Source organism: Diprion similis, chromosome 12 (assembly GCF_021155765.1).
Source record: "Diprion similis isolate iyDipSimi1 chromosome 12, iyDipSimi1.1, whole genome shotgun sequence".
Taxonomy (NCBI): domain Eukaryota; kingdom Metazoa; phylum Arthropoda; class Insecta; order Hymenoptera; family Diprionidae; genus Diprion; species Diprion similis.
In genome coordinates this window covers 7655559-7798149 of record NC_060116.1, presented here as the reverse complement: position 1 = coordinate 7798149, position 142591 = coordinate 7655559, and the positions used below count along the sequence as shown (strand labels likewise).

General features: G+C 41.0%; 10 protein-coding genes, 1 long non-coding RNA gene and 1 pseudogene across 13 annotated transcripts; 1 reads left to right on the top strand and 11 right to left on the bottom strand.

Moving 5' to 3' along the window:
• Window positions 1–76625: 76625 nt before the first annotated feature.
• On the bottom strand, window positions 76626–89851 carry LOC124413629. The gene is made up of 29 exons (XM_046894349.1): window positions 89514–89851; window positions 88782–89060; window positions 88405–88538; window positions 88143–88308; window positions 87420–87821; window positions 86578–86651; window positions 86337–86396; window positions 85560–85663; window positions 85408–85492; window positions 84967–85198; window positions 84836–84910; window positions 84634–84771; window positions 84254–84410; window positions 84140–84175; window positions 83809–84062; window positions 83113–83205; window positions 82768–82875; window positions 82081–82356; window positions 81789–81922; window positions 81314–81479; window positions 80477–80877; window positions 80354–80417; window positions 79276–79296; window positions 78753–78780; window positions 78280–78533; window positions 77911–78186; window positions 77495–77628; window positions 77243–77408; window positions 76626–77128 (listed from the first exon to the last, which is right to left on the bottom strand). The coding sequence occupies exons 1-29, from the start codon at window positions 89757–89759 to the stop codon at window positions 76727–76729; spliced, it is 4965 nt and encodes a 1654-aa protein (XP_046750305.1). The 5' UTR covers window positions 89760–89851; the 3' UTR covers window positions 76626–76726.
• On the bottom strand, window positions 79315–85725 carry LOC124413398. 2 transcript variants are annotated; one of them, XM_046893945.1, is made up of 6 exons: window positions 85560–85725; window positions 83809–84062; window positions 82081–82356; window positions 81789–81922; window positions 81314–81479; window positions 79315–80877 (listed from the first exon to the last, which is right to left on the bottom strand). In XM_046893945.1, exons 2-6 carry the CDS (start codon window positions 84058–84060, stop codon window positions 80473–80475), a joined length of 1233 nt encoding a protein of 410 aa, XP_046749901.1. In that variant the 5' UTR covers window positions 84061–84062; window positions 85560–85725; the 3' UTR covers window positions 79315–80472. The 2 variants fall into 2 exon arrangements, with proteins under 2 accessions (XP_046749901.1, XP_046749902.1); XM_046893946.1 differs by lacking the exon at window positions 85560–85725 and having other exon boundaries at window positions 83809–84104.
• Window positions 89852–91616: 1765 nt separating the features above from the next.
• On the bottom strand, window positions 91617–93846 carry LOC124413403. The gene is made up of 5 exons (XM_046893950.1): window positions 93489–93846; window positions 93135–93410; window positions 92845–92978; window positions 92583–92748; window positions 91617–92410 (listed from the first exon to the last, which is right to left on the bottom strand). Exons 1-5 carry the CDS (start codon window positions 93735–93737, stop codon window positions 92009–92011), a joined length of 1227 nt encoding a protein of 408 aa, XP_046749906.1. The 5' UTR covers window positions 93738–93846; the 3' UTR covers window positions 91617–92008.
• A 5606-nt stretch (window positions 93847–99452) lies between these two features.
• On the bottom strand, window positions 99453–101414 carry LOC124413402. Its single transcript, XM_046893949.1, has 5 exons — window positions 101005–101414; window positions 100651–100926; window positions 100361–100494; window positions 100099–100264; window positions 99453–99926 (listed from the first exon to the last, which is right to left on the bottom strand). The coding sequence occupies exons 1-5, from the start codon at window positions 101251–101253 to the stop codon at window positions 99525–99527; spliced, it is 1227 nt and encodes a 408-aa protein (XP_046749905.1). The 5' UTR covers window positions 101254–101414; the 3' UTR covers window positions 99453–99524.
• A 682-nt stretch (window positions 101415–102096) lies between these two features.
• LOC124413399 lies at window positions 102097–104188 on the bottom strand. Its single transcript, XM_046893947.1, has 5 exons — window positions 103744–104188; window positions 103372–103650; window positions 102940–103073; window positions 102654–102819; window positions 102097–102587 (listed from the first exon to the last, which is right to left on the bottom strand). Exons 1-5 carry the CDS (start codon window positions 103990–103992, stop codon window positions 102186–102188), a joined length of 1230 nt encoding a protein of 409 aa, XP_046749903.1. The 5' UTR covers window positions 103993–104188; the 3' UTR covers window positions 102097–102185.
• Window positions 104189–105550: 1362 nt separating this feature from the next.
• On the bottom strand, window positions 105551–107313 carry LOC124413404. The gene is made up of 5 exons (XM_046893951.1): window positions 107071–107313; window positions 106730–107005; window positions 106350–106483; window positions 106099–106264; window positions 105551–106005 (listed from the first exon to the last, which is right to left on the bottom strand). The coding sequence occupies exons 1-5, from the start codon at window positions 107311–107313 to the stop codon at window positions 105604–105606; spliced, it is 1221 nt and encodes a 406-aa protein (XP_046749907.1). The 3' UTR covers window positions 105551–105603.
• Window positions 107314–107321: 8 nt separating this feature from the next.
• LOC124413628 lies at window positions 107322–109908 on the bottom strand. Its single transcript, XM_046894348.1, has 7 exons — window positions 109810–109908; window positions 109595–109755; window positions 109330–109495; window positions 108791–109175; window positions 108412–108501; window positions 107600–107659; window positions 107322–107377 (listed from the first exon to the last, which is right to left on the bottom strand). The coding sequence occupies exons 1-7, from the start codon at window positions 109906–109908 to the stop codon at window positions 107322–107324; spliced, it is 1017 nt and encodes a 338-aa protein (XP_046750304.1).
• Window positions 109909–111481: 1573 nt separating this feature from the next.
• On the bottom strand, window positions 111482–112751 carry LOC124413626. The gene is made up of 5 exons (XM_046894347.1): window positions 112712–112751; window positions 112614–112663; window positions 112239–112499; window positions 111884–112159; window positions 111482–111562 (listed from the first exon to the last, which is right to left on the bottom strand). The coding sequence occupies exons 1-5, from the start codon at window positions 112749–112751 to the stop codon at window positions 111482–111484; spliced, it is 708 nt and encodes a 235-aa protein (XP_046750303.1).
• Window positions 112752–114730: 1979 nt separating this feature from the next.
• LOC124413400 lies at window positions 114731–116696 on the bottom strand. Its single transcript, XM_046893948.1, has 5 exons — window positions 116389–116696; window positions 116035–116310; window positions 115778–115911; window positions 115511–115676; window positions 114731–115201 (listed from the first exon to the last, which is right to left on the bottom strand). Exons 1-5 carry the CDS (start codon window positions 116638–116640, stop codon window positions 114800–114802), a joined length of 1230 nt encoding a protein of 409 aa, XP_046749904.1. The 5' UTR covers window positions 116641–116696; the 3' UTR covers window positions 114731–114799.
• A 2787-nt stretch (window positions 116697–119483) lies between these two features.
• On the bottom strand, window positions 119484–125562 carry LOC124413625. Its single transcript, XM_046894346.1, has 15 exons — window positions 125526–125562; window positions 124439–124692; window positions 124081–124356; window positions 123726–123859; window positions 123463–123628; window positions 122890–123289; window positions 122609–122717; window positions 121990–122133; window positions 121882–121901; window positions 121573–121810; window positions 121205–121466; window positions 120850–121125; window positions 120561–120694; window positions 120302–120467; window positions 119484–119928 (listed from the first exon to the last, which is right to left on the bottom strand). Exons 1-15 carry the CDS (start codon window positions 125545–125547, stop codon window positions 119527–119529), a joined length of 3003 nt encoding a protein of 1000 aa, XP_046750302.1. The 5' UTR covers window positions 125548–125562; the 3' UTR covers window positions 119484–119526.
• Window positions 125563–127059: 1497 nt separating this feature from the next.
• Window positions 127060–129414, bottom strand: LOC124413397 (annotated as a pseudogene).
• A 2494-nt stretch (window positions 129415–131908) lies between these two features.
• Window positions 131909–138598, top strand: LOC124413405. Of its 2 annotated transcripts, none has more exons than XR_006929865.1 (3): window positions 131909–132065; window positions 132192–132420; window positions 138387–138598. It is a non-coding gene; the product is annotated as an uncharacterized LOC124413405 (long non-coding RNA). The 2 variants fall into 2 exon arrangements; XR_006929864.1 differs by lacking the exon at window positions 138387–138598 and adding an exon at window positions 132525–132994.
• The last annotated feature ends 3993 nt before the right edge of the window (window positions 138599–142591 follow it).

The window sequence follows — 142591 nt, the reverse complement described above, 5'->3', positions numbered from 1 at the left end:
TTCCCATAACCGTAATCCGACAGTGAATCATCGCATTCTCCATCCCGTAGGTGTACTTCTCGTAAAAAATTTTTACCCCGTAAAATAGTATAGTAACGCGCTTGCCTCGCAGCGATGGTCTGCGGTCAGTGGTGGTTGAGGCGTCCCTGCACCACGTATGAACGGCCATTTCAAATCCCCGAGTGATTTGCCTCCAGCCTTGGGACAGGTACTTTGAGTAAAGTCGGACCTTCGCTGCTGTGCGGTCGAGGAGCAGCGAAACTTTGAATTTTCATGTTTGCTGCGTGAAAATAAGCCAGGATATTTCTGCCCTCGGCTGTATCGATGCGATGGTGAGATTAACGGAGAGTCGGCTCATGGGCTCATGTACCAACGTATTTATCCGTTTGCGGATCATAAATTCCTCTCCATCGTAGGGTCGAATGCTGCCCCGACGATCCCAAGCAACTATCCCATTACGCATACCTACTAGGTATACCTAAGTGTGTGCATCGCGAGGTTGGCTATAGCTATGCACGCCGGATAATGATAACTTGGGGAGGGCAGGGCGTATTATCTTAGGTAATCTGTCTAATCGTATAAATCTTGCGCCGGGCGTAGTACTAACGAGAAACTCGAACCTCCTGGAGAAGGACGCCCACCGCTATCCTCTCGTCCTCGTCCTTATCCTCATTCTCAGCCTCGATCGACCGACGCCCGTCTCTCTTCTCTCGTCTCTCGACTCTCGTCGTTCCTCCTCGATCTCGTTAAGTCTCCGAAGGCCGACGATTCGATAAGGGCCCCGTTTGCGTGACCTTTGGGATAATGGAAGATTTTTCAACAATTTTAAGGACAACGGATCATTCTCTACTTCCTACCGTACCCAGGTAAGATTACAGAACCCTGCAGGACCTTTCGGATACCGGATCAAGAGTTTTTGCCCTCGTTTTTTAACGCCATCTATTCGCACCTCGTTTTATCATCCTTATATTTTCGCGTCATTCTTACTTTTGCGAAATCCTGTTTCTCGTCTTGCTTGCAATGCGTCAGAGGGCTCGAGAATTTTATCAATACTTACAGTATCAACTTTGACCAAAAAAATTTACATATTGAATTTTCGAAGAGTCAGTTTTCATGATTTTCAACTGACTGACGCAAGGAAATATTAGTTGCAACTGAAATATTTTATATAAAAGATAAAATTTGATTCCCTGAATGTCGGTGTTAAGCAATTGGCAAGAAATGTCTACAATGGAATTATAGAAATCATTCAAACAAAGAATCCTAATCTGACCAGTTGATTTTTTAAATGGACCACGCTTCAAAAATTTGATCAAGTTTCCGTTGCTTATGCTGTGACATTTTTCAACTTCTTACAGGTATGAATAGTTTCAATCATTTAGAATTCTCGCAAAGATGATTTGCACAGAGTTTCTGCGTGTTGTCTATACTTTGTTATTCATCGATTTAAAAAAATTTCAGTAGCCGGTTGCCGAGTTAGGTAAAAAGTTTTCTTCATTTTCACGTCACTCGGGCTACAAATTTCTGACGAACGTGCTCTATAAACACGATCTTTGCCCCAAATAATTCGCTTTTGTGAGAAAATGAAAGCGTGCGCTGATCGAACCTGTTATTAAAACGTGCGAGTACCAATGCGTGTTCAAGAATCACGAGGGTATGAATGAATGATGCAGAAGGGGTCCGATTGCGTCACCCTCCAGGTGAAGGATGTCGAAACTGGTGACGTAGCAGAGAGCAAATATACCTTTCCCTTAAAATGACTCATAACTTGTAACTTTTCAAAGAAATGCCACGTTCCATTTTTATTCGCAATTAAAACTTGTGGATTGGTTTTATGTCCATTCTTGAAACTCAATTTTAGTAAAAAAAAAAAAAATATAATAATATTGATTTTAGTATGAATTGTACCCAAAGTATGGAAAAACTTGTGTTAGGTATACTTAAATAGAAAAATTTCGAATCTTTGCAGATGAATTTAAAATTGATATCGGAACCCGAGATTTTGGTAACATTTTTGTTTTACTTTATTTCCGAATGTTTTGGTCCGTGCGGTAAGAAAAAGAAAAAAAACCTTACGATTCCAATATTAAGGACCAACTCAAATTATCTTACATACGATTACAATTCCAGCGAAATATATACTCGTTCACATAACACATCGTCATTCTATACATACAATTGAGGCGATTAACGAGGGGGGGTTAAAATTTTTTACTTCTTTTTTGAATTCATCCTGCAACATTCCTCGCGCGTATTTTACCCTGGCATTGCAGAGAAGCTCATTCAGAAAACAATGATTAATTATTGCAAATATTCGCCCTCGCAGAAGAAATTTCACAGCTGATGTATGAATGAGAAAAACTGTCGTATGATAATAATGAGAGCGTAAAAAAAATATGGTAAGAAACGTCGCTACGCCTCCCCCCCCCCCCCCCCCTCCCCCTTCCCCCTACCCCCAAGGTTCAGGCAAATTCGGCTGACCAGGCGTGCGGAAGGGTGGCACGCACCCTCGTTTGTCGGTTGCAATTCTTTCGTTCCGGTTCGGCCGCACCGGCGACGAGTGGCCCCAAGCGATCGCCTCCGACGCCGGCGTCGCGACGTCGAGTCGATCAAACGTCGCTCGAGGCGTCGGCTTTTACTGTCGGCACGCGGACTCGCTTCGATGGCTCCCGTTCATTTTCCTTGCCGACGCGGCGTGTCATCGGGACGAGCTTTCCGCCGTCGACTTGCTTCCTCGTTATAAACTCAGCCCGCAGGTTATATGCGATCGGCGCTTTCCTGCCGCGAGCTTTTCACCGGGACAAATCGATCCGGCAGTATCAAGTGTTGCGAATTCGTTGCCAATTACATTTTCTATCCTTGATCAACATGCGGAACGGCGGTGTTCAAACACGGAGCTTGTGCTAATTTACTCGGATGTTGTTCTTCCTGGCGAAGGTACAGCTATAAGGCTAATAACCAGTTATTGACACTTTTATTTTCCAAAGTTATAAACTGACGGTACAAATTGTGAATTTTTTCGATGACTAGAATCAATCGATAGAGGGTTAAACACTACAGTGTTATTTTTTAGTAATTTTAGAACTGAGGATTAATCAGATACAACCAAAAAAGGTCAATAACTGGTACCCTTACCTTAACTCAGCTGACTGTACACGGCGTGAACACTCCGAATAACGGTTTTTCAAAATTTCGGAGGGAATGGCGAGAGAAATTAACTCGTGACTCAAATTCAACTTCCTCCATTGACGGAAGACGGCCATTGAAACTGGACTCCCGCAGAATCCGAAAATATCCGACGGACACAAATCTTTGGAATTATTTGATAGTATGGCTATTCGTTTCGCAACTTCTTTCTCATAAATTATCGTTGTAAAATACCGACGGATGAATATAAAATATTGATTTTTTTAAAACGTAAGTCTAGATATTGAAATTTTAAATCTCTGTCCCAATTTAGCGAGTATAAGCTGCTATCTCAGCAGGTTCACGCGAACATACGACGCGACGCACCGAATGTGCCATAAGTTTTGAATTGGCAAGTACTTGTTTCGTCGAGAGGACGAGCCGCAGCTCCCAGCTTCCGTAAGAGATTTGTCTTCCTTCGAAATTGAGCCATCAGTCACTCAACCGGAAATGCGTGAAGGCGTGTCCCGTGACCCTGACGGCGATATCGCCTTTCCTACTACTACGCGCTGGTTGTATAGGAACGAAGAATCTGCATATATATCTCGCGTTCAAAAATCAATATTCCCACACAGTCGTTTCACACCCTGTAATCTCACCAAATCGCCATCCGAGTAATAACTACATTCGATCAAACTTTTCTCGTTATCTCAATTGCTCCCCCCCCCCCCCCCCCCCCCCCCCGCTACGGTTCCGGTTTTACCAGTGCACAAAATCGTTCTTCTGAATAAGGGAAGGTGACGGAAAGAAGGAGTGAAAAAATCCAGGCCGTCATCCATGTGGACTGGTGGCAGTAAATACCAATATTTCAATAATTTCCTTCCGGCAGTTCGAGAAATGATGAGAATTTCAAGAGCTCCACGATCTGTTGCTCTTAAGGATATTAGGGTGGTTGGCGGAAAATCGACACTTTTTACGAATTTTATACGTTTAGAATCTATTTATCATATTATTATAATCGTAGGCTCGATGATCTTTTTAAGCATGTCAAAATAGAAAATGCTGAAGTTATAAAAAAAAACAGCTAACATATTTATGCTTCATTTTAATTCGCTTCAAATTGTTAAAAATCTAGTAGATTTATTGGATTTCATTCTACGATGGCTCATTACATTCAAAAGGCTATTTTCTATGAAATCACTACTACAGATATTTTTTTTTCAGTATTCAATTCAATATGGCTATTTATTGGTCGGAATCGATGTTGGTGCTATGTTGTAAGATTAAATATTTGACGGAGCAAACATGACGAAAACAATTGTCTCTGTCAATTTGTAGAAAATGGTTTTTCGAATAAAATGAGCTTTCGTGGAGTAAGATTTAATGAACCTGCTAGTGTTTTTATAATCATTTTGAAGCGACTCAAAATAGAGCACCAATATGAAAGCTTCATATTCATAATTCTCAGCATCTTTTATTTTAGTATTTTTAAGGATATATTTATGTCTCACGTGTATAATAATTTGAGAAGTTCTCGTGGTCAAATTCACGAAGAGGATCGGTCTTAGGCTAGTCAGCCACCTCAAGTGCTGGTTTTCCGGCGTTTGTTTAAATAAATCAGTTTGACTAGGTACGCTAGATCATCGCGTTGGATTGTTTGTAACGCTTATTTATCACCGGCAAAGGAACGTTGCGATCATCAGCTGGTGCGAAACCACGCTCAAAGTCGTAAACCGCGATTCCTCTAATTTTACGTCCATCGAAATTCACAAAGGATGGTTATTTCGAGGAAGGGAAGGAATTAAATAATTTAAAAGACAAAAGTGGCGCCGTGTCGAAGAGCTGGAGGATCGTACATACAGCGATGGCTGGGAATTAAGCGAGAAGAAGAGAGAAGAAGAGAGAAGGGCTTCTTTCATCCTGCAGTCGAAAAGCTGAACACTAACTGCGCGAGTGAGGTTGGTTTAATTTCTTCCGCCATCTTTGCTTTTCCCCGCAGCCGTTCTATGCTCTTCGCTTCTCGGCCTCGGGCCGCACTTTCATCTTATATGAAGTTAATTACATTTTTATTAGCTCCTTCCCCCCCTCCCTCCCCCCTTCCTCGAACCCCTTCCATCATTTTATCAAGCGCGAAGCCAAGTGCAGCCGCGCTCTTCTCTTTGTCGTTTACCCAACGGGTTATACAAGTATATAGAATTGATGTATGTGTGTGTTCGATATATATGTATAGACATGTACACGGATGTATGTATACGTCTACGCGGGGGCGGAATAGATGAGAATGGTTTTATTGTCTCCATTTCACTTTAGAACCTGCTCGCTTCTTTTGACTTTCTTTGACGCCAGCATTGTCAGCGTTGTCAGCAACAAAGAATTTTATGCACGGGTATAACAATATCGAGAAGACTGTTCCTTTTCTGTCTCTCTCTCTTTCTCTCTCCCCCCCCCCCCTCTCCCTCTCTCTCTCTCTCTCTTCGGCGAGCTTCCAGTCAACCGGCTAAGTTAGTGATCAACCCCTTGCCTGGAAATGAAATAAAACCAATCGGTTTCACAGGGAAATCCTACAGAATTCGAAATTGTTGAAAGGGTCGCCGCCCACTGCTCACTAGCATTATAAGCTGGCCACACCCCCATTTGCCCAAGTTCAGCGAAGACCAAATCCCTTCGCGGTATATAGATGTCAAATCTCTTTGACATGAAAATCCTTGTGTCTGCATCAGACCCATTAACTTGCTGACAGGTCGCGAATGGGGCCGAGAACGTTCCTCGGAAACCTTTTAAATAAATGGAATTTTCCATGGCGCAGGAGTGTTGCAATCGTAACATCGTCAAAGAAAGTTGTATAGTTTTTTTTTCAGTGTCTTTGGATGAGATTAATTCAAGAATGTTGAAAAAATAATATACCTACCAAAGTCGATCGCCTTATACCGAAATTAGTTTGGAAGCTTTCTGTTCACCAGTATTTATCTCCGTAGCTGAATATTGATTGTCGGATCATTCTCGAAAATGATATCATCAAAAAATGAGTTGAAACAGAAAAAATTGTATATCATCTTTGACGAAACACTGTTTGTGACATTGAAATGTATACCGTGAAAAGTGATTTTTATTTTCCGTTCGCCGCCGCGCTGATGCACCCTTGTTTTCGATGTGCGGGAGATAGAAACGGACGCGTTGCGTTGCTACACAGTCGATTACTTCAACACGCAGTACATATCTTGTACCAATGAAGCGTATTTTTGTACTTTATGGGAGTTTCGTTGCCCGCGGGATGGCAATAAATCTACGGAAGCGTGACGATATCGGTGAAACACCGGGCATTTCGTAAACCGCAGCAATTCCGGGCGTTCGTCTATATGGATTTGATCAGAAATGAAATCGCAGCCGGAGAAGGAGCGATGAATATTTAAGGGGATTAACAGCGAGATATCGGAAACGTCTGTATAACAAGTGGGTGAATAAAAATCGATCGCGGCGTAATGCCCACCTTATATATAATACTTCGTTTCCGAATTAATTATATCATACCCCGTTGATTTGATAACTCGTTCCACTTCTTCTCTCCTCTTACTTTAGACGAGAGTTTTCCCTCGTCGTTATCTCTCGCCAGGTTCCATAATTTTATTCAACCTCGTTTGAGAAAATTGTACCAGCGCAGAGGTCACGCCGTGCTCACTCTATCCTCGGAGCGTTTATCTTAAATCATGAACCAAACCGGAAACACTTTCCGAAGGTCCTTTCCGGACCCAAAAATATCCATTAACCGAATATCATTATTTCCCCCTGTCTCTTTGTGCTGTGTTACCTACCATTCCCAATGAAACGAGCTATTACCGTGAAAGCTCGCGTAGATTGGGAAAGAACCAAAGCTACACACCAAGCGATCGTTACGTTATCCGGTATTTTGCTCATTATCGTTGAGTGTAATGAGCGCTTCGCAGGTCCTTGCAATTATTTTTTTTCAAAGGTTTGAAAGACGTAACCAAAACCACGACGCCTTGATTGATCGTTATATGTTGAAATGTGGAACTCTTGTTAAAAATATTACACATACACATACCTACATGAAAAAGTTCGTGCCGGTGACGTAAACCTAGCAAAGTTATTTTATTAAACGAGTTTAAAGAAACTTCCACTCTTCTTGGTTCAAATGAAGTTTCAGACCTGGGAAAAGACGCGATCGAATCTGGCCCTGCATTGCAGAACCGGAGTCGAGGAGGAAAAGTATATAAATTGACTTCTTACATTTCTGCAACGGAAAACTCGTGCGCCTGTGTTAATCACCGTAGATTATTTCCTTATTTTCCGGAGTTTTATATCTTCATAGAAAAGTGGATGTAGCAGTAAAAAAATTTGATGGATAGAAAACACGCAACGCGATTCAATTGGCCGTATATAAATCACTCTTCGACTCTCCAAGTATTTCTGCCAAGGCTCGATTGTTCGCTTGTAACAATCAGTCGAGTCTCGGCGAAGTGAGGCGACCGCTCAGCCAAGTTAATCGTCAAGATGGTCAGTGACCAGATTTAGAGCGGCGGTTTCCCGGCGGACCACCAAGATTGACTTTAATTTGCTAGTCAGACTGACAGCCGGGTAGAAGCGAACCTCGGCGAGTTCCAATGCTAGGATATAGACGCTGGACATACGGAACAACAGTCTCCGAGAAACTTCCCTGCAAATGGCATGGATTATTGCAGACAGCTGTTAAACATAGTTCTGCACTGCAAACTGGCACCAGCGGACGGATTGGCCTGCAAGCTCGCACCCTCGAACTTTAGTTGTGCTAAATCGACAGCCGGTGTAACGCTTTTTGATATCAGTTATGTACTTAGGTTTATTGTATTTGATAGAATTTTTAAATGCAGTTTGGAAAACGTTCGAAAAATCATCAGCCAGTTTCTAGCTTGCTTTTTCGATCGAGAATGGATGGAATTGCGGATGTTGCACGTGCTGCATTGGCCCAGTGTCAGCGGATAGGAATTTATTCGCCACTTTTTGCGGTTGGGGTTTTTCCACCATTTTTCGCTGGCATGCGACGCTTGGAAGATGAATATACGTACGTCTCCCGACACCGTCGGGATTAAAACAAATCTTATATATCCAGCCTCGGCGAACAGATTGAACGATGAATTTCTCGATCTCGATGCTATAGGTGATCGATCAAAATCCCAGTTCCTCCAGAGAATCGGGGCGCAATTCTCAACGACGCTCGCGACGTTCCCTCGTAGCTCTGATCCCCGGACGTTCGCGTATTAGAAATAAAACGAAATCGCTTCACCGTGAGATTTCCACCCCGTCAGATTTACAAAGAGGCATCTCGAGAGTCGCGAATTACAGTCACAACTATTCTACTTCTGGGCAGGAACGTAGATTGGCTCGCGTTAAAACCGGCCCCGCGTATTTTACGTACGTCGACGCTTATTCGGTTAACACCGGCCCATTATCTTCGTCTCCGTCCGCCGAGTCGTCCTTATCAAAGGGATCCTCAGAGGCGGTATAGAGACGTCTTCTAACAAGGTGAGACTCTCGCTGCCTCGGCGTTCGACGTTCGAAAATTGCCTTCGCCTTCAATGGCTGCCAATCAGGGTCTACTCGATCCGTTCGTATTCTCTCGCTGCACATTTATAGGCGCGGGAACTGCGGAACTTTGAAAGTGAATCACCGACGGGTAAGTGCCGTGAAACGGATGGGCTGCTCGGATCGGTTCGTTGGGTGCGATATCACGTGGTGATTGTCGTCAGGGTGCCGATGACTCTTATCTACATCTCAAATTTGCTCCTTTCCATCCAAAACCCCGTGAAATTTGGCGCTCTTCGTGTTACATGATTCGCGACCACCTTTGCAGGCGGAGTGAATTACTCCCTGCTGTCTCAGATCTCTTTCCTCCCTAATCCTCGATCGTCTACTTCGATCGTCGTCTTCCTTTACCACAGGCGACCGCAATGAATCATTCACGACGAGCAAAGACTCTCTCGTCTAATGAGCTGCGAAGCTCCGGAAGGTCGCGGGCCGCAGGACCCTGCAATTAACTCACCCTTTCAAACTCGAAGCTGCACGCAGTGACCAAACCACGACGAGGGTCACCGGTGGTGAAATATTGAACAGGCAGGTACGAGACTCGTAGTTTCGTAGGTATGACTGAAGCACGCTGTGGTCGGTGGAACCTGGTTACGTATTCATAAACCGAACACATCCGAAGTCCGCGATTACTGCTGTTTCCTTTCCACGACCTTAACTTCTTAACCACCCTCTCAAGCGTCAACGCATGAAGCACAAACGTGCGAAACCGTATGGTGAGAAGCGCAGATTTTTAATTTCGATCCAAAGTTGCCACGGGCAATGAAGATTACGGTTCCGAGCAGTGATAAGGAAAGAGGAGGAGGACACCTCTTCCGCTGGGATTTCATCGATGATTTCTGCCTTTCCCTGTTTTCATCCTATTCAGCGTTCTTCAGTTCGGTATTTCGCAGAGATACGCCGCGAAGGCGTTGCCAAGTCACGCTAGTGGTGGTCAATGTTTCAATCCCCGGATCCGGATTTACTTCGAAGTTACCAAGGAAGCAATTCAACACGGTTACCGCAAAGTTTGACCCAGATGTAAGCACACAGTACGCGTTGTCTACCTACCCTCGTGTCACTCGATTCTTAGGGGTGGAGAGAAATCGTTAACAAACTTCATCCGCAGTCCTTCGTCAGCGCTCATACTTCCGAAATAGCTCCAATTACATTCTGAACAATCTGTATCAAGCCGAAATTTTCTACTCAGGACTAACCCAGCGGTGCAAAGAAATAAACGCGAAAGGCTTCATGCAGACGATCCTCGCAGTGATACTAATCATCGTATTCTAATTTACACTCTTTCCGCAACACGGTTTCAATTCATCCCTTGCACGTGAGCTGGGGGTGAAATCCCTTTCTACATCGGTACGACGTCCACTTTGACGCGTGGCGCGACTCCGGTCTCTCCCGAGACCTTTTACCATTGAAAGCCCTTAATTATAAAGCGATGTCAGAAACGCGGGCGGTGCACACAGCGCGGAATGAGATGCAGCGTAGGATGGGTGGCGGTGGGGTCAGAGGGGGAAAGTCGAGAGGGTGGAAGAGGGTTTTTCCCGAGGCAAGAAATAAAAGAGTAAAATTTATATTCCCGCTGATAGCGCCGAGGCTGAGAAACTGCTTGACTAGCGAGATAGCGCCCTCCAAAGCCAATTACATTCACTTGCCTCGACCCTCTCGGCTCTTTCTTGGTCTCAACTTTTTACCGCTGGCACGTTCGAGTTAACGCCGTTGCGCGCCGGCAAAGTGAGACAATGCCAGGACGAATTGCCGTTCCGAAAACCAACGCCGTCGCGCGCACGTTATATCCTTAAACTTTGACTTACTGCACATACTGCATGCATCCGCGGGTAAAATCTGCAAGAGAATATTACGCCCCGACGACCGATACAGGGGAAACACTTTTCGCACTTACTCTCCTTTATTTATTCGACTTTTTATCTATAACTTTGTTTCCCCATCCGAGGGGCAACGAGCAAGGGTCAGAACCCATCTTTCTGCAGTATCTATATCCAAGCAAGACTTTGGTGCTCCGAACCAGAAAAGCAGCCGAGGTGTACCACGCCGATTTTCTCCATTCCGCAATACCTTGTGGTGCATGAAAAAACATGGGACACGTATTATTTACTTTTTCAAAAATCACCACTAAAGTTTACCCTTTGAAAAATATTGACCCTTTAAAAATGCAATTGAACATTAGTAACCACTAACACTCGATAGTGCATCCGTATTTTGGGGTGAATCTTAGGGGTGGTTTTTATACCTCAAACGGCCGAATTAGGACTAGGACAAAAATACTCGTCAAATATCTTGTCATGTACGAATTTATTTCACAGAATGACGAAAATCAGCGAGGTATACAACTCGGGTAAACTTTTCCCATCAGAGAAGAAAGCTGCAACTGGCTTATTGGTAAAATCACATGCTGCAAGATACTGCAGGCCGTGCGCCATTATTGTGAGCTGTTTACACCGCGGCTGGGCATCGAAATTAGTATCAATGCATCAGGGCGGAATGGCAATAGCGGGTTACAGGCCGGCGGTCTCGGGGTGAGCAGAGGTTGAAGGAGGGTAGTAACTCGGACAGGTCGCTCCGACGCAAGTCTCTCCTGGTATTACGGATGGTCGTGAGGGAGCAACGCCTCCGGGGTATGGGCAAGCTGTAGGGAACCGGCGATAGCAGACCCTCCCTGAATACTGATCGACCTATTTTATTCAGTCCGTTCAACGTCTTGGCATTGCACAAATCTGTTATGCTTTACCGCTCACTCACTCTCCATTCTCCTCCCCAGTACCCATAACGCTCCGTTGTAAAAACTAACGACGAGTTTAATATTTGTGTTTTCGAGCGCGAGAACCGAACGAGATTAAGGAGGAGAAATTTATTCATACTCCTGTGTTTCTCGCGTTTCACGAATCGAGAAATTCTCCCCTTCAAACTCCGTGTGTGTGTGTGTGTGTGTGTGTGTCTGTGTCGCCGTCTAGAAAGCTTCGAAACTTAACCCAAGCCTGACATCGTTGCTGTAATCTTGACTTGAGTTGAACGTAGGTTCTGGACTACCCAACCTCATTCGAACCCGAGAGTATAAAGGCGAAATAAATCAAACAAGACCGTACATGTTAAACTGCGTCACTCTCCGGAGAGGATATTTCTTCAGAGCTGGGCAGAAGCCGCGACTCGGCCTCTGACGGTGCAGCTGTATAGAGAGAAAAGTCGAGCCTGTAGACTGTTCGATGGATCTAGAAATCCTTCGTCTGGCAGCGACTTGAAAGGTTCTTCTACAGTTGAAAGGGACGTGAGAACTTTCGGGCTCGCATGGCGTCGCCTAAGCTCCCGGTCCTGTAAGGCAAAGGTCATACATGCCATGTATATACCTATATACACACATATACATATATAGACGCGGTAGCTTCGCTATATCTTATAACTTATGTATATCTTCTCTATCGGCTATAGATCCGGATCGGGATCCAGGGGGGCTTAAGCCTTGGGTGGGAACGTTTTATATCCGAGACGAGGATTCCGCAAGTGCTCTCCCTCTTCGGTGCAACGGGAATTTTTACTCCGCCCGCACCGATCGTCTTCTTCTTTGTCGTAGCTGCCACCTGAATCTTCTAACGTGCACGGAAATCGAGTTTGCATGACATTTAAGAGTCAGTTCTCGCTATTTCATAAGCCTTTGACGCCGCCCGGAGAACTCGGGGCGCGGAAGCCGAGGAACATGTAATACAGGGTATATATATATATGTATGCGTGTACCATATAAGAGCGGCCGATGCATCTCTCCGCCAAAAGAACGCAAAGTTAGTTCTTCACGCCGCCGCCTCGGCATTAGAATTTTAAATCGGCATCAACGCCCTGCTCTGCCCTGCCAGCCAACCTGCACGGCTCCCTCGCATCAATATCTGCACCTCGCTTCCCGAGTTTCGAGGACTCGATAGACGGCCGCTAGTCGGACCCAAAGAGACCCAAAGAGTCCCGGATAAACGGCAAAGCGCACCCTTCCCACGGGCCGTTCGAACGATCCCGGCACACCGTCGTTTTCGATGTTTAGGGTCCACGTTTACGCCGAGGTTGAAGACGTCGCCGAAGGCTCGACCCCCGCCCCTATATTTGATTTGAAACCGCTTTCGACGCATCCAACCGACGTAATCCGCCCTATGTGGGTCGCTTGTGGTAATTCCACACTCCCAACGGTCCACCCTATGTGGGTCGCGACTCTCAACTCCATTACCGGCGCCCTTCCTCCGTCATCCCTCAGACTTTCCGCGAAGGTACGCGGTGACTTCTTCTAATTCGCATGCTTTACGTATACCTACACCCCTTGCCACCGTACAGACAGCTAAGGAATGACAGCCGCCCCCTGCCGCAACTTCTACCCTCTGACAGTTCCATCAATTTCTCATTCATCACTGCCCTCCGGCTTACTTTGCTTCTCGTTAATGGGATCAAGATTTTCGGATGAGTTATTTCCTTCAAGCTTTATTATTTGTTCATCACCTACGAATCTGGAGACGTGCTTGTTCGAAAAGTTTTTTTTTTTTTTTTTTGTTTTTTATTATCATTCTTTAAACACTGTCCAACTAACTAATACTAACTTTACCTCATTCACCAAGTGGATATTACTTTTCGGGACGTCGGTGGAAATTTTCAAGGTTGCTAAAAAGAGGAAAACGAAATTTGTCTCAAGTTACGTTATGCCCGTGTAATTTTCGCGAAAAGACGATTACGCCTCAACCCTGCAAGTACCTGAGATCAATGGTTCGAAAGATACGTTAAATTTCAAGACACACTTATTTTTCCTCTCGAACGTCATCGAATGATTTTATCACTACAGAACTAAAGCGATCTCCGGTACGAGCGCTTCTCGCTGTGTAGTCGATCTACCGACGCCTGCACATGGCCACATGCTCTTGAACGTATGTGCACGTTGCCTGGCTGGAAAAGTTTTATTGCTAATTGTCGGGAATGGGCTGAGTTGAAACTCGATGGCACGTGCACGCGCACGTACGTAAGCAGTCCTCTTCGTTTAGAGACTATTGCACCGGCGCATGCAGCTGAACGCGTATGTGGCAAAGCGTTGGAAAGTTTGGCTGACTCGCTTAGACGCGCTTAAACACTTTAAGCTTCATACACCTAAGTTGGGGGAAAGAAGGCCCGAGGGCTTTGCTCCTTAGCTCTTGTCTACCGTATCGTAAAGTTACGAACGAAGGACCGGGCACAAACCGTGACAGGGATTTGGCCGAGTTTCCAAAGTCGTCTCTTCTGCTTCTGCTGTTCTCTCTCCTCCGCCTGTTACTCCTCCAGATTCGTGGAGCCGACTGCGTGGATCCAACGGCCATCCTCCCTCGTCGCTGCTCCAAAATCATTGCATAAATTATACAACTCGAGGAAAGCAGCAGGGACCTCGATCGGCCGCCGTTGCACGGATAAATAATTCAAGCATCTCACGCTCTACGGTGTAATTGATTATTCCGGTATTTAAGAACTAATTATCACCGAGGGGATTAAGCTCGTCCAAGAAACACCCGCTACGTCTTCGTACTTTGGAAATTTTGACTCGTTTCGCTTAGCGACCTGCTTTTTGCTCCACTAATCTCCCTGAAGATAGAAGCCCTGCTGCTGCTACTAATGAGAATAATTATTTTACGAATATGTGAAGCACCGAAAAGTGGATGAAAATTGTTCGGAAAAGCAGTGCTTTTTTTTTCAAGTAGCGTAAATACGTTATACGCGCGTGCTTTACGCGGTATAATTTTTACCCCTGCGCCCAAAGCAGAAAGCCGCGCGTATCGTACATCGGATCGTATGAAATTCGGAATAAAATTTGTGTCGAATTGTATGAGTTGGACTGAATAACCACCGACGAAATTGACACGGACGAGTTTTTGTTTCGAAAGAAAAATAGATAGCAGCAATAAAATTGTATGCACAAGATTTTGATCTAGATTGAAATTGGATTTTTACTTCGTCCATGTACCTAACCTGAAGAAACGAATAAGCGACATGCAAATAGTATATGCGCATGGAAGGATTCAAAGATATATACAGATATTATTTGGGAACGAAATTCTCAACCGATTTTGTCACGATTTGTTTCAACTATGGTTTGTCGTCTTTTCCTAGAAAAGTTTTCATCGCGTCGTTCTCCGGGCTTTGGACGTTGAAAATTATTTTAGTTGTTATTGCCATTCGGAGCGGGCACTGAAAATTTTCGAGACTGTATTATGCCAGTGTTCTTGAGTATTAACTGAGAAGGTATAGGTGATGTGGTTAGCAGTTGGCACTAAATTGTCTCAGACTCTTGTTAGTCAACTACGAAGAGGCTGTTCGAATTTTATTTTCCTCCACCTCCGTCGCTTTTTTTTATAACGCCACGCGCGGTAGCGACGAGAAACTAATTTCTTGGATGACTAAAAGTTTGCCAATTCCGAGCGGCTTGTCGATGTTTTAAAACAACCCTTTCCCGATATTCGAGTTCAGTTTGAAAGAGTTGAAATGAAATAAAATGAAATATCAAAATACAGAAATAGAAGTGAAGAAAAAAGCTCTATAAAAATATATTTTATATGTGAGATGACTCTGCGGGCGGGACGTGGAACTTAGAGAAAAATAAAATGAAACATGGTATTAGAAAAAAGGGTAGAGAGAGACAGAGAGAGAAGGAGGAAAAAACTGTCGGTCTCTAGACCGTTTACATTGGTATTCAATGGTCGCGATTGAACTGCGGGCGGGAAAAACTCATCAAAACTAAATCCGGGGCTCCTCGGCTCTCCGGGCTGTATCTACATATCCACCAATACGTACCAGCGTACAAGTATAGTGAAAATATTTTTTACGCATGTATGAATCGCAGCTCAGCCGTATGTACATGCAGTATATATGACACGTGTCATCGTCGAATCGTCGACGAATTTTCACATAAGAGTCGATCAAAATGAATGGTGTAAAAATGTAACAAAATACGGACGTAACAAACGATTTGTCAAAAACAAATTAAATTTAAAAAAAAAAACATCTTTTTGCTTTTCATTCCAAGTGCAACGATGCAAATACTATGCGAAAAATACAATCACGTTCCTCGTCAGCTGTCATTGTGAAGCTCGCTGGACTTCGCAGGGCGATTATTTGGTTTTTATATGTTTTACTCTTTCGTAAAAATTTCATTTGGAAAATCAAATTTCAATTTCAGCGACATCGTGATGTTTGAAATCGTTTAAACATTTCTTTGGGTAAAAAATTTAGAATGCATAATTAAAATTTCAATGCAGCTTTCGAGAAAAGCTGGGCACTTTGGAGCCTGCAGTAAAAGATCAAATAGCGGATTATGTTGGTTTGTAACGATAATTCGCGTGCGAATATGCTGCGGTTGAACAACGTCCGACGCAAATATTACGATTAATCACAGATTAAAGTGGAAAATTCCGGGAAAATATAGTTCTTTGCATTTACAATGGGTAAATATGTGCACGAGAATTACGTGAATGTGAATCGAATGAATCGACAATGATGCCGGGTGACTGAAAAACTGGGTTATTCGGTTCGGTGAAAAGCTGGCGGATTACACGCCGGTTATACAATTAAAAAGTATTTGAAAGGTAGGAATAAGCTATTCTGAATCGTAGACGTGGAATAAATACTAATTTCTGTCGGTCATATTCAATTCTAAAAGACGATCGGCAAAATGGTGTTTTTAATTTTCGCTATTTTATGTTACAGATGCAGGCCCATAACGATTACCCGATGACTGATTTCTTCTCTTTTGCGAAGAACAATTTCTCAAGGTAATTAATGTAGGGATAAAAATTTTTTTCAACATCTTCCTTCCAAGTATTCTTATTACGCTAATAATATTTCTAATAAATACAGGCATATATAAAATTCTAAAGAACACCCGTGACTTCCTCGAAAAGCTGAAAATATTTACTACGATTCGAGAAAGATTTGATTAAAACTGTTATAACCGTAGTTGTTGAATTTCTGCGAAAAAAATTCTCAAGATGGTAGCCTTGGTGATAATTTTCATGGCATACACAGTCAATTAGATATGAAATTTGAACTGTCACTCAACGTGTATACACGTATATTGTATATACATACATATGTATGGAGGTTGGATAGAATCGCGCGAAGAAGTGAAATGAAACGAAAGTATTTGGAGGCTTGTTAAATGGGACAAGTGGTGCGTGAATGTAAATCGTTACTAATTAAAATTAACGAGGAACAATCTTAATTATTAATAGGGGCAATCGCGTGCGGCCTCCGTCTTCCCCCATGAAGCGCGAGGTTCTTCGGCGCAGTGACGGCTGTATCTCTCTTAGCGGCGGTTACACTAATTAAACCAATTAATTACATCGAAATCGTTTCGCTTTACTTTTGCGACGAGCATTGTTCACTTTTTCGCCTTTAAATTGCCTGCTCATCGTTAGAAATAAAGAGTCGTAAGGTACGAGTAACGAACGCCAGTCGAGCAAGAGAACGACTTAAACTTCATTGTTCGCCCTCTTGGTGATTTTCTTTTTCCTTATTCAATTTTTTTTTCGCTTCCCCTCCTTTTTTATACTTCATTCTTTTTTCGGCTAATTGACGATCTTTTGTTTGCTAAAGTAAGCAACCAAAGTGGCATAAGTAGCTTGTAACTGCTATCTATTCTCAGCTAATATCTAATTCATTTTGTAAATTACAATACGCGTTATACATAACCTTGTGTTTTGTACGATTGTTTTTCCTCTTTACTGCAGATCTTAATTCAAAATTATTCGCTTTCGGTATTTTGAAATTTTAATCATCATACAATTTCTTCCCATTCAGATTTCAGTCTTTTTATCGCTGAGCTCGATTTCAGAATCTGCCAATTGATCGGCATCGTATCACGTTATTGTGGTTAAAAATTGTGTGTACTCTAGAAATAATTGGGTTAGCCGGATCGGACACAAATGGATAATTATCCATCTTGTAATTACTTTACGCGTGATAGAATGAATGATACTGAGGCCCGCGCTATGTGGTTTGGATGCCAAGGATTCGATTAGCAGAATAGAATCACAGAGGAAATCTATCCTCATTTTTCTCGACTCCGAGAAAAGTAGAAGGGTGTGAAATATCTCTGGGATTTTTTCCCCCTGCTATATCGCGGTGAGGGGAAAAGATCATTCGCAGCTGGGGGTGAAACTGGAAATTTTTATTAACTTAAGTTCTTCTCGTACTTGCGAGCTGGCGGTTTTACGATAATGCTCTGATGTGTCGCACAAAATTGACTAATATCGTGATCTTTACATATAATTGTCCACTGAAATACAAATTTGTTTTTTGGATTTTTGACGCGTATCTGCGTTGAAACGTCACCTCGGACGTAGAGCATTCTTAGTTGGATGTACAATAACTGTCGGTAGTTTTTCAAATCTGTATCGATCCGAGCCAATTCTATAATCGATTTAGAACAAAGCTTTGGCGACATTTATAGCGGGTTTCAATCTTTAAAAATTCGCCTAAATAATTGCAAGAATATGGAATCTGTGTCGTTTTCCTCTTTTCGTTTCACAGTTATGAAAAGTTTCAAAGGAAATCATTTTGATGAAAGCCATTTATCGGCACGATACTAATTTTGTATAGATTGAATTTTTTCATACGTTGACTGAAATGTCAAATCAATGGTATATCGAATGCCACGCATTTTCACCATCTTACAGCTGCGCGGCAGATTGGGAAATAAATTTTTCGAGGAAATACAGATATAGTAGCGGAAAGTTTTAGGGGGTGTGAGGCCATCGGGGAATCGAGTCTGCGATGAAACACATCGATTCGCAGACTCTCTACGGATCTCCTGCTTATCTCTCCGATTTTCCGGGCTCTTACGATATAAGGAACTCGGGCAGCGCCATTGTCCATGCGAGGATCTAGTTTCCGGTCGACTACCGCCAAGGCATTCGCCACGGGGCTAAACCGGAAGCGGTGCCTGGTCAGGGTAGATTCACTGCTATGATTATTTCCACGTGCAGCGGCGGCATCGAGATACGATCGAGATATCTTGCATCTGAATTGTGGACCCCGGCGAACGTTCTTCGCGTCAAGTTTATTACTTTTCGAGGAATACGAGGGTGCAGCGAGTGCATTAGAAGAAGAAGGCGTCGTTAGTTCATCGTAGAGAAATAACACGGTTTGACAAAAATTAAGACATCAGAGCGACAGAGTCGATTATCGGAGGTCGTAGAGAGAATGGAAGGAAATGAGTTCCACTTGCGAGACTGCAGCTTCAGCGCAATCCAGAGATCGAGCTATACTATTAACGGTAGCTGTTTTCTATGAGTAGGTATTAATAATGTGAGTAACGAGTTGGCGAAGTTGACGTAAGCAAGGTATAGCAAGACGCTGTCAGGATCTATGGTTGCCAAGACGACCGAGGATTCGACGTTAAAAGTTTGTGCTTATTACTTGAATATCGAAACGTCACGTTTCCTACTCCCCGTTTCGACAAATGAGCCAAAATATATTCTGACGCTCTGATGCCGGAGACCTTCGCGTTTTCTTAGAAGCGAAATCCTGCCGGCCATGTCAGAGTGACTTATTGGCTAATTAGAATGAATGAAGAAAAGTTTTGAAATAAGTTGAGAAGTTGAAATTATTTCGGCGGGGCTCGATCGACCCGAAGAGAAGAGGCGAATGGAAATAAAGGGAGAGAAATGCCTTGACAAGACTACAGGAAGACACTCAGTTTCAGGGATATTTTCCATCGAGCTAACGCTCCCGTTTGATGCTTGATCAAGGCGGCCGGTAAAACTCAGGGCTGGTTAATCCGGAAGATCGGAATTGAAAAGCCCCGAAAAATTAGCGACTCGAAGCAAGAGGCTGTAGGCGGGATCTGTACGAATCCTTTATGGCTTGGGCCGCGAGGACATGCCCTAGCAGCCTGACGGCTTCATCCCCGAGGCCGCGAGGCCGGTTAAGGGTTGGCTATTAGTTTGACGTAATGACGTCATTAGCCCGTGCGAGGTTACGTGATTGGTGGTACGGGCCGATGTTATTAATTCTAATCACCATCTTCAAGTCTCCGTGATATGCCGAACTACCTGTAACCCATTCTCGGCGGTGTTATTACCGTCAGTGTAAGGCAGACAACTAAGTCCAACCTTTGCTGGATGACCAGGTCAAGTTTAGTGGTGAACGGAAGGCGACTGGAGTGGTTCGAATCAGTTTGTCAAATTTTGATGTGTGCGGATGTTGGCACTCCTCGCTTTGTTTCGTCGTAGTTTCCCTTCGCACTATACCTGGTGTACGGTACCTATTATTAAATCAACACGAGTTTGTCGCGTCATGCATATGTTATCGAATGTGCAATACCTCGAATCGTGCAAAACTTGGTATTGAAATTCCCCCGGGCATACTCCTGATAATAATTGGTACGTTCACTGAATACCGTGGTTCAGTGAAATTTACAACATTATTTAAATCTTTTACCAAATCCATAAAAATTTATTTTCATTCATACCGTTGAACGCAGGACCGTTGAAAATATTCTGTCACAATTTAATCTGCACGCTTTTCTCGAGTAGATGCGACACCGCCGAGTCTACTGGGTATGAAAAGCAATTTTAAATTCACATAATGTCGTTTGAAATTCGAATAACAGAATGTTGACACGTAAGGACTTGAAATTGTGCTGCCTTCTCGTGAGCTCGGAAATTCCCGGGCCTTTTTTTCCATCAATACTAAATTTCAAAATTCAATTTGAACGACATATTTATTCGTCATTCTCCATATTACACGGTAACACATTTCTCTTGAATTCAGAGTTTGTAGAAAGACAGACGTCCAGGTAGTCATGTAATTGGTGAAGACGAAAGAGAAGAGACACTATCTTTCCGTGTTCAGCGAAGCTTCCAACTTGTCTTCGTTCGTCCTCGAGGAACCGAACGTCCGTAAAAATTCTTTGTATGCTGTAATGACGCACTACGGTTTCAATTCGCACCCCGAGAAATATCATATAATATACTTTTCAGAGAACCGGCAAACTCACAGATTTCGAGATCCTCACACCATCGTGATGTAGATTGGGCTAATTTCTGTCTCTTTTCATCTTACATCTTACATACAGGGTATAATATTTTCCAACCGAAAATGCTATTGATTTCTGAAGTGTATCCCAGAATCAATGTATAGTATAAATAATTTTTTTCTACAACGATCCGAAGTATAATACTATTGAAAAGTCTTCATTGCTCTTCTCAGTTTAACAATGTCGATGTTAGGAAATCACTCGTTTTCTTTATAGTGGCACAATAAAAGGCGGCTCGCCAAATCCTTCGACAGCATTATTTTATCCTCAAAGTTTCGGACATTTTATCTTCACAACCCGTCGCCCCAAGTCGTAAGTCACGTGGCGAGCCAACGATTCGTCAATTGGCAATTCCGTGTTTTTGTCGTGCGAACGACAGAATTCAATGCTGATAGTGTTTACCTTCGTACAATTGTCGGTATCTTTCATAGGAATGTTTCGCCGCGTTGCGTACGAATTACTCTTGTTTTGCCAGACATTCACCCGACGACTAGACGCCCTGAATTCAAGAGGGAATAAGTATTCAGACTGTTCAAAGTTGAGCACACCCTGTGTGGCGCACATTATATTGTACTCGAATAAATTATGGTAATCTAATGACTCTATTGCACACCCCTTTGAACTTGAATTTAATCAATTTGGAGGAGAGTCCCTTTGTACTCGACCTCTAGTTTGCAAATTCGCGGAGTGAAGTTAACGTCGGAACTCAATTAACAGATTTTCCGAAAAAAATTTACTCACAAATCGACAAGCGCAAAAGTGTTTAGCCCTGTTTCGGATTCCCAATATAAGTATATAACTGACACCGCTTCTCAGAGTAAACCAAAGCACAACGTTGGATAATTTTGTTCAGCCTCAGCAGGTTTTAATTATCAAACATTTCACGATCAGATGATCAGTCAAAAACCAATCGTGGTACGTCATCTCATTGGCGGATCGATCGGTTCGGAGCACCTTCCAATCTCGTTTACTTGAATACAACAGGCATGAAAAGTCTTTGATTTCGAACCCACGTTCAACATTCCGTTTAATTCCAAGCCTCTTCGACCATAGCTTTGCGTTCTCTGGTTGCGGGGTTCATTTCACCAGCATTATACATATAACGTAGCGCCAGAGATACGTGCACGAATGTTACTCGCAGTTACCTGGAGCACCGCAACTGAACGTTAAAAAAGTTTTGACATCCCCAACGGGGAACTTTCCGCACTTTCCACATCGGACGTCCGGCTGCTGAGAGGAGAAGCCCGTAGCTGTCAGTGAGGAGAGCATGCGGGTAAATTCAAATACAGCCTGGGGCGAAATGGCGACCTCGGTGCGGGACAGTTAGATATTGATGAGATACCGGCCCGTAATATCGGCGAAGGGTGCGAGTAGGAGGTCCTTCTGAGTTTCGGGCGCATAAGGGTCCAAGTCCGAACGTCACCCGCGTTCATTACGCCGGGATTCGTCCCTTTTGGGGGTCTGGATGAGCCCTCGGGTTTCGGGGATTCTCTCGGCTAAGTTCCTCTGCCTCTGTTCGCCGGTAAACTTGGCCGTGAAGCTGTTCGGAACGCCTGGTATAAGTTTGAAATTGCTCCGATCCGAGCCGATCTGTCGGCGCTTCCGGTCTCCGGTGAAACTTAGGTCTGCGGGATTTTAAAACTCTGCACAGTCGCCGGCGGAAGTTGGCCCGGGGTTACAACCTTCTATCCCCAATGTGTGCGTTGGTATATAGATATATCCGCGCCCCCGCACACCATACGCATTTATGGGTTAGGGTTGGCTCCGTTTGGTTTGGTTTGGTTTCTATCGTTTCATCGTTCCTTTACCGAACTCCAAGTATAAGTTTTCGAGGAGGAAAATGGCTGCGGGTTTCTTCCACGACCCTTCCAATAGCTTTGTTGGGGTTACGTTGGCGAATTATTGCTCGTTAGATTTCCATCGAGGGACCAGTTACCGGCTATTTTCTGCAGGATTCTTCGGTTAAAGGGGCTATTTGTAAAAGTTGACCAAGTCAATATCTATGCTATACGAAGTTATACCGCGGCTAGTCGTATAAGTCATACTTACTCATATTGATTCACCACTCTCTGTTACACACTCTTCTACTCTTTACTGTTGACTGAAATTTCACGATTATCTGTACATATATACTTGCCCTTTACTTTCGATCGCGTGAACATCCATCGGTTGATCACAATTCTCTGAAATATTTTCCCTCCTAGTACTTTCTCGTGTTTGAATTCCCCCCCTGGAGCGAGATCCCTGAAGTTGGTGAGGAGAAGTCCAGCGAGAAACTCTTGAGGACGGACATGTGTGTTTCAATGCGTGTGTGCGTGTGTCTGCCTCTGCATTTGTGTACCCTTTTCACGTGGCTGAGTATACCTATTCTCCCACATCGTAGCATTATTACGGCCGTTCCTTTATTTGACCAAGAATAACAGAATCAATTCCAGATCTTCGAAGGGTGCTAGATTTCTCTTTGTATATGTACACAACACGTGATGGTAAAGATTCGAAGAATGGTTAAAGCTACTATTATACCTCACCCATTATACTCAACCGATGTGCCTTTATTAGCGAAGTAAAATTATAATTGTTAACAGTTGCAGGAATCTCCTCTGGAGTGTTGGAGAAAAATGATATTCGTAATACATCTAAAAACTCTATTATATACTGGATGAAATTATCAAATCGTATACTCTTGCCAGGGAACAACTTCTCCAGTATAAGTGAAAGCGGATAAAGCGCCTCTTGCTCTTCAGTACTACAGATTCGGATCCTTCAATTCTCTCCTCGCTCGTTTTTCTTCTCGATTTCGTTTTACACTGCTGATGGGTGGCTCATATAAAGCCTCGAACGTCAATGATTTCTCCTTGATCTGATCGTTATTAAAATTCAACATGGATATTGTATAATTATTTCTCAAAGTTTCCATTTTTGTTTTGTTACATTATTATACTCAAGTTGGAAAAGAAGTGAGAGTTTATTTCAGAATACACACAAGTAAAAGCTGATCTCGCCAACTCAACCGTCAGATAATTTTTAACGAACGACAAACTTTCTTCATACTTGAAAAAGGAGCTACCAAAAAATCCAACTCTTAAACTTGGATTTTTGCTTGCGAAATAAGCTCGCTCGAGGGCGGTTTGGCCGCGTCGAATTACATACCCTAGCTTACCACGTGGTTTCATTTGAAGAAAATATTACCACACAGTCGCGCATGGGGGAGCAGAAACAAGCGAGTACAAAAAAGTATATGTATGCTACACGTATACTCTACAACGTACCTCGAACACTTTTATACCCATACATATGTACATACATATTGCATATATATCTTTATTACGAGCGGGGGATGTAGGGAAATAAAAACAACCGCCGGTGTGGTGATATTTTCACAAGAGTTGTCTGCAGCACAGAAATACTCTTGCAGACTAACGCCCCGATCAGTCGTTTGATCGGAATTCAGGTCTTCGGTTGCGGAAAATCCAAAGAAGCTTACCACAACCCTCGAAATGGTCCCAAATCAAATTTTCTAGGCAACGGTAATAGCCCGGGCGTTTTCCTTCGATTTTTTCGTCTATCGCAAGGAAGAGAAGTTGTATACCTGATCAGAGTTTGAGTGTTCGACTTGAGTACAGTATTATTTAAATTCAGTGTATTCTCGTCTCCGCGGTGTTTTGAGGCTCTTGAAAATCCGTCGCATGAATGCGAAAGTATAAGTAACAGCTAGTAATTCTCATTCTAATAAAGTAATTCAATATTTCCCCATGGACTTTTATTCTCTTCTCTTTTCTTTCTTTTTTCCATTCCTGTATCGCCCTTTGGGTCAATCGGATCAACGGCAGGGTTAAAATTGTTCAGAATCTAGAGCGAAGCAGTACGATCGGGCTAACAAGTGGAAATCGATATTCTATACGGAGAATCGAAAATAAGTTGAAAAATCAAATATCGAAGTGATACCAATGTGGTATTCAACGGGGATTGTGCCTTACCTAAGCTTTTCGATATATATGAATAAAACCATTGCAATTCTATGGGGGACTATACGGGACGTGATGATCCTTGCAGTAACATAACATAACCATCCCTCGAGCCTAAGGTTATTCCCTTGGTTTCCTACTCGCTTCTCTCTGACTTTCTTCCTGTCCCTCCTCATTTCGCGTCGCATCCGAATGTCGTTCGGGCAAATCGTCAAACCGAAGACGGAGACGCGGACGTCGACGACGGTTCATTCGATCTATCACGGATGAAACTGTTATTATTATTTTACTGCCATTGACCCTTCCTCATTAATTGTTCGTCAATTATGCTCATTCGAGTGGTTACATTAATATTTTCTATTTATTTTTAATTATGTATTATTTTTCATGTGACACAGAGATATTTTCGAGCTTGCGAACATTCCTAGATGCTGTGAAATTGATTTAGCTGCTTCACTTTCGAAGTCGAGTAGAATCCCCACCTAACCGACGCGGCCATTAGATAACTACGTATCGCATCCGGGTGTAGCAACCCCATAAAATTTCAATACATTTATGCAAGTTGTGCCAGCACCCTTTGCCACCCTTTCCTTACCACTTTCTACCCTTGGCTGCTCACGCGCGTTCGTTCTGGCGCAAGTAGACCATAAAGTTCTTTTTTCCTCCTATTCTCTTCTCTCGGTTATTTTATTCTCTCCCTTCTTTCTCACTCACCCCTCCATTCCATGTATTGCGCCTCATCTTTCTCCCCTTTGTTTTCTTCTCGTTTTGTTTTACTTTCTCTTCTCTTCATTTTTTGCTCTTTGTTTCGTTTTATCTCGTCCCTTGTTTTCTCTACCCCGTACGTAAAGGTACAGCTCGGAGGGAACGGAACCTGTCGGTCTGATGTTTCATACATACTTTGATACGCAGAAGTGGAAAGAATAAACGGATAAGAGTTACCATTGTACGTCTTTTGAAATTTTTTTTGAATTCATCCCTTACGGCAAAATTCAAACACTCACATTCATGGTATACTTTTTGCTCTGTGTTTTCTTTGGACGCATGTATCCTGAACAAATTGCCGCCCTTAGAGCTTATGGGTGATTTTCAATTTATTTCCAATTATGCTGTCAGTGTGTTTTAACCAGCGTTTTGCAAATTGATCGTCGTCGAAAATTAACGTTGGAGGACCGGGTGCTTTTCCCCGAAAGACAAACACTGGGTTTTAATTACGACGTGGTACGAGCCAGAAACAGTTCCTCCTGATCGCCGGATTCTCTGACAAGTAGGGGAACCTGGGCCAAAATGGACAGCCTTCGACGTAGTAGGAGACGAGGGACAAAATGGACCACTTCGCGAACGCTTGTAAAATTACATTTCACACTTTGGCTTACAAAGTGTGAACGCACAAGGCTGAAATTTGAAGGCCGAACATCTATTGTCATAATCTCGCAATTACTATAACGGATTTTCAATTTGACCTGTTTAAATCTCTGAATTAAAATCGAATTTTCTCCGAATAACCTGCGAATCCCAGTATAACTTGAAATTAGCGAGAAATGCCCAACGTGAGGCTTCAGGACAGGAAAAGAAAAAATTAAACATAAATTCGAAATTTTAATGTGTGATCCATTTGACTCCAGATTTTTGGAAAAGTAGAATGCGTATGATCTAGTAAGTATCAATAATAGGGAACTGTTTTACAGGAAGAAATTAGAAAAATATCGTACTTTGCAGAATCTATAGGAGGCATATTTCCTTGGGGGGTGGAGGTCCATTTTGCTTCACGGTCCCCTAAACGCGGAACTCCTGATGTGCTCAGCTTCTGTTTTCAACCCAAGAATTTCAGAGCAATGTTTTTTCTTTGGTTTACTCCCAGGAATTAGCTTTTTAGCTTTGAACACGATCCTTCAGCCCTGACCCAGCTCCACTTTGACTTCTCGCACTTACTTTCTCAGCGGATGCGTATATTTACATGTTCAACACGATCGCTGATAAATTGGTGAGCAAGGTGAACCCGGATGTCTCTCGTGTCAACTCCTGATCCTGCAGTGGAACGTGATAAAATAACGTCAGCAAGGGACCTTCGTTTAATAAATTGACGACTGGCACGAGTGTCAACTTCCGGAAGCGTCTTTCTGTTCGGCAACCAAAGTAATAGAATCCGTCGATCAGCAAACCAGAAATTGTAATTTTATCAGTCCCGTTGAGGTTGATTTTTTCTCCCCACCTTCTCCTCCCTTTTGCTGGAATTTCTTTCATCTTCGTTCAGTCTCGATATTTATCTACTCGCGGTCGTGGCGACGAGTTTACGTCAGCGATCGGGTCGGATCTACCGGACGCGGGTTAATTCCGTCAAATATTTAACAGCCCTGGTAACGCAGGGGAACCAATCTGCATTCGGCATGCTGTTTAGATATTATTTAGCAGTAAATCGCTGCGGGGTTGGCAGTGCTGTACCGCTGACGCTGCAACACGCTAAAGGCGGATCCTCAACCCGGTACCAGCTGCTGCCCAGGTCTACCATCCTGCCATCCTGCCATCCTGCCAGCCTCTACACGAGCCCCGGATTCCGGCCATATCCCGTCTCTGGAGGAACGGGTTTAGCTCGTAGAAATAGTTATACGGATTTTGATCTACCGGCATCCATTTTCTACCACATAGTTTGAGTACGTGTTCGCGGATTTACGATGGCTTTTCACTTCTTCTGGATGGCGGCTATTTCTTCTTTCTAACTCTCTTTCGGTTCTTTTTTTTTTATCCTCAACACCAGGCAGACTTAGGTGCGTGGCGGGTTTATATTCACGTCAGTAGATAGTTAACTCATCAGCCTCTGTACATGCGAAAGTAGCAGCAAAACCTACTGCCGAGATTCGGCAAGCTGGCAAATGGAGGAAAAACGTGACGTCCCGTGCGTGTAACTCAAGGGAGTAATAAACACATAACACTTTAGTGACAACCTCTGTATGGGATACCTATGCGGGTGTGCATGAGTTTGCGTGTGTATGTCTCTTCGTACGGAGCTGACGGTTTCGTGTTTTCTAGAAAATTGCCGGGGGTTTCGTTCGCTCTGAAAGTTGCCGACAGCATAAAGAGGGAACCAAGGCTAGAGAGTATACCCGTCGTACCTTTATTAAATTTGTTTTTGCAAAAATCAATTTAGCTACCAGGTACCTGCAGCTTGTGTATAACGGTACGGAGTAAACTGTCTCTGTTCGCGAAGCAGCTCAACCCTCTGTCTGTATCAGGCAACTCTTAGCCCCCTATGTGTCGTTAGAAAATCAAGTTCACCTCGGTAGCTAGGTACGACGTCGTTTTTCTTTCCCTCGGCGTTTCGACGGTTCGTTTCAAAATTCGTTACATCAGAGATGAAAATTATAGAACTTGTTGCAAGAATTAACAAGTCGATTAACAAAAAGCTCCAGTCTGATTCAAATGGCTCTCCCGCTCGGTTAGTCTTTGCCGTGATTAAAAATGGCGTGGCTTGACAAGTGGTCGGCCCCTTTCACTCCTCGCCCCTCTTTCATTTGCTACCCTCTACCCCCACCGTTTTACCCGAAGCGGTGTTACAAACCGTAGGGACATACGTCATTGTCCAATTGTCGACAAATCCTCACGCACCCTGACCTGACGCGCCCGTATTCAGGGGGTGGGAATCCCCGCGCTGACCTCGACCATTTAGCGAGTAACTCTCTACTCCCATTGTCCCACGGATCCACGGATAAGGATGGTAATCGCGTCATGATTCCTAAACCTGTGTCTCCAACATTTTCCTCCTTGCTTGAGTCTAGGGTTTGTGGTTACCTTGTGTGCTGGAAAGCTTTTCTCTCGTAAAGACCAAACGTATCGCTTTACCATCGTCAGATATTGGAAAAATCTACGAAGTGAGAATGTGAATAATTTTATTTTAAGAAATTTCGTGCATTCTTTTGTTGGATTGGAGTGGGACGATATTGGTGAATGTTTATAAATCGCAGAAGCAGGATTCGCAAAACTACATATATACTTCACTCGTACAACGTATTCACGGAGGAACAACAGACGAGACAGTAAGATAGGTATATCCATCCAGCATTTATTGCTACCGATTGGTAAACACTTGCTGAAATTGAATCGCGATTTATTCGATCCCGATTCCTAAAATGGAAACAGCAGTCATTGGAACAATCAGCAGTAGTTCATACCAGTGATCGTGGCGCGTGTGGTGCGTCTCGAAATTCACAGACTTCAATGTTTTCGAATTTGTCAGTGGTGTAGAAAATAGAGAGATTTTCCGTCGAGTTTCAGGATATCGGCGGTATAAACGAGAGGGTAAAAATAGTGAATAGTTTTCCGGGGTGTGATGAGACGACCCCGCGACTGGGGCGTCAGCGTCAGAGGGGATGAAAGTTGGGGAAGTAAAGCACGCGTATAAGATCGTCCATTTAAATAACAGCCTGCAGCAGTGGGCGGGAGGAATTGTGACGGTGAGTTTGCCACACTTCACTTCTTCTTCGGCTCGAGGCTGAGTTCCCTGGTAACATTTACAATTCCAAGAATTGTCGGGCGAATTCCTCCTTCATTCCTCGAGCCGCCCTCCGCCTCTTAATCCGAGTCGTCATCTTCTTCGTTATCCGGACGCAATTTTCCGACTCCGCTTCAATCGCCCCGAAATTTCTCAACAGCCGCCCATCCAAAATCCCGGCTGATATCTTTTCTCGGGAAATTTTTAATCTCCTCAAAGTTTCCACCCGATCGACATCGCGATAAGAAGTCCCCGTTGCTGCGAGCTGCTGCACGCGCGACCGCTATAAGATCCGATGTTGCGCCGCCACCTACGGCCGAATCTAATCGGAAACGTCGGCCATATTGAAACGGAAACATAGAACCGCTGACAGGAGAGATTAGAGAATTACCGCAAGCCAATAATCGTTAAAGAGAACGACCCGAGGCGCCGATGTCCCAGGACCACAGCCTGCCGTATTAGAGCTTTGAACGGACAAATATTAAACACTGCACGTTGCCTGCTTAGAGAGCACAGATAACGTAAGCTCGAAAAGGTGCAAGCTCGGCCTTTCCAGCGGCGAAACCCTAAGTGAAAACGATCGTTTCGCCTCGCCTTTATCTCGAGCCGCGAGTGACGTGAAATCGGAAATTTACATGGGGTTAAAGGTCGTGCTAATAGAACCGGAATGCTTAACACGAATATACTACAGCCACAAGACTTGTAGAATTAACAGCTCCACTACGCATGTCAACCCTTGTTAACGCTTTTATTTTTCGTGTACGTATTATTTTTTTTTTTACCCTTAGAAGTCATTCGATGATGCGCTGAGGAGTTAAGGTCTGAGTTAACTGGATCTTAGCAATTATTTTGTGATAATTTTACTCGACTTGCGGTGTAAAAAAAACCAACGTCTGATGCTTAAGCGCTGATAGAAATCAAATTGAATTTCAAACCGATTTCTGTCGGAGTCGTTTGAGATCAAATCAAAATCCATTTTTAAAAATCTTCAAGCTCAACTCACGAAGCTTTGAATTATTTCGTTGTGTTTGTCAAAAAAAAGGGAAGAAGAAAGGAGAAGGGAACGGAAAAGAATAATTTTAACTTAATTTGGATCAAAAAGTTAAAACACTTATTAAATCGACTTTTCACATCTCTCCTGAATATTTGATCACAATTAACATACTCAAATATCAATATTGCGGTTAAAAATACAGAGAAAAATTTTCTCTCCAAGTTTTATGGCTTGCGAAAGTTAAGCCTGGCGAGTAGATTGAATTGAGCTAATTATATTCTCGTTCTAAGCCTTAAAGCGGTGAAAAGTTTTTTTTTCCCTGCCGTTCTCTCCTACCTCTGGGATTGTATCGGAAGATTTTTTATGTCTAACAATATCTGCTCTCGGCGAAGTTTAATTCAAGGATATTTAATAACGAACATAGTATACCGGAAATTCGCCGATGAGAATATAATTTAAAGAAGTTACAACAAGCGCGGAGAACGGACGTCGATGATTAGGTAAAGCGAGAGTAAGAATTGTAATGAAACGACAATTAGATGGAAATGGTCTTCGTCGTGCGGAGAGATTTGGCGCATTAGGCCTTGAGCCAAAGCGTGCTGGGTCGTCAGCTTTCGGCGACAATTCTAGGATTGGAGTCGACAAGAGATTAAGCAACCGCGATTAAACGAGCGAGGAGGACGAGAAAGGACGAGAGGCTGCGAGTCTAAGGATCAACCCTTCTGTCGACCCTGGAAGCTGTTCGATGGGTAGGGCGGAAGAACTCTAGTCCCCGGCACGTCGACGATGCTTTTAACGGCGTGTCAGATTTCACGTGCCACATATCCAAGATGACGGCGGCGTTTCACACGCGGAGACAGCGAGCCGAGGGTTGGAAGGAGGAAGGGTGGAACGGTGGAAGGGTGGAAGGGAGGAGGGGGAGGGGGGTATACATTTCGTTTGCGCAACATTGCGGAACATTTTCCACGCTTCTTACTCCCGCTCGAAAGACACGGTTATAAGGCTACAGACGGTTCCTCGTCCTTCGCGCGTTGAATGCCGGGTCTTTTCACCTACGGCTATGTATTTATATTTTTCTGCAAACGTATGCGTAGATGGCGCGTCTTTGTATACGCAAATTTCCATTGAGAGTTAGTTTGCGAGAGAAGTATATTTGCAAAATCGTTTTGCCCGTATAATACACGTACGCGTATGGCGTGGGTGTAGTTTGTATTATATTACGGTACGTGTGTATCCCTACAGTCAACTGCGGGCTTTTTACGCACGGTTATAATAATTTGTTCGATATTACTGTATATATTTACGATACAGTTGTTACACGTTTGGCGATTCGGCGTAAAGATTGATCGGGGCGCATTAGCTGAGGAAGTACGAGCCTGCTAAAGTAACAGGGCTTTTACCTTTTATCCGCACTTTTTATAATCCTGTTTTATTCATTTATTCGCTTCCTTTTCACCCTCGTGATCGCAGGAAGCCGGAGAGGATCGGCGCGGGTTCGTTGGTATTTTATCTGCACTTGATTGGGGTCTCACGATTGACTGAAACAACGATTCGACGACGATTTTCGTAACAGCGCAGCGCCGATAGAGATTGCGAGGCACTAACCGAGGCACGTGGTTCTGGAAAAGCTCGCTCGGTTGATTTCCGTGTGGCGAGATGGGGAAAGGGAGGAAAGAAACAGGAATAGCGATATGTACAACCAATTCCTTTCCGTTGCCAATTCCCAAGCACGACATTCAAATCTCGCCTGAGCTTGTCCGGTTCCCTTCCAATGTATTGGAATTCACTTTGTGAGAGGAGAATTGTCCGAAGATCAAAGATGGAGGTGGAGGTGGATATGAGGTCGGGTGGCGGACGGGGGTTTCTCTCTTCTTCCCGGCTTTACGGTGATGGCGAGATGCCCGTAAAAGCCACCCGAGTTGACGCTGTAGTCGAGCAAAGTAGAGAGGCGATCTCGATGCAGCAAAAAAGTCCTCGAAACGACACGGGGTGCAACCGGGTCGTGACAATAAGCTTCTGGCTTCGGACGAAAGCCTAGCATACACCATGGATCATGCTGTGGCTGTGCGTCACCCTTCTGTCCTTCTGTCAAAGGACTCTGGAATTTCATTCCGATTTTCCACTATTCTCACTATTCCCACTAATAGCCTCAGCTATTTTCACTTTAGCTCGATACGGAATTTATTAACATAAATTGCGTGCCCTGCAAGTATTTTCTTACTCTCTTATAAGCTTATATTCTGTTGTAATTTTCCTCTAATTTATTAGCAGGAACAGATACTTCAACTAATTGTCCTAAGATATTTTAATCACTAGACGTCGAAACTCTTTGAAATTCAAATTTTCTCAAAGCTGTTTATTTTCCTTTTAGTCACTATTACCCTCCGAAATTAGTCCCTCATGAATGTCAAATAGTTCAAACCTGTTTACACAGAAACAAGTGTTTGTCGAAATTGAAACTTTTACAACGACATGTTCTTAGCAAAACAGTTACGCATTTGGTAAATACCTATACCTGAAGGCTGAGTGCACGTTTGTCCGAAAATTACTCTGATGATAATAAGTGCGATATTGCTTCCCCAAAGAAATACACGACTCACTTTCTATACTCGATTGATCGCCAGATTGACTCTCGAATAAAAGCCACTCAAGCTCTGGACTTCGTGAAAAGTAATGCTACTTAGACACCTGCTCATTACTGAGTCGAATGTGATGATCGAAAGGTCGTAGTTTGGGTTGACGTTTGGGTGCTAATCACTGTCATTTGGTTATCAGTATACAGTGACGTTTAACACCTACAATTTGAATGTTTGACGTGATGAAACTTTGACTTTCTAAATAAATTGATCGAACCATCGCGTCGAGGGAATCATGACTTCCAACACGGAAAAAGTTGCTGTCGAATTGACTAACTCTCCGAAAAACGATGGGGTTGACGCGGTTTTCTGTTGAAGTTACTACAGAAATTCTCCAAGTTAGTTAATCGAGAGTTCAATTTACCACGAAGAAAAGTTGCGATTATAAAAATTGTAGCAACGTTAACAAGAAAAGCGCGCTAGTCCTCAAAGTAGTAAATGCAACAGTAATTTCTTTTCCGCAAGGAAAATAATTGGCGACAAATTTTTAACGTCAACTGCTTTTTAAGACAAGCTGCACGAAATTACCGTTGAATTGAACCATTCTTCGTGACGTCACGTACATACGATAAACAAAATTGCAACGAAAAAGTTGCAATGACACTTTTCGGAGTTCCTATTGCGGCTCTTTCGAGAACTCGACGTTCTGGAATTTTATATCTACTAGATTTTATGACTCGTACGTCGTCAGGCTACTGTTTTCTCCTTGTTTTACAGTTGACCTACGTCGTACTGCAGTTTTACAGCGAGTCAGCTTCGTCGTTGGCCAGTCACGATCTCCTCATCCATGTCTCGAGCGCTGCTTCCTCCTCATGTTGCAATACCGAGAACAATCTATGCGCACCAGCTGTGCAGATGATATTGTCTATATTCGTACGGTGTCTTACGACTCGGAAGGTCTATGGTCTACGCGCAGATACAGCCCGAAGGATATCACTGGCGAGCCCAGCATCTCTGGTGGTCCACCGCTACGCCGCGGTCATATTGCTATTTGCCTAGTGGCCAGTACTAATTTCCTGTTGAACTATAGCCGGGAATTAAGGTGGATTTGGTGAACTGACTTTACTCAACGAGTCGACTGCTATATTCTCTGAGCAAACGCTGCGAGACTCCTCATCTTTGCATCTAATAATTCTCGTGACTGGCACCGCGGTATAAGCGATGCAAATATTTTTAGAACGATTGAACAGCCACTAACTGACAGGCCTTGGACGAGGCCAACAAGGCGTTCTATTATCTTTTCTCTCTCTTAAATTCTCCCTGCCATTCGCTACCATGCATCCCATGGTCTCGTCTCTGCTGCGAGGTGTTTTATTCACAGTCCGGGATACGCAGTAAAAATTCTCACATTCATCTCTTCCGGATATTGCGAAGTTCGTTCATGCGTAGCCAAGCAACACTCTCGAGTCTTCGCAACCCCCGCTGTGTATCCAAGGTGACATGGCGAGTCTCCAGGGTTTCGGCGATATTTATTTTCGTTCAGACCATACCCCTTCGCCATAAATACCAATCCTGCAAATCGTCGGATTTCACTCACTGCTTGTAACGCCGACGCTCCACCTGACGCGTGGCTTACGCCTGACCTGAAAAACGGTGCTGCTGTATCTCCTTCTATCCTCTTCGCGGGCGGGAATGCATGGATTGCGGCTTGCCGTTGTCCGTAGTTACACTCCGTGTGGTCCAGAACCCCGAACCTCAAATGCACGCCACCCTCGAAGACAAATCCGGCCAACTTAACCAGCCACCTTCATCCGGGCTTGTGCTTGGACAATGGCTACGGACGGACTACGGTTTTCCTCCGAAAACGTACCCTTCGTTATTGCAATTTGCTGCGAACACTTGGGACTGGCAATACTTCCATGTTCTGTCTGCTTTCAGTCCTCAACAATACCTATAATGGTTAGAACTTGACTCGAATATCTTGTCGCAGGATGATTTGTAGATCATTGGTGTGAAACTTACTTGCAGCAGAACGAATTTATAATCCGTATGCAAATCATGCAGTAAAATTTCAATAATCTTACATTCCTGATCACATAGTTGGGGTTTAAATTCCAACTCTGCCTTCTTAATTTGCGAATAATTTGGCACGGGGTATGCATAATGTATACAGTGGCACTGGCCGATTACTTCGCGGCAGCTAGTCCTGGTAGACGAGTAGTTCATCTCCCAGGGCTCGGCTGTGGTATGCAGAATGTGGATTGAGGTCTGCCAAGGTCGTAGATAGCCTCGACAGGGTTTCCGTTCCGCCTACGTTTACCATAATTACGCGATGCGAATTGCACGCAGCAATTTCATGAAACCCCACGGGATTGGTCGATGGAGCCTAAAGGAGCAACGGATCTTTGCTGCCAGGTTCCACACCGCACCGTTTCGCCCACCTACCACCGTGGAAGACGATACGCTCAGACGGAGACGGTTGTCGCAGCTTTTCAAATAAAGTGTATACCTACGCTGGTGCCTGTACGCGGGGCGTTTTATCGTTTTTAAAAGATCCCAAGGGTTCTCGAAAAATTTCAAGCCAAAGAAGTATCTATCCTACCGCAGATACATTCGGTGAAATTTTCTCTCCAACATTTTATCGGCATACAACAGCGTTTCCGAATATCTCTTTGCCTCAGAATCATTCATTGTCGATCTTTCTCCCAAAATGCTCGTACTATGAGGGTGTATAAAATGAAAGGATCCCAACTGAATGTCGAAGCGACGGTTCACTCGTATTCGGATCTATGATAGTAACGAGAGTAATTCTCTCGGAGAACATGCGAGTACGATGCAAGCTTCGCAGCATGTGAACTACCAATTTTCAACGGTTGAGCTCATACTTTCCCCAAAGGCAACGCTCGTCATCCACGGGAAGATGAGTTTAAGTAGCAGCACGCCTCTTGGGTAGACGCCAGACTATGAGTACAGCTGCACAAAACGTTATTATAGTTGGGAAGATCCTGGGACGCGAGCACTACCCTGGAACGGTGGTCTGGCCACGTTGGGTAAGCTAGCTGCAGCTACGTGAGGATGATTGAGTGACTGTTTGCACCGAACTAAAGTCGGTAAATACGGCGAAAAGCCTATATACAGTTAATGTCAGACGGCGGGACCCGACTCGCTGAATATGATCACTATGTGCTTGAATACCTACACAGTTCGAGAGTCTTATTTTCAGCTGGGATAGGAGTCGCATGTCTGTGACAGCGGCTATGCAGGACAAGGCTTGGTCTAGAAGAGAACGAGAAAAGAAGAGGATGGAGGAGAAGAGAAAAGTATGTATTACCGTCACCGCTTTACCACCGGCGGCAAGTGCCATCCACTTTGTGCGTTTGTTCAAACAGAACCCTCGACTTTCTTTCACCCACCCGCCCTCCCACCGGTTTCTCTTCATCTTTTTCTGCTCGTTCCTCGTCTCGTTTTGCCCTTCGCGCGACGCTACAACATGCGTATACGTAGATGTTTTGTCTCGTTTTGATTTTACCCAAACAGAAGAAACGCTTTGTCATATAGGTATGTAAACATTTTCTTCCCACAATCAGTAGGGCAAGACTATTTTTGTTTTTATTTTTTTAATTGGTTATTTCACGAGTGATTCAAATGGTGCGTATGCATGTGCGGTCTTAATGTGGACGGTAGGCAAATGGGGCTTGTCTGCAGGATACGGAGTTTGCTACCAGCGCGGAAATAGAGTGCCATAGCTCGCAGGTGATATATATCCAGGAATACATATTATGTTCTTTTTTCACCACCCCTGGGAGAGGCGTGACATCAAGCTGAAATGAATCAGGCAGAAGACGAATTAGAGTCACTACCTTCCTGTCGTTCGCGCGTTTAGGAGGTAAGGAAGAAGGAACGTGGCGCCGGAGGGATGAAAAGGGGGAAATAAAGAAAGAATGAATAAAGAAAAAAGAACAACAAATGAGGCTCGACGAATTATTCAAAATGGCGTAAGCGGCAGTCACGTCGTTGCACGATGAGCCGGGAACGCGTAGGAACCTCGGTAAGCACCCACTTACTTTTCGCCGTCAGAATCGCCAGGAAGCTTTTACTGTAACAAGGTAAATCCTATGTGGTACGGTTCCTCCAGGGAAAACTTCGTGCCGCGCCTAGTTGTGAATTTTTTTTCACCCTCTAAGGGTGGGGGCGTAAAGACGTGCTTTTCCCGACTGACTATATTTTCTTTAAAACAAACGAGCATCAGATCCACGCGTCATAGACTCGGCCGATAGCGAGGAAGCTTTTCTTTTGTTGCCGCGTCGTTAGTCACGTGATACCGCACCATTCGACAGGTGACGAACCAACCAATCATTAATCGTCGGTTCTCTCGACTGGAAACCCTTGCACCTTTTTCCAAACAGTCCACCTCCGAAGTTCCCACTTCACTGTGAACTTCGATTTGATTCCCTTTTTTCGAAAGCCTATTTCAACTGCTCACATCGGTGTGTAGTTAATTATTTTGAGGGATGGTCATTCAAGGTCTCTATATCGGTAATGGAGGTAAATCTGGCTGTTATATAATTTTCAGTGTAAATGCACAATGTTCTATATCGGTCGGTGGATCACGCGGCTCACGCGATTAACGCGAGAGGAATCGAGCCTTTGACGAGGTGTTTGTCGGCAGTGTCTCACGTCATAGTGTCTGGTACTGTTTGTTCCGTATCACCGCGACGTGTAAACGCCCGAAAAAGTCCCTCGGGATGTGGGAGGTCGTCGGCTGGGGAGTGAGAGAGACGTGGTGAAAGGAACTGGCTTCGTAAATCCTTTGGCGTGACCGTATAACTTCCCATCTTTCGAGGCTGCGGGGAACAACAAGATGCGATTCTGCCGGGACTCCGTACCACATGCATAAGTGATCCAACGACCTACAAACTACACAAACTTGTCACTTATCCCCTAACTATCCTGCCACAATCTTCCACCAGGAAACCACCCACGGATAGACGACACCTTCAATCCCGACGGAATGAAAGTTGTACTTCAGCTTGCCACCTGCGCGGGCTAAGAAGGAGTTAACAATAAGTGGGGTTGGGCCTGGGCCACATAAGTTACTCCAAACCACCGCCGCCAGACGGTAGAATTGTTACGTCACGATTTCGACCTTCGCATAAACCAACATTTTACGAGCTAAACTTTTTGCAAGTTCACACGCTTCGGAATAGAATGAAACGAAAGCTCGGCTGTTTCTTCAACTCTTGCTGAACTCATGTTTCCCGCTAGTTGTCGATAAGGTGATCGATCGTGAGCCACGGACGCCCGTTTCAAATGTTCATGGATCCAGTACAAAGCCACGTGCCGCATAATTCTAATTCAAATTTATAAAGTCTCTAAACTTGGCGGTAATGAGAATGTGATTAAGGTGCAATGATTGCACGGAGGATAACCAAGTCTTGGTTTAAAAGAGTCAAGGAGGTTTATAAAGAGCGATTTATTGACCAACGGAGCTTGATCATCAACTTCGCTCCGTCTGAGAGGCATTCCACCTCGTTTCTCGTCCAGTCTTTGATGCTGACCTCTTTGATTTTCTTCTTTTTACTAGCAAGAAAGAGCAAAAAAAAACTTCGTAATGCCTTGCGCAAGAAGAGATTTCTAGAAATTGGAACCCTACGGTGCCAACATCAAAAGATGTCGGATTACATGTACCAAAAGAACTGGAATTTCAGGTAAAACTTTTGAACCTTTTAGTTTTATCTTTATTTCACCCCTTTCGTTTCCTCCGAAATACATTATTTTTCGGAAAGCAGAAGATATCGAATTCTGTGATTGGTCAAAAAATGTTGCAATACATATTAAGAATCAATCAATCAATTCACCTGCTCAAAACTAAAACACGATCAGGTCATTCTAAAGTACAATATTACCTCTTTAAGATCAAATTCCCTCGCCAACTTTGACGATGAAATTGAGCCAGATAAATTCTCTAATATAAAGGTTGACAATAGAACAAATTATTTCCCGCCGCCACATATCCACAGGCAATAAATGAATCTATGAGTTTTCAGACACTTGACTTTTACTTGCTAAACTTTTCAACTCTGAAAGTAACTTTCTCACGTCCGGAAAATACCCTCGCAAGCCCATCGTGCACTGTAACGGACATTCATGTACCCACCATTCCGAGACAACTACAGACCGCAACAAACGCCCTTCCCATCATCTTTTACAATAAAATTGTAGCTTCGAGAGTAAATTCCTTGCCTCAGTTCCACACGTCTACAGAGTTTTGAGAAATCGTTTTATAATTTTGTTGCGATGTTTCTCTCGACCGAAATTATGCGGTACAATTTTTAACTCGTTTGAATTTCAGTCTTCGTTAAAAGCACGTGACGGATAATAGAGTTCGAAGAAAATGCCAGAACGTGGAAAAACGATCCAGGTATTAAATGTACATTAGAATATTTCATCCCACCCCTTTAATCGGGATATTTCCAAACCGTTCGTAGATCGTTAACCCCCTCGAAGCAGTCATGCTGCGAGTTTTAATCGTCTGCAGGTCGTGTCGTTACATCCTTATAGCCATACAGCCTCAGACTCATGCCATAATAAATTTCTTTGGAAAACAGTTGGCAGGGCGAAGGTCCCCGATCCAATCGGCGATGTTATCAGAAATAGTGATTAAAATGGGAGCGAGTGGGTGTACCTTGGCAGTCCGTTCTACCCCCTCACGATACATACAGCTATATCTAGCGCCCTTGTACGTACACAGGTATACGGATCATTGCTCGAATCGCTGTGCCAGTCGGGGGCGGACAGACGAACGTGCGAAGGAAAGAACGGACGAAGATGGAGGCAAGAACCGGGTTCGGAGAGTGTAGATAACACTTCTTACCCGTGGGACTTCGCGAGACCCCAATCTCGAGTCAGATATTGTTCCGAGCCTTGAAAGCTCAAAAGAACTCCTGAAAAGGCATTTCGTTCGATTCGATGTATTATTCCGATCTTATATCGTATCAAATTCGTTCGCGTCTTCGTCTTCGTCTTCGTTGATTTTTTCTTTCTTTCACTTTTTTACTTTGTGCCACGGGAAAATATCCACAATGACAAATGTCGGCGGTGGCCCACGTCGCCCTGGCTAAGACCCCCCCCCCCCCCCTCCCCTTACTTGCTTTTCCCAAATCGTTGGAGGAAGGGGCGAAGTTTTCGGGCGTTGGAAAAAAACATTATCTCCGTCGGAGACGTGAACTTGATTAAAAAGTACCTACTTCTTCCACAAGCCTTCCTCGCGTTTCTTCCCAACTTCTCACTATCCTCGATAAGATTCTTCGGAAACAATGAAAAAGAATTTCCACTTCTCGCGACTATCGAATCGATCGAAAATTCGTCCGAATTTTCAATCGCAGGTGTATATGTTTGATGAATCCACCGCCAACTACGATTGTCACGCGCGATCTGGTCCATCAGTATAGGTATGTATAATATATATGTACACGGTTCTATTATCTCCCCGGGCAAGTTATCTCGTGATTGCAACTGGCCCAGTGGATGTGAAGACTATGGGCGAGCTTGGATTTGCAAATTCCAAGTTATTGTTATTGAAATCAACGGATCGCGGGATGCGCGAAGTGAAGGGAATGTCGGGAGTAGCATTCACCTCGTGACCAACGGCCATGAATCGAGTGATGCAACGGCTTCAGTCACCAGCTAAGGCACGCGAGGAATGCTTGCCCAGGAAGGGTGGCGACGATTCCGGAGATCCTGCCGCTGCTGCAGCCAGGACAAATTTGTCCGATTCCAGTGCAATGTCAGCCTGTACTGCGCTCGCAGTCGTGAAGCTCGATGGGTTGGATAAATCGAGGAATGATCCGTGCCCGCGATTGACGTCGAACAGTGAGTATGTAAAGCGAAACGAGGGTGAAATAAGATTACCAAACTCGGAAGACACCGAAACGACTCAACAATTTTACAACAGTTTACCAAGAGCGGGTTGTTCAGCCTCGGTATTTTATATTCCACACCCTCGCGGGGATTTTCGGGGGAGCCTTCAACTTTATTCGATTGTGTCGTAAATTATTCCATGTTCCCGGCGTCTTATGAACGCGGTATAGGCGGGTATAGAAAAGTAGTGCCGGTATATCCAAAACCTATATGGAGACCTTATACCTCGATACATACATATAACCATGAAGGGACTGAGGGATCCGAGCCATGCCGCGTTCCACGCGTGGGCAAACCTGCAGCAACACACACGCGCATGGATATATACATGCACGCGTATACGGAGGGAGGGAAGGTATACTGTCGTAGGCAGGAATCGACTATCTGCCTACGAATTCGTAATGAATAGAGACCGGTGGAAGTGATGTGAATTTGGATTGAGATAAGCCTCGGGATATAGGCGCGATACGTTTTACGAAAGTAGCGCACACGACGCTCGTCCTCTGGGCTACCAGTCGTCGCCATGTTGGATTGATTGATTATTCATAAGATGGTATCGGTATCACCCGACTGTGTGAGAAACGGCCTCAGGGTACACGGGAAAGTTTTCGCTTGTTTATTTCCCGCTCACCGAACTACCCCATTCGCAACCTCCTTTACCTCCATACCCCCGCGAACGTCAAATTGACTCACGCAAACTCCGCGCGATTCGCGATCCGATTCTTTTTCGTAATTTCTGCCCACTCGGCCAACGCCTCGGCTCGAGATAGCGGGTAATAATTCAAGGCGTGGTGCTGCCCGCGCAAAGTAATAAACTAATAGCCTCCGGCCCCCCTGTCCCCTGCTGTCAATCCTTCAATTATCCACACCGAAAGACAATGGCGAAGCCTGCAACTTTGAGCAAAGTTCATAGACCGGGAGGATTGGCGGGGGTGAAGTACTAGAAAAAAAAAAAACCGCACTGAAAGTGCTGAGGCGTCAATTAATTCTTATCATCAGGGTCACCGGGACTTCGGGAAAATATCACAGACCTTGCGCAGACAGCGCCTGAAGATAGCTTCAACTCCACCGAAGAGATTCGAAGGACAATGGCCAGCGAACCACTTCTCCACCCTCCACCTTCCACCCTCCACCCACGCCACTCACCCTTTACTCTCTCTCTCTCGCCCTCTTAGCTCGCGAAGTAGTTCATTCTCCGCCCCTACCGGGTGTCTAGGTTCTGCAAGAGCCCTTCAACCAACGAGATGATCGATTGACTATTTGATGCCAATTAAATATCGCCGCATGAGACGGGGGTTGGAAAATACCTCAGGCAGTTTAATCCGGTGGATTGACTTCGATGAAAATCTGTGTACTTTTAATCCGTCGAAATTTGGAAGGGACGCTTTATAAGTGAACTCATAATTTATGTGCCGATTATTATTCGCTGTAAACTTAATTCTTGTGGATTGTTTTTCTTCACACTTCTAACCATTGAAAATATTTTGATGGGTGATTATTTTTTCAGTTTAGATCACCCCGTAGATTTATAAAGTTATATCGTCTGTTCCCATATACCACCGTTCTATACGTACGCAGGTGACATGTCGTGGGGGATTCCAGACGTCTAATTGGTTACAATAATTGGACTTGAACTTGGACAGTGAGTGTCGGCAACTTTCTACTTTCATCAAAATATTATATTTTTCTTTTTCTTTTATGCTTTCTACGGATTAATCCTGGTAAGTCAAAGGAGGATTCGTTCTGTGGTGTTATAAAATAAAAACTGGATAATAAATACATGGTTTTATTCCCGCTGTAAATAAATAAACAGTATAGTGATATAGGTATATGAAAATTATTCTCGGGATATCCGAAGCCTCGTGGATAAAAGTTTCACCTACAGGTTCGCCTAAAGTTATAATACAGCTGATAAACCTTAATAACGTTTTTCAACTTTCCAAAAGTTGACGACTTAAAGTTAATACTTACGATTCGGGCCATCGGGCTCCTATATTACGAAAGTAACGACAACCGTCCGATATCAGAAGAAAAGAAAAGGGAAGGAATCGGTTCAATATCAGACCAGTCTGAATTTACCAGTATATAGCTAGTAACACATGAAGGGAGGAAGAAAAAATCTTGAGTTATCATTTCTCCATTTTTTTCCACCCTCTGTTTGAACAGCTGATAAAAACCTATGTAGTATACACCATTCATAATTAATAATTAACGTGCAAATATACCTTATACAATACGATTACAAGGTAAAATTGAGTAATTAATTATTCAGTAGCGTCAATTACACTCTTACACTTTTACTGCAAACACATTTAGTCCAAGATCAAAATTTGATCGATCGCTGCGTCATTTCGATTAAGATAATCAATCCACTGCTAAACAATTGTTCCCTTGACATCTTGTATATTTATATTATATCATTTCCATGGTCGAATCAGTAAAAGTCGTCGAAATATAATTAAGCAAACAACCAGCTCCGATAGCGAGTTTTAATGAGATACATTATCTGTTGAATTGAAACGGAAACGGAAACGGGAGAGTGAGCGAATGGGAACGAAAAAAATAGCAACGTCGTTCAGCGGGTGTCAGACGATTCGCCTAGCTGTTTGAAGTCTGACACATAACATGATTCTCTACTGGCGGACTAACAAGCGTGTTTGTTGTACTCCTGTATCTACTTGGATCGCTTGAGACGCATCAGTGGGGTGTGCAGGCACGTATACACGAGTGTTTATGTTTACACGGTTCGTTGTGTTGATTGGAACTCGAGAGCAAGAGCGTCAGTTGAGCGTCGTTGTTACCGATCCGCGGTTCAAGTAAATTTACACGCGGGTACAATGAATGAATTTTGGCTATAGCCACTAAAGCTAAGTAAAGCCACCTTGTCTGCAAGAACGCAAAGTAGTGCGAATTCCTTTGCAATGTATACCTAATATGTGATTTGCTCCAGAAATTTTCTCAATTACTTGCTGGTTGTATGACAGTTAATTTTGATCGAGTCAAACTTCAACTGAAACTACTTCTTAAAATCTTTTTACAACAATTGGAATGGGAGAGGGGGGGGGGGGGGACTTTCTCCGACCCTAAACGGAATTCGAATGTGCTAAAATTCCGCATTTATTTTTGCAGGTTTTTTACCCACGTGAAAAGAGAAAATTTGCATGTTTTATATTAATATGTAATCATAGCCAGCTTGCGCGTATCACAGATTATATAACATAACGTGCGGTGAAAAAATCAGAGCAACTATACCGTACTGCGTAACACAAATTATACACGAATGCGGAGGTGAAAAAGAATGTCAATTCAGGACCGAGAGTAGCCGTAATTGAATTGATTCGGTATTTAAATCGCGGGAGGTGCATGTATAATAGAGTCGGTGAGCGTTCGATGATAAAATAAAAGGTAAACAAACAATCGATAAAACAGCGAAGGGGTACAACACAACCACCACCACCACCACCGTCATGCATAACCATCCGTTTCCACCTGCAGAGATCGGCGGCCACTTTTTTTCTCGCGGCTTTGCGTCTTTTGAGGGTTGAAAAATTTGTGAATAATTCATTTGAAATAATGCTTATTCTTCAAAGTAACCCCTTACTCGCAGATTCACACCTTGGCTTAGCCGTGGGATCCAAAAATGTACGGTGAGGGGGGTGGAGGGGGGGGGGGACCCAGACTCCGGAGAACAAGTGGACGGGAAAGGTGTGGGGAAACGAGGAACGAGGGGGAGGGGGGGAGAAGCTCAGGCTGCGGGCGGCTAGGGGTGGTTTTGGTTTGTGAGCTGGTCGCCGCGACGCTGGCGCTGCGCGGGGAGTTTCAGTCTGATGTCAGCATTCGCGGTGGTTGCTTCGTACGCACCTTTGCGCGTCAAATTTATCCGAATCGCATTAAGTTCGCGGCAAGGAAGGGGCGCGTGAGAGGGAATATCGTGTAGCCCGAAGCGACGCGGTTTGTTGTTTCGAGCCACCCTCCCCTCACTTCGCGAAGTTGTCGTTTCTGTGTGTACGGATGCAAGCGGATACAGAATTCAATGCATTTCTGCATCGAAGTAGGTATCAACGATTTTAAAGATGTTGGACGTTCGATATGCGTATACCGATTACTGTGAAAGTTTAACGTTTAATTTAGCTGTGCTGTATTTGTGAATTGCAACGTTACTCTGTGCAGTAGTTGTAATAATTTATTGCATAAGAAGGGAAAATGAAATCCAAAGTTTTTCCTTCGGCTAATGAGTATGGGAAAGTTTTTTATTTGATTTTTGTTTTGTTTTAAATTCAACTAGAAAGTATCTGCATCACCAGCAAAATAGTGAGAAAGTTTTGCCTCTATCGAAACTTATCGGCGACCCCGTTATATGTTATATTGAGTTACGAGTTGGAGTTCACGACACGTCAAAGGTAAAAGTGCTACGTGGTGGAAGCAGCTTAATCAAATGAATTTAATTAAAGCTATTCAACTAATAACTATATATTCTCTAATCAACTGATCCGGCTTAATAGATACGTTACGGTGCTGATGGCTAAATTTGCGTTTAATGGATTATAAAGAGCTGCGAAATTCGACTCTTCGCCTCGATTCAATTGCTCGTAAAATTATTAAATTGTCATCCATAACGGTGACTCCTGTTTCGAATCTCTTTAGCTCCTTCCTCGCGGCTCTAAAACCCCTTGAAAACCGTCTTAGGCATATCGGAGTGACTGCTACAGGATTAACGTGGCGTGCCACAAGTTTTTAAAGTGTTTTAAAAAAGTTTTATACAGGAAAGATGAACGTCCTGATGGTGACGGGCAGTAAAAATAGCTAGATTATGTGCATAAATAACTTGTAAAACAATTTCGAAAAGCGTATTTTCGGTGTTACTCAGCCGCTCCCTTAACTTTGGCTGTGTCAGTCAGCGATAATTAAACGAGCGGTGATTAATCAGTTTAATTAGTGACTAACGTATGGCTTAATTAAATATAATATATAAACCAAGAATATATTATGTATAAAATGTATCGCGATATATAGTTGAAAACCGTGCTGTTTAAACAAGTGATTCGACAACTGGCAATACTGGTGCGGCGTACGAATTAGTTGGAGTTTGGCTAAACAAAAGTGTGTTTTACCAGCGAAGTGAGAAAATTCTGTGTGTTTCAAAGGGAGACCGGAACCTGGTGGCATACAAACTTTCGGTAAGTCAGATCTGCAGCGGTAACTCCTGCACATGTAGCCTAGCTTACATTACAGCATTGGTCGACGCGCCGCAGTTGCATTGCACTGCAACTTTTGAAACTGGAACGAGACGAAATACGGCTTTCAAAAGCTTCGGGAATTCATGGAGAGAAGTTAAGGCTGCGAAAGAGCGAATTTGCGATGTAGGTGGTTGGTTATATGCGGTATAAGCTGCTGTACAAGAGTTAGAAACTATGGAAAGTTGAAATGGCCGTACGCCTCAGCCTGCTCTAGCAGTTTTCTCGTCATTCATGCATCATCGCTGCATTCGTCTCGATACTCTTTCCTTCGTCTGTTGCGATTTTTTCCTTCTGCTTTTCTTGCCTTAGAAAATATCCTTACCAGTCCGAGCTTTTTTCCACCGCTGCAACAGTAACGTTATAACTCAGGGGATACCATCGCGTTCTTCGCCTCGGTCGGCAGTTTAATATCGAATGATCTACGAGGGCAGAATTGCACTTTGGGTCCTTTAGTTTCTTTCGTATAATTTCGACGCTCCCACCGTGTCTTTTCTCAAGTTCGAAACTGCGGTAGCTCACTGCACAGACAATTCACCACCCCGCGAGTTGCGACAGAAAGAGCTACCCTTGCACCCACGTAGCCATTCGACAGCGGACCACGACGCCGCTCATGAACATTGAACAGTACGTCGTAACGGGTCCCAATATGCCCTGCAGGGATTGCCTGGGTGTCTGGATCGCGCAATTAACGGTGGGAACTGCTCAAACCCTCCAGAATTAATGACAGTTACGTAATTGTTCGCTCAAGCAGTACTCGATACCTTGAAATTGCAACCTGCACTTCGGACACATAGAGTACGTTCTTGTAACGTGAAAATTTGTCCTCTTATTTTACTGTTGAAATTTCACCACTGTTGAGAGAAATTTCTAGTTGTCGTTGCTGTACACGTTTTTATTATTTTCGGTTTTTTTTTTTACTATAACCAAAAAATATAACTATGGATACAAAATGAAAATTATTGTTGCAACTGTAACCAGTAATTATAGATTGTGTTGATTTTCTATTTGATCGTGGTCATTCGTAGCGTATTTTCTTGTAATTGTTGCGATAATTAAATGCCAGTGCAACAATAATTTAATGTTGAAGTCTTGTTCGTTTGAAAAAATGTAGCACACTAAAAGAAGCAGATCTTTAATGTTGCAAAAACTGGAAAATGTTTCATCGGTAACTACGTGATACCAAATACTCGCTTGTACCATATTATTTAGAATTTTAAAATTTCATGAAGCCTCTTTGTAACGATATCTATTTTACTAGCATTTTTATGTTACTCTAAGGATTCAAATCTTTCTCAGTAAGCTTTTGAAAGAAAGTTATTGGGCCATTCGTCGAATCGCAAGGTTTCGTCAATGTCGCGGATAATTTATTCTGCAGAAATGTTTTCTTTCAATTGATTCAATAAATTCGAAAGATTCCCATCTTTACAGCGCGTGTGTAATTATTGTCATAAAATAGTTTATCTGAACTCGCGTTGACGTTGACATTGGGAAGACAAAGACGAACGTTGTATAGTCTGGCATTAATATTCTCTTGATGTATAAAGTTTAACGACAAAGTCGTAAAATAATCAAAATCCTCGTAAAAGTTTCCGCGTTTGAAACTGGAAGCGATCGTGCGCAATCAACTGTGCAACCCTAATACTATATACAACTGTGCACGAATCTAATGTTTTAGAAACACGTTAAAATATCCAGGGAAGCATGAACATAAAAACAAAGAAGGAAATTTCTCTTGATCTTTTTTTTTTTCTCTCTTCTGCAGAACAGGTGGAAAAATGACTCTCAAACAACCCTCCACCCCTCTAAAAAAAAAAAGCAAAATTCCTTACTTATTTTATGTTACAAAAATAAATCCATTCGTTTTCATTGGACTGACATTAGTCCTGTGATTTTCAACGCTATGTTTATTGGATTCAGAGCCTAGGCGAGGTCCGATAACGGTAATAAAATAATCGTCCGTTTTATCCTGTCATCTTGAGCGTATTGTAGCGTCCTGTGATTACCGGGGAGGCTTGTGCCTATAACGTGAAGCAGTGGTCGCGCCATTCTCATATCTCGTAACATTTATTCGTTCTCCCGTCCGTTTGTCCGTCAGCTTCCCTCGTCTATTCGTCCATCTCTGCGTCCCCGGGAGATCACGGATCGCTAACAATCGTATTTTATCCCGTGATCCTGATCCCTCTTTCCATTATAATACTGGCCACGAGAAACTGTCTCGAATCCAAATCCGTTTTCGGAACTTGCGCAGGTTCTCACGTTTCCGGTCTTTGGTTTCCATTGCCCCGGATCCAGAAAACGGCCTCGTCGTTTCGGGTAATTTTTCATCAACAATATCAATTAAATACTTTATACGAAACGGAGAAACGATTTTCATAAGATTTCGAACAAATATAAAGGCACGTATGCAACTTAGAGAATGTTTATAAAAATTATTAGGCATTAGAAATATTTCTCGAATCATGGGACAGAGTTTTTCAACAATTGCTAGATTCAAAATTCTTTCACACCTGGTTACAGTGGTTAGGACTTTGAGCTCTTCCTTGATATATCCTTGTTCAATTAAATTTAGGAATCTGACGAACAAAATCTATTCTTTCTTTATCGCCCGATATTTTTATGGGTTTTACGTTTATTGTACGTTACATACAAGAAATGGTCATTTAATTTTCAGTCAATTGAAATATTTCATGATATAGAGGTTGTTAGCTGGCAAATTACGTCACCAGAACTATAAATATTTAAAGCTTATAAAATCTACAGGGTATTTAAAGCTTGATGAGAAAAAGTCAAAATGAAATAAAATAGAACGGAAATCCTAATAAATTTAATATTCATATAATTGCAGCTTGAGCGGTTGAAAGTATGTAACAAAAAAAAAATCAATAGGCTATAAATCGGTGTGAGAAATCCGCGATGATCCGGTTATTGCAACTTTTCGAAAATACGAGATTGCCGTTGGATGAATAATTTGTGAGCAGCCTAATAATTCTGTTGTATTGTTCTTGATTAGTCCGCTTATTCTCGCAGCATTATGAGGCTATACGATAATATTATAGCGGCCAAAATATCTGTGATTCGATGTGACTGCGACAATTGATCTGACGAATCAACCGCCGTCTTTGGCATTTGAATATATACTGGCATTGGTGGGCAGATGTGGATATAATTAAAATTGATTGCCGGATAATCCTGCGCGAGCACCAGTTCCGGAATAGGGGATAGAATAGTTCGAATGCAAATATGAAGCACAAAAGCAAACACAAACACATTAAACGGTGTTTGCTTGGTACTCACCATTCTTTAAATCACTTCAAAAGAATTTCACTAGGCGCCCTCAGCACGTTTCTGCAAATAATGAAATTATATGGATTCGTTTATTTTTCTTCTCTTCCGTTACCTAACTCAGCATATTATATATATGTACGGGTATTTTCCGCAATTTCAAATTGTTTGCTGATTGCTCTCTCGTTTTATGGAATGCTGTAATGAACATTTATGTAATATTGATAATGATCAGTCGAAGCACAATGATGTGCACGTTTACCTCGTTTTGCTGCATATTCCGCGGACGTTGCAACAATCCTAGTTTCCTGACACGTGAAATGACGGAAAAATTATTTCATCTTCGTCAATTTCCGAGGAATTATAAGGACTTTAAATGGTCTGATTAAAATAATGTTTTCCGCTATTAAACTACGATTTTTTTCATTCTCCAATTTCTTTCGTAAGCTTCAACAAGAAAAAAACATCCATGAAATCTGCACATTATTCGATTAATTTGTCCATCTCAAATTTGACTAACGCAAGTAAAAGAGAAAGATCGGTTCGTGATTAAACGAGGTTTTTTGTTCCCCGTTTCTTCTACGTTTAATCGTATATTTTACTTCTTTTATTTATTTTCGTCCGAAACAAATTAAAATTCGCTCAAGATGAGGCACAGAATTACAATATATACTGTTGGAAGTACAAACGAAAACGTGAATTAAAATGAAGGGAAAAGCAATCTGGAGCAAGTCAAATTGAGAACAATATACCTAAATCCATAAATAATGTATAAATATCTATTGTATCAATAGAAGTTGAGTTGCTGAATACAATTTACCACAATTGAAAATTCAAAGAAAAATAAAATATTTGAGAGCGTGGCTTTAATTTCTTTGTTAAAATTTCGGTTACTCGATATTTGTTTAACGTCTATGAAATCATTATTAGAAAAAATATGCATCTAATATTGACTCAAAAGTTTCTGTGTTAAGAAGTACAAATGATGGTTAATTCGACTGATAAATCTGCATCTCGAACATATTCTTATGTCGTTCCTGCATGCATGCTAAATCGAAATAAATGTATAATCGGAAATCAGTTGGCAGAATTAGGAAAAAAAAAAAATTCTATACAATTTGAAACTTTATTAGGGAATCTGCCCTTCACTTTTTTTCTACGAATGAATATGCAGCGGTTAGGTATTCGATAATTAGAACAAAAAAAAAATAAAAATAAAGACCAAATTACCGGCTACCACAAAATGGTAAAAACCGCGATTCATTGAACCATATACGTACGTTCATACACTTAGAAACGGCGCAGGAGGAACCGAATGGTGAAAAGCTTTTTGCAGTGGCAACCGTTTCGCTATGAACTCAAATACTTTACTATTCGTAGGTACGCAGTGAGATAAAATCCGACGCACAACCACCAATTTATCACCCAGCTATCGTCCCGAGAGAACTAATGGAGCGAAAAATGTTACAAGTTTTTTCCTTTTTTTTTCTGAGCGCTATTCGCAATCCTGACGGTATACGCAGGTACCCAAAGCCCGGCGGCGTTGAAACTCCTTGTGTTCGCGATGAATAGATTGCACGCTTCCGCGTTACATACTGCTAAAAGAGAGTGAAAAAATCACTATCCATCTACATGACAGTTTGCGATCTTATACATAATCGTAGTAAAAAATGTGTGTGTAGTAACAGCTGTTGTATAATGTTGCGTTGAAATTGCTCGAGCATGTTCTAGGGTTCATTAATTCTTCGATAGATTGTAGGAACATTTGCCCTCGACGTTGTAAAACTGATCGATAAGCTGAAGATGGATAGTGCTGCAGATTTTCTCCTTAGATTAAGGCCTAGCTACTGTCATCCCTCAGGATACCTAGCGTCGTTTCGCGACGTTTCTGCAGCCGTCCACGCGGCGTAGACAATCGCAAATCTGCGAACTCAGGGTCGATGATCGTTCTCGAAGCTCATTCGGTTTCAGCAAAGCTTTTCTAGGATCGTTCCGCGCTCGGATCGGGAGTCCCATTCTTCTTTTGCTTTCTAATTGCCTTCGAGGAGAGGAAGAAAAAGAACTAAGAGTAGAAAAGGAGAAATAAGCGAATAGGAAATAGGCAAGGGAGAAGCCACTGAGTCCAGCTTGGCTTACGGTAAACAACCGGAAAATTAGGGGAATCGAGCCTCCCGGCGATAGCCTTTTAAAACCTGAATCGTCGAAGCTCATTCTAATACACCGCATTATCGATCGACTCGTTAAGCCTAATCCGTAGTCTACCAAAATCTGGAAACCGAATTCAGCTCGCGTTCAAAGGATAATTTTTGAATGCTGGATAAACTTAACCCACCCTCTGTAGGCAGCATCAATTTTCGTTCGGTGAAGATCATACAACCTATTTAACCGCGTGAATCAGTATTCTGAAGCTGAGCGCGTTCACGATTCCGTATAAAATTATTTCTGTGGGTAACAAGAATAAATAAATAAATAAATAATTTCGATCTTTAGGAATTAGGGGTCGGCAAATGAGAAAAAAGCTTTGCTGTGTACGGATATTTGTAAAAAACATAAAAATCTTACAACGTGCAAAATATATTTCTCACGGGTGTCCTGTGAAAGGAGGTCTTCCTTCGAAGCGAGAGTCTGTTTTCCGTGAATATTTCACGTGAATATCTTCGACCAAGTACCCCCGGAGCAATGTCCTATTCAGTAGAGTTGAAAGATACAGCGGGTCCGTTTAGCGCACCCTACCTTTTTAGCACTTCTTCTCTCTCACTCTCACTCTTTCTCTCTCTCTCTCTCTCTCTCTCTCTCTCTCTCTCTCTCTCTCTATTTATTTTAAATTTATTTTCTCTCTTCTTTCGTAATATCTCACTCCGTATTATTTACACTGATATTAATTGTGATTTTCCTTTTTTCTTGAATGTTTTCCTAACTAAATTATGTGATACCACCTACGGGACACTGTCCATTGGTAATAAAATTCAATTCTATTCTATTCTCGCTCATACTTATATGTATATAGTACATAGGATGAAATCACCCGTTTTGCCTTCGTTCTAATCTAGTAGTTATCATAGTTATCACAGATAGAAGAATACGAGAGCTTTCATATGTCGCAAAAAGGAATAAGGTTACTGTGTCAACCAGTATTATTGAAAAACAGTATTGTTTGTGACTTGTACACGAAAACACGTTGCGCCAATAAAAACATTTTCCACTGATTAATTTATTTGTGACTGTTGGATCATTTATTTACGCTCAAAAACTCGTTATTTTATTCCGTAACGCGAGATCGTTACAATATAAATATATATCTGCCTTCTCCGTTACTGTTCGAAACTATTTCTTATTCTTCGTTTATTTTCTCGTCTGATTTTCATCCGCGCTTTGACACTCGCCTCCGAATCTTTGGCACCCAGGTACTATCCATCGTTCGCCTCTCAGAAACTCTTGTAAGATTTTTATTTCATATATTCGTGATTTTAATGATCGGTCGAGACGGTGTACCTTCGATGACAAAAGGAAATTAATATAGCGATCCTTTTTTTGGTTTCGTCAACTCTCTCTCTCTTTCTCTCTTTCGATACCTCACACACTCTATCAATTACACTGTCAACGTCTTGACGCAGACGCTGGTCCCGGTTTTGTTTCAAACTGGATTGCTGTAACGACGCACTTTCCAGATTAAATACACGCGTAGCTTTTCGGGAAAATTTAATAATTACGGGCCACCACCGTCGCGGGCAATACGCTCGAGCGAGAAAATCGCACCACCGTAACTTCGCTCCTCCAGCAGCTGCACGCCCACCACGTTGCGGTTGCCCCGTAACTTGAGTTTTGTCTTTCACTTTTTATACGACTCTGCTCACTCTCTCTCTCTCTCTCTCTCTCTCCCTCTCTCCCCTTCTCTTTGTACAAGGATTTACATTTCTCCGCGGTGAAAAAGCAATTACGCGCTTTTTAATTTGCCGGAAAAGAAGGAAACGACTATGGGGTGTTTCGTTCTTCCGACTCTGCTGCTATGCTGTTGCTGCTTGCTGCAGACCTACCTCTCGTCTACAATACATATATATACGAAATATACACATTATGCGCAGACTGTGGCGTTTTCTCTCTATTGAGTGACCTCCCTGGTGGAGATAACAAAATAATCCTTCCTGTTCCACACAATTAAATGTTACTCGGAAATTTTTTTGTTCTCACAATTTAAACGACATGTTATCGTGAGTTAGTAAGCCACTGCCGTAATCGCCATTGTTTGAATAATCAATTTCACCATACTATCAGACGACCACGATTTTTCCCACAGTTAACAAATTTCTTGCCTCATGCAGTGATGTGTAATACGTTCTTGCGTTCGGGTTGACAGGAGAAAATAAGCTTCTGATAAAGCTGACCCATGAAATCTACATTCCGCTGTCTTTATTTATTTATTTACAATTTCATAACGGGGGCTGATTCATCAGAAATCAATACGGTATTTTACGAAAACAAAAAATTGTGAATACATAAAAAATGGTCTGCCGATTGTAAGATACATCGTATTTGAAATAGATTTACCAACACTTACTTTCTCCTGCAGGGCTTATCGGCTCTGTTAAAGCACCGCCGGCGTCGCGACGTCTTAGGTTAGCTTGCTTGGCGTTAAGCGACGCTTGCAGTTGAACAATTGCATCGAAGGTCCTCGTGGTCGACGGGTATTAAATGGGGGTCGATTCATCCTCACCTGCAACTTATTCTCGAGGGCGAAGGTGAATAGAATGAAAAATGGACGGTGTCCAATCGTCTCCATGTAGTGCACCATGCAAATCTGACTCTCTCAAATGTAAGCTTGCGTCTTGTGAGAGCAGTTCACACTTTGGTAGTCGAAAATTTTTGTAAAATTGTAAATTACCAATTATTGAGACAGTTAGGTGGTAACGTGTAATCTCATTTAGTATTACTCCTTATTCAGCTAGAGTTCAATTTTGTGATTTAGCCTAGGAGGGACGTGGGCGTTTAATGTCTTCATCGGACCCCCTCATACTCGGTCTTGTGGAATTGTGTGTAGAACCGTAAGATATAGCGTGAACGTCACGTAGCTTTTGAGCATTTGTTAGAAAGATGCTTTTGAGAAGTTGCAGGTTATAACAGCAGGTAACTTCAAGTCCTTCGGATTCTTGAGAGAGAAAATACGTTTCCTAAAATTTCTTCCGGGTTACGCTGTCGGGAAAATCTTAGAGAACGATGTTGAGAGGCTTGCGTGCAATCAGCATACTCACCTCTGTTATTTAGGAGGGATGTCGACGTGTATTTATTGGACATAGGTGTACACTTGGGTGTCACTTATTTGGGGTGTTGACGAATTTTTGCCGCCCCAACCCCCTCCAAATCAACTTCAAATAATTCGAAAACAATTGCCTAAGTTTTTCCCATGTTTTTTCCATAAGAAACTTGGATCGCAAAGCGGACAATCTTAGAATTGAGGTAAAAATCTGGAGAAATTAGGTAATTGTTTTTTAATTATTTGAAGTTGATTTGGGGGATGGGGCGGCAAACATTCTTCAGCGCTTTAAATAAGGAACACCCTAGTGTACACACGTGCGATGATATTGCAAAATCGAAGAAACCGCATGCCATCTGTAACCCGTATACTGTATGTATTAATAAATCTCCGAAATTCGAGTCTTCTTTTTGCTGAGGTTTAGATTCCGTAGTAAACGGAGTTGTTTAATTTGACTAAATAAATGGAGGAGTTTTTCTTACTACCATTTCCGTCTTCAAGGTAGATACTTTCCGCAACTGCGCGAGCGTGGCGCGGAGTCTTGAACCGCGAAAAGCCTCGCGGAGAGTCAAAGGAGTGAGAGGGGGAAGTGAAATATGACGTCGTTTTGGAAGTTGGAACTTTGTGACGTCACGTCGAGCTTACTTTCCCCAGGTGGTCGCGTAGGGTAAAGAGAGAGGGAGGAGAAGAGGGAAGACGCGAAGCTCCAGCCAACTGTCGCGATGCAAATTGCTCGTAATCTTATTGGGGGCTTGCCGATTCGTGACGGAACACCAGCGCGGAGTGAATTTCGTAATCCTATTAAACCCAAGAACTGAGTCTCTCCGATACGGTATTCACCCTGGCGTCTTCGGGTGAATGAAAGAATGAGGATGAGACGAGGGTCTCCGGCATCAGCCTGCAGGCCCAATTCCGGCGTCCAAGTGGAACGAAATAAGTCCGAATTTTCCGCGCGACTGATACACACATACCTGAGTCATCGGTGGTTAGGTAAAAGGAAGGGGTGGGAGAGAGAGCAGAATATAGAGAGCAAAGGAAAGGAGAAACGAATTTTGGGTTCACTTGTACGATCCGCATGGTGCAGGATAACAGAGCCATTACATAACGCGGCGAACCGGCTATGGTCGAGTGAGGTTCACCTCTGGTACCCTTCGGGCTGGAAAAGAAGGAAACAAAAGAGAAAAAAGGGAAAGGACGAACGTTAACAATAGAGAAATAAAAATTTCTACAACCTCATTTCCTCCGGCTCTACAACGTCAGCCATCGAACCTTTACCCGCTATGGTGGTGTGCCATACTTACCTACCCCTGAAATAAGTTTGAATTCTGCATAACTCTTTTACGTCGATTCCATAGCCCTCGTTTCTTCTTTCCATTTTCTTTGACGGTTTGCGGTGTTGTTTCTTTTGTTGTTTTCTCTTTTTGCAATCGTTGTGAAAAGGTTCACACAACTTGTATTTGCGCAGATGCGATTATATTATTATACGCATCGATCGCTAGCCGCACGAACGTTGGTTGGTATAAACCGTTATGCGTTAACGAAATGATTATCGAATTACTTAATCAACCGGAAAACAACGCTACCAATTCTGATGCAATTTCACCACTGACAATCGTCCCGGTTATTATCCTCTCAAACCTTTTCCATCCGCCAACGTATTACAATATCTCTTGACTGAATGTATGTGAACATCCCTTCACTTGTTCGAACACGTCGCAGACATTACTCGGTAATAACTGATTGCCAACTCGAAAGTTCCTCTTTATTCGCGACGCGAATTGCTATTCCAGATACATGGACAAAGGGATGACTAGATACGTATATGTCGCTGATTTAGAACCCCGGTCGATAGTTATTCTCCCATGCTGTATTGGTGTCTCGTATAGGTTCATCTTGAGGTGTTTCTACCGTTTGAGCAAATTTTTTGAGAGAACCAAAGAACCCGGAGTAAAGAATTTAGCGATGTTCATATGAATTGTCAACGAAAATATCGACGAATTTTACAAAGGTGATAATTTTGCTTTCAGGACTGAACATGGACGAGTAAGAATGATTGGAATGAGTCTGCTGAACGTCGCCCTAGCGGTGCTAGGAGTAACGCAACTTCTCCGAGCTGAAGCACTGCAGGGAACGGGGTCAGGCTCAGCGTTGGCGTCACCGACGGCAAAGAGCACAGGTTAGTCGATTAGCCGATCAATTAGTTATGGCCTATCAATCCTCCGCTTCTAATTGGTACACCGCGGGCAAACTTGATCAAATCACACGCTCGATTCCCGCGATATGCCGTTGGCTATACGACACGTAACGGCCGCGTCTCAGTTCGACGTGATAAACGTGTCGATTTTTATCATAGCTATAGTCAGTTGAACTATTGTGCGCATAAAATATGCACTCAGTTGGTTGACCGCCTCTTCGGGTATGGATAACAAATGACTTTGCGAGTCCGATAATTCGTTCTAAGGGAACCCCAACGCGCATTGTCAAACCGTTTTTCTCTCGGCGACCTTAATGTGTATATTAACGAGGCAGGCAATCCCCGCTGGCGGTGTATATACCCCCCTTGTCCCACCCTCCGTGCACCCCAAAAAAAACCGAGAACCAGGAGAACGAAAGAACGGTTTAAACCAGGACCAATACAACCAGCGACACATAATTTGAAATATTTCGGAATAAACCGAGCCTTCAGTACAAACTTTACCCTCCATTACGAACTGAGGGTAAATACTCTCTGAGCCTTCTCGAGCGGCTGGCCGGCACTGTCTTGCGCGAGTCTTGGGAAATTATTACGGGCTTCGCAGGAACCGGCGTCGTGGCTTGAGCGCTTGGGGTGGGGCTCGGGGGCTCGGGAAGCAGCCCCGGGACACGGGAGAGTGACGGGCTGGCAAGCCACCTCGGGAAGACGTGACCACCCTAACGAGATAATGGCACCCGTCGCATGCCCCCTGATATACGTCACTTGACGCATTCTGCGCCCTGATGAGAACACGCGGCTCAACGTCGGGATTAAAGCTGCTTATGAGCCAAGTGAAAGGGGATACTGTAGCCTGGCCTCCGATGTCACGGGATGATTCCAATTAAATATCGTCCAACGGTAGATATCCCTGTCTAAGGATATAACTGATCATGTGGGGTTCTCATGAATGACTTCGAAGCCAGGGAAAGTCGAGGGATTTGATTAAGCGTCTGTGAATTCATGGAGGATTATAGTTTTGAATTTTATGTTTCTATTTTTTCTTCCTTTACTCTCTTGCTCTCTGGAGTAAGAGATTTTTTACGCGTCATGAATTGCTTTGACTCGTGTTGTTGTACTTTACATTTAAATTTTATTTAAACCTTGATGAAATTATATGATTGTGCAAATTTTACGGGGCAATCGTTTTTAACCATATATCCGCGGTCAAAGCTTTTTGAATCCATGTAGAATTTGAATAAAGCACGTGTATCACATCAAAGAATGGAAGACAAACGGTTTGAAAGTTAAATCTTGTGACAACCTCGATCAACGAATGAGAACCTGAAGAACTGTTATTGAAGCCTGCGTTATGTTAAGTAAGAACTGCGGAACGAGTCGACCTTTTTCAACTCCTTCATGTTGTCGTAATTTACAATTATATACCAAGTCACATCTATAGATACACTTGATAGTTTCAATCTGCTTTCGAGCACGAACACGAAGTTCGACTCAAAATAATACAAGTCTTGTTAATCGTTTCGACCTACGTTATCCTTCGTGTATAAAATGGTTACTCGCCAAAATGCGTTAGGACAGTAACATCATCAAGCACATTCAAACTATCCGCGTTGTTGGAAATCAGTGTGTTAGTATTTGTACAACAACGAAAAAGGAGCAACTAAGTAGGGGCGAGATGCCTTCGACAAGGGCTTTTGTCCGCGTGATGACCATCGCTATTTTCGACCTTCAGCATCGCGGGAGTTGTATTACGAAATGGACATGCTCGATCGGTTTTTACAGAAACAATTTCCGGTTAAAAATGAGTCGAATTAACCAAGCCGATGCCAGAATCCTGGACCCGGAACCCGGAACCAATTCCTACACCCCGTATTACGTGGCAACGCGTCAAGCCTATGGACGCCTGAATCTGCGGTGGGGTTAAAATTGAGTAGAATGATTTATCGAGGCACGCGGAGGGATGAAGCTGTTCAGGTTTGTTCGATCGAAGAGCTGCACGTATACCAAGGGAATAAGGTAGTTAATGACCGAACCGCGTTCGCGGAAGACTCCGTTTGAGGTGTCCAAGCGTTGCGGAATGCGAAAGAGGCCGAGGGGGGTGGAAGGAGAGGGGAATATCTGTGGCGCGGGTGGCTCGCCACACGGAAGTTGGGATGACGTCGGAGAAGACGTTTTAATGACTGCGTCGACACCGGGTCGTCTGTCGTCCCAACGTCGACACCCGTCAAACTTCTCTCCTTCCCTTCTTCGGCTCTCTCTGCACCTTTGCCCTTTAACCGTTGACGGAGTGGATAGTGCAGAGTCACGACAGTTGATTTGAAAGCCTTCCATGGGTAATTAATTGCTGCTCACGCGCAAGCGGCCTTACACTGTATAGGGAGAGTCTCGCTTATTGGTACTTAACGATGAAACGGAAGCGTTAACTTGGCCTCTTCCTTCACCTCGAAAGTTACATTGGCTTAAGAAGCCACTTGAATCTTACTTCTAGAGTGGATATAAAAAACTTCATGCGCGCTTCTTCGATATTAATTTTTTACTCGAATAATACTACGTACTAAGCTACCGTACCACATGCGAACGGATACAATATTCATTCACATGTAAAGTGACTTGTGGAATTCTACTCTCCTCTAGAGTGTAACCTTGTCGACCATAGACAGTATAATTTCTGATCCATGAGTAAGAAATTGGCGAATCTTTTCAACTTTTTATCACTATTCAGAAGCATCCTCGTGGTTTAATCTTCTGGTACAGTCTGATCCTAATAGCTCGTTGTCGTATAGCCGAGGTGAGAGATGCACGATGAAGAGAAGCGTCGCGCGAAGAATACAAGGATTTTTTTCTCTCCTCTTCACCCGGAAGCCAACGGATTCGGGGTTCAAGGGTCCGGACAGTCAAGCTGGGGTGGCGTTCGAACAATTCCAACCATTTCATCCGCGCTCAAACGGTCCGAGACTTCGCGTTAGGCCAGTATCAACCGGGTTTAACTTACACTAATCTTTCTAAGCGGTGAACTCCCGGCGTTCTATGCGACTCGAGGTTCAAGCCTCAGGAGCTGGAGCTTTGCTTCGACGTGTAGCGACCTCTGACCTCGATAATGTACACCGCCGCCCCTTTTCGTCCTCCGGTTTTATACACACACTACGGCAGACTCATCTAGTCGCTTCGCGGAGGGGACGGGGATTCGGGGGATACTGTAAAAACTAAGATTACAATGCAATGCAATCAGGTTTCGTAGGAGGGAACCGTTGCTCGGTTCTTCTTTTGGATTAAAACACCGCTATAAGGTACATGTACCTATACGTAGGCAGAATTCACTATACAACTATTTTGTCCCCGATTATTTGGCTTGCAAAATAGCTTGCCTTTGTACGTATACATACATAGATGCACACCTCCACAGCTAGAACTTTCCCAAGCTCTCTACAATTAGCCTTTTTAATTAAGTTTCACCGCTCTCATCTTAGCCGAGTTGTACAAGTTACAAAGTACCTTGTTTATATATTTTTTTCTTACTCTTTTATTTGTAGACGTGTTACAATCGAAGTAAATCGAGTAGCTTGGGTGCTTCGAATGAACTCTAGTTCAATCTGATAATGTAATTAAACACAGGTAGTGTTGCAAAAAATTCAATCGTAATATTGATAATTGAATTGATTGGTGCAGTGGTCATCAAAAACAGGATCAGATGAGCGAAAATTTATGTCAATTCAACAAACCCAGAGGTGTTGCTAGCCGATGTTGTCCGCGGTAAATGTTCAATGTCAAGATATCGATTGGTATGAATTATTCAATGAATCGGAAGAAAGAGATCCGATTCAGGTGAGCGATTAGCCGATTCACGTATAACCACGCTCGGGATTGGTCAAGTGGCCTACTTGTTATGCTACACCAGTTGAAAATGACGACCCTGAAGAGAACGTCGTTGGCCTAACGAGGTGCAAAGATCGCGCTCTGCTGATAAAGGAACCCCGACAGAAGCCATTACTGTGCGTTCTCATTCCTTCGCGTCTTCTCTTTGCATCTTGTCAATTCACTGTCCTATGTATATACATATACATATATAGATATGTATGTAATACATGTACACATGGTGCGAAGCTTTTGCATCGTTACCTTTCGCTAGGCTGACAGCAAGTGACGAGGGTTTCGTCGCGAAATTTAAAACGAATTTGCGAACGGTTTTGCGACCCCCATCGACGACTCACTCGGAAAAGTATTATTGCTTTTGCCACGTTACGAGGCACCGAATTCTCCCATCATTTTTCACTGCTTTTCAACGGACTATCTGTCTCACGGTTTTTTTTTTTTTTTTTTTTTTTTCTTCATCTGATTTTTATTTCAGTCAAATCCGTTTCTTACTGTTTTTCGTTGGCATCAACGGCGACATTGTCGGATTCACTGCAATTCCTTGGCGTTCGAAATTTTATGCAATGAATTAAATGTCTGTTTTTTGTATCCATTCTTCAATATTCACATTATACTTACTCCATCTTTGCTTTAGCATCTCCAGTAATCCCAGTCCCGTTACGCCTGAGGCGAGTTTTTTTTCTCCACTTTTGCGAAAAATTTTAATGTTCGTTTCAACTCGAAGATTCAAACGCTTCTACATATATAGACCTGGGTAGTAATATTTGTTGAATATCAAAGGCAAAAAGAGTGCTCTTTCACCCCTCGAAAGCAAGGAAAATTGTAAAAAGTATTTCAATCGCTCGCGGTTTTCCATTTTCTTCAAGAATGAAAAGGTACGTCCTTGTGGTACGTGAAACAAGGCCACTTTCCAACGAAGGTGGACGTTTAAAAGATGCCACCCGTCTTTTCGGGTTCAATGGTTCTTTGGAATATTCTTGCAAGGGTCACCTCGATACCATATAACTTTGCGAGTTCGGTGCGGCTTTTGTTGTGAATATTTCTGAATCAAAACGCAAAAGTCGAAATTATTCTCGTATTGAAGGATCGCGTATACCTTGATATAAAACTCCGCGTTTATTCGATTGTCAGACCGTAATTTTTGCAGCTTCGTTCTTTCCATCCTACCTAATAAACGCACGGTCTTCGCACTGCGGAGAGTGAATATTTATTTATAACGCGTCTCTTTTTCTCTCTTGGAAAGAAGAGCATTCAAGCAAGCAAGGAAAACGCGTGAAACCATTGGAGCGAACATGATTTATACCAACCAATAACACAAATGACTGTTTATTTTCACATTAAAGATATTGCTGCTCCAGGGTATCTCTCGTTTCGACGCCAGACTCTTCTTCCGGTGATCTCTCTGCTTTTTCTCCGAATCCCTTCCTATATTTTCCCGTTTAACCAATTCCCGTGAAATCACCCTTTGCGAGCGCGTTGCGCGTCGACAGCAACGCGCTTATACGTTGCCGGCCGATATTACCCTAGCAAATGGCAATTGGCCCCGGTACTTTTTCACCCTCGTCTCTCGTTCGCCCCCATTCACTTTCTCCGCTATCCCTGTCCGACCCCCAGCTAGCCTCGGCCTGCTCCCGCCACTCTGTAACCCCGCACAGCTCCGGGATTTGGTCGATCTATCGGCTTCTCTATACCTATATGTATACCCACATGCCTGCTCTATACAGGGTATAGTTTATTTATTATTCATTGGGGTTGCATCGGGTGAGAATAAGCGACGCATTGTTTATGCATCAGCCACCCTCGATCGCTTCTGCTTTCTCTTCTCTCTTTCTACTCGTTTCTTCTCCCTGTCTCCTCGATGAGCATCCCTCGTCTCGCTTCGTCGCCCTCCACCCTCCGATGGTATAACCTTCTAATGTGTATAATGACGAACACACGCCTGCCTATTCCCCCGCACACAGTAGGTACATTTCATTCGTGTAAACCACTTGACTACAGAAATCTCTCCAGTGAGTATTTTAGCCGCCTATATTTTATATTTCCAACCCTCTAACCGCCCCCAACTCTAGCCTCACCCTCGTTTTCGGTGTACCTACGGGTTCTCTTTCAAATACGTTTTAAACTCTTAATTGCTTCGCTGCTGACGCGGCCTGCGGTGAAACTGTGCTGTTTCGCCAATTTAAAGAGAGATGAAACAATACCGCGGGTATAAAATATCCCGCGGATTTGCTTCAATTTTTTTTTAAATGTTTTTCTCGCTTTATAAGCGTATAATAATACCGAACATGTGAATGTGGGATAGTCGCGAAACTAATCTGTTGGTACTACGTGTTGAAATATTTTACTGCTTCTACCCTTTACGCTTACGTATTACAAACGAGAAACCCTTGGACGGTAATGCAAATATCCGTTGATTATGGGGTAGCCATTGAGCACATGACGTATCTCTGTTGAACATGCCTGAGCTAACGAAACTCGATCGAAGCCCAAACGATCGTGAAACCTCTGCGGTACGAATGACTATACCGATTCAGTTCCACCCTGTACATCCTTGAGTTTGGCAAGTGTACTAAAGGAGAAAAAATCTGTTAGATATTAGCGGGCGATCTGCTCCGAGGATTTTATCCTCTTTCGAAATAAAAGAAGATGATAAACTCGTTACGGATCTTGCCGCGAAAATGGACGCCCCATTGATCACTTCTTTCCTAACTTAACATCCACCAAGCAAGCAGCAACGTTTGCTGGGATAATCGAGTAGCGTGAGAAGCTTCGCTTAATTTTTTACGTCATCGCTAACGACTGCCGCTATTAACAACGTCGTTTCGCGTTGAGCTCACGTATATTTTAGACGTATCAAGTTCAACTTCTCCCTTTTTCGCAGCCGCTTCCGCTGGTTCGACTCAATTAGTCCGCCTCTAATTGTTTGGCGCGAGGTAAAATACACGTTCGGGAATTCGGGGAATTGGCGATCCTGTTTGCGTTGTAAAATTGGCAAACAAGGAATGATCCAGCTTTGATAGAAACGTAAACTTTGCAACCGGTGTGCGTGCACGTTACCTAAGGTGTACACAATGTAGGCATATCGTAGATATACACACAGCTATAGTGTAATATGCGGATTTCGCTTACATAATGCAAAGTTTTTGCGCTTGTGCAGTAAATATCAAGGTGAAAGGAGGAAGTTCCCGGTTGAGCTTGGGGGAATAACCACACAATGCAGGTTGGCTTGATAACACGAGTGTGTGATTAAGGCGGCAGCCGTAAGATTTACGCGGGCGTGGCAACGGGAATAATTCACAACCGTTGCACGAAACGTTTGCGCAACGTTTGCAGTTGTCTTAGTTTGGTCAGCGTAAACAAGCACAGGGTTTAACCATAAACCAAATAGCGAACCAGGCAAGAAGTTGATCTCGAGGGAAGCGGGCCGGAGACGTATGTGTAAGACATAGAAAGGTAAAACACCGCGCAGCCTGCATCTTAGGTATTTGCCTCAGTACCTCGTGTTACATATGTATACATATATGTGTGTATGTATATAAAGACCTTTGCATTGTGGTTTCCTTGGAGAAATCTGACGGAGCGATATTGCCTCTTCCCATTGCGATATCATATAATCCAGCCGCAGGGAATCTGCGTGTCCTTTAAAAAGGATCCTCGTCATACCCACGTCGATATCTTACGTTAGGTATATGTATAGCAAGGTTACATAATCCGCGGAATTTCCATACGGCTTTAAAGTTCTTGGTTCAATTCGCACGAGGCTCGTTTGTTTTTAAAGCAACTTTCGTTTGGCCCGGAAAGCTCCCGAGGGTGATAAATTTCAAGCATGATCTCGCGGTTTAACATTGATCAGCCGGAATCCCGCCCTACAGCCACGCGCTATTCGCTTTACAAACTCGACGCCGAATCCCGTTCTCATGCTGATGGCTGAATTAGCCCTTCGTTCTTCACGCCCTATCCATGTCACATGGTCATTAAACGTTTTCAACGGAGAGTAATGGCGGGGAAAAATAATTACCTTCGAGTTACTTATACGCTTGTTGTTCATTCCCGTTAAGCCATGGTAGCTTCGCTATGTTACGTACAAACAGATCAATTCGGATCCAGGCTTTTTAACTTTCTTACACTCAGAAATTGTAACTGAATAATCTCTTCCACTGTAATTTATGAAACGAAGACTTTCCATAAGTGAAAAAAACACTAGGAACCGTGGTTTGAAATTCTTCGATTTAAACTAGTGAATTTTTTCAATCTGTAGAAAAAATCTGTAGAACAGGGGAATATTTTCTGAAATATAAGTATTCCAGTAGTTGGAGAATAAACAGTCCACACTTTTTTCTCGAAACTGTCATGGAAAATTGCCACTAGGTTAACCTAATCGTTGGACCGATACTCGACGTGGCAGGCTTTATCCTCTGTTAGCATGCAGAGTTTCGAGGAGTTGCCGATATTCTAGACCCTTGGACTACAAAAAATTTCAAGCTAATTTCAGGCCTCATAAAATCTTGGGTGTTTTCTAGATACCGCGTTATTTATTGGGTGAACAAATTTACGACGAAGGGTTTATAGTTTTGGTCAACCGTGGCAATGCGTGCGTGGCGGTTGTTTAGGCGATTTGAAATATCTCGTTGGACGTTAAGCGTAGGACAGGAAATAAGGCTAATTCTGCACTATGATTGTTCTACGAGATAATATACACCATACAATAAAAGTTGCAGAGTCGCGTGCGCCTTTATACGTGTATATAGACATAAATTTTGTGCTACACACTCTAAGGATAGATATTAAACCACGATGTAGATGAGAATACATCAAAATACGTATACATCTGTGTTTTTGCCTATGTCAAACATGTAATTTTCTACCGAAACCTTCCGGCGTGTTTCTCCTAGCAGTTATGCCCTATTTCCAGATCTCGTGACAACGAAACATAGCGTCGCATGCTGTGTTTCATTTCTGTTCTTGACGGGGAGAGAATGGGGTAAAAATTGGTCATGTTGGGATGTTTGAAGTTTTTTTTTAATAACAGTTAGACCATTTCAACTTTCGTATAAAACAAAGTTGGCATTCGGAGATTATTTGTTACATCTGAATCTGCAGTCGAATGTAACTAAACACTATCATTTTAGTCACTGTTCATTACCACTAAAGAATTTTGATCGAGGAATTTAAATACGGGTTTAGATTATATTTTAAAGTAGTACTTGTTGAGAAGAAAAAAGAGTGAAACATGTATCGTGTGAATCTTGAAGATTTTGATTATTACACATATCCCTTGCAGTTTTGCGGAAAAGTTTAGATACATTTGAACAAAGTTTATGGCGTTTCACTCTTGATAGTTATGAAATTCTATTGTTCCAAGTGTGGTGCGATCAAGATTTTTCAATTTTTAAGTGGATTAATCCCTGTTTAAACAAAAGAAAAAATTATAAAGAAACCGGACAAAAAAGCTGACGAATTAATATTCATTGAAGGGCAATTTTTTATCTCTGTTAGCTTTTTCGACCTAGCTAGTGATCTATACATAAATATATACATATGTGCTATAATATGTATATTCCATACACATACATATCTGTAGAACTGATCGTGGGTGGCTCGTGTTGCAATAAATTACGAGACGATCTCATCAATCTCTTTGCTGCGAAATGCTTTGTTTGTTTTCCCCTATAGTGTTTATCACGGGAATAATTATTGCCTTCGCTTCAACTTCATCACTAGATTCTACACTCTGATATCGAACAAAGGTGCAACAATTTATCTGACGACTTTTGACACCCCGTTATTTACGCGTGTAGCTTTTCCTGCAAAAAAATAAAATCAACGCGTCTTGTTTTGTATGAAATATTTCGCTGCTCTTGAGTCGACATCTTTTGTTTGAAGATCAAGTCGTCGCGCCGAATGTCTGGAAACCTTGGCTTAATTTTGCGAATTCCGTTTCCAAAACTTTATCAATATCCTGTGGAGTCTTTTTACAGTGTCTATATATTTCATATAAGCTTATATACGCGCTTCCGGAAGAGGCGAATAATCATATTGGAAGTTGAGAGGCAGTATCAGATTGTATTTTTTCAGAAAATAATTAGGGTAAAACCTATGTAATAACGTATATACGTAAGTTATTGTATACTTATACAGACATTATATATAATACCTGACGACGTCTATAAGACAAAAATATTGAAGCAACATGCCGGAAGGGCGTAGGCTGTGAAAAATAAAAAATTATTGCATGCTTTCCTGGCAGTACGAAATTGCTTAAATTTCGCTAAACGAGAAGAGTGAACTGCTGCGAGGCTATGTTGCTTTTTTTCTTTGTTTTTCCTAGCAGTGCGGAAAATATACGATTTGCAAATTTCAGAGAATTCTCTGAAAATCAGATACTCAATGCCAAGCAGTTCGTATATAAAGCTTTAGGCAACAAAATTTCGTATTGAAGGTTTTAACAAGCTACAGTTGGCAGAGTTCGAGACGAGAAAATTGGTAAAATTGCTAAAACGTTGTATGCCAAAGTTATTACTAGAAAGGCGTAGAGAGATTTTATTTCATTGAAATCTCTGTAATTATGTATTTCTGCTTAGAATTCTTGGATAGGAGATAATTAAGTAAAATTTGACTAGCCATTTTTCAGTCGAATCTAAGAAGTAGTTTTAGAACAAATCGTGGATTAGATAAAGTAATTGAAATAAATCGATTGAACTTGAATCTTTGAAATGTCCTTCGAAACTTCCGGCTGTTTGAAAGTTTATACCTACTCGCTAAGGGGGCAGGCGGGGATAGGTAGGTATAGGTGGGTACCTTTTATACCCACTTTGCCGATTGACGGTCGTCCGCTTCCAACTTCAAGTCTTTAACGCGAGGGGGAAGGGCACGTAACAAGTTCTAATCGAGAACTGTCGTTAGTTATCCCGGCAGCAAAGTGGCGGCAAGGAAGAATCGAGTGACGCTTAATCTCCCCTAATTTCACGGAAACGCAGGAGCATTACGCGCATAAAAAAAGAAGCCGAAAGTTGGAGTGACTCACATTAGCCACCGATTTGCTGGGGTCAAAATGCCCCCGTAGTTGCGCACCTGCGACGCGATGCAATAATTCCACAAACCTTATCCTGATCTCGAATTTGCAGCATGTGATTGAACCCAATGAATACGCTGTAGCGACATTAGACACTCATCTGATGCACTCTGAATACATATTCGGTCGGGTGAGGGCATGCAGCGTGGGTGTGTTACGGGGGAGGCAGATTAATGGTGGCTTGTTTTGGTATGGGAGATATTAATCGCTGTGATTAATTTTACTCATTTGTCGCGATCCATCCCCCCATCCCCCCAACGGCGCATAGTCAATCCGAGTTTATCGAAGGCCCGGAACCTCTGGAATTAACTTGCAATGAATTCAAACTCCAACGATTCTTTTTAGTTGAAAAATTTTACCACTTCGAACTGAAATCGATACGTATAGTATGTACAAAGTTACTGTACGACTGGTAATGCAAGGGATACAATTAATTTGGCAGTCTCTCCTTACTCGGGATCAGCTGATGGGCTGAATGATATTTAATGACGTTTCAGTTTCGCCTGAGTCATGAATTCGTATTTTGATGTTATGATTCTAAGGTAGATTTTTACTGGAAACAGATTTGCTGGGAAGAAATAATTCGCTGAGCCCGTTAATTTTAGTGTTAACGTAGTCACAGCAAGGAAATTTGTTTGCAACAGCTAGAATTTCGTGACTTTAGCTACATTGGAACTCCACTTTGCTACGCTTGAAAAATTTTTGCTGTTGTAGTGAAAATTTGTGCTTCGACAGCTAAGCTCTTGCCGTGGCTATATTAACACCAAAATTTTCTGCTCCAGAGATTAATTTTCATTCATGTCGAGTAAGGAAAATATCCGTATAAAAATCGGTATAAACAAAATATGAATGGCCGTATCAGCGCCATCCACCCCATGAGTGGTTATGGAGTTTCATATACATGAAATCCCGTTGCAGGTTTGACTAATGGCGCTGATGTATCAGCATATTTGTCTGCGAAATTGGCTATCATTTTTGCTATCGCTAATATATATCGACTGTCTTGAACTTCTATTGACTCCTTGGTGAATCGACGGATCGCGAACTGCGGGAGTTATGATTGATACGAAGGAGCAGGATCATCGTGAATACTTTTGACTACGGTAAATTCGTTCGTATCGTTGAAGGATCAGACTAGTCTGATGAACAGCGAACAATTTAATTACGCGGTCTACAATCATACGCCGAATGGTGCAGCTTTACGAGTAATGCGGAATGGCGAAAGCCGGAGTTTTTACTCGTGCGATAAAGCTGGGAGATAACTGAGACCGCGGTGATAAGAAAAGCTAATCCTGTTGAGAGTACCGCGTTCATTACTTTTGGTTTACTCAATTGAGCTGCGGGGAAAATGCCGGCATGGGACGGTATAGCGGAATGAGAAAAAAGAGAATTTGAACCCTGTAACTTTCTGACGCTACACGTTGGTGTTTTGAATTTCAAACGTTGCCGAGTCATCTCTGAGGATTTGCCACCCTTCTAAAGGTCCAACTTTCTCCTCGAGACTAGTGTCCACAGACGAAATAAGGCTGCCCCATGACTTAGGGCGAATAAAACGAGGGCTGAAAGCTGACCTGGCCAGACGAAGAAAAACTTTGAGACAAAAAAGGTCTTCGTCAAAGCTTCTGCAGGTCCTCAAATACCCGCGAATTGCCGTATTCAAGAGTTTCGAGTTGAATAAATTTAAGGGCCTGATCAAATTTTCCGTTTACTTCACTTCTTCTTAGAAACTTGACGTCGCGTTTCTCGTTCTTTGTTGACCTTCGAGAATTTTTTAAGAGTTTATAGGAGTGCGTATAATTGTGTCGGTTGGATCGCTCTCTGATACTCGAAACGGTTTGAATGCCCGAATTCTATACACTGATCCAAGTATTTATTTGTATTACTGATAATAAATCATCTGAAGTAGCAGCAATGATTATCCAGTAGCAAAGTGGTGTAGTGAAGTTGACATTTCTTACGAGATTGTGGTTTTTTTTAACTGTTTTTTCCTGCCCGTGATGACCAGGGTAATATTGTTATATTCTTAATTGTAGGCACTTGTCAAGAACTCATTAAAGTCGCAAGTATCCGTGAAAGACATAAAACAGAGAAGTCGTTTGAAGAAAGAATTCATCAACGCGTTGTCCTTTTAAAACTGTAGTGAAGCAACGAGTACTTAATTATCTCCGCCGAATAGAAGCAGACGACCGTTGTTCATGATTTTAAGTCAATGCAGTGGAAGGAGTCGATAAACCGCGTGCAATCAATAACGAAAAATAACGAAGAGAACGGATAAAAAAAAAAAAGAACCTCGCATCAGTTCGAGGAACACAGTCATGATAGATTATGTAGTCGATGTGATAGTGTATCGGTGACAAGACGTATGGACTATTCGGGATGGAAAAAATGGAAAAATAAAAACAAAGAAGAGCAAGGAGAAGAAAAAAGGAGAACGGAACTCGCGGCGAAGAGTACCCTGAGGAGAACGGCACGATGTCAGAGACTAAGGGTGTCGTTTCCACTTCCTTGGGCAATCCCAAAGGGGCAAGTGACGCGATATTTGGTCAGGAATGATGTAAGGGTCTCTTATACGCGCCGAGATGATAAAAGAAAATATCTGGCGTATATTTTCACCTGTTTCTTGAGGGTCGCGGAACTCGTCTCTGAAACTTGGCAAGATTCCGAATCGTAACTATGCACCTGACGTATTTCCTCTTAAGCCTTAGTGTCATACGAAGGTATCAGCGAATTACCGTATTCAAAAGTTTCGAGTTGAATAAATGTAAGGGCCTGATCAGCCTCAAAGGGGGACAAGGGTGTCCTCATCTAATATCTTACTTTTCTCGTTGTCAGTCAGATAATTTCTGCGAAGATTGAGGTACGAAATTACTTCAATCACAATCACGTAACGAAATCTTTGAAGGGCGTTTTTTTGGAGATAATGATTGCGTCATAATCTGCAGCCTTGGCGTCACGCAATAAGTGAAAGTTCCACTTATTTTAAGCGACCTTCAGTGGCCTCGATTATGAGCATATTTAACACCGCCGACAGATAAATTTGAAGTAATGGTGAATCTAAAATATGTCGTTGTTTTGACTACGACTACCTCGTAGATAACGCGGATAGAAAAATGTCACCAGCTCTGGCATCTGGTAGAGATTTTTTGGAAGAACGATTGAAGCAGAGAAATAAAATAGTTAGTGATCGACACTGAGTATTCGTTGATGATAGTGAATCTGTAAATGATGAAAGACAAGTTCTTGTACAAAGTTCCCTCATTAGATACTGTCCCCTTCTTTTGTAAGGTTATACCTGCTTTGAACTCCCCGCTGATACTCCTGCGGTACCTATTTCCGGCATATTCATCTTATCCATTACCCCATTAGATCTCATTAGACGAGTACACTTACCTACTGAAAAATTTACCGCCTACTCTGGGTGCATGTATTTAATTGCTAATTGGCGTAATGCACGTGTTTTCACCTAAATTTATATCCACTGTGAATAAAACTTTCATCTTGCTAAGATAGCCGTAAAACTTCTAAATCTTCAGAAGTAGAACAAAAGTTCTTATGTAGCACCGTGAATGTAGACTAATGGAATATCCGATGATTAAAATTATTACTCATATTCTTCTGTGCCCATGAATTCGCGTGAAAATATTATACATTTTCCACGATAATTCGGAGTCACGTGATTGAGACATTTTTGAAGTGGCTACGACACACCCAAAAATTATTACAAAACTATGACGTACCTAATATACTACAATGGTTATCAAAGTGTTGGGTGTTCTCATTAATCGAAAGCTCTGGAAAAAGCAATTAATCGAGGTCCCGATAAAAACCACGATGGAATGTTTAATCATAGTTATAGCTTTTCAATTAAATACCGACGTCGTCCCAACTCAGGCCATTCAGTACCCTAGAGCAGCAGCGTTAGTACCTGCTGCGGAAACGTGGACGTATATCCCAGGATGTATAGCCGTTGCCTCCTGGTGAAATCGACGTTTCAAGCATTTCCTAATTGCTTCAAGATTCCAGTGAGAAGTTCCGAGAATACAAACACGCCCTTCAAGGTCAATTCAATACCCGGTAATCAGGACTATTTGCAAAATCCAAGTCTGGGGGCGAAGCCGCGGTTTCGTTAAAGAACCACCAACGTATCTACCTTGCATTCTTTCCGCCAAATTGGGTTCCGTGCAGGGCTGAAAGTAGGTGCACGTATAAATCGTACCTCGCGTCCTCGGGATGGGCTGTATTTTATCATAGGTGTTGTAAAAATAAATAGATAAATTTCAATTTTCGGTAAATCATTGCAGCCACGCCCTTATTTTTCGCATGATTCTCAAAGCAACTGGTGTAGTTTTGAAATTCTGTAAACGAGAAACCGCAAAGCTTTCCGTCCGCCTTTCAAAAGCTCGAAAGCACCAGGGGTCTCCTATAATAGCAAGAAAGTCGACTTCGCCGGGTGTCGATACAATGGACTCGTGGACAACGACGCCGTCAAGTTCAACGGGCTCGTTCACCCGTTATACGATCGTCTTCGACGCCAAGCGCAAACTTCTATTCACCTTGACTAACCCTTCTATCGCCGTCAGATGCCGCGGGATATTCTGCCACTCTCGCTTGATCCGTTAATCAGCTCTACCCTCGACCCGATAGTTTGCGTCTCTTATCTGTTCTAATCGCTACCACTGAGCTCCACACCTGTGGAACTGTTCTTCTCCAATCCGACGATATTCGGACTGGAACACTGTCAATTTTACCATGGTAGCAAGTTTTTTCAATCCAGGAATAGAATTAACGTATTTCGAAATGCAAATTAATGTACTGATTCTTCTGTGACTGACGGTGAAAGTTTTTTTCTGGTAATTTATTTGTGGCGCACAAAAATTTTTATCGATCATCGATATTATATTGATGTTTTAGTCGTAATCTGTCAATGAACTACAAACTTGCTAGAATACATAGTAGTTGAATGATTCGATTTAAATTCCATCCGAGTGAGAAAATCTAACATCCCGGAAGACTGCGGAAGTACTAGACGATGGAAAGTATCGGGTTGATGTATAGAGGGAAAGCGAGGTGGAGAAAAGAGATTGATAGAGAAGGAGAGGAAGAGGAAGAGAGAATTTACGTAGAATAACTACCGTTCTCGGTGCAGTGTGGTGCCCGTTTCTGCATCGTATTTCGCCTAAACTCGACCATGCATTCGTTTTACTGATGCAATTAACTAGAACGATAAATTCAGCGCTCGTTCGATCCAATTATATTACCTGTATTGAAAGTGGAATTGTGAAATGACCATTTTTCACCAGCGCAATTCGCGTGGTACCTGATATTCAAATTACTCGGCGTATAAATTGTCAACAAAATTTATTTCACTATCTCTATTGGACTAGAAAAAAATCGTTTCATTTGAATTCCAATATTCATTAATTTATTTATACGCGTGTATTTCAAGGTCTTCGCACATCTTTATTGATTCTCACTCACCATCGAGTAGTGGAGCAATTTTTCCCTCAAATATATAAATTCATAATCACTTCATCGAGTCGCAACGAGGAATAATCTAAATCATCGTCATTAATGTCCGGGTCGTTGAGATCCTCGATTCAATCGATAAATCGTCCTCTGCGAGGATTATCGGTTAAATGTCCAGGCCTGCGACGATTTTTAAAGAACGCGCGTTCTCTCATTTAGAATTCTACTCAGAAATGTTAAAAGTCATTTATCCTGCTGCTGGTTCGATACACTAATGGTATAATGGTATAATGATATTAACTACCGCTTGTAAAACGACGAATATTGACATCCACTTTTATTCTTTGACGGAATTTTATGTCATTTCATGTCGCATTGTTACTCAGATTGCATTCAATCTAGCGAAAAGTTTACTAACTTTCAACTAACACCGTTCAAGGAACGTTTCGATTATCTAATCAAGCCAATTTATTCCACTTACCGATGCCTGTAAGCTGAACGGAAGTTGGCACCATTCAATGGAATCTACAGTCCTGGCCGTCGAAACTTCGCTAAACGATAATAGTGTGATACAAATTCAACTGGCATACCGATGAATCTATGTTCAATTAGCATTCCGCATACAGTCGTATAGGAATAAGGCATGTTCTTTGGTCAGATGTAAGGATCAACTTCTCTTTTCTGTGACCTGCTATTCCTGCTATGCCTTCCAAAGGCTTTTTCTGCAACTTAAGACCTGAGTTTTAAAATCCTTTCCGCATTCCTGTGCATAATAATTGAATTGAATCTGTATTTATGGCCACGTCTGTCTATGGTTGAAAAAGAACCGATAATAATTACTTGAACAAGTTCATGAACAGACGTGCCATTAATTCTTTTGAAAAATGATGGCAAAAAGTTTTTGCAAAATTTCAACGACATAGTTACAGGAAATTTAAATTATTGCTCAGTTTTTCTCACTGATGATCAGTATTACTTTATACTATGAGAATATAAAATGTCAGGAAGAACTCTAAAGAAATTGTGCAATAGTTTCTTATTATTTAAAATCGCATTCTAAAGTCAAGTATTGCCTTGCGTTCAGTCATGAGAAATTCTTCAGGGACAAAAATATTTGGGATGATGATGACGGGACCTTTTATTTTTGGGTAAAATACTATCGCGCTTAACACCGATCCGTCAAAGAGTATCCGATTCATTTTTACCGAAGTAACCAACGGCATCGACGTCTAGTTTTCGTCGATATCCTAAAGCTGCGTCAGTTAATGTATTAGAAACACTCCGAAAAGTGTTACTGTATATTAGTAAACAAAAGCCACTCACCGTAATTGTTGCGTGAGAGAGAAAGGGAGATGGACTGGAGAAGGAGTGACAGAGAAATGATATTTTTCATCAAAACTGACACTTGATTATGAAATTTGTTTCCATGCAACACGTCGATTCGTGGATCAATGAATTTTTATGTTCAAGATAATATGTTTTCTGCCGTTATCCGAGGAAGTTGGTGAAAATAGCTGTGAGACTTATTTAAAAAATATTTGTGATCAAAAACTAGAAACTGTAGGTCTCAATATTTTCTCAATAGTGTCATTTAAGTGCTTGGCTTTTATCATCGAACGTAAAGCAGAGTTATTGGACTGAAATTCACACCTCCGCTAACGTTCTGGCGTATGATTCTAATTATCTTAGGTTGACTCGAGTCAACATGGAAGGCTGCCCACCAACTGGTGTAATTACTAACAGCGTTAATTACTTTCTAGACGTTGATATGTAATTTGCCGGTATTAGGGTCTTGATGAGAACAATTAAGTTGTTCGAATAACTTGGCATCCAGAAGTACGATGAAACGAAAATCCGAAGGATACCAGTTTATTATTTTTGATAATAAGAATTTAAAATTACATCACAAACTTCTTAACGAAAGTATTATTTTTTGTGCTTTTATACAAGAATTGAAATATCCCATTCGTGAGTTGAATTAATCTTTTGATACTCTTCCTCGATTATGAGGCAATCAGTTTTTAACATTCAAATATAAGCTCAAGTGATTTGGCTTATCAAAATTTCATGGTATAACTGCACCTGTATACATATATACCTGTAATCTTGAAGAGAAATTTTAAGTCAGCTTAACACTTTTGCTCTTCAACTTTTGCCTCTGCTCGTCAGAAGCTTTATCTGACTTTGTTGACTCATGGGATCGAATTTTTCTCTTATTATCTCATGCTAATTGAATGAAAACACGACCTTAAAATTATCATTCATTTCGTCTTCCGTATTTTTATCACTTCTTCGGGTTATGAGTCAACTAACATTTCTTAGTTGGATAGCATTTATATGATGAAAGGTTGTAATGATCGGAACATTATTACGCGCGATTATTTCTGTCGTACTATGTTCACATTTATTCGTAAGTCGCAAAATTTTTCTCAATTAATTCCTGAACCTCCATTCTTGCTCAGTTTACTCCACGTATTATCTACATGGAGTCTCCGCTGTACAAAGTATATAGAAGTATTAATATGGCCATGAAGTATGTGTTCGAGGCTAAAAATTTATCAGACAACCTCGCGTCTAATATTTTTACATCAAAGCTTGGTGATTTTGCTTACTCATTTTTCATTAATTCATTTGAGAAAATTGGGACATTGCGCGGTAAGACAAACTCTCACATTAACTGTGACATTTGCATTTATGCACGGTGCTGTAAAAAAATATGGCTTTTTACTACAATTAGCTATTTTATTTTCCTCGACTTCTCCTGCCAAGATCCAGATTACCACGGAGTTAATATTCAGATCGCAGCTTGATTCCAATTCAATGGCCGAAGCTCTTCGACAAGCCAGATGCCTGGCCTCAATTTACAGTATCATATCGTCTAGATAAGATTATGTGCATGAGTTCAATGACAGAAGATAAGGAGTGTGAAATGCGGATGTTTCCATTGAACATCTTAAGACGACGTTGTTTTTGTACATTGACGTGTCTATTAATAAAAGGCTCATCAGTATTTGACGCAAAAAACCATTTTTAACATCTTTTTAATGGTCCTAGTGTAATTTCGTTTCATAACAGAGCGTGATGAAGCGAGTACTGGGTTATAAGTCACTGTAACCTTCGTTTCACTCAATCAACGATTATTTCTGTCTGTTAAAAGTCTGTTTCTATGCTGTACCTATATGTATATAACAAATATTTATTCCCTGGTGACGTATGTTGACAGATATCTTTATCAGTTTACATCGATATTCGCTGAAATTGATAGTCCTGACCTTTCTTAACTGCGTCACATTCCCGGAAACTTCGCGTATCACATTTGGACGTCAGTAAACGATCCAGTGTCGATAAATTGTACACTCAATCACAGCATAATATGAAGTTTGGAATTACTAGATAAAAAATATATTTTCTCAGAACAATGTTTTACACTGTAAGCACAACCTGACTTTTGCCTATCACTTATCCTATCTCATTCTATTGTAATCTAACTTTCAATACTACACTATATGTATATTAAAATACTGTCAAATGTAGGCGATTAATGGAAAGATTATAATCGAATGAAATAAAAGAATGATGATTTCTTTACGGATGATTACTGTTACTGTTACGTAGTTCGGCATTCCTGATGCTGTTTCGTTTTTGTGAAAAACTACAAGAGATTCACGGTAATAATTATGCACGGCTACACATCCAACAATCCCATGCTGTCGAACAATGGTAGAACTCTCGTCATGACCTTCCGGTATATTTCACTCTGGAATCCCGGATTCTCATGCGTCCCATCCGGCTTTATTATTTCGTCTAAGCCCTTCTGTACTTCCACTTCGACCAGGACAAGCGGCAGTATAACAAAGGACGCAATCACTTCGTAGAAAGCTCGTTTTCGTAGCGCCTCTTGTAGCTTGTCGAAGGCTGGTGCTTCCGTGCTGCACTTTAGTTCAGCCATGGTGGCGGTCAGCGAAGCGTGATACTCTCGCAAGAGTAAATCGCGGTGGTGAATTCTGACATCGTCGGACGGACTCGTGCCAAAAAAGTAGAGCAGATCTATAGCCGGTGAGCCGTGTTTGCTGAATTGGAAGTCCACCTGCAATTCGAGATATGATTAAACAAACGCTCGTATATTATTTCATATTTCACGTGGATAAGTTAATACGTAGATTGAAATAAAATTCGACCATAGCATGAAATATCAACTTACGAATATCGCTTCGATCGGCTTTTTTCGCTCGTCGTATTTGAACATCATATTGTTTACCCAGAAATCTCCATGATTAAGGACGTTGAAATCATCCTGGTTAAATCTAGTGCTTTCCGATCCTTTTTCGTAAAATACTGGTGATAATTTCATAAGCTTTTCGTGAATCCTACCAAATAAAGCTTATTTTTTCAAACAAATTCAGATAATATTCTTGTGTAACCTAAGAAACAAATTTCGCTAGAGAGCTATTACCTTGGGTTCAATTCTGGCCATTTGGCGACCTGTTTGCCCAGAGCCTCTGCACATCCATTGACAAATGCAACTAACGATGCTGGCTGATTTTTGTGGCACAATCCTCTGTCGTATCTTATTAGTGCTTGCGGATCCTTGAATTTGGTTCGTCATATTAGACGTTAAAAATCAATCTCACCGTAAAAAAAATTAGAATATTATACGTGCCAGTATTTTATTTCTTATCACTATACAGAATTCTAACCATATCGTAAAGTTATTACGGAAATGTTATGGGGGGCCAAAATGATCAGGGCTAGTAGACTAGATTGAACGGGTTTTCTAGGCACTTATCTTTGGTCAAGTTCTGCCATACTAATGAAACGTCCACTTCCGAGAAATTAAAAACTACAAAACTGTTAGGTATATGAACGCACCTTATCTCGTAGAGCTACCGAACGAGCGTGAAAAACAGCAAGCTTCCGGACCGCGATCAAGCAATGCTCCAAATCAAGACCCGCATGTCGATCGGCTATCTGTAACCCTCTTAGCTTCAAGTCCTCCATTATCAGGTGAATCGGCACTTCAACCTGAGAATAAATATACCGTGGAGCTAACGATATCGTACCGACTCCAACGTGAGGATCCTCCATCCGAGGCAAGGTATTCGACAGCATCGAGATTTCCGTCTCGTACAATTTACCGCTCGTCACCTGTTCGAAATTTTACAATAAATATAAGAAGAAAAATTAAATCCTTTCCTACAAGCATGCTTTTAATGTCAAATTCTAATTTTATTTCATTACCAAATCCTCGCGAAAGTCACCTTGGGGAGCCACTTTTACAATCAGGGATGTTGTTTCTGCGGTTTTCTCATGTTTTTTACTCCGACAAAAATCGACATTCACGCGGAGGAGATCTCCTAGATAATTATCCCCTTTCGACGTGCCAGGCTTCACACTTACGTCAGATACTTCGATTGAGTCATCCTCTTCAGTTTTTCGCAGTATTTTTTGTATGAAGGACGGGTTCAACCAGTTTAGAATTTCCATTTTCGACACTGGGAAATTTGCACGATGAATTCGTCTCCCGTTAACAGTCATTCATTCATATGCTAGACAAGTTACTCTGACGTGAATGGAATTTAAAAATGGAAATGACGTTACAATGTTTATCAATGCAAAATGGTTGCGTTACATACTCAAGCTGAATTTAGTCAGTCAGAAATTCTTTTAGAGTGTATCTGTGTGAGGCAAGCTCTGGGTGATAATAAATCTACATGTCACTTGACACTTTATCGGCACATTCTGGTTTAATCAATTTTTTCTGAACACTCTCCATATTTGAATAAAAGATTACATTTTTTTCACATGTTCTTTTCAATAACTCATTTATTTCACGTATGTATTATGCGAAAGCAAGCATGCGGACAGAGAAATATAATTGCGGTTATAATATTACATGCGCGTAAATATCATGATTCAATTTCAATAACCATATCAAAATTTGGAAAACTGTTCATCGCCAATAATTTTATTACGATGAAGTTGCTGTTCAAAATTTCAGCTGAATGAAAAATCTCGTTTACAAGTAAGTCAAATTTAAAATTACGTGAACATCATATAATATCTAACTTTTCGCTAATCAAAAAAGCTGTTTAACCTGTATTACAAAGAAGATATGTGTTCTTAATTTTTGCTAACTATTTACTATATGATCGTCAATCGGAAGAAGCTACATGGATATTGCGTTGAATTGAATTTGGATTAAAAAACTGAAACTGCTCCAATTTGAGCTCTTACCTTTAATTCGTCACAAATAATCTATTTTTTAGAAATATAAATAACTCGCGTAGTCCTTGGCATTAAATGGTTATCACTAGCAAAATTTCACAGAAAACACGAAATCTGTTATGCAGTAACGCGGCGCGGATCTTCCTTTTGCAATGAAACGAGTTCTCGTCTCCTCGTCGTTCTTATATAGCCTTGTCGTAGGTAGCGTGGATTTCATTCGGCCGATACAGGATCCAAACGGTGTGGCGTGTGCATCCTTTCAGTCAGTTGAAAATTCAAACCTTTCGTGAATGCGGACAACGTTCAAGGCTATGCCATTGTGCGTGCGGTGGGAGCAAGTCATGTAATGAAGAATCAATCATCAAGGCAGCTTCAATCCACGCAAATTATCTGGCAATTTCCTACAAATCTAAATCTTGAAGGATTTTTTTTTTTTTTTGCTCTTGTTTTTTCGAATTCCACCAAAATAATCCGTCACTACGTTACAGCACCTTGTAATTATCGTACGTACAGAGATAAGGCGGAATATTTATTTATTCATTTGACACTGACAAGGGTCACGGTTGGGAAAGAAGATTAAACAATCTGACTTTATATTTAAATTATAAGGTAGACGGGGCAGCGACTTCTTTGTTTCTACAGGTATGAGCATCACGATGATGATAAAATAACAAGCATTGATCCATTGTGTATCTATAAGTCACGCACTCGATAAGAGATTACACGTGACTGCACATATATCCCCACTACGCTTGTGCAATTTCAGAATGAATGCAGTATAATTGGCTGACATTTGCGACTCGTATAACCTTGTCAAGATAAGTGAATTACATAAAAAAGAGAAAAAAATGAATCAAATGACGTATTTTTTTGTACTAGCAAACATTTTTAAATTGCGAACAAAATCTCTCGGGAACAATTAATATATTCGACGAACGCATAGCCTTGCCTGTTGTAACTCGTGGCATAAGGGTCAGAAGTTGAAACTTCTGAGAGTTGCTAACTGATAAAACTTTCTGTAATTCTTGTAACAACCATATTTCCATACACCAATATTATGATCGTTATTTGAAAAAAATTAATTGACCTGTACCTCGAACAACATGAAGCCAATCGTTACAAGAAGCTCCGGTATTTTTAACGCCATGATACTTGCAATTTTCTTAACACGCAAAATTTCGTACAGAAACTAATTCCGCAATAATTTCACGAGTCCAGAAGCCCCATACTGTCATACATTGGCAGACGTCTCGTCATAATCTGTTTATATCGCGTCCCCTGGTGGGCTGGATTGAAAAACTGCCCATCTTTTGGTGAAAATAGGTTGGCAAGATTCATTTTTTGGCTTCTATCTTTTATAAAATTCGGCAATGAGTTGAAAGATATAATCGTTTCAATGAAAGCATGTTTTTCCAGTATATCACGCAACTCGTTGTAGCTCGGTGTCTTCGTCTTGCACTCGAGGTTTGCCATCGTGCTGGTCAACCAGACGTGATACTCGAGAACGAGTTTTTCACGGTAATTTAATTCTACATCGTCCGACAGACTCGTGGCAAAAAAGTGGAGAATGTCTGCAGCCGGTGAGGCCTGATGACAGAGTTGAAAGTCCACCTGCAGAAGGGTAACAAAAAATAAGAAATTGACATATGCTTATGCTTGGTGGATTTTCGCTTTGATTTCGGATTACTATGGATCCAAATTTCGCTTCATCGGTGCTGTTAGGTATTGTTTTTTTTTTGTATCGTTTAATGTTCATATCGTATACTTATCAAATAAACAAATTACAGTCTTCCTGAGAGAATCCTCTGCTAAGGGCACAGTCGTCGAAACCAAAATTTTCTGACAATGAGTTTTAATTACTTCGACCGTTGACACCAAAGTAAATTCAAGAAAAAAAATAGATTTTCTAATAAATTAATTCATTCCGATAAGAGCTGAATTCAATTGAACAATACGAGCACTATATTTACGCCACTGATGTAGCACACCTAATGGATCTTCGCCATTAATCGTACGAATCAAAGTACATACGATTCGATTCACTTACGAACATAACATCGACAGGCTTGTGATATTCGTCATAGCGAAACATGATATTGTTTATCCATAAGTCTCCATGGTTAAGAACATTGAAACCACCCGGTTGATAACGGTAACCATCGCATCCCTTTTTATGTGCGGATTCGGACAGCTTTAATATTTTTTCTGGAATCCTACGTGAACAGAGAAGTTTTTTGTGATTGGAGTTGAATGAAAATAGTGCGATATGTTACGAGTGCAGAAAGGAGGCGTTTTCCGACAGATGTGAAACTCTCAGCGTGGGTCAAGACGAGTGCTACGGTCACAGGAGTAGGATACCGTTTATTTGCACGTATGATGCGACATGTGATAAGCACTTTTTGGAAACGTGGCACCTTAAGCACGCTCTACAAGTTTAAAGAATCAAACTTTCCAAACACGCGTGGCAAAAAGTATTGTTGTAGAAAAATACATTTTAGAATTTTTTAGAAAACATATCATACCGCGGGTCTATCTCGTGCCAATTTTTCATTGTTCCTGCAAGGTTTATAATATTTTCCTTGTAATATTTTCGCACCTCAACAGTCTCGTCATCACGAAATTTCCCCCGCCTGTACTTCGTCACAGCATTTGGGTCCTTAAAGAAATTGCAAGTTCAGTTAGGTATGCCGTGTTCATAGTTATTCTTCATCGTCGATGTCATATTTGACTAATAAATCGCGCAAGATATGGAAAACTTTCATCACACAACGTCATTAACGAACCTTCGGTACTTGAAATATTGGTATTTTATACCTGCTCATCAAGCGCCACAGAACAGGCGTGAAATATGGCGATATTCTTCATGACCATCAGAGAGTGGTCCAGGTCGAGGCCCATTTGGCGATTTGCTGTCTCATAGCCATTCGCTTTCAAGTCTTCCATCATCAGAAGAAGTGGTTTTTCGCATTGGACGTGATGAAAGAGCGGATTGAATCGCGGGATATTTAATTTAGGCATCATTTCATTTATCCTCGGCAAAACATTCGTCACTATCGACATTTCCCTTTGAAATATTCCGGTTTCCATAACCTAGTTGAAGAGCAATAAATGAATACAAACATTGATTACGTCAAATATTGCGATAACTTTACAAATCATTCGAGACTCATTGTACTTGAGTATAGAACGTTAAGGGGTTCGTGACTAACTATACGCGATGATGTTACTGTCAGTAAATATTCATTATTATTTATTTATTTAGATTCAATTTAACTATAATTATGTAGATTTATTATTTAGAATTAACGAAACATACGTTGATGAATTATGTAATAAAAGAGGACATCTTGTTTCTTGAGAGTATCACAGAAACAAGGCCAGCATCTTTTTGTTCGTTTAGGATTGAAGCTTTTTTTTCTATTTTGCAGACCTATGTCTGTTCAACGAATTTTTTTATGCAAAAAATATTGAATACAGAATGTTCATATTTGGTATGTTTACCAAGCGGTCTTTATTGAATGTGATAATATTTCTTAAAGTTTGACAAAACATGGTACTGGGAGTGGGAGGCGCCGCAATGATATTCTTCGCTTGCGGAAGTCCTACGTCCTGGACAGGTGACCCGAAGCAAAAAACTTGATGATATTTTCACTTTGTACGACATTGTGTATAAGTTGAACTAGAATAAAGAGAGAATATTGAAAAATAAAGAAATAGCGAGCGATCGCAGGAGAAGTTTAGTTTTTCGGCAAAAATTTTTGCAGGCCTTTGTTTATAAAATAGAAACATTTCAATATTTTTGGATCATTCTAGTTTAACTAATGAAGACGTTTGTTGCACACGTGCCTGCCAAATTTCATAACGATTGCCCATCTGGGGCGTGTAGAAGCACTTCTGCAAGCGAACTTCAAAATATATTATCATAGTCAATGAAGATCGCTTAGTAAACATACCAAATATCAACATTCTATGTTTAATGTTTTTTTTCATAAATGATTCACAAAAAATCGAACAAATTTTGGCCCAACAAAGCAGAAGCCTCCCTCAAGTTTTTGGGTTTCATAGACCGTTTTTAATAAATATTTGTTCACCAAATTTGGCTGCCTGTAGCTTCAGCGTTATTGTTTCGAACACTGTAGCTTATTCTATTTGAAGTAGCTTATTCTGTTTGAAATCATGTGAAATTCAATAGCCAGCCAACACGTTTATCAAAGCAAATAATTATCGAAGTAATATATGTGTTTACGAAACTTGTGTCAATGTGAATTCAACGCCCATCAAAGTTTATTGAATACTTTTGCCTGCGGGACGTCAAAGCTACGTTCAGGCATTGACATTTTTGACGAATTAAATGAATTTTAATTTGACGAAAGTTCCACGTTTAACGTCATGTGGAGCAATAAATGCATTCTACAAATGTATTTCACATATGATATTCTGCTAGTGTGTTTTGGTTTAGTGTCGGCTGACAGCGTGGTAATTATGAAATTATCATGTTTTTAAATGAAAGGATTATTTATCCTAGGTTGGGATTTTCCCTACCTGTTTTTCTCGAATTTTATCATGCGGCGCAACTTTTAATACGTAACATCTCTTCCCGGCAACTTTATGACCTCGCTCAACCCACGACAATTCCACAACCACGCGATATATATCACTGCAAAAATTTTCCCCCTCCTCCACCGCCGGTTCAACGGTTATACCGGTTACTTCCAGCGATTCGATTTCTGCAGATTGCTGCAGGTAATTTTGTATGCAACATGCGTCGAGCCAATCCGGTTTCTCCCACGCCATCGCTAAAAGAATTTAATTGATCAACAATTAACAGGCTGCTGCCCACTAATCGGTTAAGGTGTACAGTCCGTACAGTTACGGAGCTTCCCTCTTCCGTAGGTAACAGTGATGTAATCTATAAAAACAATGTAATCTAATAAATTTTTAAATCTGGTACCATTTTTCTACGGCTAAAAATGACCGATTGAATTACTTGCATGGTGTCTCGCTGGTACACCATGCAAGTTGCACGCACACATTAGCGCCGTTTGTATGTTATTGCGTAAATTGCCAAGCTGATCCGGGCTAAGCCGATTATTAGTTTGATTTTTTAACGACATATTAATAACAGAAATAAATTGATTATTAGGCTAGAGTGTGATTCAAACGTGAAGATAAAGTCTTATAATTGAAGTTCATTATCAAACTAATGTCTTTTGTCTTATTTAATATTATTTTTACAATTTTTATGAGAGAAACATCAAGTATTTCTGACAACATGTTATGACCGATTCCAATGTATGATTTATTAGTAAAATTTATCACGTATTTTTATAAACGAGTGATTAGGTTCTGTCACCGGTTATTCGTTACACGATCAGATCTGAAGGAAGAATAAAAAAGAGAGGCTTCTGGGCCGGGGTTGATTTCATATCTGCCGTATTGATAAGCAGTGATGCTAACGCCTGATATGATTATCATTTGCAGTTGGATAAGGTTGGGGGCAACAGTCTGATTCCAGAGAAATGTGGAAGCTACGGGTCAAGTTTTAATCGTGCTATTATCATGAATTAACAGGCATGTACTTGACGGTAGTGTGTGATTGATCATAACTCTCGACAAGCTGCAAAAGAACTTGAATATATTCAAACTATAGCACAATTTGTGATTCATTGCAATTTATTGTGAATAATTGTGATTCCTTGCCATTAAATTCGGATAATGTTGCATTAGAAAATCAAATAATATTGATATAGCGATACATAATAAATTGTGATAATGTTTGAATGTATTCAAGTTCTTTCGCAGCGATTGAGAGTTATCATTACAAGACTGTTCATCACACATCAGAACAGCATCACTGGTTATCAGTACCTCGGGGAAAAGTTCATTCCCGGCCCAGGAAACTAGACGTTCTTTGTTTATTTTTCCGATAGTTCTAATCATACAACGAGTCACATGATGAATAACAAAATAATTTTCAGAACTCGAAACATTTATGTATAGAAATACGTGGTAAATTTATTGATAAGGCAACTGTTGGAATATGTTTCTGACTTATAATGTGATCTATTAGATACTTTATTCTCCACGATATATCACACGAACATTTCCAGTAGGGATATCACTTTGTGAGAAGAAATTTACGTTTTTCTAACGTTCCCAAACAATGTTTCGCTACATGGCGCGTGCATACACCCGTATGTATGACTATTATCTACGTATGGCGGAACTGTATAATTCGAATATGCGCTAGATTATACAAGCGAATAAAGTGAATGTCAGTCTGGCAAAACTACCTTTCAACAATATGTCGGAGGTGCGTGATGTGAGCAATTGAATCCACGTCTTATATTCGAATTTAGCACTGGGTGAACTTGTATTCACTAGCAGATACTCCTTTCTGGTATACCGGTGCTAGCTCAACTGAAACTCTCGAAGGTTAAAATTTCTGTTTACAGCTGGTGACGCTGGGTGGGTATCTACTGCGACTGCGGTTGACATGAGCAGGAATGTATCCTCCGACTAGTCGAATAGCCTTGAGAACGATAAAGTTGTAGAGCTAGATAAGCTACTATACTTCATATCCCACGTGTTTTCATTATCAGACTTAGACACGGCTCACTACGCAAAGAGACTTATCTATGATTAAAAACAAACTTAGAGATGGAAACTCGATAAGGCATAGACTCATAGAGAAAGTCATAGACATAGACATAGAGAAAGAGCTTGGTTAAAAAATAGAGGTCTTGTCCACGTCTTTCTGTCTTCGTCTGTAAAGATCAATGGTGAGGGTAAGGATCGTTTGGGGAGGGCGGAAGGGCGTAAAAATTTTTTGCTCATATTTATATTGCATATTGGGCATTGCATATAGAATTGCGCTGACTACGGTATTTTTACACCAGCAATGCGGAGACTTTGATGATAGTAAAAAACAGTGATATTTTACTCGTTCTTTCATTCAAGTCCACTCCTCATTTTGATTTTCCTATTTCTCGCGTAACATTTCAACTCTATGCGTTTCAACCACCGCACCACAACATTTTGACGTGAACTAGATATTCGATTTTTCTTACAAGTAACCATCCTCGTGCTGCGCAAATATGACCGTAGGAAAATCATACTGAATGTCATAGCTGGAAGTAAAGTTGCACACCGATACAACTGTGAGATTGCAGAGTGACATTTCCAAGCATTAAAGTTACCTCACTATAGAAATTTAGCCTACGGTAGTTCCGCCAGAAAGTGAAGGAAACCTTCAACAGTCAGATGGAGCCAGTGCTGCGCATAAAATCTTCTCAGCACGAGCATGTTCACAGGTTTGAGTCTTGAGTCAGGAACATGAAAGATTGTAAGTCATCACCGCGAGGTGGTGCCTCACGAGCGAAATGCTGCGGTCAACTTGCTTGGCTTGGTGCATCGAGTCTTTTACAATGTGAATTGAGATCACATCACTGTCTCTTTATCGATCGTGGTAACAATTTTATCCACGACAAAGCGTAAAATTGAATAGATATTTTAGAGAAGGTTCGATTTTTTTTTATATCTTCAGATGTGTTCCAGTTTGTGAAGGTTTTTATAGGATTAAATAAGGGCGTGATGTTTTGAAGAAATACTAAGGGTGCTATGGAAATCTGCTTCACTTATTTTAACCAAACTAGTTTGATCCAGAGTCTGCTTTTTCCTTTAAAATAACGCGAGTCTTCTGATATGTGATTTATTCAATTTTTCAGATCAAGTGTTAAAGTTTGATCGAGATTGTATAGCGTTACGGTCGTAATGTTCATTAACAATATTGAAGGAAAGTCGTGTTTTAGAAAAATTGTAACGGATTGGATTTCACCATCGAAAGCAAGATCGTCTATTATCTAAAAATAGAAATGACTGACTACACTGAAATTTACGGATTCAGTTTTCTATTGATTTTAATCGTATCTACAATCTTACCCGAAATTTCGGAATAATACCTACAGCATATTGATATCTGTACATGAAAAGCACAATATTTGTGAACATTTAGAGTTTATATAGTTGTAAAACTGGACTGTTCGAATATTCTGCAATTATTTATCCAATATCCAAGTCATTTAATGAATCTCCGACTGTTGTGTCGAAATCTGTTCATACAATAGAGATTGTGCTTCTAATGGACCAGTTCACATTACGTCCAGCAATCCCATGCCGTCGAACAATGGTAGAAGTCTAGTCATCAACTTCTGATACGAATCCCCCTTATAGGCCGGATTCTCATATTTTCCATTCACCGATATCATTTCGTCTAAACTTTTGGCGTTGCTTTTATCGACCAAAACAAGCGGCAATATAGTGAACGTTGCTATAGCCTCGCAGAAAGCACGCTTCCTCAATACATCCTGAAGATCGTCGAAGCTCGGTGGCTCTGTGGTGCACTTCAGCTGAGTCATGGTACCGGTTAGCGTGCGGTGGTATTCGCGCAAAACGAATTCACGATGGTGTGTTCGAACTTCTTCGGACGGGCTGGTACCAAAAAAGTACAGGATATCCGTTGACGGTGAACCGTAGTGGGAAAATTGAAAGTCTACCTGCAATTAATATGAATGAGTGCGAATTAATGCTGTGCGAAGGTCATGCTTGATCGGTGAAACTGCTTGGTTGCTGTTCACCAAAGTCAGCCTTGATTCGACAGAAACGTTCCATGATTCATGGATGTTAAATAATTCGCTTAATCTTAATCGCCTAATTTTTCACTGTCGCATGATACGTTCTTACGACGTAGAACTCAAATTCGAATACATACACGAGCATCGCATAAACTTTTCATTTACTTTACTCACCTTGGTCAGCTAGAGCGCATCTTGAATTAGAGTCAATATTGGGAGTTCAGTTTAGAATTTTGTACTCACGAATATTTGATCAGCCAGCTTCTGCCGTTCATCGTAGCGGAACAGCATATTGTTCACCCAGAAATCACCGTGGTTGATGACGTTGAAATCATCTTCTCGAAAATGTGTAACTTCGCATGCTTTTTCATAGACAACTTCGGATAACTTGGACATTTTTTCATGAATCCTACGTAATGGGTGTGATTTTCTTATTTTAACAAGCTTGCAATCGAACAGTCTGTACCTACTCCAAGGGGTGCCTGGTTTTTTTCTTTTTTTTTACCTTGGACTGAGTTCGATCCACTTTTCAACCTCTTCTGCTAGGGTTCTCGTGCCTGCTTTGAAAAATTCAATCATCGAAGATGGGTGATCTTCGTGAAACATTCCTCTGGTGTACTTTGATACAGCTTCGAGATCCTTGAATTCGGAAAGTGGAAAATAATGATTTTATTTAGCGAAGACCAGAAATTTGTTCAAGCACTTATGTCTTTCATGTGATGTATAAAATGTTCAAACTATCGCGCAAATCAGGCTTGTAAAATAAGTATAAAACAAGTTTCGACTCAGAAAAATATTGAGATGTGAAAAATTTTCACCTAACAAAAAAAAAAAATGCTCCAACGGATCTCGCCTTTCACACTTATAAGTAAAGTTTCTCACCTTTTCGGCGAGAGCTACCGAACTCGCGTGGAAAATGGCTAAATTCCGAATTGCGAGTAAACAGTGGTCCAGATCAAGACCTTTCTGGCGATCAGCCATTCTGAATCCGGCGGGTGCAAGGTCTTCGACTATCAGGTGCACTGGCTTCTCGTATTGGACATGCAGACACCGCGCCGCTAGTGACGCAGTCTTGCCTGACTTGGTAAGAATCTGCTGCATAATTGGCAGAGTTTTTGACATCATTGACATTTCTACCGCGAAAAATCCACCCTCTGATATCTGTTTAGGAGCGGAAAATTGTGATCAAGAATAATGATCTTCACCAAGTTGACATTTCCGAGGACTCTTCAAGGGGGGAACCTCGGTGAAGTTCAAGTTTCAAATCACTGGTCGAATGGCTCTTTGCTATCTGCGGAGAACCTTGTAATTGCAATCCGATGTGAATTTGAGCTTCATAAGTCGAGTGATTCGAAATTTATGTATATTTTTCTAAGACTTCTTCGAAACTTTACTTGCGCATCAACTTTACTCGTACAAGGTTATAATTTTTTTTGTCGAAACACTTACTAACATCGACTAAATATCTTGGAAAGGACATTTTCACTGTTGTTTTCTAAGGCGTCTAGTTTATTACTTTATAAATGAATTGAATTTTTTTGCTTTTGTCATATTTCACTAGAATTTCGCCAAAGTCCCCCCCTACCTTGACCGTCAAACTTTTCACGATACTACCATTTCCTCCCGAGAACCGCCCTGGGGTGCTAGTTTCGCAATGACAGACCTCGTCTCCGTGACTTGGTGATCTTCGAGTGTCCGTGAGAAGACCAGGGTGATGCGATGCATGTCGCTCGTATAATTGTCACCCTTGGCCGTGGCTGGCTTCACGGTCATACTGGTCACTTCGATGGAATCATCTTTCTCAGCTTTTCGTAGGACCGCTTGCACGTAACACGAGTTCAACCACGTCGGAACGTCCATCGTGAAGGTGTGAATACCGATGCGGTTGCTCGATATAACTTCAGTTCCCACTCGTCGGTGGTAAGGAATTTCTGTCGTATCTTACCTTCGTACGGTTGCAAATTTTTCTTCAACAGAAAGTGTAATATAGCAAATCAACAGAGAAAAGAGTGCGATTCACTTGAAAATTAGTATTATTTACATTCGAAAGAAAACCCGTCTGATGGCGAAGAGTTGAAACACGGTATTTGAGCTGTCAATGCATAGCACTGAAACGGCACGCAGCCTTTTCGCGATACTTATACGCCTCCATTTGCACGACTGCTGTAATCATGTGCCATGCATAATTTACAACTACATTGTCATTTAGCAGGTAATGTCAATCCGTCAGAGTCTCTCGTCAAATATATAATTAGTATTTCTGTTTCCTGGTTGTTTGAAAACGTATACAGTTGAGATAATGAACTGGGACAATAATGCAAATTGATAATGAAGAATCCGACCATATATTGTCCAAATCCGTGATAAGCTTTTGTCCTCTTCTTGTTGGGCCCGTGACAGTAGCTTTCAAATGTCGATCTAAGGTCCCTGGCCGTGCTGAGCTGTCAACTTCACCTCGTTTGCATCAATTTGCTCTTCTTTGGAGGACTTGAAGTGTCAATTCAAAATATACGGTGCACATTAGGCTTTACGGAGGATAGCGTGTCCGCCGATTGCACTGACTGAGCTTTAGTGCAGCTGCGTTTGTACGTCGTACGAGAAATCGTGGTGTACGTAAATATGCAACGTGATCGAAATGAATCGATGTTTGCGTGAGTGTTTGACGCCAATCACAATGCACTCTGTGCATAAGGCCTTGACAGTTCGATTTAGTTCTGTGAAACGCCGGAGCGAATGGAGTGCCGATTCCGCAGCTTATCAATCCTCGTCATAATATTAACGCCTGGTTTTAGTCTTGCAGTCTTCATGTAAATTCAACATTAAGTTCCTTCTGAATGAAGGTATTCACTATTCCGCAATCGGCTTACTCGAAGATTTAAAATTTTACTGTTTTTTTTTTATACATGATAATCATGCAGTGGAATATCGTGGCAATGTCAACAAAGTAGTATTAATATTTCGTTGAAGATTAGTTTATGCCTGATCACGATATTTTCATTCAAGTCTTTCGAAATACCAATCGCTCAAATCGCTCGAAAATTTCGTCGTAAATTCAGACACTTACACCAATGTGATGCCAATTAAACGCACGCGAGTGCGGAGCAAAGAACACGGCAGAAATATCTGATTGTGAGGCGAATGCGGGCTTCTCGCGTAATTGGCATGGAATAACATGATGGTTTTTTTTATCTCAAGGGAGAACAACACACAATCACTGAAGTAATACTGCTTGTAAATACGTGAGTCGAGTTCTATTTTACATACACATTTGGGTATATAATAATGCAAAGAAGACTAATGCGAAGGAACTGTGAAAAACATTTATTTGACACAAACAATATTTTATGCTTACAGAAATACGAATTTATGTAGTAAGTATGACTCACACGTTTGGTACAAAAAAAGGAATATGATTTTTTTCAATTCGTTTCATGTTGGCGACTAAACCGTTTTATAAAATTCATTTACAGTTGGTTACGCACATGCTTGTGGCGGCATTGTCGTTAGTTCCGCCCAATTTCAGTACTATGATGTAATTTCGTCGTGACATATTTCTGGTAGGTAGGCCAGCATCCGGTGACTATTGTACGTGTGATAGACTTGGTTGCGTGATCAGTTTGTAACGAAAAAACAATCAATTCAGCTATCCAAAATAATACAATTGCCTGTAAGAATGCATGCATTTCTAAGCTAATCTTTGGACGAGGTCATTTAGATCTGAGCTGTACTAACTACCTAGAATTCATTTTCCAAGCTCATACAAACACTCCAGCCCAAGGCCAGATATTGATGAAAGCAAATCTCTACAGTATCTTATTCTTCGGCTCATCCTTCTATCTCCAAATCATTCAATTGATTGAATTTTCTGTAATTCTCTGTAATTAGACCGACATCACATCTATAGTGAAATTATTAAAACTACGATCGGCATGTCTTCTCACACGTTTGACTTGTATTTAGTTGTTATTCATTATCTAGCGTGCAACTCGATGTGTTGCATACATCGATGTGTGCTCACTCATGATAGAATCAGTAAGGCTGGTTAATTTTCTCTTAATTACAGCATTTATTCAGGGTACACTGGAGCTCCCGATGATCGCTGCAAACACTTACATGTCCAACAATCCCATACTATCGTACAACGGTAGGAGTCTAGTCATGATTTTCCTGTAGTTCTTACCTCGATAACCTGGGTGGACGTATTCTTCACCAACTTTCATTTTTTCTTCGAAATCAAATTCTTCCCCTTCTTCGAAAACAACACTTGCTAATTTTGTAATCGAAGCAATCACTTCGTAAAAAGCTCTTCTTTCCAATAGTGCTTGTAGGTTTTCGAAGCTGAGAGGTTCCGTTTTGCACTTTAGTTTGGATATCGTGGTGGTTAAGGTGGCTTGATATTCGCGTATAAGTGAATCGCGATGCTGAACTCGGACATCGTCGGATAAACTTGAGCCAAAAAAGAAAAGAAGATCTTCTGTTGGTGAGCCCCAATGACAAAATTGAAAATCCACCTATAATTGACGTGAAAAAATTAATCGCAATGTATTGCTAGAACACGTGTTCTTCCATGTTTAATTAAAGTACGACTAAGAGATGGCTCAGAGGCTGCACGCAAATCACAACAATGCACGATCAGCTAAATATTTCGTGTCGAACGATAGAGTATAACCTGAATTTACTCACAAATATGTGGTCCACCGGCTTCTGATCGTTGTCATAGCGAAACATCACGTTGTTCACCCACAAATCGCCGTGATTGAGAACATTAAAATCATCCTCACGATAGAGAGTAACCTCGCATGCCTTCTCATACATAACGTCGAAAAGCTTGAGAAGTTTTTCTGGAATTCTACAGAACAAGAGTGTCGGATCATTCGATAATCAAAATAACGTCCTGCTTTGGACAAATGATACCGACTGAAGTTGAAATATTCCGAATGATTACCGTGGATTGAGCTCAGACCAATTCGCTGTCTCTTTTGCAAGGGATCTTACGTTTGCGTTGAGCAGCTTCCTTATCTCGATTGGATGATCCTTGTGGAAGATTCCTTTCTTATACTTGTCAATTGCTTTCAGATCCTGAGCTTAACATATGTTAAGAAATTTTTTCATAAAACTTGCGGCGATTCGTGAATATACTGAATTTATGAAGAGTGTTTGAAATTAATTTTCAAGCAAATTACCTATTATTAGAAAAAGTATTTGTAACGTACAAGGTGCAGATTATCCTCTAACCTTTTCTCTGAGCGCAATTGAAGAAGCGTGAAATCTAGCGAGATTTCGAACAACGAGTACAGAGTGGCTTAGGTCCAGGCCTAATCGGCGATGAGCCATTTTGAATCCCTTTGGAGTCAGGTCCTCGATGACTATATGAGTTGGTTTCTCAATCTGATGGTACAAACACCGTGCACCTAGAGGTTCCGTAAAAAATGTTCCGAGGATTTCCTGCATCTTTGGCAGCGTAGTTGACATCATTGACAACTCGATGTCGAAAATTCCCATACTCTCTATCTGCAAAGTTAATTAACTAATAGTAAACAGAAACAATCTATTCGAATTTGTAGTGATTGGCGATGTTTGAATGGTTACCAATTTTTCTCGAAGATCTTGAGGGGCGACTTTCACTATGATGGATCGCATCTCCTGAATTCGGCGATCTTTCTGACCGCGGGAAAATTCTACACTGACACGATGCATATCGCTGGTACAATTATCCCCCTTGGCCGTGGCTGGTTTCACTGTGATTCCAAAGACCTCGATGGATTCGTCCATTTCAGCTTTTCGCAGAACTTTTTGCACGTAATACGCGTCAAGCCAATCCGGTTGCTCCACTGCCATTGCTGAGTACTATGAATACCTTTTCTGCTTCTAAGTAGTGTTACGAGTAACGATTGAAACTCTAGATAGTTGAGTTTATACCCTAGATCGTGATGTGTTTTATTTATCACGCAATCTCGCGGTCTTTTATTTATCGTGCAATTAAAAAAATGCAGATGATACCAAACTATATATCACGGACTACATCAGCTTTTCGGCTACGCGTTTGTGTTTGTGTTAATCGTTTTATGAAATCCTTGACCGAACGAAGAAAAGAATGGGTAGTTCTAATTTAACACGAACCTGACTTCCGCGTACACAACTATAATTACATACTTGACGCAGCACGAATAGAAAGAAAATACCGACTATTCAGCAGAACCACGATCTTCGCATCTCGCGTAGTTGTGACTGATGCGCAGAAGGTACGTTATGCACTAACCACTTGAGACTTTTTGGGTGTTCTTACGTAACGTCAAGTTCAATATATTCATACGTGCCGGCTTAGCTGCGCGCGCATAATTTGCCACGTTATGTCATCGTGATTGAGCCTAAGTGCTTTAGATAAAGGTTTGAGTAAACGTCTACTATTCAGTGCTCCCACCACTTATACCACTAAAAGCTGCACCGCCCCTTATCCTATAAGAATCTAAATGGTCTACTATTTTCCAAATTATACAAAATATTACACGACGCACATGACAACCCATAAATTCCGAGGCTTAACATTTTAACCGACACGTACTATATATATCCAAAGGTTTTTTTACTCATGGACTAGGATCAGCACGCGCGCTATCGCGCGCGCTTGATAGCTTGTCGGCGCTGCAGCGCTTATATACGTCCATTTTATTTATGCCGTACAGCTAGGCATGCGCGTACTTGGATAGGTGACCGCTTAGCCATTTGCGTTAACTTATATTTTCCGAGACTGCGTATATTATATGTTGATCAATTAAATTTTTTCAATTTTTTTTTTTCGCAAATGATTTTTGTGGGGTTGGTTTTTTTCTGAATCGTCAATTTATCAGATTGTATCTCAATCTGGTATGAATTTCTTTATTTTTTATTTATTTAAGAATTGTCACAAAAATTATCCACGGGCAGTACGGCGTGATGTAGTTTTCGAACGATTGACCCTGTGACTTGTTCATGGTTATATCGAATCGTACCTTTTACATTAAACTGACGAATAAACGATCTCATCGTGGGATATGAAGTAGTAAAAATATATGCCTGCAGGTAAAAATAAACAATATCACCACATTCGTCACCAGTTCGAATTTCCTAATTCAATAGAACAACCAATTCTAAAATATTGTGACTTGTAGATGATCATAGCAAATAATACCTTCACAGGAAAACGAAGACGCTTGAACGGAAATGGATAATCAGTTACACATTATATTTTAATGCTATGCTTTATTCTTTTGTTAATGTCTAATGAAATAAAACGTAATTAGTAAAATCACTTAACTATTTTTGATTACACCATTTTTTATTTTTCATCCAATATATATTATTTTTAAACTAATTGCGAAACATTTTTATAACATTTTTTCTGATTTTTAATATACATTTTTTTTTTTTCATACACGACGTATTTATATCAGTTACGATTATCGTATTTAAAGTAATTATTAATAACGACGTCAACATCATTAAACATTTTATGTCGTGTGAATCAAATTTAAATATTCATACATGTTTAGTGAATAAGAATAATTTTCGTTCGGACTATTGCGATCTCCAAACTGCCGCGCCCGATTGATTCGAATCACCGAGAATTCCGAATCTCGTTTGGGCGAGGAGGGGGGCGCGCAATCTACATTTTGGTTCAGTTCATCACGGTCTTTCTCCGAGCGAGGATGGCTCCGGACTCTCTCACACACGGCTCTACTGAGCAAAATAAACATATACGATGGTCAATAGTCGAGGTGAACAACCATGCGGTTCTAGACTCTCCGACTCTCAGTCGAGGTGAGCGGCCGTGTGGTTCTAGATTCTCCGACCTTTGACTATGCACCCCTTACCAAAAAGAGGACAGCAACAGCTGACAAATCCACGGTAAAGGGCATCACAAACACTCACTCGAAAGTAACACGCAAACCAGAAATTAAATACAAACAATCACACGTTAAGGTGCGAGATCGCAATAGCACGGACCAAACGTGCTCTATAAACACTCACATACGCAAATACGCTATTGTCACAACTTCGTGGGTTTTTATGCCACAAGGCTTTTCCCACAAGAGCTAATAAACGTAGAAAATTCGATAGCTTAAATGCGAGTTCTTCATTCCGAAAATCGTATCCCTTTATCCCCCCTAGCCTCAGAAAATGTATATACGAAAATACGAGACAACTTCGCAATGAAGAAGCTTCGACAATACATACATCACTTTTTGATTATTTTATGTACTATACCTGTTACGTGCTCAGCCCTTCTTCACACTCACCACTCATTCTTCGTCCCACTTATCAGTGATACTCTCCATTTCATCCGACTACACTATCTCCGATACATCCTGTCCACACCTGACTATCTCCTCTCGTTCCCAGAACCCTGACTATGCACCCTGCTTTTCTGCACTGACTCTCGCTTCGCTCTCGACTCGCTACTTCACTTCTGATCCACCTCTTAAACTGTACCCATCGAATAAAAAGCTATAACTAGAATCGTCAAATACTCACTACATTCCCGGTTACTACAATAGTGTAAAAGCGGAGTAGAACCAAACGGCTATTCCTTACCGCCCGGGAATATCCGACAAGCAAGTCGTTACATTTGGTGGCTAGCGGTGGTCTTCGCTTTCCCGGAATTCAGTGATTCAATCCTTCACGTCTTTGTTACGTAAATAGTGCTTTTTGATATACTAGTGATTTTGACACCTCATCGACATATTTTGTTCCTGCTCTACGACTACTCGTGAATTCAAAAAATTGTGTGATCCGTTTAAAATTTTACGAATTCTGTGAAATAAACACAGAATTAACGCTACGTGACACCAAAATTCTTCGAAACTTGTGACAGTGTTGACGATACCTTTAAGAAAGTCATATTCTATTTACAACGTATTTCCGACGATTCCAATCTGGCAATAACCAAAAATCTCAGAGTCACTCAAACGCCAAAACTACTGACCTGCTGCTTCCTGCTGAACCTCAAAGGCATCTGCCCCACAAAGATTCATCTGAATCCAACAATTAGCTATTTCCTGCTGCTACAACGAGGATTGTATCCCTGTTCGACTGGACACCTTCATTCTTCACGACACCCAGTACAACGCAGACCCACGACGACAACACCCCAAGATATATCACCCCTGTACCACGTCACCTTCTCTAAGTTCTATCATCTTTTTGTAAGTTTACCTAACTAGGAACACATATTTAGACCAAGAATCTCGATCGAGACTATCATAATGCCAGGCGACAACGATACGAACTCTAGTGCACTAAACCGGAACTCTAATAACTCAGACATTGCAAAACTATCAGCCGACGATGCTGTTAAACCGATACCCACTTTCGATGGGACTAATGTTACATTCGATAAATTTTCACGAGATTGCCGACTTAGACTGTCACTCGTCAGGCCTTCGGAACATCTGCTTTTTGTAAAATTACTGACTACAAAACTAACAGGCGACGCAGACTTTTTAGTCAGCAATCAAACTTTCGACCATATTGATGATCTCTTGAACCGACTTGCGCTAGAATTTGATCCCAGTAAAACAATCTCCGAGTGGCAGGCTGAATCGACAACACTCAGACAGGGCATAAATGAAACTTCATTAAGGTACGGCTCGCGTACAGAACAAATTATTTTTAAAACTACGACTGCAATCAGAGAACAATACAGTGCTGAAAATGCATTGGGTTTGGTCGAAGCAACGAGTCTCGATGCCTTAAAATGTTTTGTTTGTGGACTAAGGCCGGAACTAGAACCGAGAATAGCAAGTTTACACCCTACATCCTTAAAAAATGCTATAGAAGCCGCAATCACAGAAGATAGAGAATTGAAACGTAGAATCACGTTATGGCAAAACACAGGTAGCCTCCCACAACTGATGCAAAATAATCCCCCCTCCCCCCCACAAAACAATCCCGCAACCAAGACTAAATAAGAGGACAGGTATCAAAACTCCTACAGCAGGACATTATAAAATCCTCAACATCACCATACAACTCACCCGTCTGGGTAGTACCGAAAAAACCCGACGCAGACGGTAACAGACCATGGAAAATGGTGATAGATTTTAGGAAACTGAACGACAAAACTATCGGTGACTCATACCCACTCCCAAACATTACGGACATCCTGGACCAACTAGGTAACGCTAAATACTTATCCATCTTTGATCTCGCATCCGGTTTCCACCAAATCCCTATGCATCCATCCGACAGCCATGAAACCGCATTTTCTACACCGAAAGATCACTACGAATTTAACAGAATGCCGTTCGGTTTGAAAAACGCACCTGCGACCTTCCAAAGGATCATGGACCAAGTTTTATCGGGACTAGACGGAAACATCGCCTTTGTCTATTTGGACGATATTGTTATTCATGCGCGAAATCTAAGATAACACGAAATTAAATTCAAGAAACTAGCAGAGCGACTCCAGACAGCGAACTTAATACTGCAAACCAAAAAATGCCCGCTCTTACGAAAAGAAGTGGCGTACCTAGGCCACATAATAAGCGAAAACGGTGTTAGACCCGACCCGAACAAAATATCTGCCGTTAAGGACTATCCAACCCCAAAGACGACGAAACAAAGAAAATAATTCCTCGGATTAATCGGTTACTACAGACGTTTCATTAACAACTTCGCCAGGGCTTCCTGCATAATTGGCATGAAATAACATGATGGTTTTTTTTATCTCAAGGGAGAACAACACACAATCACTGAAGTAATACTGCTTGTAAATACGTGAGTCGAGTTCTATTTTACATACACATTTGGGTATATAATAATGGAAAGAAGACTAATGCGAAGGAACTGTGAAAAACATTTATTTGACACAAACAATATTTTATGCTTACAGAAATACGAATTTATGTAGTAAGTATGACTCACACGTTTGGTACAAAAAAAGGAATATGATTTTTTTCAATTCGTTTCATGTCGGCGACTAAACCGTTTTATAAAATTCATTTACAGTTGGTTACGCACATGCTTGTGTCGGCATTCTCGTTAGTTCCGCCCAATTTCAGTACTATGTTGTAATTTCGTCGTGACATATTTATGGTAGGTAGGCCAGCATTCGGTGACTATTGTACGTGTGATAGACTTGGTTGCGTGATCAGTTTGTAACGAAAAAACAATCAATTCAGCTATCCAAAATAATACAATTGCCTGTAAGAATGCATGCATTTCTAAGCTAATCTTTGGACGAGGTCATTTAGATCTGAGCTATACTAACTACCTAGAATTCATTTTCCAAGCTCATACAAACACTCCAGCCCAAGGCCAGATATTGATGAAAGCAAATCTCTACAGTATCTTATTCTTCGGCTCATCCTTCTATTTCCAAATCATTCGATTGATTGAATTTTCTGTAATTCTCTGTAATTAGACCGACATCACATCTATAGTGAAATTATTAAAACTACGATCGGCATGTCTTCTCACACGTTTGACTTGTATTTAGTTGTTATTCATTATCTAGCGTGCAACTCGATGTGTTGCATACATCGATGTGTGCTCACTCATGATAGAATCAGTAAAGCTGGTTAATTTTCTCTTAATTACAGCATTTATTCAGGGTACACTGGAGCTCCCGATGATCGCTGCAAACACTTACATGTCCAACAATCCCATACTATCGTACAACGGTAGGAGTCTAGTCATGATTTTCCTGTAGTTCTTACCTCGATAACCTGGGTTCTCATATTCTTCACCAACTTTCATTATTTCTGCAAAATCCAATTCTTCCCCTTCTTCGAGAACAACACCTGCTAATATTGTGACCGAAGCAATTACTTCGCAAAAAGCTCTTCTTTCCAATAGTGCTTGTAGGTTTTCGAAGCTGAGAGGTTCCGTTTTGCACTTTAGTTTGGATATCGTGGTGGTTAAGGTGGCGTGATATTCGCGTATAAGTAAATCGCGATGCTGAACTCGGACATCGTCGGATAAACTTGTGCCAAAAAAGTAAAGAAGATCTTCTGTTGGTGAGCCCCAATGACATAATTGAAAATCCACCTATAATTGACGTGAAAAAATTAATCGCAATGTATTGCTAGAACACGCGTTCTTCCATGTTTAATGAAGGTACGACTAAGAGATGGCTCAGAGGCTGCACGCAAATCAGAACAATGCATGATCAGTTAAATATTTCGTGTCGAACGATAGGGTATAACCTGAATTTACTCACAAACATATGGTCCACCGGCTTCTGATCGTTGTCATAGCGAAACATCACGTTGTTCACCCACAAATCGCCGTGATTGAGAACATTAAAATCATCCTCACGATAGAGAGTAACCTCGCATGCCTTCTCATACATAACGTCGGATAGCTTGAGAAGTTTTTCTGGAATTCTACAGAACAAGAGTGTCGGATCATTCGATAATCAAAATAACGTCCTGCTTTGGACAAATGATACCGACTGAAGTTGAAATGTTCCGAATGATTACCGTGGATTGAGCTCAGACCAATTCGTTGTCTCTTTGGCAAGGGATCTTACGTTTGCGTTGATCAGCTTCCTCATCTCGATTGGATGATCCTTGTGGAAGATTCCTTTCTTGTACTTGTCAATTGCTTTCAGATCCTGAGTTTAACATATTTTAAGAAATTTTTTCATAAAACTTGCGGCGATTTGTGAACATACTAAATTTATGAAGAGTGTTTGAAATTAATTTTCAAGCAAATTACCTATTATTAGAAAAAGTATTTGTAACGTGCAGGGTGCAGATTATCCTCTAACCTTTTCTCTGAGCGCAATTGAAGAAGCGTGAAATCTAGCGAGATTTCGAACAACGAGTACAGAGTGGCTTAGGTCCAGGCCTAATCGGCGATGAGCCATTTTGAATCCCTTTGGAGTCAGGTCCTCGATGACTATATGAGTTGGTTTCTCAATCTGATGGTACAAACACCGTGCACCTAGAGGTTCCGTAAAAAATGTTCCGAGGATTTCCTGCATCTTTGGCAGCGTAGTTGACATCATTGACAACTCGATGTCGAAAATTCCTATACTTTCTACCTGCACAGTTAATCAACTAATAGTATACAAAAACAATCTATTCGAATTTGTAGTGATTAGTGACGTTTGAATGGTTACCAATTTTTCTCGAAGGTCTTGAGGGGCGACTTTCACTATGATGGATCGCGTCTCCTGAATTCGGCGATCTTTCTGACCTCGGGAAAATTCTACACTGACACGATGCATATCGCTGGTATAATTATCCCCTTTGGCCGTGGCTGGTTTCACTGTAATTCCAAATACCTCGATAGATTCGTCCACTTCAGCTTTTCGCAGAACTTTTTGCACGTAATACGCGTCAAGCCAATCCGGTTGCTCCACTGCCATTGCTGAGTACTATGAATACCTTTTCTGCTTCTAAGTAGTGTTACGATTAACGATTGAATCTGTAGATAGTTGAGTTTATACCTTAGATCGTGATGTGTTTTATTTATCACGTAATCTCGCGGAGTGCAATTAAAAAAATGCAGATGATACCAAACGATATATCACGAACTACATCAGCTTTTCAGCTACGCGTTTGTGTTTGTGTTAATCGTTTTATGAAATCCTTGACCGAACGAAGAAAAGAATGGGTAGTTCTAATTTAACACGAACCTGACTTCCGCGTATACAACTATAATTACATACTTGACGCAGTGGAAAGAAAATACAGACTATTCAGCAGAACCACGATCTTCGCATCTCGCGTAACTGTGACTGATGCGCAGAAGGTACGTTGTACACTAACCACTTGAGACTTTTTGGTTGTTCTTATGTAACGTCAAGTTCAATCTATTCATACGTGCCGGCTTAGCTGCGTGCGTATAATTTGCCACGTTATGTCATCGTGATTGAGCATAAGTGCTTTAAATAAAGGTTTGAGTAAACGTCTACTATTCAGTGCTCCCACCACTTATACCACTAAAAGCTGCTCCGCCTCTTATCCTATAAGAATCTAAATGGTCTACTATTTTCCAAATTATACAAAATATTATACGACGCACATGACAACACGTAAATTCGGTGGCTTAATATTTTAACCGACACGTACTATATATAGCCGAAGGTTTTTTTTACTCATGGATCTGTTGCCCAGAACCGGTTTGCGACTTTGGGCTCCAATCAAACAGCGTGCATCAGTCGGTATATTACTTTTCCTTTATTGATTCGTTTTCATATAGTGGTAATAGTTTAGCATAGATGAAACTCAAACGGTAACACGAAGTGATGCTCCAATTAACGCGAATGCCGTCTAACATATCCTCAGAATTCCACAGCTATAAATCAAGAAGTCCCATGCTGTCGTAGAGCGGTAGAAGTCTGGTCATCACTTTCCGATACGACTCTCCCTGGTAGGCCGGGTTTTCAAATTTCTCATCAGCGTACAATATTTCGTCGATACTCTTCGCTTTGCTCTTGTCGACTAATACGAGTGGCAATATTGTAAAAGACGCGACCACCTCGTAGAAAGCGTTCTTTCGTAGTATCTCCTGCAAATCGTCAAAACTCGGCGGTGTCGTGCTGCATTCAAGTTTAGCCATAATATCGGTCAGGGTGACTAAGTACTCGCGTGTAATAAATTCTCGGTGTTGCATTAGCACGTCGATAGCCGGACTGGTTCCGAAAAAGTAGAGTAAGTCTACTGCTGGAGAACCGTAGTGACAAGTTTGAAAGTCGACCTGCGATTCGGGGAATGAGGTGAATTTTCAATAATCGAAAATAAAATCGGCGAAAAATAAACTTACAAATTTATAGTCGATGGGTTTTTGATGATCGTCGTAGCGAAACAGCATATTATTTATCCAGAAATCTGCGTGGTTGAGGACGTTGAAGTTATCGTCTTCAAGACGAGTCACTTCGCATGCTTTTTCATAGATAACTTCGGATAGCTTCGAGATCTTCTCAGAAATCCTGTTTAATAAATGCCGATATCATAATAGATTATAGACGATTGATTTCCTGGATCTTTATTCCATGCGTAAGTCAATATCTTGTTATTAACTGCCAAGTGAAATTTAGCTTTGTCATTACCCCGGACTCAGTTCAGGCCATTTCGCGGTCTCTTCCGCGAGGGTCTTTGTCCCTGATTTGAAAAATTCAACCACTATCAAACCGTGATCTTTGTGGAACATTCCTCTGGTGTACTTTTTCACGGCCGTGGGTTCCTTAAGTTCATAAAATGCGAAACAATCGTATCTCAAACTGAATGTTGAATCACAAGATACAGACAGTTAGTTAAAGCACAGTGATTTATCTCTATAATTTATTGCATATCTTAAGTTTACCATACTTGACGTTAATCGTATACCAAATAAATTTTCGTTACAAAACTTTGATGCTGTGGACTAAATTGTCAGATAAATGTTCATGAAATTAGCTGACAGAAAATTTTTGTACACGAAATATGCTGTGTCATCTCATAACAGAGATGTGGTTTTGTATAAAAGATTGTTAGACTTGTACCTTTTCCGCAAGCGATATCGAGCTCGCATGAAAAGCACCGAGATTCCGAATAGCGACCAAGCAGTGGTTCAAATCTAAACCTGCTTCGCGTTCGGCCATTCGATACCCCGCGGGTGTCAGATCTTCGATGATCAGATGCACTGGATCTTCACGTTGGACGTACAGACATTCTGCAGATAGCGAAATGCTCATACCGAGTTCCGTTAAGGCTTTGTTCATCAGCGGCAAAGTTTCGGACACCATTGACATTTCCACTTCAAAAAATCCAACGTACATATCCTTGGAAAATTTGAAAACACTTAAATATTCAAACAAACTTCAAAAATGTTATGTTTACAAGTCCGAATGAAAGGCAATATTCCACGCAATTACCTCGTCCTCGGGTGTGCTTTCAGGTATAACTTTTGCTATAAGCGATTTCGTCTCTATGATCTTTTGCCCCTTCCGAATCCGAGAAAATATCACGCTGATGCGATGCATATTGCTACTATAATTGTCACCTTTGACCGTGGCTGGCTTTACGGTTATCCCCGAAACCTCGATAGATTCGTCTTGCTCGGCATTCCGTAGCGTCTTTTGCACGTAACAAGCGTCAAGCCAAATCGGACATTCTATCGCCATAGCTAGTGACCGTATATACTCGTGCTGTTCTTGGTTTGCTGCCGTCAAAGACTTTGAGTCTTGAAACTTGGTCGTCAATACCGAAATGCAACTTTGTTTATTACATAAATGACGGTATGAACGAAATGCAGTTGGAAAAGCAGAAATTATACTACATATAACTTCTTGCACTGTACTGATGTGTTAAGTCGATATTCACTAGCTTTTTTTACTTTGTATTAATCTATAAAATTTTTGTTTTTGCGTTTGGAAGAATAGTTCGAGTATTAGATCACCTTTCGCATTCAGTACAATTACACACGAGACATTCCAAATGAGAAAATGCCGATAATATCAGAGTTACATCGTGTTCTATCTTGAATGTGTGCCGAATATGCAGAATGTACCTTAATCACTAACCGCTTGCAGCCTCTGTGTCGTCTTTATATAACGTCAACCCAATTTCATCCATGCACACAAGTTTGGCTTGTGTCAAGCGATTTATTACAACCACGTTATCACGATTGGGCACAAGTGTCGTGCAGTTAGGCTGAGGACCGTTTATACCCACATACTCCATGCTGTGCTGCCGGTCTTTGTAGAATCAATATTTGTGAAGTGAATCGTTTATCAAATTGCGTAAAAAATCACTGGGTGCACATAACAATGCAAATACTTGGTTTCGTTTCAACTCATTTTCTGCGACTCGTAGATTCGTTGACTGAGCGTAGAAACGCTGTACAATTTCTATGATAAGTCCGGATTATACTGCTGACCAGGCCAGCAAAAGGGGGAATTAAATGCCTACATCCTGTACTGATTGGCCATGCGTGAGCTTGAAGGGCATCAGTGGTATGGGTACAAGAATAATTATCGTTGATGATATTCGGGACAAGTTGTTTATTGTAATTTTTTTTCTTTATAATTAATTATCGTTCGTCTGTTACTGATATGTATTCCACTTTGTAGCAAAAATCGTCCTTATCATGCATGAGATAATCATTCATAGATCGGGCAAAGAACACTTCGACTAGTTTACGATCTGTACAGTGAGTTAGATCATTCTCTTACCAGTGACATGTCGGTAAAAATGATCAACTTTTTTGCTACTATGCACAGACTCATCCGATAATAAATATGTAGTATTATATACAGTTTAGATTTTAATAGTTTCTAGCTAGCTCAAACTATTCTTTCGAACTTAACGCCTTTCCTACATCGATTGAAGAAAGTGCAGTCATACGAGAGACGGGATCACCACATAATACAAAGCTCGTCTCTTTGTACTTCTCCTGTAAGTTGTGGTTGTGTTGATGCTCCTTTCCTGCGCATCGCATGACGGTTTTACTGTACGGTACTGATCAGCGGATTATAGAAGATACTCGTGGAAAGGTAGGAGGATGCAGCGTTTCAAGTAGTAGGGTTTGTGCAGTTTGATGTAAGTTATGTAGCCATGTGTACAGTATGATAAATAAAACTTTAATTTCATAATTTTTTCATTAGAAAAAGATATCAAGTAAGATGATACGCTCCGTAAAATCTTTACTTTTCTCGAGGATAGAGTTTGGTGCATTTTGTAGAAAAACCCGTCGATACATGTCCCGAGGATTTCACAAGGATTCATAAAGATCGCTATACATCCAACAACCCCATGCCGTCGTACAGCGGTAGAAGTCTAGTTATCACCTTTCGATAAGATTTCCCCTCATAGGCGGGGCGGTCATATTTTTTATCTGACGACGCTAAATCGTCCAAGCTTTTCACTTTGCTTTTGTCAACGAGAACAAGTGGCAATAACGTGAAAGCTACTACCACCTCGTATAAAGCACGCTTCCTCAACATTTCCTGCAAAGTATCGAAGTTTGGCGCTTCCGTGCTGCATTCAAGTTTAGCCATTGTACCGGTTAGCGTAACGTGGTACTCGCGTAAAATAAATTCGCGATAATGCATTCGAATTTCGTCGGACGGGCTGGTGCCGAAAAAGAAAAGAATGTCCACTGCTGGTGATCCGTAGTGACAGACTTGGAAATCCACCTGCGTGTGGGATAATCCCGTAAATAGATGTTTTGCGTGCGAAATGATAAGAGGATTAAAGTTGGCATCGAAAGTTGATCAGGATTCACTTACAAATCTGTAACCAACGGGCTTCTGTTGATTATCGTATTGGAACAGCATATTGTTTATCCAGAAATCTCCGTGATTGAGAACGTTGAAATCTTCCTCTCGAAAAAGAGCTGCTTCGCATCCTTTTTCATAAATGGTTTCAGATAAATTGAGAATTTTTTCTGCAATCCTAGATAAATTATTAGCAACTTGTTACTCCAACGGTAGATAGAAATATGATTATTCAGTGTAAGTCAAAACTCATTTTTAAATACCGTGGACTCAGTTCGGACCATTCGGCAACCTGTTTAGCTAGGGTTTGTGTCCCTAATTTAAACATTGCCGTTAGTGTAGATGGTCGATTTTTGTGAAAAATTCCTTCCTTGTACTTCGTTACTGCCTCGGGATTCTTGAGTTCTGTTAGTGACAAAGAATAGTATTGTAAAATAACAGCTACTTTAAAAACTTGTGAAGTGACCTTTGTAGAATTTATACCTGATATTTACAATCGACTTTAATTCAAACATTGTCAAAAGATTTATTATGAAACTGTTAAAACTTGTGGCTATAGCAGGTGTTTCAAGCAACAGCTTCATTGCTGGAAAGTTTCGTGTTATGGTAGGCAAGATCGTAACAGACTACATTTGACACAGACCTTTTCCGTTAGAGCTACCGAACTTGCGTGAAAAATCGCAAGATTCCGAATTGCAAGTAAACAGTGATCTAGGTCTAAGCCTGCCAGGCGATCAGCCATTCGAAAGGCTTCGGGAGTCAGATCTTCGATTATCAGATGAACTGGGTCTTGGTACTGGACATGCAGACACTGTGCGGCTAACGGCGTGGTACCCACTTCGGCCAAAAGGTTATTCATCAACGGTAAAGTTTCGGACATGACCGCCATTTCTGTTTCGAAATATCTAGCCTTCGATATCTGCTCGATGAAATAGTAAAGAAATAAGAAAATATATTAATTTAGGCTATTTGTTTCGCTATTACCATTTCCCCCCGTGCACCTTGAGGTGCTATTTTCGCTATGAATGACTTCGTTTCCGTGACGTTGTGCCCTTTCATAATCCGGGTCAACACTGCGCTGACGCGATGCATGTCACTAGTATAATTATCACCCTTGGCCGTGGCTGGCTTGACGGTTATACTGGATACCTGTATGGACTCATCTTTCCCAGCCTTTCGCAGAATCCTTTGCACGTAATCAGTGTCCAGCCACGTTTGCGTATCCATCATGACGGTTAAAAATTGTGAATGTTTGGCGAAATAGCAGTTCTATCTTCGTGAACAAAAATATCTGTAACAGGAGTTCGATAACATTGTAGAATATTTGATAATAATGACAATGTACTATTCACATAATGCACTTAACAATAAGGACAAATTCACATAATATGATTTTTTCAATTCTGGGAAACGACTTTGAATTCATGAAACAAAGTTGTGTGATACTAAAGTATTAGTGTTTATTGTCAAATACATTAGACAACCTGAACGGACACGCAGACACGTGACGCACAATCGCTTATACGCCCCCGGAAGTACGTCATTCCCACGCCAGAAGTTTTTCCCAACTTGTCTATTACAAGTACAGGAATGTTCATTAATTCCTTGGGCTTCCGGCTAACTTGTTCTTGGTCCGAAACAAAATGCGAGCTTGATTCTACACGAATTAAGTGACAATAACTAGCGATGCAGCTGACGTGAGAAAATGCGAGTTATTGTCACATAATCCGTATAGAGTCAAGCTCTCATTTTGTGTCGAACCAAAAACAAGTTAGCCGGAAGCCTATGGCATTAATGAACATTATTGTATGTACACAAATGGCGCAGGCGTGCCACCCGTGATCTAGGGACATACTGCAGTGGACAATGTAAGTGTCTGTCTACTCTAGTTGTATAAATAACTAGCATGATAGACGCTTATAAATGGCTCGAGATGTTGGCGTAGTTGAAAATCCAACTACGCGATGATATTTTCAAAGATTGGTGTACCTTATCTTATCTTGAAATGAGTACAGTTTTTACGCGTTTGTCTTACCTATTTCCATAAAAGCACCAATTAAGAATGTCAATAATAATTGTAAGAAAATGTAATAATTTTCATAACAATTCGAATTAGGCTACTGTTGAGAATATGTTTTAAAAATTCACTGGTCACAAAGTACGAGTAATAGGTAAGGATGTCGTATTCACGTGCTGTCTTTTTACGTACTAACATGCTGCGAAGTCTTTCCAACAAACTCATGCACATACGTCTAGTTACACAAACTCAAATCCCACAGTTTATATCGTACATAATTTATGTGTCATTGCCAGATAGCGACTCACAATCACTAAATAAAAGAACACTGAGAGCTGTTTTTACGTGATACCGAGCGTGATACCAATGGAAAGGATTGTTTGGATCAGCAACAGCTCCTTTAAGGGTGTAAGAGGTAAGAAATTTTTTTTTAGGTAATTAAATATTTTCTGCTGTAAAAAATATTGTGTTGAATCGAGAATAATTTAGTTGCTTAAAGTGAGATTTTTTTTCACCATTCATCAAAAAACCGTTGTTGATTTAAACAATCCTTTTCCCAAGAGCATCAAGTTTCTACCCAGGGCTTTGTAACTCTTCATCCCTTCTTTTTTTAGGATATATTATTTCTAAACATGTTACAGACAAAAACGAAAATGAACTGCCAATGAAGTTATACGTCCAACAAACCCATGCTGTCATATAGTGGCAGCAGTCTAGTCATGGTTGTTTTGAACGCCCTTCCATCATACCCCGGCTTGATGAATGCTCCTCCAGACCTTAAGATTTCATCCAATTTCATTTTATCCTCTTTTCCGAGTAAGGCAGCCACCAATACTGTCATAGCAGCGATCGCCTCGCAAAAAGCTCGCTCTTTCAACGTTTGTTGTAACTTGTCGAAGCTTAGCTCCTCCGTCTTGCACTTCAGTTCAGCCATGGTGCTGGTCAATGAGGCCTGATAATTGCGCAGTAGTAAATCGCGATGCTGAATTCGAACATCGTCGGCCAAACTTGTTCCAATAAAATAAAGAATGTCTTCCGCTGGTGATCCCCAATGGCAGAATTGGAAATCCACCTGTAAATTACCGACAGAATTGAATAATTATCTTTGGTAAGAATATTTTTTCCGACATCATCTTACTTCTTAATTACCTACAGCTACCATGTAACGGACTATAAACCTTGGGCGAGTAACGCAATGCCATTCAATGAATCTTGAATACACTTACAAACATGTGATCAATAGGATTGTGGTCTTCGTCGTAGCGGAACATCATATTGTTAATCCATGCATCTCCATGATTGAGCACATTAAAGTCATCCTCTCGATAAGCAGTAGCACCGTCTCCCTTTTCAAACAGAACGTCAGAGAGCTTGCGAATTTTCATCGGAATTCTAGGTCAAAGAAATTACTGGCCATTGAAAAACGAAAATGGTGACGTTAAGCTGCGGAAAGACAATTGCAGGGTAAATTTCTTCGAATAAAATTATTACTTTGGATCTAGCTCGGACCAATTTACTGTCTCATCCGCAAGGGTCCTTAAATTTTCTGAGTACATTTCTTTCCACGAGGTAGGTTGATCCTTGTGAAATATTCCCTTTTTGTACTTCATCAGTTCTTTTTGATCCTGACTCTTGACGACGAAAAAAATTCGCTTAGGTTACGAGGAATTCATCACATGATTTCATTTCACTTCACTTTTGTTTACCTTTTCTCTTAGAGCGATTGGAGAAGCATGGAATCTAGCAATATTCCGCATTACAAGTAAGCTGTGAGCTAGGTCTGGACCTGCTTTGTGTTCAGCCATTCTGAACCCTTTGGCTACTAGATCTTCGAGTACTATATGTGTGGGTTCATCGTACTGATGGTACAAGCACTGGGCAATGAAGTCTGGGATGAATTTTCAAGGCTTTTGTTCATCCTTGGCAATGTAACTGACATCATTGAAAGCTCAGTTAAAAAAACTCCCAATGCTGATACCTGCAGGATGAAATAATGGACAGTAAATCGAATTGTAGACTGTTTTCAGAATGGTAATGAACAAGTACATCTGAACTCTGACCATTTCTCCTACAGCACCGTGAGGTGCAGCTTTGACTATGATGGATCTTTTTTCTGTGCTCTTCTGCCCGTCTCGACACCGCGAAAAGTTCACGTTGACACGATACATGCTGCTAGAATAATTATCTCCGACGGCCGTTGCTGCCTTTACGATTATATTGAGAACCTCAATGGTCTCGTCTTGTTCTGCAGTTCGCAAAATATTTTGCACGTAGCGTGGTCGAAGCCAAAGTGGGTGCATCATTGCCATATCTGAGTACTATCTTATCAATAATTTCAATGATAACAACTTGAGAGTAAACACACGTGGATCTGGCCTGTCAGTGACGCAAGTTGCAGCTCAAACAATGAAAGTAATATATCAATTTATTCAAAATATGAAATTTTACAGACTTTGAATTGAACTAATTAATTGAATTAAACTAATTGATATTTGATATTTGATTAGTTATTTCACGTACTTTTTTTTCAAATAGAAATGAAAATTATTTTTTATTTTGTCGCGTATACCAGCTGCATGTGCAATATAACCGTATGCAATTCGCATAACTCACATTCTGTTTTTGAACTGCCTTGGGTTGCTTGGCACGTTAGGTAACGTCAAACAAGTCTCATCCACGTGTACACATATGCGTGGCTGCATACCACGAAACAATCTCTTACCACGTTATTGACATCCAATCGAACCAGTATGTATTTTCCTTCTTTATTGACTTAGAATATCTCACAGCGTAATACTGAGTTTCTGCTAATTACCGTATTGCCAGCTAAGCAATGCACCGTTTATCAAATTGTGCAAGACACTTCACTGTTCTCGTAGGTCACACCTTTTTATTTCAAGATGCGTGCAGAGGTGTGACTCAACTAAATCGCCTCTGATAACGGATTATTATAAGCCCGCTCGTCGAACGCAGGCTTATCTCAAGATGCCTACGTGGGGACTAAACCCAGCCATCTCATTGCGTGAATAGATTTTCTCAGTCAATCAGAAGGCTAGATTGAACACATAGAAATAAGGTCGTGTTTTGGATATGAGCCATTGGTGTGATGACTCGGATCTATGAGGATCCCTGTATTTCTCCGACTTCGCTAAGCTTGGCTCACACTGTCGATCAGAATACCTGCGGGGATGAGGTTATCTCCTGATAGATAGTATTATATCGAATAGCAGGACACATATATGCGTACTTGAAGTGCGCCATGGTAGTTTGAAAAAAAAGACATATGAAAAAAGATATTTCATTTGTTTGATCTTCAATTTTAATTTACAGATCTTAAAATTCACCCAAATGTCTGACAATTTTTTATAAACCACTTATTCATAATCCCAAACGCCCAATAATCAGTATCAGAGAGAATTCAAGCGTTAATGAAGTTTTCACACATCTAGCAGCCCCATACTATCGTACAGCGGAAGTAATGTGGTTATGATATTTCGAAAAATCGAAATCTTCGAAAATCGAATCTTTGCACGAATTGACGAAGAGTGTTTAGACTTTTCAAAATAATTCACGTAAATCTCACTGCGTACAATTTCAAAATTTATTGGTTATTGAGTAACGAAATTATATCAAACAGCTACAGCAATTCAACGTCGCAGTTTGCTACAGTTCACTATGCTACACTACTACAAGTCTAAACCTACAATTTTTACATCATTTGTTCACCGATCAAGACTCAAGTTTAAAATGGACGGCTGTGACATTGATGTTAACTCTTACCTTTCCTCTGAGGGCAACTGAACTGGCGTGAAATAAAGCGAGACTCTGCATGGCAAGCAAACTATGATTCAGATCCATGCCTTTTTGGCGAACAGCCATTCGAAAGCCTTTACATACCAAGTCCTCCATGAATATGTGAACCGGTTCCTCATACTGAGTGTACAGACAATAGGGTGCTATTTGCGCCGTAGTTAATGCCGCAAGGATTTTCTTTATGCGTGGCAATACAACCGAAATCATTGATAATTCCGTTTCAAAGAATCCAACATCAGCTATCTGTTCGACACAGTCAGTAACAGTAAACAGAAAACGGACCACTGAAAATTGTACTAGGCAATTATTGTTGGATTGTTACCATTTCCTTCAAAATTCCATGTTGAAGTGCCATTTTTACTATCAAAGGTATTTTCTCTTGAATTTTACGATCCTCTTGAAGACGCTGCAAGTCCACGGCGACACGATATATTTCACTCGCATAATTATCCCCTTTAGCCGCCGCTGAGGTAATACTTATACCAGATATCTCGGTGGATTCGTTGTTTTGAAATTTCCGCAAAACCTTTTGTACGTGAAATGTGTCCAGCCATGTCGGGATTTGTAACGCCATAGCCAAATGCTAAAAATGTCCGATCATCATCATAAGTCAATGCTATTGAAACTTGGCAATAATTATATCTAACAGTCAGTATCAAAAAAATTTGACAGCCCGTTGATTATTCTCTCGTCTTACAGGGACTAGTTTGCGAATTTCTTCACGATATAGAAACAACTGACATGAGTCTGTAAATTTGATAAAATGAAGTCAAGGCAGTTAATTAGATAAGATACGAGAGTTGTAGAGCAGGTGTCGACGTTCCATCAGGGTCATTCCCGATTCCTACCCGGTTGGATACTTTGTATACATGCTTTTACGTTGTGTAAATTAGACAATGTCTAAAATTTCGCATCATAACTGTCGTGAATCGGTGTGAATCATGCAGAAAATTCATGACAGATATTTCAAACGTGTATTATATATATGAGCTAGTTCTACATGACATGAACTCGTCGGTGCTACATGTTTATGTCTGACATCTATCGTATCGTTTGGTTTATTGGTAACGATAAACGTATTTCCAAGCGTAACGACTTCTACTTTTATTCCGTAACATGGACATCGTTATATTTTTTACCCAGACTCTAAACCCATTTAATGTTACGAAGGTAAATGCTACACACCTGTTGTACTGAAGTTTAGGTAAATCTCTAGTACTCGATACAAGAGAATCACAGTTATTTACACAAATTTGGTGTCTAAACAAATATGATTCACGGATTCGCTCGTTCGCTTATAACGAGGCGTCCGCGCCAAAGTTGAGAGACCTCAGGTACGCGGGTAGAGTGTAGGAAGCTGTAAAACTCGCTCGAGTGGAACGAAGAGAAAATTTTGTCGTAACAAGGAATCTTGTAACGAGATAGTGCTGTGCTGGAAATTATTGATAAAATCGAACGTGGTGGCGTCAGTGTAAATTATAAAAGCGAATGCAAAGAACACATTCTTAACCGACTCAGCTTTGTATGATTGTGTGACATCCTGTACTCTCCGGTAGAGGTAACCAGTTCAATTTTAAACAACATTCGAATGGCAAAATAAAGCGTTACAACTTACTCTATGTTCATGCACGCGATCATGGCAGGAATGCACACGTGAAATCCGTGGATATGACTCATGTTTCCAGGAATTAGTTTGAGGTAAAATTATGCTCTAATTATTTCTGTTCTTACTTCACTTGTCGTGAGAAAAAAAGCCATACATTACCGCAGGTCAGAGCTGAAAATGAATAGCAGGCGTACCGATCGCGACGATGCTCTAATGGGGCGCTAGTAATTTAGCTTCGATTCTACGATTACTTCCAATTCTCACCACTTGCAAATTATGAAACACTATTTCCCAGCAATTTCATTAATATGAGTATCATGCATACACATTGTATACAGATTACAGCATTTATACCAGCCGTATTGCTTTTGGAGCTCGCCTTCTAAACGTAACGTCAAAGAAGTTCACTACACACACACACACATATGTATGTGGTCGGCCATATGTGGCGTGACGATCGGTAATTATGCGATCCCAAGAACCCGGTAGATGTCGTCAGACCTTAACAGTCCAGGAGCCAGAGCAAAAAAAAATGGGTTCTACACTCTTCTACAGAATCGATTTTCTTGTTGAAAAATGTTTGAAGGTGTCCCCTGAATGTAACTGAAGCTTAACCCCCGACGTCCCACCAAGTCAAATTAACATTCAGGGGATGCTGCCGAAAATTTTCCAGCAAGAAAATCAATTCTGTAGACAATTGCAGAAAAAAGTATCTGGCTCGTGTTGGACTATAGACTGATGAAGATCGAGACCGTGGCTTTACGACCCGCTTGAAACTTGCCTTAAATGACAGCACTGGTCTGGACGTCGTTCGTGCTGTCCACTGAACTGCAATGCAATTGCATTGCTCACTGCATGGCTTGGTGAAGTAAGGTGAAGTGTGGTCTCTTTCATACCGGTACAGTCTTTCTGGTAGCTGGTAGAAAAAGACAGCACTTCACCTCGGAGCTATTTCTTGCTCCCTCTCTTTCTATCCGGTACCCCCACCACCGCAGTGAGCATTCTAATATTATTATCTTATGCATACACTTTTATCTTACGATATTGCCCTCTAAACTGAGGCCAGGCTTCCGACTCGTCGAAGGGCTCGACTCATTCCATTGGGATCAAGCTACCTTCTGGATGTAAACTATGATATAAGCTGGAGGTTGGTGGGAGAAGTGATTCGGAAGTTTCAGTTTATACAAATCCAAAAAGTTTTATATCAAATGTCGGTATTCTGTTTTAATTGCAAAATGCACAGTGGCGCATAGATTACCGATTGCCTTCAAACGTCTTTACACATCCAATAATCCTAGGCTATCGTATAGTGGCAGAACCCTGACCATGACTTCCTTGTACGCCTTTCTATGGTAACCTGAATGACTACTTTCATCCGCTGAATCCGCGATTTTTGAAAGGTCGAGGTCTGCTCCTTTTTCAATCATAACAATCGGCAGTGATACCATGTTGGCAACCACTTCCAAAAAAGCTCGCTTCTTCAATACATCTTGGAGATTTTCAAAGCTCGGTACTTCGGTACTGCAATTCATATTCACCATGGCAATGGCCAACGAGGTGTGATACTCGCGCAGAAGCAATTCTCGGTGTAACACTCGGACATCGTCAGTCGGACTTGTACCAATAAAGTATAGAATGTCGTTTGCTGGTGAGCCACGGTAACATAATTGAAAATCCACCTGTGATGAAAAATGAAAATAAATTCTTGTCCTCACGATGGAATTACACCCCATGAAAAATCCAAATACAAACTCTTTATCTTGTGTAATATATTTAAACAAAATATAAATGTGAATGTTTATTTTCAACGTTCATGAGAAGTCGCTTGTGTGGATAATTAACCGATCGCATTGTTTGTATTCTCTCGGTCAATAAGTTATAATGACGCTCGTAAATGCAGGGAACATTATTAAAAATAATAAACATTTGCGTAAATGGCAAGCTCAAATGAAAGCTGTTAGTGTAAAGTATACATGAAGTTCACTTACGAATATAGAATTAACAGGTTGACACCGTTCATCATAGACGAACAATATATTGTTTATCCAAAGATCTCCGTGGTTGAGAACAGTGAATTCATCTTTTCGAAACTGAACAGCCTCGCATCCCTTGTCGAAGACGACATCTGATAGTTTTAGAATTTTTTCCGATATTCTGAGATACAAAAAATTATTTACCATTTAGCATTAGCAACCTGAAATTCAGTTTCTGGCGATTAAGCCGTATCATTTAATTGAATTAATTCTAATTGTTACCTTGGACTCAATTCGCGCCAATCGGATGTTACATTAGCAAGCGATCTGACACATCCTTTAAGATAATTAATGAGTAAAGGAGTCTGATTCTTGCGATATAACCCCTTGTTGTACGTCGCAAGTGCGTCGGGATCCTTCGGCGAATATATTATGTGAGTGAAATGAACAATTATAATATGATATATCTGAATATAATGTGAATAAATCGAAAGTGTGAACTTGCATGATACAGCTAATTATGGTAGACACGTGTTCACCTTTTCTAAAAGTGCAACTGAAGCTGCGTGAAACCTGGCCAGATTTCGAATCGCTACTAAGCAGTGGTCTAGATCCAGACCGTTTTCGCGATCAGCCATCGTGAACCCTTTTGGTGCCAAATCTTCAATTACCACATGAGTTGGTTTCTCGTACTGGTGGTACAGACATTCTGCACCCAATGGCGGCAAGGATGCTTTTGACGAGACTTCGTTCATTTTTGGCAATGTAACCGACATCACCGACAGCTCAGTACAGAAAACTTCCAATTCCTCAATCTAATTGGTACAGTAAATGGTCGTGAGAAAAATCATGCTTATATAAAATTGAGTGAATAATTTTCACCAGACTGTTACCAATTCTGCCAACGAGGTGCCTTCCAATGTTGTTTTTACTATAATAGATTTTTCCTCTCCAACTTTTCGTCCACCCGAGATCCGCAAAAATTTAAATGTCACACGGTACATAGCACTCAAATAATTTTCTCCTTTCGCTGTGGCCGGTTTTACGGTGATATCAGAAACCTCGATCGATTCATCATTTTCAGCTTTTCGTAGCACCTTCTGCACGTAAGAGGCGTTGAGCCAAACCGGGGTTTCTTGCACCATTGCTAAATCCGCAAATACACAATTATACTGTATGCAGTAAATAAAGTGAAACTGCACACCAGAATAATGTGCAACAGGTAAGAAAAAATTTTAAGATGATCTTGTCTGACGAGTGAAGCTTTACTGTGCGCGAGCTTGGAAATTCCGCGTACAATTCAATTCCGATCACTGTGTGAATTTCTTGGTTGGGAAAACAATGGCAACGACAGAGGAGAAAATAGGAAAAGAGTCAAACTTAATTCAGCAAAAACCTGTCTTCCACTCGTCGCGAAAGCAAGAATGCGGTGATGAGTGCATGGAGTTGCATGTTATTTATATCGTGTCTATGGCAAATGCCTCGCAGAAACGATCTGCTGGTACTAAATTTTGCTATCTTTGTAAAAAGCGATAACAAGTGCGTAAATTTATATAGGATGTATAGACTCGTATTATACCGTAGTGCAGTTCAATTTCCGTAAGCTTACCTGCAAGTGTATGTACACTGAATACTCATACGGCAGGTGATAATGTGTTGAGCACTGCAATCATCTTATTGTCTTATTGGCAACGTCAAGAGCGGTTGGGTGATTACCGTCAAAGTGAAACGAAATTTATTACCTTTCATCTTGGTTTACTTTATGAAAACTTTTTACGATTTCTATGACATGATTCGGCGTGTGAGGAAATGATATACTCGTATATCGCTCATTCCACGTCAAACCGTACGTTTTTGGTAAAAATTTTAATAAGTGACTCCGATTTTTTTCAAATTTTACAGACGTATTCTACTAATGAAATAATGGTGTACGTGTTTCGTGAAAAAAAATTTGAGATGTCTCTTGAAGAAGATATGCATGGTCGAAAACTGCAGGAAATCAAGATAAACGTCGCACATGCGAACATTCAAACTGCTGTATCTTCGAATCCATTGGTCGTACAAAAAAATGCAAGGCATTGATTTTGAAGGGCTTGAGTCATTCTGTGCAGTGATATAATTTAAATTTGCGTTTGACATTATTGAATAATTATTATTTTGTTCATAAATTTCATTAGCGATTTTCATTAACAACTCAACAACTTGATATTTTGAAAAAAATATCATCGTGTTCCCACTTCAACTTTGTAGAAACACTCAAAATTTGAAAATGGACTCCGAATGAGGTCTACCATTTTTTATTACTCAAAAAGAGTGGGACCGCGCAGCGCGGCGGCTTAACATGTCGCACGGTCGGCTGTCGTCAGCGCAGAGTACCAACGTTTATACAAGGACGATAGATCAAACAGAAATAGCGGAACACATGAATGGAACACAAGTGAGTGTTTATTTTTATTTTTTGCACACATTTGCAATAGTCGACTTAATAGCTAATTACGTAATTTCTTCTTGAATTTTGTCGTTTTCTTCTGGAATAAATGAATGGTACATTGAAGTTCTGCGAATAATCTGCGCTTTCTCGAAACGGTTTTGAAACTCTTGAACTTCCGTTTTATAATCATCAAGAGAAAATAATTCAATATTAATATTTTTAATATTTTCGTTGACCCACGTGAAATATTTGGCAGGGTTATTTATTGGGTCACTTATATTTTGCAAACTTGCTCTTGTGGCTAATCTTTTGATTGTGCTTCCTAAACCGTCGCAAGGTCCTTTTCCATGCGACGTGGTGACTTTTCATTTTCTAATTTTGAATGTTTCTTCAGAATTGGAGTGGGAACACGATGATATTTTTTTCAAAATTTTAAGTTGGTGAGTTGCTAATGAAAATCGCTAATGAAATTTATGAACAAAATAATAATTATTTAATAATGTCAAACGCAAATTTGAATTATATCACTGCATAGAATGACTCAAGATCTACAAAATCGATCTCGTGCATTTTTTTGTACGACTAATGCATTCGACGATACAGGAGTTTGAACGTTCGCATGCGCCACGTTTATCGTGATTTCCTGCAATTTTCAACCATGCATGTCTTCTTCAAGAAAAATCGCAAATTTTTTTCGCGAAACACGTACACCATTATTTCATTAGTAGAATGCGTCTGTAAAATTTTAAAAAATCGGAGTCATTGATTAAAATTTAGTGTACGGTTTGACGTCGAACGAGAGATATGTAAGACTAGCAGGTGAGAAAAGCAATCCGCACTGACCGAGAGACACTCTACGAAAAGGCGCTGATACGATCGGTTATAAATATAATATATTTCTCGTAGGGCGTAACAAAAACTTTTTTTTGAATTGCTTAAAATTGTATGGAACCTAACATCATTGCCGGCGTGGTTAAATTCAAAGGTAAATACCAAATATAAGAAAATACGAATTAGTACCCTTCGAACCCTGTGGGAATATCATTTTATCAATGTAAATTTTCGCGACCTCGACACACCGTTTTCACAACGCATATCATCTGGTAACGGATCAGAGGTGGATTGAGTGACGATCTGTTCAACTTCTACAAAAATTGAGTCAAGTTCCGTATATTTATATTCATATGTATACTAAGGTGGTCCTTACTTGGGGTAAAAAAAATCCATGCTGGAACCCCTCCAATCGGTTCAAAATGATGAAAAAATAACACCTTAATTTTTTCTGATTTTTAATTCATTCCCTTCGTCTTCCTATTTTAGGGTGAAGTTTCAAATTATTCAAAAACATACGTAAATTTACTTTAATCCAGATTAAATGGCATTCGAAGGTTAAGCGAAAGCGGAAAATTTGTAATTTCGAGTATTCCGAAATCGAACATCATGTCCTGCAATAATTCGTATTTTTCAGCACAAAAAATTATACAATGTATTATTATTATGTACATTATTATTATTATATACAATATATACAATTTATTGTTGTATTAAAATCGTTACAGTATTTATACATTAGAAAGAAATTCACAGTTATATCAGATTTTCAAGCGTCAAGTAAGCCCATACTATCGTACAACGGCAAAAGTCTGCTCATGATCTTGATGTACGACTTTCCGCGGTAGCTTGGGTTATCATATTCCCCGTCCGCCTGCATGATTTCACCAACATCAAGGACTTCACCCTTATCGAGCATAACGATTGGCAGCACTGTCATACTTGCAGCGACTTCGCAAAAAGCTCGCTGCTTCAGCTCCTTTTGTAAGTTATCAAAGCTCAGAGCTTCCCTTTCGCACTTAAGTTTGGTCATAGTGCTGGCCAAAGAGGTGTGATACTCTACCAGAAGTCGTTCCCGATGATGTTGCCGGACCTCATCGGATGGACTCGTACCAATAAAGTAAAGAATGTCATCCACTGGTGAGCCTCGATGGCACAGTTGAAAATCCACCTGGGATTCAGAAATATATTTTAACTTTTGTAATCTGACAATACGTTTTTCATAGTACCGTTTGACGCTGTCTTGATTCATATGAGGAGAATAAAAATAACATGGCCGCACACTGCCATTTCAAGCCGCTTTTGACAGTAAGGGTACAGTATACAAAGACGTTTGCACTAAAATTTGCCCGAAGTTAGATACGATAAATTTATACGTAATCCCTCAATTACTTAAGTCCAGTCGCAAAACCTAGGACTTGCACTCTTATCTGATACCGTACCATTATTTGACGCTGAGACAACAATCTGACAGTTGCTACGATTGCATCTGAATAAGCGAATGTACAGAATTATAATAGCTCTTATGCATTAAAATCACTTACGAATATTTGATCGACAGGCTTTTGTCGTTCATCGTACTTGAACATCATATTGTTTACCCAGCAATCTCCATGGTTAAGAACGTAAAAATCATCCTCGCTAATGACGGTAGCCTCGCATGCCTTTTCGTAGACGACATCGGATAGCTTATTAAGTTTCTCTATAATTCTGTGTTCAGAAAAAACAATTCAACTATTAAAATTAAAATTCAAAATTTCTATTTGTCCGAGTGACGCGGAGTTCAATTCCGCCATGTACTACCTTGGATTCAGTTCGTTACAGTCAGCTATCGCACGTGCAAGACTTTTCACACTTATTCCAAAGAACGATTTCATTACAGGTTTTCGATCCTTGTGAAATAGCCCCATATTGTACTTTGCCAATGCCTTCGGATCCTGAAATTTGACGTATGCAAAATTATTTAATCAAAGAGACAAGGTAAACGTATATTGGTATCGATTAAAACGATCAGTTCGTCTGATTCGGTAGATTTTATAGTGATTTCCGGATAAGGAATTCTTTTGAAATGATGGTAGTAGTATTTGAATACCTTTTCTTCAAGTGCAATTGAAGCGGCATGAAATTGAGCGAGATTTCTCATAGCGAACAAACAGTGATCCAAATCTAGACCTGCTTGACGATTAGCTAGCCTGAAACCCTTGGGTGCCAAATCCTCGATGATTACAGTTGTTGGATTCTCATTCCGAACGTATAGAAATCGAGCACCCAATAACGTTGAAGAAAACTGTGATAGTAGTTTCTCCATCTCTGGCAACGTAACAGACATCACTGCCTGCTCGATATCAAATACTCCTGCCTCCGCAATCTATTTAACAGAAGAAACAACTTGATCGACAGGAACTGAGTGTAAGTATCGTAACTGAGAATTTTACTTCGGTACCTACCAGATCTCCTCGTACGGCATCTTGGGGTGCGACTTTTGCTAGGAGTGATGTTTTCTCCTGAGTTCTAAGACCATGTTGTATCCGGGAATATTCTACCGCGATACGATGTATATCACTTGAATAATTGTCACCTGTCGCCGTTGCCGCTTTGATATTTATCGCAGATACCTCTATGGATTCGTCATTTTCAGCCTTTCGCAATACCTTTTGCATGAAGCCTTCGTCAAGCCAATCTACGTTTTGCATCGTCATACTTTTATATCAAAGTACACCAAGATGTGATCACTGATTGTTATCGACGTTTGCACTGACGACTATTACGATTAAAAACGTTGAGATTTCGAAGCTGACGTTAGATGCAGGTATACTTTTTATTGAGTAACGTCACAAATCGTTGCAATGGACTGAATTGCACTTCAAGAAATCTATTCAATGATAATTTTTTCCAGTTCAGAATTATCGCTTGCGCGTAATTTAGAAGAGTATGAAAGTTGATGATTGCAAAGTGATTGTATGCTATCAACCTCGAACGTGAACACTGCCAAGATCTTTTATAAATACTGCTCAGCTCTCGCCTTTCAACGATGTTTATATAGCCACAGCAAACTGGCAAATCACCCCCACAATTGGCGCTCTGGGCAACATATCGTTGGATTTTTTTTTTTTTTTTTGCAAACCGTCTTGAATCCAACTAGTGCTAAACGCACAGGATATTTGGTATCCCACGTCACTGCTCTTGTATCTCATGAAACTTTCCAGCGTATGCAATAATCGTCAAAACTCACCTCAGGATGGTGATTATACTATCTAACGATTGTTGACGATTTCTTATAATCTCTCTTATATAACGAGTTACATAATAAATCGTGTAGTATTCAAGCGACTGGCAAGGTGAATTTACGATTAAAAAACTTGACAACATAACTTTCCTACGTGGCAACGTCAATAATTATCGTGAGAATGACGTAATCACGTAATCGTTGCTGAATACCATGCGTAATTTTTTTTTATCGCAAAAACAAACTAACCACTGAAATGCATTAGAATTACTGGCGTGGATCGAACCCATGCAATTTGACTACTTTTATCGGAAGGGCTGTGGACACTGTGTCAAAAAATTTTATTCTGCAAATCTCTCGATCTATTCTATAATTCTTTAATAATAAATACGTGAATTTGTAAGTCACGCTGAACTACAATATGCAATTTGACATGATTAGATGACCAGCGATTCATTAGCATTTCACTAGTATAAAAACTTGGTCGTTAAAAATAGACAACTATATTATCAGATAGGGGATGGAAATCAATTTGAACAATTTGGGTGAAAAATTAATAGCAGGTAGATTTTTAATCCTCCAAAAATCTCAAGTTTTGGTTCAGCTGTAAAAAAACAGTATCTACAACGGTGGGAGTTTTACATCACGCAATACTCCCATAGGGTACAAATTTTTCGCCTTAAAAACGTACATCAACAACAAACACTTTAACACATCACGCAAACAATTTTGGTCTATTAAGAAATGCATACAAAGATCCTAACAATGTATTGGAATAAGAAAAAATCTTAAAATAAACTGAGCTAATACATTTTTCTACTTGAATTTCACCAAGTAAGTATCTTTTCTTATCAAAAAGTCTTTGTCTTTTTAGTTTTGTTTATAACCTTGAGTAATACACTTCTCACACATCTAGTAATCCTATACTGTCAAATACTGGCAAGATTCTAGTCATAATTCTTCTGTACGCTTTTCCTCGATAAGCTGGATTATCGTATTCTCCATCAATCCCAGACAATTTTGTTAAATCCACGTTGTCGCCTTTCTCGAGTAAGACAATCGGCAGGATAGTCGCAGAAGCGATCACTTCAATGTAAGCTCGCTTTATTAATGATTCTTGCAGAGCATCAAAGCTTGGCACTTCCGTTTTGCACTTCAGTTTGCTCATGGTGTTGGCTAATGAGTCGTGATACTCCTTCAGGAGTTGTTCGCGTTTGTGATGTCGAATATCATCCGACGGACTTGTGGCAAAAAAATAGAGAAGATCTTCAGCCGGCGAGCCACGGTGACTTATTTGAAAATCCACCTACGATTTAAATGCACTTAAGACCATCAATGACCGTGATCCATTTCTAATGTTTATTTCAATATCCCTTATTACTTGCTGGTTGATTATAATTCTCGATACTAGAGGTAACTAAAACTAACGTAATGAACATCATCATCAACTACAAGAATAGATAATCTGAATTAACTCACAAATATGTAATCCATGGGTTTTTCCCGTTCGTCATATCGGAACATCATATTGTTTATCCAGAAATCTCCATGATTAAGGACATTGAAATCATCTTCTCTAGCGAGAGCTGCTTCGCATCCTTTCTCATACGTGCATTCGGATAACTTGACAAGTTTCTCCGGAATTCTGCACGACAGAAACCATGCGAGGTAGTGAAAAAATGTGACAAAATTGCGTTTTGACGAGAAAATGCTCGGTGGAATTCCTTTGAACTAACTACTACCTCGGATTTAGCTCTGGCCACTTGGCTGACTCCACTGCAAGGTGTTTCATACACGCTTTGAAAGCTGTGCTCGCAGCAGTCGAATGATCCTTATGAAGCATTCCTTTTTCGTACCTTGTCACTGCCGTAGGATCCTTCAATTAGGTAAATAGAAAAATACAAAACGTAAACAAGTATACAGTCACAATTTATGCAGCAAGTCAATCAAATATCAACTGCAGAATGAGAGATCATGCACATGTGAGACGAAAAATCATTTCTTTCTTGCAGATTTTGTACAGTAAATTTATCAAAGACTCTTCAAGCTTTTACCGGAATAGAAATTATTGTAATATATAATCAACTGCATTCCTACCTGTTCTCCAAGTGCGACTGAACTAGCGTGAAATACGCCAAGATTCCTAACGGCAAGCAGACAGTGGTCCAGATCAAGACCTTCTTGGCGAACAGCCATTCGGAAGCCTGCGGGCGCCAAATCTTCGATGAATACGTGAGTCGGTTTTTCGTACTGAACGTATAAGCATCTCGCGCTGAGCTTCGTCTTCGTAAATTTCGCAAGAATTTCGTTCATTCGTGGAAGTGTTTCCGACATCATTGACAATTCCGTGGCAAAGTATCCAAATTTGCTTATCTTCCGGTGCAATAAAGAGCAGTGAATGTAGGCATAGACACAGCGGTTGCGTGTTGAAAAATGATTGTCGTTTGATAGTTACCATCTGCTCTCGAAACTCGTCCTCCGGTAAGAGTTTTAGTATAAGAGGTCTCTCCTCCTGGTTTCTTTCGTCACCTTGAACTCGTGAAAATTCTACGGCGATTCGGTACATGTCGCTCAGATAATTATCACCCTTAGCCGTTGCCGGCCGCACAGATATATTGGAGACTTCGATAGATTCGTCATTTTCAGCCTTTCGTAAAACCATCTGGACGTAAGGCGCATCCAGCCACGCAGGACTTTCCAACTCCATATCTATAGATCATAAAAACTTAGTTCTCTACCGTCATGGATATCAACGATAAGATAGATTGTTTAAACTTGAGATGTCAAGTTAAATACCCGTATGGTTTGTTCGTGAGTACTCATTCGCAGTGAAATCATACCGACGTTATCTGATTCTTTAAGACAACTGTCAATTTTTCTAATATCCTACAAACACTTCGCTGAACAAGTGCTGTTTAAAAATAGAAAATAAAATTTTCTTTAACAAACTAGTTTTCAATTGCAAAAAGTCACTAACCACAGTGTCAATAATGTAAGATACGCAATTATGAAACAGCGCTATATCTCTCACCTAATAGTTGGGAGTGCTCAGCGACGGTTTTATGCGATACTAGCCTCGCGAGCTGTACTTGCAGCTATATATAGCGGTAAGCGATATTCTCCCGGGCACACACAGACCGATCATTGTCACGACATGAGATAAATCTCTGCATTCGCGATTGAGTATAACTCAGCGCGCGTTCTTTGGTGAGTTCCCTACCATCCGATATTTACGTCACTGTAACCATGTCCCCCACTATTCTAACAGTAACTCGATTCTGTCCTCTAAAGCTATTTTCAGTTAATTGTATAGTTTATCCTCGTTCCAACGATCGCAGTGTTGTTAAGAAGATTATGTAATGACCTCGACAATTTTACGGCATACAATTCAATATAATTGTTCAAAAAAATTCTATAAGATTTTTCATAAAAGAGCAAAATTGCCGTAATAGATGTCATCCAACTGCTGCAGATTATAGTCAAACTTATAGTTATGAAACTGTTGCGAGTGATGATTGTGAAGATTTAAAAATTTCGCTCACTGGCCTTGATAGGCAATTCCATAAAACTTGTAGTGGGTACGCCAATGGTTATTTAGCATTGCCTGCCCACCACGATTATGAGTCGCAATAGAACGCAGTTCTCTGCTACGACTTGTTCGTGAGTAACCGTTGCGAATAACCTTGGAGTGCTACATCGCGCAGATCAACATATAATCATTTGATTTAATGATCGGGTAAGTCCTTCGAGCAGCTGCACATTGTGGTTCGTGTTAGTGACATTTCCACTTGAACCACGATGTCGATAATAACACGCACATGTAGTTCACCAGATGCAAGACTAGCAGTTCACCAGGAAAGAGCCGAGAGAACGACAGATATACTGATCAAGCTCTGGTTATTATGAGAGCTAATTAAAATACATGGAAGATCTTAATGCACAGACCGCTTTATCGGTCAAATCCAGTATAACAATTTTTTGTATGAATTACTATCTACCACATGACAGGGTGAGAGACCAAACTCGTAAATCACCAAGTGTTTCGTTCAATCGTCAAGTTCAATCGTCAAACTATAACTCTTCATGTGATACCGAGTTTTGACGTTACATGATACCTACTCTTATTTTCGCCCCAAGGGCAAAATTTTCTAATTTCAGTACAAATGGTTTGGCATCTAGCGGTTTTGGCATCACTTGTCTTAGCGTCGCGTCATGACGGGAATCACTCCAGGAATAAGTTTGGCCCTTGAGTATATTCAAACAACCTACAATGTCAACTGTTCAGACTGCATTATATAATGAATTAGTCGAATGAACGTACAATGCTGTGTTAGCGGTTGGTGCCCTTGAATTCATCATGAATACTCTACGTTATTTGTGTCACACATTATGTATGGAAGGTTTTGGGAGAGGCAAACGATTACGTACAGGTGGAATGTGACTTCAGGAGTGGAAGAGTAATGATTTATAGTAAATTTTTTTTCAACCGTATACAATGTGACGGTTAATTAACGACGCTTGGCACCCGACTGATTTGGCATAAAGGCAAGTCATGCAAAAACATCAACATGAGCACATGCATTTATACGAATTAGAAATACAAGAAACAAGAATACTAGTATATGAATCAACAAAAATGCAATTTCGAATATTTATTTGTTGACTTGAAAAATTAACAAAGGAGCCAGGAATAGAACCTGGTATCTAGAGATGCTTTACCGGAGACTGTTTTCCGGCTGTTTTTCTAGATAACCAATATCGCATCTTTCGAGATGACTCTTTCATATCCTCCATAGACGGCCGGGTCCGTTCTAACAGGCTGAGTCACTACTAGTGATACCGAGTTACACTCTCAGTCACACACTTGACAATTGTCTCTAACATCCTACAGACACAGTCAAACATGTGCCTGACGAAACTCACATTTCTATATATAAGTCAACACAGAAAACTGCCGTCTCTAAAAAATCTGAATAGTTAGCACTACGTGAATGTTCGAGTAAGAGAAAATGGAGAAAATTTTAAGTTATTAGTATTTACAGAAGTATTTTCATTGTACATTATTAAAAAAAAAAATGAAAAAGTTACAGATATTTTCTTATTTTAACATACAATTTAGGGCGAAATAGCTTTCAAGGCCAACACAGTGCGGTGTCACACTTTTGACGTATGAAACTTTGCCACAACATTTATATTGCATTGAAGCGTCCTCTAACCAGTCTTTTTACACTCTCTATAAATTCAGACAGTGTCGAGTAAAATTCTGTTATTAGAGAAAATGTTTGAAAATTTTTGTTTCTTTTTTCAAACAATTTTGCACGCAAATTTAATGACAGTTCAACGGACTAGGCGTCCAACAATCCCATTTTATCATACAATGGGAGATACGTAATCATTAACTTCCTGAATCGAATTCCTTGATAGCTAGGATTTTCGTACTGGCCGTTTGGTTCCATCAATTCGTTCAAAGGCTTAACTGTAATTTGATCGCCAATGGTAATTGGTAATACTGTAAAAGAGATAAGCGCTTCGATGAAAGCTCGTTCTTTAAGTATCTCCCACAGTCTATTGAAGCTCGGAGGTTTTGTATCGCACTTGAACTTGGCCATGGTGATAGTCAGTGTGTCGTGATACTCGTGCAAAAGTAACTTCCGATGATTTTTACGCACGTCATTGGACGGGCTTGTGGCCAGAAAATGAAGAATATCCACAGCCGGTGAACCGTAAACGCAGAGTTGAAAGTCCACCTACAATTTCATATTATTAATCCATCCCGTTTTCGTTGATAAGGTATATAAAATGTATATTAATTCTTCGCAGACATTGAAGTCCGAAGCTTTCACCATTAAACTGCTCAATCTTCGATGCTGTACATGTATTATCCCACACGTTTAACGAAAATAAAGAGCTATCTATCGACAAAGTAAACATTTTCCATCTCAGACTCAAACATTGTTATTTGATTAATGTAAAGGTCGTATTGCAACGATTAATTTTTATCGAATACCCTTGACCCGTTTGCAGATCATAAACAATTCGAAATATTCCTTGTTCAATGTTATCTACGTTGTACGTATATTTTTGTTTTCTTCTTCTCCAAGAATATATTAATAATAAACAAAACATCAAGGCAGCATAATAATCGCCAAGTAGAACTTTCGCTGTAAATTTCACGTTACTTACGAAAATGTGCAGGTTTGGTTTGTCTTGGTCGTCGTAACGGAACATCATATTATTTGTCCAGCAATCTCCGTGATTAAGAACGTTGAAATCATCCTTCCGGTATCGAGCAGCCTTGTATCCTTTTTTGAACACTACTTCAGATAACTTGTGCAATTTTTCTGAAATTCTAGTCGACGTAGATCATCATCAATTAAAAAAGTATAACATTAATTGGGTTACAGAAATTAATAGAATTTTATGAGCGGAAGAAGGTTTGAATTTCAATGAAAAATCAGCGGTTCTGCTGGCAAGAATTTGTGGACTAAGTAATTACCGTGGACTGATTTCAGGCCATTTCGCTATTTCTGTTGCGAGGCATTTTGTACCAAGGGTAAAAAAGTTGGTCAACCAAAGGGGATGGTCCTTGTAGAATAATCCTTTCTTGTACGAAGTCACAGTTCTTGGGTTCTTGCGTTTGGAAAAATGTGAAAAATAACTGTTTGAATATTATTATCTTTCATCATCGAAGCAAATACCTGTTATGTAACGAAATTATATCTGGTACCTGTTCTTCGACAGCTACCGAAGTAGCGTGAAATACAGCAAGACCGTGCATGGCGAGTATGCAGTGTTCCAGATCAAGACCATTTAGACGATCGGCCGTACGAAAGCCTCTCGGTGACAGATCCTCTATCAGCAGATGGGTCGGTTTCGCCAGCTGAGTGTAAAAGCATTGCGCGGACAGAGGAGCCATTCCCAGTTTTGCCAGAGCCTGGTTCATCTTTGGCAAAGTGTCCATCATCATCAGAGACTCCGTCTTAAAATGTCCTCCTACGGTCATCTGGTCAAGAGGATAAATAAATCGGTTATGATGAAAAATGGACAAAATTTTCATACGAAAAAGCACGCTCGCAGACTAGGATAATTACCAATTTCTCATACCACGGAGTGGCAGGCACAATCTTGGCGATGAAAAGTCGCTTTTCTTGAACCTTATACTTACGTCCAACTCGTGTAAACTCTACGGAAACACGATGTAATTCACCAGCATAATTCTGACCTACGGATGTAGCTGGCTGTTCGGTTATCCCACATATTTTGATGGACTCATCTTTTTCAATTTTTTGCAGGACCTTTTGCATGAAACACACGTCAAGCCACCTCGGATTGTTCTGCGCCATAACTGTTTCACGTTTAACTCAAATTCGTGACAATTAGTTGATTGAATTACTAATCCTACAATTCCCTCGTCGAGTTCAAGTGCGGTGAAATTTTATAGATAACCCTAACTCGAACCGGTTCAGTTCGCTTTTTTTAATTTCTGTTCTACATTCAAAGGAACGGAAAAGTCTAGTATTCAAACCACACAAGTGAGAATATCGATGTCCACTTAGGGAATACCCTTATATTCTTACGCGATCTACGTACAAGCGTGAGTTTAACGGTGCCCAATTAAATCACCTGTTTGATGAACGGTAACACTGTCTAGAATGACGTTGAACACATCAGGCGTGTAATAGTCGGAAAAACTTCTAACGATCACTGGCTTGACCCGGTTGAAATGTTGACAGTTACAAATAAGCATTTTAAAACTGTCGTTGAAGAATTCACCTCAATTAAATATCACCTTATTTCTCATAGTAAAATCCCCTACTTTCATTTAAAACTTTAATTCAGTGGTCTGATCAGCTGTAATTCCTCACCAAAACTGAGGTCTTTACTTTTACAGAATACAAACGTATCAATTTTTGTTTCGTGCTCTCCGTCTCATGCTTCTCTACTGCTGGGGGCAGTTCATAGGATTCCTTATATTCGCCAGTGTAGTGCAACGCGATTAGCGTCATCTAAGGTTACTCTTCATCTCGTGTCAAGCTAATCACAAACTCGACGTAACCTTCCGTTAAACAATACTCACAACCAGACCGCACAATCTACACTTGATGCAGATCCAGCAACACCCTGTATTGCGGCAGGCGAATGTAGAGGCCTTTACAGCTACAGAAGTGGCAAAGATGGCACTTATCTGAGAGATACTGACAATGAAAGTACGTCTGTGAAGGATAATGAGTAAAAGTAACAAAAAACAGATCAGGAGAGTAATGGGGATTCTAGACGGGAGATGCAGATGCCTTTACTTTTCACCCCAGACTGTCTGACGGAATGAAAGGCATCGTACACTAGTGTCAACTTTATCACGAAAAGTCAGCACAAAGACTCATTAATACAAGGGTAATGATGAACGTTTTTCATTTATTAATAAGATAAAAAAAAAATTTCTTCTCTTTTCTGAGTTACGAATGCTATTTTCGTGCCGTTTACATCTATAAACGCAAGGAACGTATGTATAAGTATGTTTGATTCAACTTTGTTATTGTGATCTAAACTTAAGTAGTATGTCAATGTGGAAAATTGATTTAGCGTATAATTCATGTAAGGTGAAAAAAAGTACTTTAAACTGTCAACTGAGGATAGCTGATTTTGAGTAAATTTGTAAGAAGTGAACCTGTCACCGTTGAATAGTTTTCTCTTGCTTTATTGAAACGATCGCTCGCGGTTGATTTAATTTGTTTACATAGTTATCTTTTACTGAATTTGAAAATATTACCTTGTAGTCACAAAAACAAAGTTTTTGAGAACAATAACAATTTTCTTAATTTTTAAGGTGAACGAAATGAGGATGCGTTACTTGAAATACAAAATCGTGTAGATTGCTATAATTTGTCACCCTTTTAAAGTACTGTATCTTCATCTTTCGTCTTCCGAATAACGAACCGCCGCGCGCCGGTCAGCCTGCGAGAATTTATGTCTGTTTGTCTTTTGAATATTTGCAAACTGCAGTCTGCAGCGCGAATCGACTACTAGTCAACCGCTGGAGTATTTAAAAAACGAACAATATAAATACTCGATGTGTGTCCATATAAAAATGATACATTTTGCCGACAATAAAATGCGTAATTACATATCATCAGATAATACCTCGCCTGATCGTTATTAATGAATTTCATTTACTAATGTGTTTTTAACTCACGCTGATTTCTAAAGAAAAAATTGGATACGATTGGAAAGACAAGAATAAAAATTATGGTACGTGAATATGCGAAATACGTGAACATGCAATTTAAATACTTAAAATTTATGAAAAATCATATTATCATTGTTAGTAGAGATCTTAAGTTACCATCACAGGTTAGTATTCGGCGTGACTTCAACCATGTGATAATAACAAACATTCACAGATAAAAATTCGCGGCAACTTGGTATCCTCAACATCATATTCGAATTATTTTTTGAACTTGAGATTAGACCGTATGTCACGAGGCCTCGGCATATATGCACGTGTATTTACAACCATAAAACAAAAATAATGGTCTGATTTAAAAAAGTATTCGGAGCGCGTGCCATCGGTAATTAGACTGCGCGCTTATACCACTATTTAATTTTTGATTAATTTATATCAGCGATAAGAAATCGCTTCTCAGGTTTACGATGTTGTTGGCAATTCGCATTTATTTACAACTGATTTAAGTTACAGAAACAAAAAATATTCCGCATTTTTTTAACAAATATTTACATTCGTCGGCATAGAGAGCAAATTCTCATCCTCTAGGTGCCCGAATGTCTGGATCGGATCCGTCGCATTGAGGCATATCACTTCTAATACTGTTTAAGGAGAATAATCTCTGAGATTTATGATCTGAAAAATATTGTAAATATGAAGATTTTCATAACATTTGTGACTTTCACAGGTCGACTGGCTCGTCGCTTTAGGGATCAGGCGAACTTTGAACTTTGAATTGTCACGGCACAATTCATGCTGTTCGTAATACGATATTATTAATACGTAGTTAAGCCCTGTAACCGAAATTGCGTCGAACCTCACGCGCGATTAACAAGAACAATCAAAGCCCAGCATTTTAACGGTAAGTGCTCTCGACCCTCGGAGAGTGAAAATTTGAATGAGAAATTCCTCAACCTCCCGCGTGCCACAGATTTTTGTCGAAAGGTTTTCAAATACCGTAGAAAACAGAGGAATTTTTGTCTTTCAGGCAACGCCCAGCCTTTGTACTTTCGTCAGAATTAGTGCGAATCACTCAGTACTCTTTCCGACGCAGCTGTATTTGATCGACAAAGACGACCACAACGATGATGATGATGATAATGATCGTAATCACGAGGGCAATGAATCTCGCTGTCGATGCAAGTGGTCCGAATCTTGAACAATATTTCTCTCAACTGGATGATTGTATAAGTACATGGAAGAAAATGACGATGTCGGTATCGGTAAAAGCCCACTCGATTGGGATAAATCGTACTAATTCAAAGGTAACCATTTTCAACCTTCTACTAACTTCTTCAACACCAATATTCATTTGTACAAGTGATGGTTGAAACGAAGAAGATAAAACGAGGACACATTCTCAGCGGGACGAAACAGAAAGGAAATAAAATTATCACTCCGGAAAAAAGGCAGCATACTGTGAATCACGGGACAGCGCATGGCAGACACCACCCGTAGATTATAATCGAATTTTAACGCCACATAAACGCCCCAGAATTGTTTCTTTTATGGCATCCATTACGGTGTCCCCAAGGGAAAAATCAATGGACTCTGACGAACGGTCGCGGGTACGGGAGATATATACTTACGTGAACGTAAAAAACCGCACGCAGCCACATCTTTGCCAGCCGTGTAACAAATCTACGGTCTGCAGGAGCGGAGGATTTTGTCCCAAGGGCAAAACGATGCAACGCGTCCCATTAACTTTTCATCAGATCATAGCTTACCATATAAACGGCCACACGGCCACATTGTGCTGTACGATATCGACACATCGATGCACACGTGCGTACGTGCGTACGTGCCTATGCAGTGCTACGTGCCGTGTCGTTATCGATAGTGGAGAATCGTGCACCGATCCTCGTGCACCGTTGCCAAAATTTCACACATGGGAATGTCTTCTAAACACCGTGGTAAGCAATGTTGGCCACCGCTAATTACTTTGTGTAATTAATTACATCGAAATTACTCATAACATTGGTAATTTGTAATTAGAAAAATTTCAATTACAAATTACGAATGTAATTATAGTATTTTTTATTTTTCTAATTACAAGTCAAAATTGTAATTAGAAATTGTCCTTCTTTCAATTAGAAATAAAATTTGTAATTAGTAATTAGCATATAATTAATTAAAAAAATGCTCAATATTGGTTGTAAGTGGGCCAATATGGTTAATGGCCGACTTTCTATCGCAGGCTCTAGTGCAGCTTTACGTTTGCTGTTTCCCGATTCCACCTCCCCATTCCCTCCCTCACTCCCCTTGAACTGCCAGTTTTTCGGTCGATGCATCCCTGCAGTGTTGCGAAAAACCGACGGAAACCACTTTAATAATTACAACTGCCCGTCTCTCGGGAAATAAAAAGAAATTAATTCGCCCTCGTCGGATTTACGAGGTTGACGGTGGAATGGGCGAGGTGGAGAAGTGGTGAAGTGGAGAAGTGGGAGAAGAGATTCATCCGGTAGATGCGCTGGACGCTAAAAACGAAACTCGACGAGGCTGGGCCGACGGAATTGGGATTTCGCGAGCCAACCGTTCAATTCTTCTTCCCAATTCCTATGTCCTCGGAAGGGAGGGAATGTTGAGGTTACGTGACCCGTTGGCTAAATTGAAAAAAGGGCTCGTACTCTTCTAATTGTCGTACTCTCAACTCAAACCTTGAATTTTCTGCTTTCGGTAAGACACCCTCGAAAATTCCTTACCATTCTACGGTGCTAATGATTTTTTTTCTTCCCTTTTCGCGAGACCTACTTCTTTTCTTTTGAATGTAATTTCAATTTTCGCCATCCGATTTAATCGCACTGTCTTCTATGATGAACGCGCGCTACATCAACTCTGTTAACTGTACGTTATATGTTATATTCTGTGTACCGTCTCGATGACGATCTGATCAATATTCAGACGATTGATCATCGAATTGCGGGGACGGGGTAAGACTCGGTGAATTCAAGAGCCTTTGATTTGCCATAAATCAGGTTCTGACCGTTACTCAGTTACCCGTATCATATACTGAGAGTCAAATATTTACTCAGATCAATGATTACTGCTGCAGATCGAGCGCAAATGTTGCGTCAATCGATATCTGCTTCGACGATATAGGTGTGTAGATATGATATCAGAATAATAAAAACATGCTAAAAATATAGATAAATAAATGAATGACGCAAACACTCGATACAGCAGAAATAATATTTTTTCATTAATTAACAGACAGGGAAACCTTCTCCCCAGCTTCTCCTTCCATTGCCTCGAGGCACGTGACGCAATTAGTAAGGAATGACAATCGAATGGCAGGGGTTAGTTTGAAGTTTCGCAAAGAGGGACCGCCTCTCTGGATGGCTATGGGTATAGAATGGTGACGCCAATTTTGAGCTAACGAGGAACAAGGCAGTGAAACAAATTAATTAAAACTATCCCGTTCACGTAGTTCGGAAGAATCGATGGCAACGCCGCAGCAGCATGGCAAGGATCGCTCGTCCCTGGGAAAAGTTGGTATTTCACGCCCAGTAGTAGTTCCCTGTCACAGCTTTTAGGATTTTCATTCGGTTCAAGAACAATACCTTATACCGTAAATAAAAGTGACAGCGATACTCGCCCCCAGAGGCAGTGAGAAAAAAGACATCGCAGGTGGAAATTGAGTCGAAGAACTACGGGGTTAACCCGAGAAGAATGTTGAAACGGTTTTGCAACATCACCCCCTCGTCGATATACGTCCGGCTTCTGATGTTTGTTTATCGCATCCGTCGACACCGAATCAACTTTCTGATCCGCGAAGAATCGGAGATTTCACCGGTACGGCCAAATAAAAGAATACTGCGAAGGCGCGAAACTCGCGTGTTTATTTTATTCGACCAATTTATAGTGAGTCTTTCGAAACTGTTCGGGGATATCAGAATCTATCGTGTCCCACGATACTTTGACGTTAGAGAAACGAATTCGCCCAATTTCTTTCCTACTCTTCGCTGCAATCGAAAAATGTCTTGCTTTCGATCAGTTTTCAACAAGACGCGTTTGCACAACGATCCTGTGTAACTTCAGCGTTGTTTAGTTGATTAGTGAGTTTCGTCGCATGACGGAAGACAGGGAGAGTATTTGGACCGTAGGGGCAAGGATTTGGTGTACATATTTGCTTTTTATGTCAGTTTCCAGAACAACGGTGAATATTACAGTGGTCACTGTGTAGCTAGGGGTTTGCGCGCGGTCCGGTTCGTAATAATTATTACCGTTGTTTGTCAACCTGCCACTCCCGGAGCATTTCGCTACTACAGAGAGTGGTCAGGTATATTAGATACGTTATCGGACTGTTTACACAGAGATATTATAGTCGAGGCGGTAGGGAAGGATTTTTTATCCTTCAGATCTTCCGGCCAAGCCGCAACGGAGAAAAAACATCCGTCGCCCTGGCTTCGAGCTTACGGCGATACGCGCGCGGTGGCGAGGTTTAAAAATGAACGGGAGCGATTCAGGTCACGTTTGAAAAAATGACGACTTTTATCCCGCAAAATTAAACGGTAAACCGCGTTGTCGCGTACGTGTCACGGGGTTCGAAACATGGAGAGGAAAAAATCTCACAAAAAGGGAATCGAAAAAAGCACGCAAGCTTTCACTTCACATCCGAGCGAGCGCTCGTCCGACACCGCGGGTGAATGAATGCGTTCACCGCCAGCGTCGAGCACTCTAGGCGAGGGGAGAGAAAAGAGAGACTGGGAGAGAACGAGATGGTGAAGCCTTTTCGCGAAAGCTGGCAGGTGCTAGTTCCCGCGTCGCATAATGGGCCTAATAGGCGGTAAGCTTATTTTCATGGCTCAGCCAGCCCAGGCTTATGGGCTACCATTATTACGTGATAACACGTACATCACATTATGGGATATGGGCGCGTGGCTAAGACGTATTTCGAACCATCACGGCTCGCAGGCCTTACTTCACTCCCTCGTAGAACCGGTTAATATACCGAGATCACCCAAAACTTCGGCAATAGGTGTTTTGTTGTGCTTACGCAAGAAACTCCGACTTGTGCCAATGCTGCCGCAATTACTGGACAATCTTCACATTCCATATCTATTCTAGTTCCTGCCTGCTTCAATGCGGTACGGAGAAAATTTTACTGCGTAATGGATTAGTTCGTCGCTCGAGGCTTTCGGATTGATTTTGGCGAGAAATCTAAAGTGCACAGGGTCTCCCAGTGAAGCGCACGCTACGAACCACGCCTGGTCGAGTGTACCTACATATGGTGCATGTTATTGTTGCGACCGAGGAGGCACTCTGGGCATTTTGCTACCACTCAAATATCAATACAAGCACGACTAACGATAAGCTCTCGCAAATACCGAACAATTGGAGCCTGCAAGCACTCAAACTGAATGCAGTCGTTATGCCGCGACGCCCCCGCGACCCCGAACCTCGCCTCCGTCTACTGACAACCACTTCTGCCCGATCATCCTATAAAACTCATTTTCCATTCTCTCCTTGCGCCAGACAATTCCGTCCTGCGAAAATGGGAGAAGCCCCCTTATCCTTAGCTTCCTCTCCTCATCGACTATTTGTACCTAGAGATGCGCGCCTACTTTCGACGCAATCTCGCGGCAATCGATGGAATAGACTCGTCCATTACGCGAAGGTGGAAATGAAAACCATTCTTATTATCTCGAGTCATCGTTTCACGTCGTATTTAAGTGAGTTGCGAATGAGAAGAATTACCATTATTCGGGTACTAGAACTCGGGTTTATTTTTTCTCTTATCACCTCGTTACATCATACATGTTATATAAGTTTATTGGAACCCAACTTCCGTGGGAATTCCGCGGTGAAATTTATCAACTCGGCAAATTCTGCGAGTGATTTTTACAGCCCGATAAAATGAAATGAAGCAGGAATAAATCATTCGGGCATTATGCAATCGGAGTTTATCTCGAGGGCGCAGTAAAGCACGCATGCTTACAGCTCATTTTGAATATCAACGAGTGTCGAGACGCGTCGAACCTGGATCTACGCGTCCTTTATCCCTGGTACGTTGTATAATTTGTCTGTTTCGTGGGATTAAGGACAACAAACTCGACTCATGAATAGGGGATGACTTTTCTACTCGTCTAGGCAAGTCCTGAGCCCCGTTATCGTGGTTTTGTGGCTTCATGACACGTGTGGGACTCGCTGAGGCCCCGACGAGACCGAAAGTTGCATCTGTTTCCCTGCTGCGGATGAATTAACCCCGGTTTGGAACCGCTTTCAGTCGCAAAGTGTCACAGACGTGACTATAATTCCTTCGCTGTCGGTGAAACCTTGGTGTGTGAAATTAACGAGACATGCAGAGAGGCAACGTCTCCTCCCCCACCCTCATTGACCTGTTGTATAAATTTGGAGAGAATGGCGAAGTCGTGATCGAAAAAGCGAAACTTGAGAAGAAAAACTATGTTTTCTTACATGCATCAGGGGATTGTTATATATGTTACGACTCGTTTCACGTTTACTTTTCATCTATTCTTTGACGTGCGCGAACTGGACTTTCTTTTCTATCGTAAAACGTCAATCGAGAGGAAAGTATAAGCGTGCTGAGATTACAGACGACCAGGGCCCGCAAATATCCTTGGGTAGTTTTCTCCCCTGACTATTCACTTTTTTCTTTTCCTTTATTTTCCTTCTCCTTCTTATTCTTCTTCTTTTTTCTTCACGTGATAACAGAAATAAGGAGAGATAGAAAAATCCGCCAACGAAGCGTTGAGCATGGTACAAATCGAACTATAAGCCTCAGTTTTATCACCCCTTCAATTTTTATCTAGTTTCATCGGATTCGTATTTTTCTAGGCCCTGATCGGGGATGGCTCTGCACACACCAGCTATCGAATACTCGGTGCCTCTTCTTTATTTTTTCTGGGCAATGTGCGCGGCTGGATAAAGAGCTTAGCAAATGAGACGGAATCCCTGTACCTAGACCGAATAATTTCTCAGTCTCTTTTGAAATTGTCGTCGCTTACGTCTCTACTGTGGGGTGATTTGATGACAACCCATTCAATTTTATGCGCATAGAAAATTTCAAATCAGCCAGCTTATACCGTCCTGACGTCAAACTCACACCCCGGCCATTAAATTTGATGCATCGCAGATTTCGCTTATCCGCATCTTGTAATAACGGCACCTCTGAAAATCTTTCTAATTTAACTTGACCCTTTTTTTCTCCTCCTTCGAGGAGCGCCTCGCTCACCACCCTGATGACGGCCTCCTGAAATTCTCGTTAGGACTGGATAAAATCTCCGCTCACGATTACACTGTGAACTTCTTCAATCTTGCAGAATCTCTTCTTCAAAAATTTTTTCATCAAATGAAAATGCCAAGGATATCCCAGTCACCTCGTATCGACAGTATATTTTCGCATTCTCTATACTTAAATGTATTACAGAAAATATATGTACAGGCATAGAGATGGATTGTCGAAGCCTGTGAAAGATTCCGTATCGTTCCCCTAAAATCGAAATAACTATACTTCACTTTGCTCTAATTTGGCCATTATGCACACGGTACGTTAGCGATACACGGTAACATCGATGTTACTATGAAATAATTGCAGATACCGTTTCAGGATGATGAAATAATAGTGAAGTAGTATGAATCACAGAGAATTAGGCACTAGCCGGTTAAACATCGACCGGAGAATTTACGCCATTATAATTCATTTCATATCTCCACGTGATTCAAGAGCAGAAGAATTTATCTGTTCGTAATATCTACCCCAGTTTCGATAGCTTCAAAATTATAACCATATTACATTGCGGTGGTAGAAATTCACATTGCGTATGAAATTAATCTGAATATTCAGTGCAAATATATTGGATAATGTGCCGCAATGCGCTGTAAAGTTTTACGTGCAAGCGTGAGGTAAACTATAAAATAAATAAAACAATCGTTTAATAGTTCGGATGATTATTTTGTTTTCAATCAATTCGCAGTACAAAACCCCCTTGAAACTTGTCGGCTAAACCTTCTTATTTGCTTATACCCATAAATGGTTCGTTTTCGTAATAGGATTGCAGTTTATAATCGTTAACCGTTTCCTCCGGTGTTTGAAAAAAAAAGGGAGAAAGGTGGATGTATAGTTCAATTCGAATTCAACGTGCATTAACATTTAGAAGCAGTTTGCGGTTTTGATGAGCTTACCTAAACAATTTACTCTCTCATTATCTCAACGTTCTGACGGGCGCATCTTCATTTTTCACGGTTTCCGCGTTTTTCCCTCAGCCCCATCCCTCGAGAGAGACAAAAACCTGCGTAATGCTTTCGTAAATTGTTAGAACCCCGGAGCCCTGCTCTATTTAGGTTAATTAGTCTACTGAGTCGTTAGCTGTGGCGGTGGACGTTCAAACGTATAACGTTTACAACCTTATATACAGGGGGAAAAGCTGGCGAACAAGAATAAATCCCTGACTGCAACGCATAGCGCTCTTCTAATCCCGATCGCAAAACCGTTTCTGCAGTTGCAGTCATGAGATCGCTTCTTACTTTCAACTCCTCGTATACGCACACGTTTTCCATGCAGCAAGCATACATCTGAACTAGGTGGTGCGAAACGACGCGGGGAATCGACGCAGGAGTATTGATCCGCTCTTTGATCTCTGTAAGAGAAAAGTGAGGAGAAAAAAAAGATACTTTCGAGTGAATAACGTCAGGAATTTGGAACAATGTGCCGCAGGCGTAATAACTTATTCCCCTCAAGAAAACAAAACATAAAATATATACACACATATATGTATGTACCTACGCATGTATATGTCACCGGGGTTGGAAATTGTTACAAAGTAGGGATTCCGCGAGACCGTGAAAGTTTTTAAACAAGCTTGCAGGGAGGAAATAATTCCTTCTCGAAGGCAACCCCGGGTTCCGTTGATCGTTCGACCTCGAGTCTCTCTGACTCTAGGTTATACGCGAAACGATTCTTGGTCCCGATTTCAAAAAGTCCAAAGAAACGACGGTCCAGGGAACACTGGCTTTTAATTAAACGACTGGAAGACCAGGGTGAAATTGACTCCTGCTAGACGGATCCCAGTGCTGGAAAGTGAACCGGGAGCACAATAACGTGGTGCACGAGTGAATCTCGACGTGGCCTGGAAAAAGTATACGAGTGTGTGTATGTGTATGTGTGTGTTCGTATAATTTTTTGTTTTTACTTGAACAAAAGCCAACTTCAAACAAGTGCTTCCCGGCAATGAAAGGGGGAAAAAGTACAAGAAGAAATGAAATCACTGATATCCACTCTTCAATTGTTCCACCGCACTATCCTCTTAAAGCTGTTCCTCTTCTGGAAAAAGGGAGGGTCACCCGGTCGGTGAAGAGCCCCAGGATGATTGAGGACTCGAAGCGAATAGCGGATAATGGAATTATTGGAGAAATCAAAAATGAAATTGCAAGGGTATGGTATAAACATTATACTAGATTACATTGCAATTATTAGTAACCTAGATGTAGCCATACGTATATTTTATACTGTTAATAGAATCGCTTTGAACGCACATCAAATATTTAGGATGAACATAACATCGAGTATTTTCATCTTGTACCGATAAACAAGGACCATGAATGTATATCTAATATTATCTATGCCTAGGAAAAACGGTAAAATCAACAATTCAATAGAATTAACTTTTTGTTTTTGATATGCAAACGTGAAAACATCAGAAGGAGCGTGGTACCAATAGCAGATTATGGACAAAGATAATGTTTCGTTTTTTGACACTATGTCTTCATCCATTGCCCGTAGTATTGGGACTGCGCGCGATCGCTTCCTCTCAAAAAATTACGTTGATATAGTGCATAGAAGAATTGTTTCCGCCATTTTTCACAGTCGTCAATATTTAGGCCGAAAATCCGACGAGGTAACATTTTTTTGAGACAAAAATCTGTGGTCTTTGTGTCGAATAGTGTGATACTTTCTAGAGTAATTGGGCCCCCAGGAGTCTGAGAAAGGAATTTAGAAAGGCAACCGAGCAATATTTGAAAAAGTACAGATAATACATTAATTAATGATTGTTTGTTTATTTCATTACAGGTTACACAAGATACCGATAGTATATTATTATGCACCATACAATGTGTCCTGCAAAGGCCTGTTGCACCTGTGAGCGGACCGAAACTTCAGCTCGATTTTAAAACTCTAATATTAAAAGTTTTCGTATAGAATGTATCATATTCTGCTCAAGACTAGGTATATTGTACAATTTTGTCCACATATGATAATTACATTTCTTATGTCATATTGAATCACAATTTTGCAGTCATCTTTGTCATTTACTTGGAATATATTTCTCGATTAAATGAAATACGACACACTAACACTCAAACACTTGTACACCAAATAAGGCATGTTAAATACACTGAGCCGTTGAAGCTACGAATTTGTCATTTCTTTTCCCCACCTTTTCGAAAGCCCATCGCGGATTCTGTGTATTTGGACCAGAATTTTTGAACCGTTGTTCATGAGAGAACTCGTTTATTCGCAATCTTTAGGGTCGAATGAAGGGGTCTTGAATGCAATAAAACGTGCGCAATGATGAATCATCGAGTGCTGCAAAAATACTCCGATATTTCCTGGTTTTTCTACTACGACACTCCATCCTCTGCCTGCAGCGTGATTAACAAATAAATTGCAGCACTTTTCGAAGTCGTCAAGATTTTCGGAAAAAATCAAAAGGGGACTGGCCTTACTTTTTTCGTCGATTTCGGAGCCGAAAATTTTCCTATTTGTTGGCTGTAACTTTCGATCCGTTGCTCGCAGAGTATTGGGACTGCGCTTGATCGATTTCTCTCGCAAAAATACGTCGGAATAGTGCCCTAAAGAATTAATTGCAGAACTTTTCAAAGTCGTCGAAATTTTCGTCAAAAATCCAAAGGGGTTTGCCTTACTTTTTTTGCGATTTTTGGAGCCGAAAATTTGAGGTCTCCAAATTGATTTGTATGACCGTTTCTTGGCTAATTGGGACCCATGGAACTCAAAAAACACGTAAAAAAAGCGTAGGACCATCAGCAGAGAAATGACGATGAAAATCTGCAGTTTTTCGGCTGTAACTTTGCAGGTAGTGCTCGCAGCGTATCGGGACTGCGATTAATCGATTCCTCTCACAAAATCACGTCGGAATAGTACCCTAAAGAATTAATGGCAGCACTTTTTAAAGTCGTCAAAATTTTCGCCAAAAATGCAAAGGGGTTAGCCTTGGATTTTTTTTGGCCGAAAAATCTTTTGTCTGGGAATCGATCCGTATGACGCTTTTTAGACTAATTCGACGCCCAGGAACTCAGAAAACACGTGAAAAATAGCCTAGGACCAGCAGCAGAGAAATGACGATAAAAATCTGCAGTTTTTCGGCTGTAACTTTGCAGGTGTTGCTCGCAGCGTATCGAGACTGCGAT

What these genes read in the sequence shown, in the direction of transcription:
- LOC124413625 (XM_046894346.1), bottom strand. Translation starts at nt 125,547, where the DNA reads ATGGAATTGCCTATCAAGGCCA. An exon ending in AACCCATGGATTACATATTT is followed by an intron (nt 123,290 to 123,462) that starts GTGAGTTAATTC and finishes TTTAAATCGTAG; the next exon opens with GTGGATTTTCAAATAAGTCA. An exon ending in GATGTAAAACTCCCACCGTT is followed by an intron (nt 122,134 to 122,608) that starts GTAGATACTGTT and finishes GTTGCCACGTAG; the next exon opens with GAAAGTTATGTTGTCAAGTT.
- LOC124413400 (XM_046893948.1), bottom strand. Translation starts at nt 116,640, where the DNA reads ATGGTGCAAGAAACCCCGGTTTGGCTCAACGCCTCTTACGTGCAGAAG. An exon ending in TGGCGCGAATTGAGTCCAAG is followed by an intron (nt 115,677 to 115,777) that starts GTAACAATTAGA and finishes TTTGTATCTCAG; the next exon opens with AATATCGGAAAAAATTCTAA. An exon ending in AACCTGTTAATTCTATATTC is followed by an intron (nt 115,202 to 115,510) that starts GTAAGTGAACTT and finishes TTTTCATCACAG; the next exon opens with GTGGATTTTCAATTATGTTA.
- LOC124413629 (XM_046894349.1), bottom strand. Translation starts at nt 89,759, where the DNA reads ATGGACGTTCCGACGTGGTTGAACTCGTGTTACGTGCAAGCGGTCCTA. An exon ending in GCGGTTCTCGGGAGGAAATG is followed by an intron (nt 89,061 to 89,513) that starts GTAGTATCGTGA and finishes GCTCCTAAACAG; the next exon opens with ATATCAGAGGGTGGATTTTT. An exon ending in AGCCGATCGAAGCGATATTC is followed by an intron (nt 77,129 to 77,242) that starts GTAAGTTGATAT and finishes CTCGAATTGCAG; the next exon opens with GTGGACTTCCAATTCAGCAA.
- LOC124413402 (XM_046893949.1), bottom strand. Translation starts at nt 101,253, where the DNA reads ATGGCAGTGGAGCAACCGGATTGGCTTGACGCGTATTACGTGCAAAAA. An exon ending in AAGACCTTCGAGAAAAATTG is followed by an intron (nt 100,927 to 101,004) that starts GTAACCATTCAA and finishes TTAACTGTGCAG; the next exon opens with GTAGAAAGTATAGGAATTTT. An exon ending in CAATTGCGCTCAGAGAAAAG is followed by an intron (nt 100,495 to 100,650) that starts GTTAGAGGATAA and finishes TGTTAAACTCAG; the next exon opens with GATCTGAAAGCAATTGACAA.
- LOC124413628 (XM_046894348.1), bottom strand. Translation starts at nt 109,908, where the DNA reads ATGGCTGAACACAAAGCAGGTCCAGACCTAGCTCACAGCTTACTTGTA. An exon ending in ATCCTATTGATCACATGTTT is followed by an intron (nt 109,176 to 109,329) that starts GTAAGTGTATTC and finishes GGTAATTTACAG; the next exon opens with GTGGATTTCCAATTCTGCCA. An exon ending in GCCACTATATGACAGCATGG is followed by an intron (nt 108,502 to 108,790) that starts GTTTGTTGGACG and finishes ACACCCTTAAAG; the next exon opens with GAGCTGTTGCTGATCCAAAC.
- LOC124413626 (XM_046894347.1), bottom strand. Translation starts at nt 112,751, where the DNA reads ATGACCCTGATGGAACGTCGACACCTGCTCTACAACTCTC. An exon ending in ATGGAATTTTGAAGGAAATG is followed by an intron (nt 112,160 to 112,238) that starts GTAACAATCCAA and finishes TGTGTCGAACAG; the next exon opens with ATAGCTGATGTTGGATTCTT. An exon ending in CAGTTGCCCTCAGAGGAAAG is followed by an intron (nt 111,563 to 111,883) that starts GTAAGAGTTAAC and finishes GCTGTACGATAG; the next exon opens with TATGGGGCTGCTAGATGTGT.
- LOC124413399 (XM_046893947.1), bottom strand. Translation starts at nt 103,992, where the DNA reads ATGGCGATAGAATGTCCGATTTGGCTTGACGCTTGTTACGTGCAAAAG. An exon ending in AAAGCACACCCGAGGACGAG is followed by an intron (nt 103,651 to 103,743) that starts GTAATTGCGTGG and finishes AAATTTTCCAAG; the next exon opens with GATATGTACGTTGGATTTTT. An exon ending in CGATATCGCTTGCGGAAAAG is followed by an intron (nt 103,074 to 103,371) that starts GTACAAGTCTAA and finishes TATGAACTTAAG; the next exon opens with GAACCCACGGCCGTGAAAAA.
- LOC124413403 (XM_046893950.1), bottom strand. Translation starts at nt 93,737, where the DNA reads ATGGCAGTGGAGCAACCGGATTGGCTTGACGCGTATTACGTGCAAAAA. An exon ending in AAGATCTTCGAGAAAAATTG is followed by an intron (nt 93,411 to 93,488) that starts GTAACCATTCAA and finishes TTAACTTTGCAG; the next exon opens with ATAGAGAGTATGGGAATTTT. An exon ending in AGCCGGTGGACCACATATTT is followed by an intron (nt 92,411 to 92,582) that starts GTGAGTAAATTC and finishes CGTCAATTATAG; the next exon opens with GTGGATTTTCAATTTTGTCA.
- LOC124413398 (XM_046893945.1), bottom strand. Translation starts at nt 84,060, where the DNA reads ATGGCGTGGGAGAAACCGGATTGGCTCGACGCATGTTGCATACAAAAT. An exon ending in ATAAAATTCGAGAAAAACAG is followed by an intron (nt 82,357 to 83,808) that starts GTAGGGAAAATC and finishes CTCTTCAACTAG; the next exon opens with GTTATGGAAACCGGAATATT. An exon ending in CTGTGGCGCTTGATGAGCAG is followed by an intron (nt 81,923 to 82,080) that starts GTATAAAATACC and finishes AATTTCTTTAAG; the next exon opens with GACCCAAATGCTGTGACGAA.
- LOC124413404 (XM_046893951.1), bottom strand. Translation starts at nt 107,313, where the DNA reads ATGGATACGCAAACGTGGCTGGACACTGATTACGTGCAAAGGATTCTG. An exon ending in AAGGTGCACGGGGGGAAATG is followed by an intron (nt 107,006 to 107,070) that starts GTAATAGCGAAA and finishes TTCATCGAGCAG; the next exon opens with ATATCGAAGGCTAGATATTT. An exon ending in TGGTCCGAACTGAGTCCACG is followed by an intron (nt 106,265 to 106,349) that starts GTATTTAAAAAT and finishes TAATTTATCTAG; the next exon opens with GATTGCAGAAAAAATTCTCA.